This window comes from Schistocerca gregaria, chromosome 1 (genome assembly GCF_023897955.1).
Source record: "Schistocerca gregaria isolate iqSchGreg1 chromosome 1, iqSchGreg1.2, whole genome shotgun sequence".
NCBI classification, from domain to species: domain Eukaryota; kingdom Metazoa; phylum Arthropoda; class Insecta; order Orthoptera; family Acrididae; genus Schistocerca; species Schistocerca gregaria.
In genome coordinates this window covers 857,352,171-857,496,349 of record NC_064920.1, presented here as the reverse complement: position 1 = coordinate 857,496,349, position 144,179 = coordinate 857,352,171, and the positions used below count along the sequence as shown (strand labels likewise).

Here is a 144,179-nt window from a genome sequence, read left to right as displayed (position 1 = left end):
TAGTATCCTATGACTACAGTACCAATGAGTCACATTTGTAATTGGTCAACTCAATCAAATAGCTGTGTGTATCAATTTGTAGGGATATGGAATGTGATTATCTCATAGGTTCATTCACAGGTAAAGCATGTGGCAGACTTTGGTTCATTGTAGAATGCTAGGGAGCTCAGACTCCAAACAAGATTGTTTCCGAAACATTTATGTGACCCATTCCTAGAATATTGCTCAAGTGTGTGTAGGACTCATACCATATAGGGCTAGGAGGGATATTGAATATATACAAATAAGGGTAGCATGAATAACCACAGGTTTGTCTGACCCATGGGAGGTCATTATCGACATGCTGAAAATACTCAACTTGGGAAATGCTTGAATATAGATGAAAACTATCTCCTGAAAGTTTGCATACAAAGTAGCAAGTGACTAATCTAGGAATATGTTAATCTAGGAATGATAAAGAAAAGATTAAACTAATTAACTGCAAAACAGAGGCATTAAAGCAGTCATTCTTCCAATGCTCCATACCTGAATGGAATGATAAGAAGTTGTAATAACTAGTAAATGAGAAGCATCCTCTGCCATGCACTTCAGTAATTTGTGGAGAAGGGATGTAGATGAAAATGATGTATAAATGTTTTCATAACATGACAATGTTGAGCGTATGTTGGCCTGTAAACAATAACTGAAACACTGTAGCTCATCTTTTAACTTACATTCTTTTTTAAAATGTGCACTGACATACATGCACACACTTCTTGATAGATGCTGTAACCTGAATGAAGTGATGGACAGGAGAGGAACAGTAATTGTCTTGATTTGGGAGGGAGTATGGCACAGGGGCAAGTGAAGGGGATGGCAATGCTGTTTGCTTAAGTATCTTTATCAAATCATTTCATCCTTTATTTATAGGTGCATGGTATTGTAGTCGACAGTCTTTGGTGAATTATAAATAATGCAAGAAATACAGTAGGTACATTGAGTGATGAATATGAATATAAAGAAGACTGAAAATGTTGCTAATGTATTTTCTGCCTTTCTCATACACAAGTGCCTATTGACCACTCAAAGCCTTGACTATATGGTGAGTTGTTCTCTTTCCTCCTTCCATTACCTGTGTAATATTCTTTTTCTGATATGCTAAACTTGTTGCTTAACTTCAACTGGTATATCCTGTATTCTTCACTATATTATCATAATTTACATTTTTGAATTTGACTGATTCTATTACATTCTTGCAGTGTTTGTATTTTTACTGTGTGTTTTGCACATCGATTATCATATGAAATTCTGTAGTGGTCAGACCATCAAACCCTGTGCAATTTCTTTGTTGTTTAATAAAATATAGTCAGTCTCATTTGATACTTGCCAGCTCTGGAACAAAATGTTGGAAGAAATATCTTATTATCTAGGTAAAATCTACAGACATATTAACTTCGTGATTTATGGTATCATATCTGAATAAACTTTTAGTTTTATTACTGTTTTAAGTTAAATTCTTCCATTATCATTTTGTAGTTAGATTTGCTGTCATTTATCAACTCTTTACGCTTGTGTGTGGGTCTTTAATTTCCTCATTGGAACATGAGCACATTAGTGAATATACATGAATGATTTATATGGGATATCTTTGTTGATTTTTAAACCAAGGCTTTCTTTCTTTCTGGTGTTTATTTATTTATTTATTTGTCCATATAAATCTCTTTTTAAGGACATATATTGTACACAGGATATTGGACAGAAAACCTTTTCAGCTACTGGTTTTTCAAATGTCAAATTTACATTTTATAAATTTTTATGACAAATTGGACCTATACAGTTAATAATTACAAATTTTTGAAATACTGTATATTTATAACTTATTTCTACAATTAAAGATACAAATTACATTTTTTCTTGCATAAGATACTGTGAGATTGAATAGTAGCAGTTTTTCAGAATGTAGGATGTCACAGACTTTTCAGTAAGAGATTTTATATGTCTTGGTAACCTGTTGTAAAGTTTTGTTCCTGCATGATATACATCTTTTTGGTATAATGTGGTGTTACAATGATTGACATGTATGTCACTGTCTGACCTGGTACTGTAATCATGGACACTTTTGTTCTGAAGAAAAAGGATTTCTTTTCTCAGTATGCTTTTTTTTGACGTGTGTGATTATTTCCAGTATATAAATGCAGGGAAGGGGTAGGGTCTTTTGATCTTTAAAGAAAGGTTTGCGTGATTTTCTGCTGCTCACTAGTTTCATTATTCTTATAATTGCCTTTTGTTTCCTGAAAACTGTTATGGCCTGATGTACATTTCCCCAGAAAATGATACCGTACTTCAGTATTGAATGTACATGAGCAAAGTATACAGCCCTAACTGCTTCTGCACTAGTACTTACTGTAGCAGAGAATTCTTAGCAGATAGCTCATTTTTGCTAGTTTTGAATTTAGGGCTGTGATATGAGTGTTCCATTTAAGATTTTCCTGGATATGAATCCCAAGAAATTTAGTTTCATTGACAGCACTAATGTTTTGGTTATCTATATATATTATAGGTTGTGCCGGATTTTTATTTTAATCAGTGTGGAAATTCATGAGTACCATTTTTTTGGGATTAACTATTATCCTGTTTCTGGTAAACCATTCACACACTCCTTTTGTAATATCTTTTGCAGATGCAGTAAGATTTTCTTCATTATTCCCTTCAATCAATAGACTGGTGTCATCTGCAAACAGTACTGGTTCAGAATCCCTAACGTCTGATGGGAAATCATTAATGTAGACCAAAAAAAGAAAGGGACATAAAATGGAGCCCTGTGGAACACCATGACATAGTAAACATGGTTCTGAAAGGTGTACCTGGAGTTCATTTCCTTCCATGTACTTAATTCGTTACGTGAGAGTGATAATCCAAATATGATTTAATCCACTGATTTGACACGCCTCTTACACCATACCATTCGAGCTTCCTCAGGAGTATAGAATGATCAATCACATCAAAAGTTTTTGTTAGGTCCAAGAATAAACCTGAGATATTTCTGTGGTTGTCCACTGCATTTAAGACATGGTTCTCTGTCCTCTGAAGCCATGTTGACATCCAGAAATAATATTATTTTTGTTGAAGAATGTAATTAGTTTTGAAAGGAACACTTTTTCAATAATCTTCGAAAACGCTGACAATAGAGATACAGGCCTATAGTTACCCACACATTGATGATCACCCTTTTTATATAGGGGTATTACTTTTGCCATTTTCAGTTGCTGAGGGAAGACATCACATGATACGGATGAATTGCATATGTCCAATAAAGATGAAAGTATTTGTCTTGCTGTTATTTTTATAATATAATCTGGAATATCATCAATACCAGTTGAATACTTACTCTTCAGTGAATTAATGGTATTTAGGAGCTCTGTGGGGCTTATTGGACTGAGGAACATGGATATATTACTTACTTCAATAGATGAAAGTTCTTTCCATGTTGTATTAGGTGGATTTCCAAATTTTTCCTTCACTAATTTTCCAGCAACAGTTGTATAGTAAGAATTGAAACTGTTTGCAACTGCCCTAGGGTCAGTGACATTCTTGCCATCATGTCATATCACAATATTTTTGTGAGTTGTCTTTTTCCCAATAAGATCCTGCACAGCTTTCCACATGGACTTAGTTTTATTTGATGACTTCATAATATATTTGTCATTTTCCTTAATTTTTGCCTCCTTTATGACACATTTCAAAACTAGCTTGTATTTTTTGAAATAATTAATAAATTATAAGCTGCTGTGAGTTTTTGACTGCAGAAAAAGTTCCCACTTCTTTTTACAAGATACTCTGATGCCTGGTGTAATCTAGTTTTTGAATCTATATGTGCTTTTGGAAATCACTTTCCTTTGTGGACAAGCTATGTCAAAATTATGCTTGAAAATGTTCAAAACATGTTCCATCTTTTCGTTAATATTAGAGGTATCATATACTTCTCTCCAAGATTGTTCGCTGATTAGGTACTGGAAATATTCAATATTTTTCCCACTGTAAATCCTTTTATGGATAACATTTTCTACACTGGTCGAAACGTGATTTACAGGTATGGTTAGTAACTGCGAAAGGTGGTCACTATAGCCAGTATCAAAGGTTTCTGATGTACACTTGTCCATGGTTACACATACCTGATCAAGGAGAGTGACACTAGTTTTAGTTACATGTTTTAGAAAGCTAACAGTAAGACAAAGATTGTAGGCTTTTATAATATTTTAAAAAGTTTCCCGGTGAGTGCTATGGCTCAGAAAGTCAATATTAAAATCACCACATAGTACCACTGTTTTTCCAGTTGTCTTAAGTTTGCCTAAAGCAAGGTCCAATTTTTTGGAAAAAAAAAACAAAAAAAAAAAAACAAAAAAACAAAAAACACTTATGTTGCTAACAGGAGATATATACACACATAAAATATAGTGTTTTCAGACATTAACTCAACAACTGATATTTCAAAGTCTCTTTCACAACCAAATTTGCAAACAGATGCTATAATCGAATAATCTACATTTTCTTTTACATATATACAAGTTCCCCCATGTTTTGATTCCATTCTGCAAAAGCAGTTTGCAAGGTTAAAATGTCATATTTTTAAGTACTGAAAGTACTCATTTTGTAACCAAGGCTCACAAAAACATAACAATGAAACATCTTTCCATTCACTATTGAGGAGTATATTTGTTTCATCAACTTTGTTTGTTAATGACTGCACATTCTGGTGTACTATCTTCAGTCTATATTTGCAATTTAATTCTGCATCACATTTTTTTTGTGATACAGTCTACTTCCCTAAAAAAATGTCTTTCATCCTTTTTATAAGACATCGCATCTTTCATTATCACCCATTTGTCCAAAATACTTTGGACTGTTTCTATATTAGGCCTATTGTGACTCCAATTTGCTAGACGATAGATTTCTTCGACCAAAAATTGTTTCTCACTGTGATTTAAATGAAGGCCATGGCTGGTGTGTATGGACCTGTCTAACATGTTTACATTTATTAAGTTCACATACAGAAACTTTTTGCATACAGCATCTATCTCTTTGTTTACTCTTTCTATTAATTTATTTACACATGACCAAGGAGGAAGGTCATATCTGTGTGGTTGATTTACAACAGCTACATTTGTGTTGCCTAATTTTGGTAGCACACTTTCAAGAACAGTGATGAGTTCACTACCTTTATCTCTGGCAACATCATTCGCACCTGCACAAATTATGACACAGTCTTTTGGATTAAGGTTTTCACATGATTTTACCACTGTTTTTCTCACTTCTGCAATGCCTGCTCCTGGTTTGACAAAGGCTTGGACACTTGCGTTAGTTTGTGTATCTGCTACCTCTCTTGTTATCTGACGTCCATAATAATCGACTCAAATTAACACTTTTTGTCCCTGGAGGCCAGTCGACTGATTTTTTAATCACATTTCTTTGTTTAGGATGTGACATGCGCGAAAAATTTACAGTGCACGGCTGTCGTTGTTTGTAATTATTATCTGGACTCATATGTTCCTGATTGAGATTATTTGTGGAATCACATTTGTCATTATAACTATTGATGCACTTACTTTATTATTTCCAAGCTTTGTACTGGTTTTACACAGTAGTTCTTCATTTGACTACATCCCTCATAGCCGATATTTTTTCCAGGTTCAGATTATGCTCTGTTTGTTGAGTTTTGCAACCAAGATGTTGCAGCTGTTTCTCCAATAAGGCTTTTAAGTTCACTGATTTCAATGTTTTTTGCAGTTAAAATGAGACGAAAATCATCGCAATGTTTACATGTTGAGGTCACTGAATTTGCATTTGCCACAGTTTTTTCACTAGATTTTGATCTTGTAATGATTTCGTTTGCGTTTTTTGCTTTAACTTCATAACATTTTCCAGGTCGAACAATGATACTTCTTTTGCACTGAATATATAAAGACTCATTCTTTTTTACGTTTTTCATGGAACTCAATTTTCGTGAACCTTTTTTCACTGCCATATTCATTTAGCTCTTTTTAAATTTCTTATTTTACAATCAATCAATCAATCTCTTTATTCATCCGTTAACAATATACATTGTATGGATGTAGTCAATTACAATATAGTTTCTGATATTTTATGTGTTGCAAAAACTTGCATAATAAATCCAAATATTTTACATCACTTTATATAAATAATCTTACTTTCCCCTATTAGACAATTACAATATAATTTCTGTTATTTAATGTGTTACAAAAATTTGCATAATAAATACAAGTATTTTACTTCACTTTATATAAATAATGTTACTTTCCCATATTTAGATATTCTTCAATGTTGTAAAAACTGTTTCTTATTAAAAATTGTTTAAGATCTACTTTGAATTTATGACATTCTTTAATTTTCTTTATTGCAGCAGGCAATGCATTAAAAAGTATTTTGGGCTGGTAGTTGACACTTTTTTGGTATAGTGCTCCTTTGTGGGCCTCTCTGTGAAAATCGTCTCTATTTCTTGTTTCGTGTTTATGAATCTGATTATTTACTGTTGAAAATTCCTGGTGAATTTTCAGAAAGCAGACACATTCATATATGTATAAGCTAGGAAGAGTCATTATTTTAAATTCTTTAAATATTTCCCTGCATGACATTCTACGGGGAACCCCTTTCATTATTCTAATAGCCCTTTTTTGAAGTTTGAAAGCTTGTTTTGCCATACCTGTATTTCCCCAGAAGATCACACCATATCTAAGCAAACTGTTCATATAAGCATAATAGGCACACAGCAATGATTCAGTGTTGCAACAGTCCCGAAGCATTCTAAGCACATAGCAGCATTTACTTAGTTTTTTACTCAAAGCTTCTAGATGCTTTTCCCATCTCAAGTGCTCATCCACCCATATACCTAGGAATTTTGTATGTGGAGCTTGTGCAATAACATAGCTCCCTAGCTCAGCTTTTACTGTTCTTCTAGTTTTACTTTTAATATTACTGAAATTCATCAATGCTGTTTTATCCTTATTTATGATCAACGCATTATCACTAAACCATTTTCCTGTCTCATTTATTGTCCTTGAGACACTCTGTTGTAGATTATCCTCGGTGGATCCTTTTATGAAAATGCTAGTGTCATCAGCGAACATCACCGTTTCTGCCACTGTCAGATGCTTTGGCAAATCATTTATAAACACCAAGAACAACAGAGGGCCTAACACGGAACCTTGGGGCACTCCATAGCTAGTTTTTTTTGAAGTCAGAAAGATACTCTTTGCCTTCATGGTATATTTGTACTTTCTGTTGTCTATCCGAGAGATAAGACTTGAACCATTTGAAGGCAAGTCCCCGGACCCCATAAAATTCTAGTTTCATAAGCAATAAATCATGGCTGATTAGATCAAACGCTTTAGATAAATCTAAGAATATCCCGCAGCTTAATTCATTCTTGTCCAAGGCATATAGGACCATTTTCATGAATTGGAAGACTGCCGTTTCTGTGGACCTGTTCTTTCTAAACCCATTTTGAGCATTAGTCAGTATTTTATTTTTATTCAGAAAGTCAGCTAGCCTTTCATACATTACTCTTTCTATTACTTTAGAGAAACCTGACAATAATGACACTGGCCTATAATTATTTATGTCAGCTGTACTATCCTTTTTGTGTAGTGGCTTTACTATGGAGAGTTTTAGTTTTGATGGGAACACCCCTGTCCTGAAAGAAGTGTTAATAATGTCAGCTAGGTTAGTATCTATACTGGTAGAACTGTGTTTGATTACCTTGTCTGGAATTCCGTCAATACCACAAGACATTTTATTTTTTAGTTTATTAATAGCATTTCTAACTTCACATTCTGTTACTGGGTACAGAAACATCGTCTTTTCACAAGTTGGTACTTTTATGTTTTTGTTGTTTGAATTGCATAGACCTTTAATTAGGTTCGGTGCTATGTTCACATAATGTTCATTGAATATATTGGCTATCTGTTGAGCATCTTCTATCACTTTCCCCTCACTTTTAATTTTGAAGTTATGGGTCTTGGTTTTACGTTTTCCTATGCTATTGTTTATAACCTTCCAAATAGATTTTGATTTATTGCTTCCCTTGTTAATGTATGAATCATTGCTTAGCCTTTTTGCTGCCTGTAAAACTTTCCTATAGACCCTTCTATATTTCCTATAGTATGGTTTAATTGTTGTATTTATTCTAGCATGTTTGCTTAGGTTTCTAAGGGTGATTGCTGACTTTTTAATCCCTTGTGTTACCCATGTTTTTGTCTTCTCACTAACTTTAATTCTTTTTAACTGGAATGCCACATCGTAGCAATATTTATAATCAGTAAAAAAACTGTCATACTTTTTGTCTACATCATTAGTTTGTTCTACGCCCCACTGCACCCTTTTTAGCATACTATTAAAAACCCTTATGTTGTTTGCATTAATAAGTCTTCTTTGTACATATTTTTCAGTGAGATTAGATTAGATTAGATTAGATTAGATTAGATTAATACTTGTTCCATAGATCATGAATACGACACTTCGTAATAATGTGGAACGTGTCAGGTTAATAAAAGATGTCTGTACAAGAAATTACATTACACAAAATATTGCATGACACTAATGATTAAGTTTTTTTTTTTTTTTTTTACTTACTTTATATCTAAAAATTCAGCCAATGAGTAGAAGGAGTTGTCATCTAGAAATTCTTTTAATTTATTTTTAAATGTTAGTTGGCTATCTGTCAGGCTTTTGATGCTGTTTGGTAGGTGCCCAAAGACTTTTGTGGCAGCATAATTTACCCCTTTCTGTGCCAAAGTCAGATTTAACCCTGCATAGTGAAGATCATCCTTTCTCCTGGTGTTATAGGTATGCACACTGCTATTACTTTTGAATTGGGTTGGATTATTATCAACAAATTTCATAAGGGAATATATATACTGTGAGGTTACTGTGAGGATCCCTAGATCCTTAAATAGATGTCTGCAGGATGACCGTGGGTGGGCTCCAGCAATTATTCTGATTACACGTTTTTGTGCAATGAATACTTTTCTACTCAACGATGAATTACCCCAGAATATGATGCCATACGAAAGCAGTGAATGAAAGTAGGCATAGTAAGCTAACTTACTGAGATTCTTATCACCAAAATTTGCAATAACCCTAATAGCATACGTAGCTGAACTCAGACGTTTCAGCAGACCATCAATGTGTTGCTTCCAGTTTAACCTCTCATCAATGGACACACCTAAAAATTTTGAAAATTCTACCTTAGCTACAGACTTCTGTTCAAATTCTATATTTATTACTGGAGTTTTGCCATTTACTGTACGGAACTGTATATACTGTGTTTTATCAAAATTTAAAGAGAGTCCGTTTGCTGAGAACCACTTAATAATTTTGTGAAAAACATCATTTACAATTACATCACTTAGTTCTTGGTTTTTGGATGTTATTACTATACTTGTATCATCAGCAAAAAGAACTAACTTTGCATCTTCATCAATGTGGAATGGTAAGTCATTAATGTATATCAAGAACAGTAAAGGACCTAAGACCGAACCCTGTGGGACCCCGTGCTTGATAGCACCCCAGTTTGAGGAATCAGCTGTTTTAACATTACACGAACCACTTATTTCAACTTTCTGCATTCTTCCAGTTAAGTATGAATTAAACCATTTGTGCACTGCCCCACTCAAACCATAATGATTTAGCTTATCTAAAAGAATTCCATGATTTACACAATCAAAGGCCTTTGAGAGATCACAAAAAATACCAATGGGTGATGTCCGGTTATTCAGAGCATTTAATATTTGATCAGTGAAAGCATATATAGCATTTTCTGTTGAAAAGCCTTTCTGAAAACCAAACTGACATTTTGTTAGTACTTTATTTTTACAAATATGGGAGGCTACTCTTGAATACATTACTTTCTCAAAAATTTTTGATAGAGCTGTCAGAAGAGAGATTGGGCGGTAGTTGTTGACATCCGACATATCCCCCTTTTTATGCAATGGTTTTACAATGGCATATTTCAGTCTATCAGGGAAAACACCCTGCTCCAAAGAGCTATTACATACGTGGCTGAGAATTCTACTTATCTGTGGGGAACAAGCTTTAAGTACTTTGCTGGAAATGCCATCAATTCCGTAAGAGCTTTTACTTTTCAGTGAGTTTATTATTTTACTGATTTCAGAGGGAGAGGTTGGTGGAATTACAGCTGTTTCAAACTGTGCAGGTATGGCCTCTTCTATTAATAGCCTTGCCTCTTCTAGTGAAGATCTAGATCCTATTTTCTCCACAACATTTAAAAAATGATTATTCAAAATATTTTCAATTTCTGATTGTTTGTTAGTGCACTTGTCATTCAATTTTATTGCACTAAAGTCTTCCTGTGCTCTTGGTTGCCCTGTTTCCCTTTCAATAATATTCCAAATTGCTTTAATTTTATTATCAGAGTTACTGATCTCAGACATGATACACATGCTTCTGGACTTTTTAATAACTTTTCTTAGTACCGCACAATAGTTTTTATAATATTGAACAATTTCGGGGTCAGTACTCCATCTTGCTGTTAGATACAGTTCTCTTTTGCGGTTGCAAGATATTCTTATTCCTTTAGTTAGCCAAGGTTTTTTATATGTTTTCTTGGAATTATGTTTAACTATTTTCTTGGGAAAACAATTTTCAAATACCCTTAAAAATGTATTGTGAAATAAGTTATATTTCAAGTTTGCATCGGGTTCCTTATACACTTCATCCCAGTCTAGCTGCTGTAGGCTTTCCCTAAAGTTTGCAATATTTATATTGTTAATTGAACGCACTGCTTTGAAAGTCTGATTTATTATACTGCATGGAGCTATGTCATGTACTGTAACAAGCTGTGCACTATGATCTGAAAGACCATTCTCAACAGGATAAGCATTTATGTCCTTAAACTTATCTTGGTCTATAAAAAAGTTATCTATCAATGTACTGCTGTTCTTTGTTATCCGAGTAGGAAAATCAATGACGGAGCTCAAATTGAAAGAACTGAGTAATACTAAAAGGTCATTCTTCCTATTACACTCTTTCAGGGAATCAACATTGAAATCCCCACAAATGATAATTTGCTTCCCCCTGTCTGACAGATAGCACAACAAAGCATCCAAGTTTTCCAGAAATAGCTGGAAATTCCCTGAGGGGGACCTATACACTGTTACAATTATGAAAGTGCCATCCTTTAGTTTAAGTTCAGTGGCACATGCTTCCATATGTTGCTCTACACAAAATTTTTTAGTTTCTAAATTTTTTGCACTGTGGAAGCTTTTGACATATATGGCAACTCCTCCTCTCATCATATTATCTCTACTTACATGTGCACCTAATTTGTACCCATTGATGCTAACCTTTTGCATATCAGTGACAATGTGATGCTCAGACAGGCATAGTACATCTATTACATTCTCAGTTTCTATATCTTCTAAACAAAGCAGAAGCTCATCAATTTTATTGTTCAATCCCCCAATATTTTGATGAAATATACTAACATTTTTCATTTTACTTTTGCAACTATCTTGAACTTTTTTGACATCTTTAGTACTTGCATGGCTGAGTTTCCCACTGGACACTGATCTTACACTAAAAAAGAGTTTCCACCATGAGATGTAGTTCCTCCCCCCTTTAAATTTCCTGCTATCAGCCCAGCCAGTTTACCCTTCCCTTTCCTGTTGAGGTGTAGGCCATGTCTAGTATAGTCCCACCTACAGAGTGAATCAACACGAACCACACCAATGTGTGACCCCGCACCAGATCCAAGTAGCCGTTCCAACTCCAAATTAACTCTCCTGACAGAAGAGGTCAAATGAGGTCGGTCGTGGCGCTCCAGAACCGACACAAACCCAACACTGGTATGATTCGATGCCGATGCAATCTTTGCCAGGTCACACTCTATGCTGTACCCCGGATCTCTGTCAATACTGTTGCCCGGCCCACCCACAATAACCACGGTGTCTTCCTTAGTAAAACCTTTACATAGTGAACCTAAATCCTCTGTAACCTGCCCAAGTTCAGCACTAGGTTTGAAAAAACTTGTGACCTGGTAATCCAACCCTAATTCATCCTGCAGAAGTTGGCCCACACCCCTAGCATGCGAACTACCTAGCAACAAGACTTTCTTTCTCTTTGCAGACTTCCCTACATTCTTAATCAATTTGCTGCTGAAAGCTTGTTGAGCCCTGTGTACATCTACTTCTGTGAGAGGCTCATCAGTTTCTGACTGAGGCAACAGGTCAAACCTATTTTGTACATTTGATCGTGCATTTCTTAGTGTTCTCATTCCTTATCATCATTTTTAAAGCCATATGGTCAGAAAAGCCTGTATCTATTACTTCAATATTGTACTCACAGCTTTGTTTGTTGGTAAATATCTGATCAAGTGTTGTTCCAGACCCCTCCCCATATCTGGTAATTTCCCACACAGTAGGTTGCATGTTGTATGAGTTAAACAGAAGTAGTAATTGTGCCTTGTTCTTATTACTTTTGTTAAAATTAATGTTAAAGTCACCAAGAACTATTGTGCATTTTGACCTGCCTCTCAATTCATTTAAAAGATCATCTATATAATATAAGAATTGGTTAAAGTCACCTGATGGAGACCTAGATTAGATTAGATTAGATTAGATTAGATTAGATTAATACTTGTTCCATAGATCATGAATACGACACTTCGTAATAATGTGGAACGTGTCAGGTTAATAAAAGATGTCTGTACAAGAAATTACATTACACAAAATATTGCATGACACTAATGATTAAGTTTTTTTTTTTTTTTTTTTTACTTACTTTATATCTAAAAATTCAGCCAATGAGTAGAAGGAGTTGTCATCTAGAAATTCTTTTAATTTATTTTTAAATGTTAGTTGGCTATCTGTCAGGCTTTTGATGCTGTTTGGTAGGTGCCCAAAGACTTTTGTGGCAGCATAATTTACCCCTTTCTGTGCCAAAGTCAGATTTAACCCTGCATAGTGAAGATCATCCTTTCTCCTGGTGTTATAGGTATGCACACTGCTATTACTTTTGAATTGGGTTGGATTATTATCAACAAATTTCATAAGGGAATATATATACTGTGAGGTTACTGTGAGGATCCCTAGATCCTTAAATAGATGTCTGCAGGATGACCGTGGGTGGGCTCCAGCAATTATTCTGATTACACGTTTTTGTGCAATGAATACTTTTCTACTCAACGATGAATTACCCCAGAATATGATGCCATACGAAAGCAGTGAATGAAAGTAGGCATAGTAAGCTAATTTACTGAGATTCTTATCACCAAAATTTGCAATAACCCTAATAGCATACGTAGCTGAACTCAGACGTTTCAGCAGACCATCAATGTGTTGCTTCCAGTTTAACCTCTCATCAATGGACACACCTAAAAATTTTGAAAATTCTACCTTAGCTACAGACTTCTGTTCAAATTCTATATTTATTACTGGAGTTTTGCCATTTACTGTACGGAACTGTATATACTGTGTTTTATCAAAATTTAAAGAGAGTCCGTTTGCTGAGAACCACTTAATAATTTTGTGAAAAACATCATTTACAATTACATCACTTAGTTCTTGGTTTTTGGATGTTATTACTATACTTGTATCATCAGCAAAAAGAACTAACTTTGCATCTTCATCAATGTGGAATGGTAAGTCATTAATGTATATCAAGAACAGTAAAGGACCTAAGACCGAACCCTGTGGGACCCCGTGCTTGATAGCACCCCAGTTTGAGGAATCAGCTGTTTTAACATTACACGAACCAGCAAGATGCAAGCAATGATAGTTTGACAGTCTGTAAGTTCACAAATACAACATTCAAAATCTTTTTCTGCACACTTCACCTTGCTAGGTTTTATCTCTTTAGATTTAACATTGCTTCTAACATAGATGCATACACCTCCACATTTATAATTTTCCCTGCAAAAGCGACTTATTAAGTTAAAGTCTGGTATACTTGCTGCACAAATCTGTGTGTCCCGAAGCCAGTGCTCATTGATACACATCACAGAAACCTCCTTAACATTACAATTTAAAATTACTTCCAGCTCACTCATTTTGTTGCATAGTCCTTGTACATTCTGATACAGCAGGGTCCAGCTACCTAGATTTGGTGCACAGCTCACCGTAGTGTCCCCTTCAGGCTGCCTGGTAGAAAAAAATCCTTCAAGTGTGAGGGTCTTGTCACTCTTCTTCTGATTGGCAGTCTACTAATTGTGTCTATTGGACTGGATGCTGTTGTTGACGGTGCTGGTGTGTCTGCTGCAGCTGCTAAAGCTGACAGATTCTCTGCTGCTACTGGTTGTTGTTGATCTGCAGCTGATGATGATGATGCTTCTGTTGATCGTTGTTGTGCTGCTGCTGTTTCTGGTAATGTCGGAGACCCAACTGTTACCGCTGATAATCCTGGTTCTACTGTTACACACGAATCTTGTTTTGGTGGAATTGGGATTGGAGTCCCTTGCTCTATCGACGACTCATTAATGAATTTAATTATTTCGGCACTCATATTTTTTTCCCCTCTTGTGTTCATGTGGAGACCGTGACTTGTAAAGTGCTCTCTATTCACACTTTCTATCTTTATAAACGTCGCATTCACGTAACCTCTACAGATTTTCTCATATATTGTGTTTGCTCTCATAATTTCAATGTTTACGCACGAGTTTTCCATCAGATCGTGCCTTCGTGGAACACTGACAATGTAGAAATGTACTTTAGGCATTCTCTTGATTTTTTCCTTCAGGATTCTCGTTGCACGCGAAGTTTCATTGCAATAAACATCATTCGCGCCCCCGATTACGATGCAATTGTTACCGGGCGTCAGAATGTTGTCACAGCTCTTCAAAACTTCGCGTAGTGGCGCGCCTGGCTTGATAATTCCTGTTACGTTAAGGTCAGGGTGATTATTTCTCATAATTTCTGTAAGTCCTCTACCATGACTGTCAGCAAATATATACGTCTGTTGCTTGGATTCTTGTTTACACATCGCATTGCTCTTTAGGTTTCGTCTACGAATATTCACTTTCCCTTATTCAGCATGGCTATTTAGGTCTAAGTTTCTTTGTCTTATAATACTCACATTGTCTTTTTCTACAATTAATTCACTTTTATGTTTTTGTGTGAGTAGGTTGTTCATATATCTGATCATGGTCACACTGTTTACACTTTTCAAGGTCTGATCTTTACGATGTTTACAACTAGCACTTACTAAACCGTCTTGCCTTACCGGTATATGAGACACTTCAGACGATTCCCGTAAGCATCTTGCCGCATTTTCTAGTGTTTCCGTATAGTCCCTGATGGCGTCAAGTTCTTTCTGAAGTTCGTCGAGTATATTTAATTCTAAACCTGCGTAGCACATTTCAGTTGCGTTTTCGCGGCCGTTACACTCCATGTTACAGTCACATTGAATTCGTACATCTTCTTGAATAAAGCAATACGAATGGCTCCATTTATGATTGAACTCGCATATCCTAATACCATTTAGCACAGTTTCCCCACATATAACGCACTTGGTTGATACTACATCGTTAAAAACTGCAGAGCGATTTAAAATTACGCGTATACTTGCCGCCATCTTAACTTCCAGTTAACCTGATGCCTGAGTTGTGTCACTGGTTCGCTTCTCTGTAGTAAAATATATGTCCTGATTGTAATTTTATCTGGTCTTCATTTTTGACACTTTTCTGAAACCTCACAATATCCCATCTGATACTATTTTCTTTTCTTCCAACTAGACCATCCTATCTTCTTATATTAAAGTTCAGCAGTAAATTGTCCATAAGTAAAAGGTAATAGAAGCTAAGTTGTTAACAACTATGTTCAGGGTTGATTTAAGACCCAAGTGACACAAGCCACCGCTTGGGACATCATGCTGAGCGAGCACCAGATTCACCACGACTATAAGATTTCTATACAGGACATATCACAATTAGTAGTGGCTGCTTGGGATGCCAAGGTGATAAGGGTGACAGACATGCCCTAGTGCAAGATTTTTATACAGTGCATTTGACAATTAGTAGTGAAAATGACACAGATGAATGTGTATGAGGAAAATGGAGAAAAGGGATGGCACTAAATGATAAGTCACTTGTGCAGAAAAATGTTCTTGAACCAGACCCGCCTACGTAATTATTGATTTAGCTAAACTTCTTTTAGCAAGATGTGGGTACAGAAGTAACTGGGTGTGCCCCATAATCTGAGGCTATTGCCCGAATTCTCTCATTTCACTGCTCCGTATCTTTTTTTCACTTGGGTCATAACACTGATGTCCCAATGGAGAAATGAAACATGTAATTAGGACTGCTATCAATCTACCCATGGGACAATAGCCCACCAGAGATGAAGAAACATGCTAACAGTGCCAAATGCCATCAGAAGTTTTTTTTCATAGAAGTCGCAGCCCAGAACTGAACACTTTTGAATCTCTGCCCAACAGCTCAGCTGAGCAGTTTGCGTGCTGATTATGTGCAAGAAAAGCCATAAAGTCTTGAGTCAGTAACATCTTTTGGTGGTCAGTCAGCTTTTGAAGCACCCATAAACATTTATTACAGAGGGTAGCAGACTTTGACTCACTGTACTACCTGCAAGTTGGTGAGCAACCTGTCCATATTTTGAAGTCACCACAACAACTTCTGATCACAAATAGTTCTTTATTCAGTTTCCAGTTTCAGTCATTATGATAATTTTCAACTGATCTGTCATTATGGAGCTAACAGAGTAACCAAATAAAATGTACAGCGTTGAATAGCATTGTCACAGAGAGCAAAATCATGACAAAATGGTAAACATTCATGACCCATAATGTAAGGTCATGAGTGTTTACCATTTTGTCATGATTTTACTCTGTATAACAATTACATTCATGCCTATATATTTTATTTCCTTACTCTGCCAACTCCATGAAGACAGATCAGTCTGAACATATCAACATAATGTAGACTGGTAAGTGAGTAAACAAATGTTTGTAACCCATGCTGTTGTGGTATTTACAAAATATTTGAATAATGGATCCTTATCATCTTCATAGTGACTTCATCACCCCTCACCATTCACACTTCTTTCCCACAAGGTGATTTCTCATGGTTGTTTCCCAAAGGGTACTAACAGCTTCATGGTGTGAACATTTGAATACTATGTTGTGGTCTACTTGAGTTGACATCCTTAATCCTATGATGTTATTAAGGGCTCTTTCCCCAGTTCTTAACAACCACCACCTATAGCCCTTTTGTGATGATATTAGTGTAATTGGTTGGACATGAATTTTTGATATTTTCCTTATGTTGCTTGAGACAAACCTATACATTATTTGAACTGTTCAGTCATCGTGGCTTGTGAAACATTATCACCAAATTTCAGTGACAGAATAAAATTGAGGTCAGCTGGATGTCAAACATGGATCATCTTCTTCTTTTTCTTCTTCTTCTTCTTCTTCCTCTTCTTCTTCTCTCTCTGTCTTTCATTAAAAATATTGTTCTGGCTTAAGCCTTACCTTTCAATTGTGTAAAGCTATTTCATTTTTAAGTTGGTCGTTGGTCATCAAGCAGAGTTTCTATTCAGGTTTTGCCAAAAGTGGCTACAGCTACAGATGATTGTAGACACTTAAAAGACAGTCCACCTTGGTCACTAAACTTCCTAATTGCACATACACAATTTTGGCTCCACTAGCATCTCAGTTCTTTCCAAACAACAGATAATACCAGCAAAACACCACATTTAGGTCACCACTACTGGATAACCAGTCACATGCGGTATAAATATTACACTGAAAATGTCTAGTAAATTTAGTGGTCTTTTGAACCAAGATCAGTAGCTCCGGTGTTGGCCACCCATTTTTAACCATCCCCTCCTTTTCTGAGAAGGAATGTACATCAAATGGCTTTGACAAAAGCACTTTTATGATATATGTAGATATAGTTCTATATAATATTACTAGATACTACCTGGCACCATGACACACTTCCACAAAAATCAAATAAACTTGCAGACTGAGCATTACAATAGTGTACTATTATTGATACACTTCGATTCTCTGTGTTATACACCCATCTGAAATTGACATAGCTTGCCAGAAAACATGCACATGGCCCATGGCTCAACAGAGGTACACCCACAAGTCTCTTACTGCCTGATGTATGATGAGAGAATAGCTCTGACAACTGGTAGTACGGCTGCAGTGGACCAGAAACTGGAAGATCCTAAATGCTGTGACAGACCTTCCCCTCCCACCTTTTGACTCCAGGGTAGCCAGGGCTGCAGAACCAATCAGTGCTACATGGTTCATTGCAACATTCTCGTTGGCAGCATTCTACTTAGTGAAGTGTTCTTTGATCACATGTTTTTTTCATGCGCTAGTGTGTTCGTCTCTGTACACAGACACACACAAACAGATTTTTCACATTAACAAGGTACAGCAAAATGCACAAATGTTATGTGTAAAATATTGAATGAAGACTTTACCTTTATTTTTCATATGGGAGACGGAAAACTTCAAGGTGATTGTTACCTGATTGATCACCTCTTGTCTCAACCACACAATCTTTGGTAACTTCACTGCTGCTGTCCTCATCATCTGATAAAGAAATTATAATATTTTATGTGGATTATTCTGTACACCTTATTCTATGTTTCACATTCTTTCCACACAAGGTTCACAATGTACTTCCTATTTTCTGGTGTTATCCATGTGGTGGTCTAATTTACCAGCCTCTCTGTGTCTCACAACATAGAAGTTTTATTTTGCCACATGACATCTGCTTTTATTTATTTATTTTTAACCCAGACAAGTTTGATGATGTTAATGACAGTTGTACAGTGGGAGACATATAAGTTTGTGGGCATGGTTCTCAGCTAATGTATCAATTACATACTGCATCTTCTGTGGCTTGTATTGCTTCACTAATTCCACAACATCAAAGCCTGTTTTAGTATCTTTCAACCAGCTGACTGTTTTCTCTCTCCTTGCAGCGGCCATTGGAAACTTATTTAATTTTACAGAATGGTACAGCACACTGTCCATTATAAAAACACTACAAGTACTGACATTTGTTGGTGGCAAATGAGTAAAGGTCTTTGAATGTATCTGCACTCATTTCCTCATCCTTACTGTCAGTTTTTTTTACTTAAACATCATCATAGCGCTGGGCACAAGACCATTCATAGTGCCACTATGAACAATAATTAGTTGCCCTCTCTTGGCAGTTGGCACACTCATAGTTCTGTGGAGCATATTGTCTGTCCATGTGACAACTTGTTCATGACACTTGTTGACCCATGTTTTGACAGTGCACATTACATTCTCTCGATTTAACACTAGAAGGTCATGCAGGAAATGACATCTCCATGCCACAATGTCTTTGTATTCTATTAGTACTTTCTTCCTGAAAATTTTTTCCACTAGAAGTTAATTTTTTTAAAGCAATGGATAACTTGTCATGCTGCCTGTAAACAAACCACAGTCCAAAAGTGATGCCATCAACTTATTAAGCATCGGGTACTCCTTCCTGCTGTTGTTGTTGTGGTCTTCAGACCTGAGACTGGTTTGATGCAGCTCTCCATGTTACTCTATCCTGTGCAAGCTTCTTCATCTCCCAGTACTTACTGCAACCTACATTCTTCTGAATTTGTTTAGTGTATTCATCTCTTGGTCTCCCTCTACGATTTTTACCTTCCCTGCTGCCCTCCAATGCTAAATTGGTGATCCCTTGATGCCTCAGAACATGTCCTACCAACCGGTCCCTTCTTCTTGTCAAGTTGTGCCACAAACTCCTCTTCTCCCCAATTCTATTCAATACCTGCTGTAATATGCATATATGTGTTGCCTGATAGCATTTTCATCAAAGTTGTCTCTTTTAATCACATGACATGACTTTTCCTTGACTTTCCAGGGCTTCCAGCTGAATTGGCATCATCTTTATCATTTAAGACTCTTTTCACTGTCGGTTAAAAAATGTTCAATGCTTCTTCCATCCTATCAATCACTTAACTCAGGGATATGAAATGGCCACCATTGTCCCTTTCTCAAAGTAAACATGCAATCTGTATATAAATTCACCTGCTTGAGATTTAAGAATAGCTCCTTTTTGCAAAGTCCTCTCCTCAGCACTACGGGACGTAATTTTGCACATACATGACAAGAAACTCACAGAATTAGTGGAACATACACTTACACACACAAACCTGAATGAAGCATGTGGCACCACTGACTGAAAGCAGGGGTTGCTTGGGACTATGGCAACAATGCGGCATTGCGATGATAATGTAAACAAAATCTCATGGTCTGATTGGCTGTTGTGGAAGTGGAAAGCATATGCACTAAGCCTACTGTAACTACCTGAGCTCTTCTCTTGCCATATGGAGTATAGCTTTAGTTGTGGCTTGAAAATCTGCACATGGCACATGATCAACAATGCTGTGTGTGCAACTCTAACACTGCATAGCTAAGCTATACAGACATTCCTCGGCTTGGTACACAATTTATCAATAATGTGACATAATGATTGTATTAGTTCTATGTGGTTTGAAGAAATGTAATTGTTTTGTCTGTATATTGTTGACTAAATGTATCATTATGATTATAAAATGTATCATTACAGCTATTGTTCTGAAGCAGTGCTTCAATTGTTTCCCCTCAATGCATGCCACTGCATGTGGCCCAGTGATTTGGAATTTTCTCTTTGAGGTACATTTTTGCTTGATGTTAGCAGAGACTTATTATGTTTTCTTATAAGTTTCTGCTGATCATAAACCGTATTTTAGCAGGCTGTGTTCCTATGAGTTTGATGGTGTATAAGTTGCATTTATAATAGACCTGCAAGCCTTGCCTCTATTGTGAGCACTACATATCGATGGTAGGCAATGAAAACTTTGTAACACTATTTGGCTAAATAGGAAAAGCAAAGGGGCATTCAAAAAGAAACGAGCCGGAGGCATAATTACAGAAACTAATACCTGTATGTTAAAAGTATTGACCCTGGCTGTTGAGACACTTGTCCCACTGTGACACAAGGCAGTGAATGGCTGTCTCATAAAATTCCCAGGACTGCAATGTTAACCAGTTCTGCACATACAGCTGGATGTCATCGTCCGAGGTGAGTTGTTTGCCCCTCATAGCCTTTATGCTGACGTTCTTCTTTGACCAAGATGGCTCCCTTCTGATTCATTTCTGCAGCATGGGACAACAGTGAATGCCCAGTGTTTGTCACAAACCTTGACTACCCTTCGCCAAGTGATCAAATCAAAATGACAAGGCAATTCCACCCATGGTGTCATTCTGCTCCACGACAATGCAAAGCGTCATACGGCCAACACAGTTGTGGCACTCCTGCAGAAATTCAAATTGGAGGTTCTCAGCCACCCTCCAAAGTTCGGACCTCTCTCTCTGTGATTACGCCATTTTTGGTTCCCTTAAAAAGGCTCTGAGGGCAAACAATTCACCTTGGACAACAGTGGCCAGCTGTACATGTGGAACTGGTTAACATGGCAGCCCTTGGAATTTTATGAGACAGCCATTCACTATCTTGTGTCACAGTGGGACAAGTGTCTCAACAGCCAGGATCAATACTTCTAACATACAGGTACTGGTTTCTGTAATTATGCCTCCGGCTTGTTTCTTTTTGAATGCCCCTTATACAACAATTAACCTACAACAGCAAACGCTATGCAGTAGCAGATTGAAACTTAGCATTGGTATCTGCAATGCTCCATGTTTTCATTTAGGGGTTATTCATTAAATGTGTTTTATAGGTGCTATTATAAAGAAAATATTGCTACTAATTAAGAACTATTTGGTATGTTCACATTATTGTCCTTTACTTGATGGGATTGTTTTAGAACATTACAAGAATCCAGACAATGTGACAGAGTTTATATAGACTCAAGCTTTGTACTGTCCATCCTTCTGTGGGAAGCAAACTGTTTATGAAAGGCAGTAATCATCATTGTACTGTCTGTACACAGTTTTGGTTCATCACTATAATTTGTGACAGTGAATACACATTAAGAAGTGAAAGATCCCCCCTATATATATCATGGTTACAACTTCCCTTTGTCAGAGTTATTACCTAAAAACAGTGTTGAAATCCATATATACTGTTAGGTAGAAAAAAAAATAATGCAGAGAACATGTGTGGTCATTTCAGTGTTTACGTTATGAAAACATTGTAAGTGTACATGTAAATGTTAATGATCATTTTGGAGTTTGAAGGTATAGTGTCTAATAAAAGTAATTAAAGTAACATTTGAACTATTAAAATCATCCTAAAATGATTGAGAACGGAAGTTGTAACTATAAAATGTGCTGAATATTACAAGAAAGATAAACATCATAATAACTGTCGGTGGTGTGTTAACATTAACTGCTTTAATTTAAAATGTTTGAAAATTACTAGTATTTATTTTCGACTATGTTGGAGTCATGCATCTACATCTACATGGATACTCTGCAAATCACATTTAAGTGCCTGACAGAGGTTTCATTGAACCACATTCACCATAATTCTCTATTATTCCACTCTTTAACAGCACATGAAAAAAAAAACACCCATATTCTGTGCAAGCTCTGATTTACCTTATTTTATCATGATGATCATTTCTCCCTGTGTAGAATGACGTTCACAAAATATTTTCACATTCAGAGGAGAAAGTTGGTGATTAAAATTTCACAAGAAGATCCTGACTCAATGAGAAGTACCTTTGTTTTAATGATGTCCACCTCAAATCTTGTATCATGTCTGTGACACTCTTTCCCTTATTTCTTGGTAATACAAAATATTCTGCCCTTTGAACTTTCTTGATGCATTCCATTAACCCTGTCTGGTAATGATTCCACAATGCGCAGCAGTACTCCAAAAGATGATGGACAATTGTAGTGTATGCAGTCTTTTGAGCAGATCCGTTGCATCTTCTAAGTGTTCTGCCAATAAAACACAGTTTTTGGTTTGCCTTCCCCACAAATAGACAATAAATGACAGCATTTTGTGCAAACAATCTAAGTCATCTGCTCAGCTTGTCTCCTAAATCACTTATATAGATAAGGAACAGCGAATGGGGTAACAATACTTTGGAGAAAGCCAGATATCACTTCTGTTTTGCTCCATGACTTTCTGGCAGCTACTGCAAACTGTGACTTCTCTGAGAGGAAGTCGTGAATCCAGTCACGTACTGAGATGATACTACATAAGCACGCAATTTGATTACAAGCCATTTCTGAAGTATGATGTCAAAAGCCTTCTGGAAATCAACTTGAAATCCCTTGTCTATAGCACTCAACACTTCATGTGAGTAATGAGCTAGTTGTGTTTCACAATAATGATGTTTTCTAAATCCTTGTTGACTGTGTGTCAATAGACCATTCTCTTCAAAGAAATTCATAATGTTCAAGCAAAATACATGTTCCAAAATCATGCTGCATGTTGTTGTTGTGGTCTTCAGTCCAAAGACTGGTCTGAAGCAGCTCTCCATGCTACTGTGCAAGTGTCTTCATCTTCGAGTAACTGCTGCAACCTACATCCTTCTGAATCTCCTTAGAGTATTCATCTCTTGGTCTCCCTCTGCAATTTTCATTCTCCACTCTTCCCTCCAATACTAAATTGGTGATCCCCTGATGCCTCAGAAAGTGTCCTACCAACCGATCCCTTCATTTAGTCAGGTTGTGCCACAAACTCCTCTTCTCCCCAATTCTGTTCAGTACCTCCTCATTAGTTACCTGATCTACCCATCTAATCTTCAGTATTCTTCTGTAGCACCACATTTCAAAAGCTTCTATTCTCTTCTTGTCTAAACTATTTATTGTCCATGTTTCACTTCCATACATGGCTACACTCTATACAAGTACTTTCAGAAGAGACTTCCTAACACTTCAATCTATACTTGATGTTAACAAATTTTCCTTATTCACAAACACTTTCCTTGCCAGAGCCAGTCTTCATTTTATATCCTCTCTACTTCAACCATCATCAGTTTTACAGAATTACCATGTCTTAAGCAAACCTCAAAGTTTTTGTTTCTTCTCCATGGATTTTAATTCCTACTACAAATTTTTCTTTTGTTTCCTTTGCTGCTTGCTCAATATACAGACTGAATAACATCAGGGAGAGGCTATAACCCTGTCTCACTCCCTTTTCAATCACTGCTTCCCTTTCATGCCCCTCGACTGCCATCTGGTTTCTGTACAAATTGTAAATAGTGTTTTGCTCCCTGTGTTTGACCCCTGCCACCTTCAAAATTTGAAATAGAGTATTCCATACAACATTGTCAAAGGATTCTTTAAGTATACAAATGCTAGAAACATAGGTTTGCCTTTCCATAAACTATCTTCTAAGATAAGTCATAGTGTCAGTATTGCCTTGCGTGTTCCAACATTTCTACAGAATCCAAACTGTTCTTCCCCAAGGTTGGCTTCTACCAGTCTTTCCATTCGTCTGTAAAGAATTTGTGTTCGTATTTTTCAGCCATGACTTATTAAAGTGATAGTTCGGTAATTTTCACACCTGTTGACACTTGCTTTCTTTGGGATTGGAATTGTTATATTCTTGTTGAAGCCTGAGGGTATTTCACCTGTCTCATACATCTTGCTCACCAGATGGTAGAGTTTTGTCATGGCTGGTCCTCCAAGGCTATAAGTAATTCTAATGGAATGTTGTCTAGTAGTGGGGACTTTTTTTGACTTACGTCTTTCAGTGCCCTGTAAAATTCTTCACACAGTATCATATCTTCCATTTCATCTTCATCTACATCCTTTCCCATTTCTATAATATTGTCCTCATGTACATCACCCTTGTATAGACTCTCTATATACTTCTTCTACCTTTCTGCTTTCCCTTCTTTGATTAGGACTGGTTTTTCATTTTCGTACAGATGGTTCTCTTTTCTCTGAAGGTCTCTAATTTTTCTGTAGGCAGTATCTATCTTTTCCCTAGTGAGACAAGCCTCTACATCCTTACATTTGTCCACTAGCTGCTTAGCCATTTTGCACTTCCTGTCAATCTCATTTTTGAGATGTTTGTATTCCTGTTTGCCTGCTTCTTTTACTGCATTTTTATGTTTTCTTCTTTCATCAATTAAATTCAATATCTCTTCTGTTACCCAAGGATTTCTACAAGCCCTTGTCTTTTTACCTACTTGATCCTCTGCTGCCTTTACTATTTCGTCTCTCCAAGCTACTCATTCTTCTTTTACTGCATTTATTTCCTTTGTTCTTGTCAATTGTTCCTTAATGCGCACTCTGAAACCGTCTACAACCCCTGGTTCTTTCAGTTAATCCAGGTCCCATCTGCTTAAATTCCTACCTTTTTGGAGTTACTTCAGTTTTATTCTACAGTTCATAACCAATAAATTGTGGTCAGAGTCTACATCTGTCCCTGGAAATGTCTTATAATTTAAAACCTGGTTCCTAAATCTCTGGCTTATCATTATATAATCTGTCTGAGATCCTCCATTGTCTCCAGGCCACTTGCACATATACAACATGCTTTCATGATTCTTAAATAAAGTATTATCTATGATTTAGTTATGCTCTATGCAAAATTTTACCAGGCGGCTTGCTCTTTCTTTCCTTACCCTCAGTCTAAATTCACCAACTACTTTCACTTCTCTTCCTTTCCCTACTATTGAATTCCAGACCCCCATGACTATTGAACTTTCAGCTCTCTTAACTATTTGAATAATTTCTTTTATCACATCATACATTTCTTTGATATTTTCATCATCTGAAGGAGTTAGTTGGCATATAAACTTATACTATGGTGGTAGGTGTGGACTTTGTGTCAATCTTGGTTACAATAATGCATTCACTATGCTGTCTGTAGTAGCTTATCTGTGCTCCAATTTTTTTATTCATTATTAAACCTACTTCTGCATTGCCCCTATTTGATTTTGTATTTATAACCCTGTATTCACCTGACCAGAAGTCTTGTTCTCCCCGCCACTGAACTTCACTAATTCTAACTCTGTCTAACTTTAACCTATCTGTTTCCCTCTTTAAATTTTCTATCCTACCTCCTCAATTAAGGGATCTGACATTTGACATTCCACACTCTGATCCGTAGAATGCCAATTTTCTTTGACCTGATAATGACACATCCTCCTGAGAAGTCCCCACTTGGAACTTCAAATGGGGTACTATTTTACCTCCAGAATATTTTACCCAAGAGCACACCATAACCATTTAATCATACATTAAAGCTTCATGCCCTCAGGTTAAATTGTGGCTGTAGTTTCCCCTTGCTTTCAGCCATTTACAGTAGCAGTACAGTAAGGCCATATTGGTTAATGTTACAAGGTCAGATCAGTCAATCATCCAGACTGTTCCCCCTTGCAACTACTGAAAAGGCTGCTGCCCCTCTTCAGGAATCACACATTTGTCTGGCCTCTGAACAGATACCCCTCTGTTGTGGTTGTACTTACAGTAGAGATATCTGTATCACTGAGGCATGCAAGCCTCCCCACCAATGGCAAGGTCCATGGTTCATGGGGGAGGTCTGCTGCATATTGACGCTAATGATATGGGCCTGTAATTTAGTGGATTACTCCTGCTGCCTTTCTTGAATATTGGTGTGATCTGTGCAACTTTCCAGTCTTTTGGTATGGACCTTTCATCAAGTGAGTGGTTTTATAAGATTGTTAAGTAGGGAGCTATTGCATCAGCATGCTCTGAAAGGAACCAAATTGATATACAGCCTGGAATGGCAAACTTGCTTTTATTACATGATGACTACTCCGAGGATATCTACTTCCATGTTACTTCAGTTGGCAGCTATTCCTGATTCAAATTCTGGAATATTTTCTTCATCTTTTTTGATGGAGGAATTTCCAAAGGCTGTGTTTAGTAACTCTGCTTTTTGCAGCACTGTCATTGATAGTATTTCCATTGCTATTGCACTGAGAAAGGATTTACTGTGTCTTGTTGCTAGCATGCTTTATATACAAACAGAATTACTTTTGTTTTTTTTTTCAGGTTTTGAGACAAAGTGTGGTTGTGGGAAGTATTGTAAGCATGCCACACTTAAACCCATTCTAAATTTCAAACTTCTGTAAAAGATCACCCGTCTTCGACATTTTGCACAAGTTTGAAAAATTTTTCTTGATAGTGCATTTGTTCCTCAGCTTGATCCTCAGTGTCATTACAAACACTTATTTGTTGCTCTTACAAAATTTTTCATTGCGGAGTTCAATTTCACATATAGTTATTAATGATTTAATTTTTATGATGATTATGAGTTATTGCATTTCTGTATCAAGGAATCTAAAAGCTGCTCTTTGTAACCTACATATAATAATCATAGGCTTGCAATTGGTCCTATTTCCTTTTATTAATCCTAAGAACTGCACAGCACGAAACGAAAAACAATGCAGTTCTAAGAACAATCCATTTATTTCCAGGTGCCCAGATGAAATGATAACTCCATTTTGTCTATCCACTTACATGGTTCAGTCACAACCACCTGCCAAAAGCCTGAAAGACCAGTTTTTGCAGTGTGGACCAATGCAAAACAAGCAGGAAGACAGTAAGTGAGGTTCCAGAAGGCTCCAACTGGGTTGTGGAGCTATGCTGAATCCAGTGCCATGGCCAGCAGCGCTAGGTTTCTTGGTCGAGGGTGTATGGTAGAAGTATCTCCATTGAGGTGGTTCCACAGATATTCAATTGGGTTTAAATCTGGAGAGTTTGGGGATCAGGAGACTATGGCTAATTCTTTCTTGTGCTCTTTGAACCATGCATGTACACTGTGAGCTGTGTGACATGTTGAATTTTCCTGCTGGTAGATACCATCGTGCTGTGGAAAAACAAACTGAAGGTAGGTTTGGACATTGTCCCCAGGAACAGATGCATGTTGATTAATTGTGCGTTCCAGAATGATGAGATCACCCAGGGAATCTACATCTACATCCATACTCCGCAAGCCACCTGACAGTGTGTGGCGGAGGGTACCTTGAGTACCACTATCGGTTCTCCCTTCTATTCCAGTCTCGTATTGTTCGTGGAAAGAAGGATTGTCGGTATGCCTCAGTATGGGCTCTAATCTCACTGATTTTATCCTCATGGTCTCTTCGCAAGATATACGTAGGAGGGAGCAATATACTGCTTGACTCTCGATTAAGGTATGTTCATGAAACTTTTAACAAAAGCCTGTACCGAGCTACTGAGTGTCTCTCCTGCAGAGTCTTCCACTGGAGTTTATCTACCATCTCCATAACGCTTTTGTGATTACTAAATGATCCTGTAATGAAGCTCGCTGCTCTCTGTTGGATCTTCTCTATCTCTTCTATCAACCCTATCTGGTACGGATCCCACATTGCTAAGCAGTATTCAAGCAGGGGGTGAACAAGCGTACTGTAACCTACTTCCTTTGTTTTCAGATTGCACTTTCTTAGGATTCTTCCAATGAATCACAGTCTGGCATCTACTTTACCGACGATCAACTTTATATGATCATTCCATTTCAAATCACTCCTAATGCGTACCCCCAGATAATTTATGACATTAACTGCTTCCAGTTGCTGACCTGCTATATTGTAGCTAAATGGTAAGGGATCTTTCTTTCTATGTATTTGCAGCACATTACACTTGTCTACATTGTGACTCAATTGCCATTCCCTGCACCATGTATCAATTAGCTGCAGATCCTCCTGCATTTCTGTACAGTTTTCTATTGTTACAACCTCTCGATATACCACAGCATCAGTGAACTTCCAATGTCATCCACAAGGTCATTTATGTATATTTTGAATAGGAACAGTCCTACAGCACTCCCCTGCGGCACACCTGAAATCACTCTTACTTCGGAAGACTTCTCTCCATTGAGAATGACATGCTGTGTTCTGTTATCTAGGAACTCTTCAATACAATCACACAATTGGTCTGATAGTCCATATGCTCTTACTTTGTTCATTAAACGACTGTGGGGAACTGTATCGAACGCCTTGTGGAAGTCAAGAAACACAGCATCTACCTGTGAGCCCGTGTCTATGGCCCTCTGAGTCTCATGGATGAATAGCGTGAGCTGGGTTTCACATGACCGTCTTTTTTGAAACTCATGCTGCTTCCTACAGAGTAGATTTCTACTCTCCAGAAAAGTCATTATACTCGAACATAATACGTGTTCCAAAATTCTACAGCTGATCGACGTTAGAGATATAGGTCTATAGTTCTGTACATCTGTTTGACGTCCCTTCTTGAAAACAGGGATGACCTGAGATCTTTTCCAATCCTTTGGAACCCTACGATCTTCTAGAGACCTACGGTACACCGCTGCAAGAAGGGGGGCAAGTTCCTTTGCGTACTCTGTATAAAATTGAACTGGTATCCCATCAGGTCCAGTGGCCTTTCCTCTTTTGAGCAATTTTAATTGTTTCTCTATCCCTCTGTCATCTGTTTCGATATCTACCATTTTGTCATCTGTGCGACAATCTAGAGAAGGAACTACAGTATAGTCTTCCTCTGTGAAACAGCTTTGGAAAAAGACATTTAGTATTTTGGCCGTTAGTCTGTCACCCTCTGTTTCAGTACCGTTTTGGTCACAGAGTGTCTGGACACTTTGTCTTGATCCACCTACCACTTTGACATAAGACCAAAATTTCTTAGGATTTTCTGCCAAGTCATTACATAGAACTTTACTTTCGAATTCATTGAACGCCTCTCGCATAGCCCTCCTCACACTACATTTCGCTTCGCATGTCACAAAAATATTCACTAGACCATTTTGCTCCCTTGTCCGATCTGGACCCTTCCTATGATTGTTACAGGGCTGAACACACCATCTACCATCTGTCCTGTGGAGACTCACATTCAGTAGGATGATGGATCAAACCCATGTTTGGCCATTCAGATTTAGGTTTACCAAGGTTTCCTAATTTGCTACTCACAAATGCTAGGATGGTTCCTTTGGGAGGGCGTGGCTGATTTCCTTTCCCATCCTTGACACAATCTGAGCTTGTGCTCGGTCTCTAATGACCTCGATGTCAATGGGATGTTAAACTTAATCTTCCTTCCTTGTCCTGTGGAGCATAAAACATGATTCATCTGGAAAGGCCACCTGTTACCACTCATCTGACATCCAGTTCCAGTACTGGTATGCAAATTCCAACCTTCACTGCTGATGAACAACAGTAGCGTGGGTGCATGAATGAGGTGCCTGCTGCGTAGGCTTATATGCGGCAACATTTGTTGAATGGTTTTGAGGAGACACTGTTGGTAGCCCTTGGTTCATCTGGGTGGTCAGTCATTCAACAGTTGCATGTCTCTTGTCCCATACACATCTCTATCATCTTCGTTTGACCCAGACTTCTATAGCCTGTGGTGCACCATAGTTGCCTTCGCATGGATTTGGATAGTGCCATTTTGCTATGCACAGTATACTTTAACCATGGCAGCTTGAAAACTGTTTAATAACATAACCATTTTGGAAATGCTTCCACAATGGCCTTTTGGGTGTCATATAAATCTCTCCACTTCTGCACTACGATGATGACTGCACTGTTTACCATGCTCCCCTTACATGCTTTATATATCCTCCACTGCTATTGCTGCCACTTGCAGTCTGTGAGAGGTTACTGCAAGATGATATCATAGGTGTGGTCACATTAATGTGATTGGACTGTGTAGGTACGACACATCTTACCTTCATTAACTTTTAACTACCATGAGTTACCATCTTAGATGTTAGTCCCCATCAGAACTACACCTGTTTCTTAAAAATGAAGGAGAAGAAGAAGAAGAAGAAGAAGAAGATAGATAGATAGATAGATATATAGATAGAGAGAGAGAGAGAGAGAGAGAGAGAGAGAGAGAGAGAGAGAGAGAGAGAGAGAGAGAGAGAGAGAGAGAGAGAGAAGGCAAAATAGCTTTCATAATTAACAATTCCAAAAATTTGTCTCTATTGTAGTGAGTTTGGGGATGGCATGTGATACAAAATTTCTATGAGCTCGGCAAACCCCCCCCTGCCCCTGACTAATATCCTGGTTTTTAACATGGGTTCTGTATCTAGACTCCTGTCAGATTTTGTGGTACTGTTGGCAACACATTGCTATTGTAATCTAATTTTGATTCTTATAGCTGTTAATTTTTTCTTTATCCATTATACAATTGCACAGTTTTACAGTTATACAATGCCTATTAAATAGGACATCATACAGTTAAAAATCAGAATTTAAAGTGTGTTAATGAAAATATCAAATAAAATTCCTGCAAAGCACACATCCAATGCAACCCCACCCCTTGGAGAAAAATTTCATTCTGGAACAAGAAGCAGTTGTATGCAGTGATCAACTGTAAGTGTTCTACTATTTCATAAACTTCAATCTGACTGATTTTTTTATACCTGAGAAAGTTATTTTTAATGATCTCAATAGTCTCTGTTACCAGAATGTTATCAAGCGAGGTGGCGCAAGGTTAGCACACTGGACTCTCGTTCGGGTGGACAACTGTTCAGTCCTCTGTCTGGCCATCCTGATTTAGGTTTTCCATGATTTTCCTAAGTCGCTTCAGGCAAATCCCAGGATGGTTCCTTTGAAACGGCATGGCCGACATCCTTCCTCATCCTTCCCTAATCCCTCGAGCACTGTTGACCTCGCTGTTTGGTCTCTTCCACCAAACCAACCCAACACAACCAGAATGTTTGTGTAAATATTTGATATATTGAGTGATATAAATTTCCTGTTACTGGGAATATGTATATTTTTAATTTTATTGGCAATATCATAGTAATTTTTTATGGTGTATTCATTCTCATATGTGCAATGTTTGTTAATGAATATCTTAAGTATTTTGCTAACAGCATGCACTGGGCTGTTAATCATAGCTACAATAGGTCAAAGAAATGTTTGTGGTTTATATATTTTGGGTTGAGTGAACAATGCTGGTGTTTTCAGATTCATTATAACTCATTCCATGGAAACTCCAGGTCGGAAAATTAACAGAGAAAAAGGTAGACTGCTGCTCACCATGAAGATGACATGCTGAGGTGCAGACGGTGCAACAAAAAAGACACTTGCACATTATCTTTTGGCCAACATCTTCATCAGAAAAGGAAACACATACACCTGCCACCACCAGCAGCTTGGACCAGTATTCCAGTCCAAGCTGCCAGAGATGGGTGTTATGTATGCATGAGGTGTGCTTGCTTGTGTGAATGAATGTGTGTGTGTTTCCTTTTCTGATGAAGGCTTTGGCTGAAAGGTAATGTGTAAGTATGCCATTTTAACAGTGAGTAGCAATCTATCTTTTCTTAATTTTTTTTAAATTTATTCTTTTATGTCTTTCTCCATGAATATAAAGTTATACCTCTTTAGTGTCATCTTCACTGCATAATAAATGTGTTATTTGCGTCTTTGTCTGTACTTTTAACATTATTTAATTCCAAAAATTCTGATACTTTTCTTTTGTAATTACCTCCAACACGATCACCAGTGTATTGTATGCCTCCACAGAGTAGCGGTGGTGTTTCTGCTTGTCACCCAGGGGGTCCGGGTCCGGGTTCAATTCCCGGCAGGGACTGGGTATTATGTGTCCATCATCATTTTCATCTTCATTGACCCGTGAGTCGCTGAAGTGGCATCAACTAAAGAGGACTTGCAATACGACGACCAAACTCCCTCGCATGGGGCCTCCCGGCCAACAATGCCATATGCTCATTTTTTTCATTCACCTGTGTATTTCCTTATCTGTTTTCACAACAATTTCTTTATGTTCCTGAAGTTTGTGTAAAATCATATGTCAAATCAATAATAAATTTGCAGCGCCAAATAATATTAATTCGAGAGTGCTTATACTTTCTTGGTATTTCAGTATATTACTTCAGCCCATTATTTAGATACATAGAGTGTAATCCTGGATGAAGTGTTCATTTTCATCGTTTACTCTTTGTAGCGTGCAATGTAAATAATACTTTCCAGAATTTCTGTCCTTGGTTTCATGGAATTTGGGCATCAGATTGAGTAAAACAATCAACAGATTTCAACAATTCTGTAACTATATTCGTATATTAAAACATGTACTGTTATAAAGTTTATTTATTCTTTTTGTATGCATGTTCCAGGTGTGATATTGCAGTTATCCTACTGTTTTTAATCACTTTGCTTTTGTTGCTTTGTGGCCCCCTGATGTTGCTCCTAACTATTTATGTATTTCACTAAATTTCCTTTCTTTTGTACATGTTAATAAATTTGTTCCTTCATATACCATCCTGCTCACTTCTAGTTTCTCGTTTTACGTGAATAAAACTGAATTATTTTCAGAATAGCAGTTGCAGCCTTTGTCCTTAGTTATTTGCTGGATTTATTCCAATATCTATCTTTCCTTACTGTTTGTGCTACCATACAATGCTGTTCTCGAAACATACATTCTCAGAAACTACTTCCTCAAATTAAGGCCTGTATTTGACACTAGTTTGATACTAGTCACCTTCTCATGGCCAGGAATGGTCTCTTTACCTGTGCTAGTACTCTTTTTCACCTTGAAACGTTCTTTTAATTCCCTCGTTACTTCTTTGATGCATAGATTGAATAGTAGGGGTGAAAGAATGTATCCCTGACTTACATCCTTTTTAATTCAAGCTCTTCATTCTTGGTCTTCCAGTCTTATTATTCCCTCTTCGTTCTTGTATATACAATATATCACTCACCTTTCCCTGTGGTTCACTCTTGTTTTTTTTCAGACTTTTTTTTAACATCTTGGACCACTTCACCTTGTCGAATGCTTTTTGTAGATTGATGAACCATAAGCTTTTCCCTTAATGGATAACACATGATGTATGTGAATCTAAACCTGAAGTCATTACTGCAGTTAACGCAAGGATGTGCACGACACAAATTAAACTTCAGCTCTCAACTTCTAATGTGTAGGAAACATATCAAGGAAATATTGCACCCCTTATATATCTATACATAGACTAGTGACCCGCCCCGACTTCACACGGGTAGCCGTAAGTATCTGCAGCTGTATAACTTGTCTATTGTAGCGGTAGTAAATTATATACAGAAACCTTCCTCATGAATCAGTGTATTTACAAGTGAAAAATGTATCAAAAGCCTTGCAGTAGTTCTTTCACGTACAGACAGAGAAAAGCAATGGAGGACTTTAATTTATAATATGTATAGAACGTCAGTGTACCTGCATTTTCTGTATATGCTCTGACCTCTTTACCAGATTACATTATGAATATTGTAAGGGAATGAATAGAGTTCAAATGTTCCAGCAACTCTTTTAGTTTTCTGGTTTCATGTGCCCACACCACTAACATGTCATCCATGTTTCAATAGAAATATGTTGTCTTGAACTTGAAAGATTTTAGCATGCTGGTCATTGTACAGATGATAACAGACTACACATAGCCATTTTCTGCAACCAGAAGGTAAGATGATATGAGGATGTGCCCAAAGAGTCCAGTGAAAGAATCATCAAATTTTTCTGCAATTATTTCCAAGGACTTGGTAAGTAGGACTCTTGTAAAGAGGGAGGATACATTTATACTGAATGGAATATCCATAGGCTGCAGCGGCAGTGTACAAAGTGAGCAGAGTTGTGAAGTGGTGTTTGAACTTCTCTTAAAATGCAGAGATCAAAGGGGGAAGGGGAGGGTTCATAACATCCCCCACACCAAAAAAACATATTACTGAAAGCATGTAAATTTTTACATTATCAATTTCCAATTTTTACATTATCAGTTTCCAAGTTTATCAACTAAATTTTGGAAAAATAGCACAAAAACAGTCTAAAATTGGCAAGGAATTTTAGAAAATTACAAACTATACTGCCTGAGAAAGAAAGTGAAGCACCTGAAAGACATTGACAGATGTCAACATAATTTTGTAAACGAAATGATTTGAGTTGCACAGGTTGAAGGGCCACCAGAAATCATTGGCTTTGTTTGTGTTTAGTGCTGACCCAGGCCTGGTAAGGTATATAAGGAACAAGAACAGCGTCAGATTTCAAGCGATCACTGTGAAGAACATGGAGGTGCCACGTACTCATGTGGGACAGCATTATCAGCACCTGACGGAGTTTGAAAGGGGCCTCATTGTGTGCCACCTTTGGTCAGCTGGTTGAATCGTGGGACATTTGGATGTGACAGTGATCCAATGTTGGGGGGCGGGCATACATGTCATTATGGTTCAGGTCGGCAATGTCTGACCACCAAAATCGAGGATCACTGTATTGTACACCAAGCATATCATAACCCCGTCACAACGGTGCTTCTCACCCAAGAACAAGTAACGGACTTCCTGCTACATTGTGTCATCCTGCGCCATTGGTTCGAAACTAGTAGCAGGCAGAGTGTGGAACTGCATGTGTAGGCTGGTGTGAACACAACAAGACAAATGGCTCCGTTTGGAATGGTGTTGTGACTGAGAAGCATGTACTGATGATGAATGGCGTCACATTGTCTTCAGCAATGAATCACGGTTCTACACTATCCTGAACGACCATTGTCGGCGTGTATGATGTTGACCTGAGGAGAGATCCCATTCTTCCTATACTTTGGAGAGGCACAGTGGTATAACTCCTGGCGTCATGGTGTGGGGAGCCATCGGGCCTGACTCCACATCACGAATGGTAGTGATTTGGGGAACTATGAATATGGTACATCATGTACATCCTGACTCCTCATGAGTTACCTCTTATGCGACATCGTTGTGTCATTTTTCAATGAGTCAATGCTCATTAACACATGACACATGTGTCTGTGATCTGTCTGTGGTGATGTTGAGGTGCTCCAGTGACCAGGAAGATCTCCAGATCTGTCTCCAACAGAAAAATTGTGGGACGAGCTCGGTCCTCAGCTCCTTCTCTGCTGCAGCATCCAGGATGTCAAATATCAGTTACAACAGTTGTAATTAAGCTTGTCTCAGGATAGAACAGGAAAAATTCATGACACCCACTTCATGAATCCAGATCACAGAGGGATGCAACGTCATACTGATAAGTAGACTCATATGTCAAGTTTTGTGAATTTGATTCAACTTTGTAATCACGGAAATAACGTCACACATCCTGTCAACCGATGAAGTCTGACCGCATGGAGAGAACACTCCGTTCAGTAAAAGGCGCCTATTCATTATCTGGCCACATCTGCTGCAAGAAAAAATCCGACACGGTTTGTGAGTCCACACATAGAACAGGATATCACAGGAAATGGAGTAAATCAATGCAGGAAGGAAAAGACACTGCCTTCAGAAATAGCACAGACTGTGTTTCCTGGAGAGAAGCGAAAAGACTGAAACAAAGAGCGTACCCCCTATTTACGTGCTTACGTGGCCGTAATCTGCAGACATGTGTCCTAAATAGCGCTAAATTAAAATGCTGATGATGGCTAAAGCAAAATTCCGGTTTGATGTTGTGTATATTATGATGTTACTTACTAAAGTTACGCTAAAGCGATGTGCTAACCTGTCATGTACGAGGGGTGTTAAATACGTAATGAAACAAACCTTTTTCTCGACTAATTTCGGTAGGAAAAATGGGGAATTTTCTTGTCTGACATCGTGGAATATTCTCACTTCAGCCTCTATAGTTCCATGTAGTTCAGATTGGTGGCAGCGCTATACGTAGGCTTCAGAATGGGATCTGTAATGGTGGTGCGTTTCAAACAGAGAGTTGTCAGAGAGTTTCTTTTGGGCGGAAAACCAGAGCATTTGCGATGTTCATAGGTGCTTGAGCAATGTCTACGGAAATCCAAAGCGAAAAAAAGCACGGTGAGTCGTTGCACGAGGCATCTGTCATAATCGACACAAGGTTGTCTAAACCTCCTACATGCCAGCCTGCCGCACACAGCTGTGACTCCTGCAATGTTGGGACATGAGGACACTTTCATTCGAGGTGATGGACGTACTACAATCACACATCACGCTGCATAACTAGACGTCTCTGTTGGTAGTGCTGACAGACTTGTCTACCAGTTGAAATACTCAAAGGAGTGTACCTGCTGGGTTCCCCCCCCCCCCCTCCCACCACCTAACAGAAGGCCACAACGAGCAATGAAAGGCCATCTGTGCGGAATTGTTTGCGTGTTACGAGGCTGATAGCGACAGTTTTTCGTCGAACATCGTCACAGGCGATGAAACATTGGTTCATCACTTTGAACAGGAAACGAAATGACAATCCATGGAGTGGTGGCACACCACCTTTGAAGAAAAAATTAAATCCGCGCCCTCCGCCGGTAAAGTCATGGCAACAGTCTTCTCGGACTCTGCAGGGGTTATTCTGTTTGGTGTCCTCCTTCGTGGTGCAATCAACTTTTAGGTATATAGTGCTACCCTCAAGAAATTCAGGAAATTACAGACAAGTCTGCACACCCGACAGAAGGTCCAACTGTTCTTGTTCACCCATCCTACAGCTGGGATCTCACATCTTCCGACTTCCATCTGTTTGGCCCAAAGAAGGAAGCAGTATGTGGATGATGGGGATGTTATTGATACAGCGAAGTGTTGGCTCCAAAGTTGACCAGTAGAGTGGTATCATGCAGACATACAGGCCACCCCAGTAAGGTGGCGTAAGACCATTGCAGTGAACAGAGATGTCTTTTCACGTAGCTGGGTGGTAACGTGCTCGTCTCCCATGCAGTGGGCCTGGGTTACATTCCCGGCCGGGTTGGAGAGATTTTCTCCGCTCGTGGACTGGGCATTGTGTTATCCTCATCATCATTTCATCCTCATCACCGGCACGCAAGTCGCCCAATGTGGCGTCGACTGACATAAGACTCGCACTTGGCGTCCGAACTTCCCCAGACGGGGCCTCCGGGCCAACAATGCCATACTCTCATTTCATTTCATTTTTTCATTGAACGGAGTCTACGTTCAAAAACAGGGTTTTGTGCCTAAAAGAGTGGCGAATAATACGATGTATTGGAAAGCTGAATAAAACCAACGTGCTTTCAGAAGAAAAAAAAGTGTTGCATTACCTGTTAAACGTCCCTCATAAAGAAGTTATTATCATCATCTTAAATTTTTTATATATATAATTGTTATTAATATTATTAAAATCTTAGGCAGTCATGGTATGTTAAAGGTACAAATGACAGCAAATTAGATTACCTGATCGAAAGTATCTGGATACATATTAGCGGATATTAATATGGGTGTGAGCACCCTTCGCTTGATGACGGCATGGACCCTGCGGGGGAACTTTCAGTTGGATGTTTGAGGAATATCAGTCCCAAGAGCCGAAACCATCGAGTGATTTGGACCCCGGGGCCTGGAGCGAAGTCGACTTTCTAACTCATCCCAAAGGAGCTACGGGGTTTAATTCGGGACTCTGGGCAGGCTAGTCCATTTTAAGAATTTTACTGTCAGCAAACCATTGCCTCACAGATGTTGCTTTGTGAAAGGGTGCATTATCATACACCGTCGTCGGCGAATTGTTCCTCTTTTTATGCAGTACACAATGTTCTAAAATGCGTTCATCTTCTTACCCATCTAACGATTTTTTTAAACGCAATAAGGGGATTACACCATAACCACGAAATACCCCATATTGTAACACAACATTCTTATCAATTCACTGTTGTCGCTACACACAATGATGGGAAACGTTCTCTAGGTATCAGCCAAATCCAACTTCTTCCATCGGACATCGGATTGCCACTGGGTACAGACTGATTCCTCACTCCAAATGACTCGTTTACTGTCTTCCACCGTACAGTGGCGTCGCTGTTTGCCGCACCTCACATGTCACGTAGCACTCACTATAGAAATATGTGGCTTGTGAGGAGCTGCTAGAACATTGTACCCCATTGTTTGTAACTCCCCGTACACACTGCGCTAGCTGGACAGCTGCTCGCACTTCGGAAGACACAAGTGATTCCTTTTGCTGATTTCGTGGGATCTTTAGGGTTCCGTACCTCAATCGAAAAAAAAGGAACTCTTAGAGGATCACATGTTATCCATCTGTCCGTCCGACTTTTCAAAAGGCTTTTGCTCAGGACTGGGTAGACGTATGAAACTGAAATTGGTGTCACCACCTAAGGTCTATGGTACTTTGGCGGTATAGTAAACGGTAGCTTCTAAGTAACTACAGTCGAAAGATACGGCGTTTATGTCACATGTTGTGATAATTGCTGACTCACTCATCAAAATCTACAGGCTGCTTCCAGTTGACCTAGAATCATGAAACTTGTCAAGAAGCGAGGTTTCACACTGCACACATAGGAAAAAATCCGAAAATTGTTCATTTGAAATTATATCACACTAAAAAAATTTTTATTGTCATCTCCAATCAGACTGTCTGTCTGTTCGTCTGTTAATAACTCTTTTTCTCAGGAACCGGTAGACATATCAAGTTGAAATTTGTCCTACATTATGGTCAACTGTACCTTGGCGATATTATAAAAGTTAGCTTCTAAGTCAGTGCAATAAAAGATACTTCAATTTACACTAGTGGCCATTAAAATTGCTACACCACGAAGATGACGTGCTACAGACGCGAAATTTAACCGACAGGAAGACGATGATGTGATATGCAAGTGATTAGCTTTTCAGAGCATTCACGCAAGGTTGGCGCCGGTGGCGACACCTACAACGTGCTGACATGAGGAAAGTTTCCAACCGATTTCTCATACACAAACAGCAGTTGACCGGCGTTGCCTGGTGAAACGTTGTTGTGATGTCTCGTGTAAAGAGGAGAAATGCGTACCATCACGTTTCCGACTTTGATAAAGGTCGGATTGTAGCCTATCGCGATTGCGGTTTATCGTATCGCGACATTGCTACTCGCGTTGGTCGAGATACAATGACTGTTAGCAGAATATGGAATCTGTGGATTCAGGAGGGAACGCCGTGCTGGATTCCAATGGCCTCGTATCACTAGCTGTCGAGATGGCTGTAAATGATCGTGCAGCCACGTCTCGATCCCTGAGTCAACAGATGGGGACGTTTGCAAGACAACAACCATCTGCACGGACAGTTAGACTACGTTTGTAGCAGCATGGACTATCAGCTCGGAGACCATGGCTGCGGTTACCCTTGACGCTGCATCACAGAAAGGAGAGCCTGAGATGGTGTACTCAACGACGAACCTGGGTGCACGAATGGCAAAACGTCAATTTTTCGGATGAATCCAGATTCTGTTTACAGCATCATGATGGTCGCATTGCTACACCACGAAGAAGATGCGCTACAGACGTGAAATTTAACCGACAGGAAGAAGATGATATGATATGCAAATGATTGGCTTTTCAGAGCATTCACACAAGGTTGGAGCCGGTGGCGACACCTACAACGTGCTGACACGAGGAAAGTTTCCAACCGATTTCTCATACACAAACAGCAGTTGACCGGCGTTGCCTGGTGAAACGTTGTTGTGACGCCACGTGTAAAGAGGAGAAATGCGTACCATCACGTTTCAGACTTGGATAAAGGCCAGATTGTAGCCTATCGCGATTGCGGTTTATCGTATCGCGACATTGCTGCTCGCGTTGGTCGAGATCCAATGTCTGTTAGGAGAATATGGAATCGATGTGTCCAGGAGGGTAATAGGAAACGCCGTGCTGGATCCCAACGGCCTCGTATCACTAGCAGTCGAGATGACAGGCATCTTATCCGCATGGCTGTAACGGATCGTGCAGCCACGTCTCGATCCCTGAGTCAGCAGATGAGGACGTTTGAAAGATAACAACCATCTCCACGAACAGTTCGTCGACGTTTGCAGCAGCATGGACTATCAGCTCGGAGACCATGGCTGCGGTTACCCTTGACACTACATCACAGACAGGAGCGCCTGCGATGGTGTACTCAACGACGAACCTGGGTGCACGAATGGCAAAACGTCATTTTTTCGGATGAATCCAGATTCTGTTTACAGCATCATGATGGTCGTATCCGTGTTTGGAGACATCGCGGAGAACACACATTGGAAGCATGTACTCGTCATCGCCCGGCCTGATGGTATGGGGTGCCATTGGTTACATGTCTCCGTCACCTCTTGTTCGCATTGATGGCACTTTGAACAGTGGACGTTACATTCCAGATGTGTTACGACCTGTGGCTCTACCCTTCCATTCGATCCCTGCGAAACCCTACGTTTCAGCAGGATAAGGCACGACCGCATGTTGCAGGTCCTGTACGGGCCTTTCTGGATACAGAAAATGTTCGGCTGCTGCACATTCGACTGGCCAGCACATTCTCCATGATCTCTCACCAATTGAAAGCGTCTGGTCAATGGTGGCCGAGCAACTGGCTCATCACAATACGCCAGTCACTACTCTTGATGAACTGTGGTATCGTGTTGAACCTACATGGGCAGCTGTACCTGTAACGCCATCCAAGCTCTGTTTGACTAAATGTCCAGGAGTATCAAGGCCGTTATTACGGTCAGAAGTGGTTGTTCTGGGTACTGATTTCTCAGGATCTATGCACCCAAATTGCGTGAAAATGTAATCACGTGTCAGTTCTAGTATAATATGTTTGTCCAATGAATACTCGTGTATCATGTGCATTTCTCCTTGGTGTAGCAATTTTAATGGCCAGTAGTATAGTACTGGTAGGAATTGTCCATAAATCCGTAAGAGTACGAGGGAGTGGAGATCTCTTCTGAACAGCACGTTGCAAGGCGTCCCAGATGTGCTGAATAATGTTCATGTCTGGTGAGTTTGGTGGCCGGCGGAAGTGTTTAAACTCAGACGAGTGTTCATGGAGCCACTCAGTAGCAATTCTGGGCGTGTGGGGTATTGTATTGTCCTGCAGGAGTTGCCCAAGTCCGTTGGAATGCACAATGGACATGAATGGAAGCAGGTAATCATACAGGATGCTTACATATGTGTTAGCTGTCAGATTCATATCTAGACGTATCAGGGGTCTCATACCACTCCAGCTGCACGCGCTCCACACCATTACTGAACGTCCACCAGCTTGAACAGTCCCCTGCTGACATGCAGGGTCCATGGGTTCAAGATGTTGTCTGCATACCCGTAGGCGTCCATCCGCTCGATACAATTTGAAACGAGACTCGTCCGACTAGGCAACGTGTTTCCAGTTATCAACAGTCCAAAACGGTGTTGGCGGGCCCAGTCTAGACATAATGCTTTGTGTCGTGCATCATCAAGGCTCAAATGGGTCAAATGGCTTTGAGCACTATGGGACTTAACTGCTGAGATCAACGCTTCCCTAGAACGTAGAACTACTTAAATCTAACTAACCCAAGGACACATACACATCCATGCCCGAGGCAGGATTCGAACCTGCGACCGTAGCGGTCGCGTGATTCCAGACTGTACCGCTAAAACCGCTCGGCCACTCCGGCCGGCCGTCATCAAGGGTACACGAGTGAGCCTTCGGCTCCGAAAGCCCATATCGACTACGTTTAGTTGAATGGTTCGTACGCTGACACTTGTTGATTGTCCAGCATTGACATTTGCAGCAATTCTCTCACGTTGAACGAATCTTTTCAGTCTTCGTTGGTCCAGTTCTTGCAGGATCTTTTTCGGCCGCAGCGATGTCGGATATTTGATGTTTTATCGGATTCCTGATACTCACGGTACACTTGTGAAATGATCCTACGGGAAAATCCCCAATTTCTCGCTACCTCGGAGATGCTGTGCTCCATCGCTCGTGCGCCGACTATCATACCACGTTCAAACTAACTTAAATCTTGATAACCTGCCATTGTAGCAGCAGTAACCGATCTAACAACTGCCGCAGACACTTGCTGTCTTATACAGGGTGTTACAAAAAGGTACGGCCAAACTTTCAGGAAACATTCCTCACACACACAGGGGAAGAAAATATGTTATGTGGACATGTGTCCGGAAACGATTACTTTCCATGTTAGAGCTCATTTTATTACTTCTCTTCAGATCACATTAATCATGGAACGGTAACACACAGCAATAGAACGTACCAGCGTGCCTTCAAACACTTTGTTACAAGAAATGTTCAAAATGTCCTCCATTAGCGAGGATACATGCATCCACCCTCCCTCGCATGGAATCCCTGATGCGCTGATGCACCCTTGGAGAATGGCGTATTGTATCACAGCCGTCCACAATACGAGCACGAAGAGTTTTTACATTTGGTACCGGGGTTGCGTAGACAAGAGCTTTCAAATTCCCCCATAAATGAAAGTCAAGAGGGTTGAGGTCAGGAGAGCGTGGAGGCCATGGAATTGGTCCGCCTCTATCAATCCATCGGTCACCGAATCTGTTGTTGAGAAGCGTACGAACACTTCGACCGAAATGTGCAGGAGCTCCATCGTGCATGAACCACATCTTGTGTCGTACTTGTAAAGGCACATGTTCTAGGAGCACAGGTAGAGTATCCTGTATGAAATCATGATAACGTGCTCCATTGAGCATAGGTGGAAGAACATGGGGCCCAATCAAGACATCACCAACAATGCCTGACCAAACGTTCACAGAAAATCTGTGTTGATGACGTGATCGCACAGTTGCGTGCGGGTTCTCGTCAGCCCACACATGTTGATTGTGAAAATTTACGATTTGATCACGTTGGAATGAAGCCTCATCCGTAAAGAGAACAGGAGGAGATAGAGAAGATCCAAAGAAGAGCGTCGCGTTTCGTCACAGGGTAATTTGGTAAGCGTGATAGCGTTACGGAGATGTTTAGCAAATCCAAGTGGCAGACTCTGGAAGAGAGGCGCTCTGCATCGCGGTGTAGCTTGCTCGCCAGGTTTCGAGAGGGTGCGTTTCTGGATGAGTATCGAATATATTGATTGCTTCCCCCTACTTATACCTCCCGAGGAGATGACGAATGTAAAATTAGAGAGATTCGAGGGCGCACGGAGGCTTTCAGACAGTCGTTCTTCCCGCGAACCATACGCGACTGGAACAGAAAAGGGAGGTAATGACAGTGGCACGTAAAGTGCCCTCCGCCACACACCGTTGGGTGGCTTGCGGAGTATAAATGTAGATGTAGATGTAGATTTGCACTGAAATGAGGATTGACACATTGTTGGATGAACCATTCGCAGAAGTGTACCCGTCGAGGCCAATCAGCTGCTGATAGTGCCTGCACACGCTGTACATGGTACGGAAACAACTGGTTCTCCCGTAGCACTCTCCATACAGTGACGTGGTTAACGTTACCTTGTACAGCAACAACTTCTCTGACGCTGACATTAGTGTTATCGTCAACTGCACGAAGAATTGCCTCGTCCATTGCAGGTGTCCTCGTCGTTCTAGGTCTTCCCCAGTCGCGAGTGATAGGCTGCAATGTTCCGTGTTCCCTAAGACGCCGATCAATTGCTTCGAACGCCTTCCTGTCGGGACACCTTCGTTCTGGAAATCTGTCTCGATACAAACGTTCCGCACCACGGCTATTGCTCCCTGCTAATCTATACATCAAATGGGCATCTGCCAACTCCGCGTTTGTAAACATTACACTGACTGCAAAACCACGTTCGTGATGAACACTAACCTGTTGATGGTACGCACTGATGTGCTTGATGCTAGTTCTATAGAGCAATGAATCGCATGTCAACACAAGCACCGAAGTCAACATTTCCTTCCTTCAATTGGGCCAACTGGCGGTGAATCGAGGAAGTACAGTACATACCGACGAAACTAAAATGAGCTCTAACATGGAAATTAAGCGTTTCCGGACACATGTCCACTTAACATCTTTTCTTTATTTGTGTGTGAGGAATGTTTCCTGAAAGTTTGGCCGTACCTTTTTGTAACACCCTGTATAGGCGATGACGACCGCAGCGCCGTATACCACCAGTTTACATATCTCTGTATTTGATTACTCATGCCTATACCAGTTTGTTTGGCGTTTCAGTGTACGTTGAACAGGATGGGAGCTAGAACACATCCTCGAGCAAAGCCGTTTTCCTGTTTCCCCCAGCGACGACGGTTCACCTAATTTGCAGTCTGTGACGTAGGTGCGCCGTTGTTACTAACAGTGGGTCCTTGTGCGCCTTAGGAAACTCATACGGTCGCTCAGCCGACTAGCAGATTGGCTGCGACGACCGGTCGTCCCGAGGCTAGCGAGGCGCTGTTTATCTGCGGCACGACGTACTTGAACGTTGAGCCGGGCGGGGTTGCGTAACCGGCGGTGGGCCGGCGCGTCGAGCCGTCAGTCGCAGCGCAGCCGGCCCGCGGAGCAGACGCGCCGACATGGAGACCGCGCGCAAGATCGTGCTGGCGCGACACTTCCGCGGGGAGCCGCGGGAGGACGACTTCCGCGTGGAGGAGGAGGAGCTGCCCGCGGTGCGCGAGGGAGAGGTGCTCTGCCAGGCCGCCTACCTCAGCGTCGACCCCTACCAGCGGGCGCGCGCCGCCAGCCTGCAGCCCGGGGACACCATCATGGGCTACCAGGTGAGGCGCACTGCCTGCCACACGCGGCTCCTGGTGCCATCCCCTGTAATTCCTAGCATGATTTTCCACCTCTGGAATGTTTTTTAATGTGAAAAAGGCCGAGCTGCACCGTGATTTGGAATTCACACCGTAACTTATTGATTGTAAAAAGATCGGCGGAAGGCAACGGCATACCACCCCCAGTAGGGCCACGCCTACCAAAGGACTTCAGGTTGGTGATAGCTTTAATTTATTATTTGACGCTGACGTTACGAATATCGTTAAAATTCACCGAAAGTAGAAACAGCAGAAATTGTTTTACTTGACGCACTTCATCAAGCAAACGCTGTTGGCATATGTTTCGCGCCCTTATTTCATGTGATAGTTTGACGAATTCTCGCTAGGTGCTGACATGTTACTACACTCCAGAACACTCTAGTGTTAATTATGTTCTTGACATGGTCAGTCTGGGGACGATCTCCGATATACGGTAACTGAAGAACACTTCACAAGCGCCGGCCGATGTGGCCGAGCGGTTTTAGGCGCTTCAGTCTGGAACCGTGCGACCGCTACGGTCGCAGGTTCGAATCCTGCCTCGGGCATGGATGTGTGTGATGTCCTTAGGTTAGTTAGGTTTAAGTAGTTCTAAGTTCTAGGGGACTGATGACCTCAGATGTTCAGTCCCATAGTGCTCAGAGCCATATATAACTTCACAAGCCAAAATCGCCAATATGTACATAAATGTGGCATATGTTAGGGAATAAAAATTAGCATAGTACACCTTGTAACGTCCCACCGGTTAGTGGGTGCTTAAACATAGTTTAAATACCTGTGAATGTCTTGCCTTCTGTGTCCCTGGACGACTGCATACATGAGCTAAAATATGCTTGTTCAATAAATACAGGATACCATAATGGATTTCACTACAGTGATGTAGGCCACAACTGAAGTAAAGTACGTACGTAGATTTATTCACTTCAAGACCTGTATCTTATGAGCTCATGATCAATGTTCGGCGTAATAAACCTCGTTGTTATTACTACAGCTGACCGATGGTAGTACGTACTACACTGGCGATGTTAAATAGTCAAGGTGCAGTAATTTGATAGAAATGCGTGTGTGAGGTCCATTGCATTGTTCAACACTAATACTCAACAAAGTACGGATATAAAGTCACATATCAGTCTGCCTTTTACGATATTAAATCAAACTGTTTAACACTCCGATATAATCCGTCACTGCACTGTTCTAATATGCTGTTTTAGACAATGTCCAACACACGAGTTCCTGTATTGTAAATCCAAACCTGAATCATGCACCAAGAACTTATCTCAACTCTACGCACAGTGGGTCCAACAGTCATCTGCCCTAACAATACTCGAGGCCGAGTATTTATACTCTTCCTACAATGTACTACTGATCACAATGATGCAAAACGTAATTTATAATATGAAATAGTTTAACATTATCAAACACTCTATTATATTCTTTACTTTGCTAGAACAAGTTTAAGACATTTTCTAAACACATAAAAATCACATTAGTATTGAAATTGCAGAAATAAGCATTCTAACAATGCTAAACGATCAGTTATCTATATTTTGTTCATTAGGCTCGAGATCTAATTTCTACCATTTACAGATGATGAGAACGAAATATATTATTCTTTTATTTAAACATTTTCCATATATTAATTTCCTGAATCTGATTTTGATTGTTTATGGTACAAAGGGCATCGTAACTTCGTAACTATCATTTTTTGGTATTGCTATTATTCTTCTAAAAGCCTTTTTCCTACTATCGAAAAGTAATTGAATTTAATTATAGCTGGAGGTATAAGAGTTTTTTGTAGCAATACATAATGCAGGAGTGGTAACCATAAGCCTGGAATGTTATAACCTGAATACTGACATCCTGCCTGAAGAATTTCTTTTTAAATTTTGTCTACAGTTAGCCTATTGCGAGGCTGATTCTTGTTCCCTAACGGCTGTCATACATTCTTAATCCTACAAAATTATCAAAGATATATACATTAATTGTACGTAAAAAATTCTTTATTTCTCTGATTTGTATAGTACTGCAAATAAGAATGGTCCTTAATAATGTATTGCCAAATATACGGAACTGTGTATCTTCGTTTTATGCTGTATGCGAGACGATAATCGGTTCAACCGCCACACTGCCAACTGATGGACGTACATGGTGGTCGTTGTGTTTACACAACTTCTGTCAGTTTCCAGCTGGTACTCAACATGAACACTTGTAATCGGCGCAATATATACTTTTACACTTGACATATCGTTTTGTAGTGATCTTCATGACAGTGAGAAGTGAATACGCAGTGTGAAGCGACATGCAACACTCATGGACAATTTGTTGTAAAAATTTTAAAGTAAAAGGTACGTTATGATTCCAGATGTTATGTAACAAGACAGTTTATCAAGTTGTAATATCATGATTGCAAAATATTTTCCTCTTGGAGATCCGTCGAAACCGGCCATCCAATGAATTTCTTTTTTTAATGATCTTGGCTTGTGAAGTTTCCTTCAGTTATCAAACTCTCTAGTGAGACATTTGCAAAGTTACCATGCCTTTGCTGCCGTGGGTAGCATTCGCAATATAAGGGAACAAACAAAAAAAGTAATATTAACGCTATCAAAATATTAATATCAAACGTCAATTAATGACTCTTCAAAGCATAATAGAGTAGCACGGAGAGATTGGAGAGTAGAATTTCAGTCACTCTGTTCCTTATAAGCGCACGGGAATCATGTGGAAGTTGGTACTATTCCTTTAGCCTCTGTTAGCTGAACACTCCAGAAGTCTACAAGAGCCATACTCTGTAGTAGCCACTCCCCAAATTTGCATCTACATGGAGGTAAATGGCATTTCCGGGCGCAGTCTCAACGCTATTTACTACCTATCTGTAAAACATCACGTGATAGCATTTCTAAAAACATTGAGTGTCATTATTTAAATTCTTATGGAAAATATTCGAAATGCTTTCTGACAATTTTAAATGTGTATGATCGTTACTACTACATAATTACTTTTATATCTATGCAAAACATGATGTTTCGACGGCAGTGTCTGAAACGAGTTATATTGGCAGCTTGTACCTAGTCAGTGACATTTCCCTCATCGATGTATTCAGCTCTTTGCAGTGTGCACCTATCTTTCGACATGTTCGTATACCTCCTTCGTGACTTCGTGTCACAGCTACGTTAATTTTAAATTCTGTAATACATTATTGAAAAATATACACCTTGTGGGACGTCTCTACCCCCAAAACTTTTAACTAAGAGCCGCTCCCGGATTTTTAAGTAGCAGAACCCAGTACGTGGTCCTTGACGGCGAATGTTCGTCACAGACAAAGGTATCTGCTGTCTTCTACTGCCACACCATACTGGTGGACGAGTGACTGGATAGAAGCTTTCGATCCGCTTAGTGATTTTACGAATGACCAGAATTTTCTCCGGTTCTCGGTAAGATCCTTCGCTAAGGTATGACGGTGAAAGTTGTCGTATGCTTCACGCATTACTTTTCGTATGGACGTACGAATTGCTAGGAACTTTTGTCTGTCAACATCTGCGTGCTCTTTTTCGTACCGAGAGGGCAACAATCTCTTGTGTCCTCAGTATTTTCCGAGTTTCATTATTAAACCACGGAGGGTTCTTTCCATCCTTAATCCACTTACTTGACACATGCTTCTCCAGAGCGCGATTTAGAATCGGTTTAAACTTTGTCCATAATCCATCTACGTCCGTCGCACTGGAGCTAAATGATGTCCACTCACTGTCTAAGTGGGATGTAAACGACAGCTTGTCTGCTTATTCTGTTATCAACACTCTCCTGGTCTCCTTGGCGGATTTGTTAGCTCTTATAACCATCATCACTACGATGATGTCATGATCGGTAATCCCTGTTTCTATACAGACACTATCGATAACGTCAGGCAGGTATGTAGCTATAAGGTCTAAAATATTTCCATTGCGTCTGAGTTGTGAAACTAGTTGTTCAAAACAGTTTTCGGAACATCTGTCCAGATATACTACATAAGATTGTCTGTCCGTAAGACCTGCAGCGAATCCATAGACGTTCCTGTCTATACTCGGCAAGTTAAAGTCACCTCCAATTAATACTGCATGATCTGGATAATTCCACAGTACTGCCCGTTGACTTTTCTTGAATGAGTCTAAAAATGTCACAGCGGAATCGGGTGACTGGTAAAAAGAGTTAATTTGATTTCACCTAGACCTGTTGTACACATCCAAATAACTTCACTGTCACACTCAAATTCGACCTCAATAGAGACAATGTTTTTGTCAGATGCAACTAACATTGTAGAGGGTTGACTGAAGAAGGCAAAGATTGTATTATCAGCCAGTGATATATAGTGTTATTTTTAGGACCATTAGTTTGTTTTAGAATCTTTTCGTCATTTTCTTGATTTACTCCGAAACAATTTCTTCTAATTCCTTAACTTGGAAATATGGTGTTATGGCAATGACGATGAACTCACGTCCGTAAGGAACAGTTTGCTTTTTCTTCCTTCACGTACATTTTCATCCTTTCTTCGTGTTATATGACAGTTGCGTCTCACACTTATTTCTTCAGTGTAGTCAACTTTGATGCGTGCACGTGAAAGAGGAAGACTGCCACGCAATTGCTTAGCGTCGATCACTTTGATGAATGCGTGCAATGTTTTTATTTTTTATTTACACGTCAAGTTCCGTAGTAGCAAATTGAGGAGCAAATCTCCAAGGTCATGGAACGTATCAGTACATGAAATTACTACATAAAAGTAATAACACATAAAAATAAATGTTCATGAACCTGAAAAATGTCAGTCCATAACTTTAAGTGAACGCTATCAGCAATACAATAAGAATCAGCTTAATTTTTCAAGGAACTCCTCGACAGTATAGAATGTGTGGTGCAGTGTTGGTGGTGGCGGAAACAGGGGGCGATTTTCGTACCTAGTGTTAGCCCATAGACTATTAATATACTGCACGCCTGGGACAGCCTAACGTAACTTTCTCATCTCAAGGACGGATCCCAAACAATAGTGTGTAGCTGTATCATTCCGTGAGACGCTACGGCAGGGTATGGAATACATCATAGGACGCATGCACACAACCTGGTGCTCAGGTATGGGGCAGCAACACCTCTCCTCCATTTGCCGTCCAAATCTGAGTGTGAAAACACGTTCCACCGTCAAGAATCGTTCCTGCCACCTCCGAGTCGAGTGCCGACACAATGAGATGCTTCAGTTGCTGTATAGACCTCTGATATACCTTGCTCTACAATAACAAAAATCATCAAATAAAACAATGTTGAATCTTATGAGTATGTACATAGATATCTATAGTTCGCATCATTGCATGTTGTGACTAGTCAACAATCATGGTTAGATTTATCAAGCGCTGACACCTTTTGGTGAGATTTTTTGTAGCAACCTACAGGGGTTGGACAAAAGTATGGTAACACCACGAGAGGTGCATGCTTGAACATAAATGAATACACTAGCCAAGCCTGCAAGTTGCGCTGTTGCGTTTTACAACAAACGGCACCTGTTCAAAGTCCTCATTTTGCAAGTGTCATTCGTGGTCATAACGGTGTCTGTGTAGTTGTAGGCGTGTTATGTCGGAGATAAGTGAATTTGAACGCGGGCAAATTGTTGGTACTCATTGGTAAGTGCTTCCGTGATAAAGTTAGTGGAGGTGCTTGCTGTTTCAAGAGACACTATTTTGAAGACTTATACCGCATACAGGGAAAGCGGAAAAACATCACCCGCTAAGTCACAGCGCGGCCGAAAGTGTGTGCTTAGTGATCGTGACACATGATCATTGAAGATGATTGTGACGAAAAAATAGAGGACTACACTTGCAAAAATCACTGCAGAACTGAATGTGGTATTCGCAAACCGTGTCAGCACCAAAACAACACGAAGGGAGCTCTATAAACTGGGAATTGCAAGGTGATAACCACACCTCATTATGCAAATACCCTTAATAGGAAATCGCCGAAGCCATAAAACCTGGACTGTGGAACATTAGAAGAAAGTCATTTGGCCTGATGAGTGTTGTTCCACACTGGTTCTAACTTCTGGCCGAGTTTACGTCCCCAGAGTGAAACATCGCGCGGTTTGGTGATGATTTGGGTAGCTGTATCGTGGTATTCTATCGCACCATAGTTACTCTGCAAGGTCGAGTTACTGCTAAGGAATTTAGTCTGATCAGGTCTATCCCATGGTACAATGTTTGTTCCCCAAAGGTGATGCTGTGATCCAAGATGACGGCACCTGTTCACGCAGTTCACGTCGTCCAGTTCAAGTTTCGTAAGCACGACGATGAATTGTTGCATCTTCCCTGGCACCACACTCACCAGACATCAATATTGGGCTACTTTGGAGACAACGTGCGCGATTGCTGTCCTCCTACATCACCGTTATCTGATCTTGTCAATATTTTGCAGGAAGAAAGGTGTAAGATTCCCTTGAAAACCATACAGGATCTGTATTTATCCATTCCGTGACGACTGTATGCTGCTTTGAAAGCCAACGGTTTTCCTAATCCGTATTTTATGTGTTTCCATATTATTGTCCACTCCCTGTAGTATCTCTTAGAAAAGTTTTACTGGACAAATGTTGTAGCAGGTGTTTTATTTTTGATGAAATTTGGTAACACGGTGTATTTATTCTCCCATAAATTGTGCCATTAACAACTTGTCTTACTTACGTAACCACTAACGTATTGAGTAAGGAAGAATTTGAGCTCTGATCAGTATCATTTACAAACCAATTTATTCATTCGCGGTCGCTATAGATAATATACAGTATGGTTTACGGCTAGTTAAAGGCATTTTCCGATGCAATTGTATTACACTGTAATTTCTTTGACATAAGAAAGATAAGGAGAAAAGAAAATGAGCTGAACTATTCCGAGCTGACTCGTCTGGACATAGAGAAAAAGTAAATTTTGTAACGAAAAGGATTTGAAATATCTTACAGGATTCCAGCTGACAATGATGATCTATTTCGCCGAAATATTACGTCAAGGAGACATTATCATCCCACTGGACACCACAGAAATTATCTGTTAAGGCGATTTTGTTTTCGTGGCAGCTTCTGTGTGATATGTAAATTGTTGACTAAAACAAATTGCAAAGAACTGCAAACGAATCTTGATACTGTATTTGTGAATTGGCTGTTTGGTGGCTTCCGCAACAAATTGCTGTACGGTTGCCTCAAGGACTTTTCCTCTAACTCAGTGCTTTAATCTTACTCAAACGAAGATAGTTCTTAGCAATTAGCAACATCGTCACTAATGCGGTGAAGAGCATAAAAAACATAAATAAATAAGTACAAAAAAGTAACGAGTGATGTCTTTCGAGCCAATGCGTATCTGTACATCTAACCTTATTTAGTGGCCCGTTAAAAAACTAAACTCCACCCGAAAAATGGTTCAAATGGCTCTGAGCACTATGGGACTTAACATCTATGGTCTCAGTCCCCTAGAACTACTTAAACCTAACTAACCTAAGGACATCACACAACACCCAGTCATCACGAGGCAGAGAAAATCCCTGATCGCTGACCCCGCCGGGAATCGAACCCGGGCGCGGGAAGCGAGAACGCTACCGCACGACCGCTGCGCACGAACTCCATCCGAACAGGTCACGAAGGCTCAATGGTACCGATTGGCCGCCGTGTCATTCTCAGCTCAAATGTGTCACTGGATCCGGATATGGAGGGGTATGTGGTCAACACACTGCTCTCCCAGCCGTTTGTCAGTTTACGAGACCGGAGCCGCTACTTCTCAATGAAGGAGCTCCTCAGTTTGCCTCACAGGGGCGGAGCGCACCCCGCTTGCCAACAGCGCTCGGCAGACCGGATGACCACGATCCATGAGCTAACCCAGCCCGACAGCGTTTAACCTCCATGATTTGACGGGAACCGGTGTTACCACTGTGGCAAGGATTTAGTGGTCTATTAGTTTCTCTTAATGAATTATACGTCTCGTCCAGATTGATGTGAGCAGCATTTAGCGTAGCTCAAAACCTCAATACTATTTAAATGCAAATTTCTTGTGACGCAACACGTACTTTCGGCGGCAGGAGGTGAGATAAAGAACTGTCACATAAATTCTCCTTTCATAAATTTTTGGATTTTTTTTATTATTTTTAAAACTATTTAATAGCTGTTATTCTCTTTTTGGGTTATATTCAGCACTTTCAGTAATACGTAAACTGTACCTAGCCAATCATATGCAGATAAGGTATCAGTTTACCGAGCTCTGGAGTGCGAGAAGGCGACCTGTGACTTGCATATTCTGTAGCTTATCAGCTATACGAAAGCTAAACACACCACAGGAGAGAAGGTCTCCATATTTCGATTGATAGAGGATCAAAGTGCAGATAGTGATAGAATTTCCACGAATGGACTTGAATCAGTTAGATTATAAAGGTTTTGAACATGAGCATTATCCATGCAATCTTATTAAACACATTAGTACGACGAATTGAGCCTGTTTGAGTGTGAATCGAATATTATCTTTGTAAGTAAAAATTCGGAGTGTAACCACTGGGCAATATTTTCAACTGAAAATAACACGTAACGCATTTCATCCAGGCAACAGTGTGCGCTAATGTCTTTCTAGAATTAAGACGCAATAAATTGCAATGTAATATAGAGTCAGAATTGGAGCTTTTTTCTGTATTGCCCAATATATGAATTGCTCGGCGGAAGAAAGTGTAATCCCGAATTTTGCAAGGAGTAATCTGATCATATTAGTATTTTCCAATATCTCACATGCTCGTTACATACCTACAGTTCCATTTGTAATGCTAAAAGAACTGTTTACTATGTAAGTCGCATTGTCTTATTGCGTTTATGTTCTTGTCTTTGAATTTGGCCAACACATTACATGCAACAACTTTCTGTCGCCGAGCCCTTTATAAGTGCAATTTATCAGCAGTGGTGTTCTCATTCGCTTGTGGATGACAGCGCTACCTGTCTAACTACTGATCTACAGATTCAATTTTCAGTCTCACTTTGCTCGTTTTTATTTCAGACGTTTAACGTGGTTTTCGTTTCTATCAGTTCTTTCAGTGCGTGAACAACGTCAGTCTGTACCATAATAGACTGAAGACACCCATGAAAGCAGTTGGGGTAGTTCTTTCACAAGTCGGAGAAGAGCAGCGCATATCACTGTTAGTGAGAAGTTCTGTGGTGTAAAAGGCCTTCTTGACAACTGGTTGAATTTTGAAGGTCATTCTGTTAGACTCCATTTCAATCCCAGTTTGTGTTCTTTAATTTAATCACGATAATCGTTTTGACGAAAGTCTTTTGCCTCATCATACCGAACAAATAAAATTGTGATTCTGGACGTACTAATGGAAGTGATAATGAACGAATAATTCACTCTTATGGAGGAAGCTTACGGTTACCTGACCAGGCAAAGTGCACACTCTATGAATAGGGTGACACAAAAGTGAAATTTGTCTTAGAAACTGTTCTAAATGGCAGCGTGAAAGTGAACTATTAAATGGAAAATATAGCGGGAAATCATAACGAGCATGTAAAACTCAGCACACATACTGAGACGTGGTGAGGTTTGATGTATTGTGATGGAGTTTCGAATAGAATCCTTTAAATCTGACGTAACACACGCCAGTGCGATTCCATAAATGTTTGAGAACGGTACACAAACAATAACGGGTCGTCAAGCAATTAACTTTGTAGAGAGTTTTCTACAATTCGAAAACTACATCAGCCCGTCTTTATCACCACAGGCTGAACTGTTAGATATGTTAGATACGTTAGCAGCTCCAAAGGCCTTCCACTGACGCTTACTTACATTATACGTAGAAGTACACTGGTTACATGCACTAAGGTGACATCGTACAACGAAGAGAGAATTGTGTCTGCTGACAGACAGTAATCGACAGACGTTGTGCCCACGGTTGCTGCCTGGCTAGCAGACAGTTAGGTTCGCTCTGGAGTTTATGATCGTAATATTGATGTAAAACTACATAATAAAAGTCCATGTAGGGTATTAATTAATCCTAGTACGGCAAACAATATTGTCTTTTATCTTTTTTTGTCAGATGATGGCCGGCCGCTGTGGCAGAGCGGTTCTTGGCACTTCAGACCGGAACCGTGCTGCTGCTACGGTCGCAGGTTCGAATCCTGCCTCGGGCATGGATTGTGTGATGTCCTTAGGTTAGTTAGGTTTAAGAAGTTCTAAGTCTAGGGGCCTGATGGCGTCAGATGTTAAGTCCCTTAGTGCTTACACCCATTTGAACCATTTTTTTTTTTATCAGATGATGTTTTTATTGAAGTTGGCCGTCTATGCAATCGACATGACCATGATAAATTTATGTTCGCCAGTCAAGCAGCATTCTTTAATAAACATCCAGATTCTTAATCTCCAATTAATGTTGATTAAAATGGACATAGATATTTTATGATAATAATGGCACCATGCGTGGTTATTAGGATACAAGAAAAATTATCAGAAACCGTGCAGGAGTATACAACCAGCTTAGCATCTGCACTGGACATTTGACGCGTCAGATTCGGAATGGACCTTTCAGGTGATTCGCAAAGTCAGTCAGCGATCTGTGTTCAATCTGCATCCACCATAGCGGAGGAAATCGATCGGCAAATGCCCCACAGATCCAAAATCCCGTTCACTCCGATTTACCGACTGTACGATCTGGTGGAACATTTTGTTGCGAGGAGAGCCACTGTGATGCCAATGTATCGACTCCTGTCCGACTCATTGGTTAAAGTGGGAAGCTCACGTTTCATCGCCTTTGAGCATCCCGTCGATAGGCTGGCCACTGTCATCATAAACAAAGGAATATTATAGGATGTCAAATTAAACACCTTTCGGCCATCAAATTTCCAACTTTATTTTAATTGGCAACCAGTTTCAGCGTTTTACTGCTCCATCTTCAGGCCCCTGACCGTCGTGTAGGAAGAATCTACAACGATTGTGATCAAAACAAGGGCGAGCAATACTGGTATTAGTAGATATTTGCCACACCTGCAGGTGATGGTTGACGTGATAAATGTGGCAAATATTTACTAATAACAGTATTGCTGACCTCTATTTTGATCACAACCGTGGTAGATTCTTCCTACACGTCGGTCAGGGGCCTGTAGACGGTGTAGTAAAACGATGGAACTGGTTGCCAAATGAAATGAGGTTGCAAATTTGACAACCGAGAGGTGTGCAATTTGACACCCTCTATTGAGTAACCGAGTCCCGCAGCCATCTCTAAAAAGATGGACATACAGAGAAAGGAACATTATAGTTTAAAGTCTTGTCGATGACGAAGTTACTTGAGAGGGAGCGCAAGCAGGAATTAAAGAAGGAAACTAGCCACACCTCTTTGAAGGAATCCCATCCTCTCCTGCCTCTTGGCATTCACCTTGAGCGATTTCGGGAAGTAACGGAAACCTAAATTTCTATGGCCGGATGGGATTTTGACATGGCGTCCTCTCAAATACGAGTCTAGCGTCTTACTACTGTGCCACCTCGATCGATGCTGTCACTGTGGTAGCTGAACAAGTGCCAGCACTGATTCGTGCTTGGTTTTGCGGTCGAGTGTCAGGTTCCACTATTTCGACTGTGGCAGCGGTGGGCAGTGAGGACCTGTAAGTGAGCACTGTCGCACTTCCACAAAATTAACACTGATGCTCATAGAGCCGTCCTGCATGAGCAGTTTGTGATCTGAACCAGCAACTCACCATCTACTTGCTGACGTCGTATAGTTAATACTCTAGCCGGAGCTGATAAATTTCGATCGGTATTGCGGTCATAAACGTTACTGCAAACCTAACTTGGCAATTAGCGAGAGAAGAAATCGAAACCATATTTTTCAGCTACAGCGGTTGTATTGCGAGTGACCATGAAATAAGAACTGTCGTATACGACAGCCATGACCCTAATCTCTGAAGTATGGGCACTCAACTTTCGTAATGCGTGACTGGCGAACAGCACGAGAAACTTAGTTTTGTGGATTAGTGCACACATTACCAGACTGTGGAAGTGAAAATAACCAAAATTAAGCCACAATGACTTCATCGCAACAATGAGTGCACTGGGAGGCCTCTGTCCATCCTCCGTCCTCAGAAGACAAGGGACGTGCAATTCTACGTTTTCAAATGGTAAGCCATGGCATTACGTTTCGAAAAATGTCAGTTTTGACGGGTTGCATTCACGTCATGTTCAAAGCCGTGTGACCGTCTTGGCGCATCGTATGATAACGAGGTATTTAATTTCTGTACCGGACTTGAATAAATTTACAGTATCTGTAATGAATATCGAAACTGGCGTATATAATGACCGAGCAGCTGGAAAATGAACATGCTTGGAATACTGTGGTATCTTACGGAATTATTCGGTGACCAGAAAAGCATTATCGTTATTAAATACCACGACTAATATTGTGGTTCATATAAAAACAGTCATACAACTATACCTACAAATCATTCACTTTGGTAGACTTACCCTGCTGAACTACACGAGTCCGAAAGTGAAGGGCTTCGGTGTTACGTCATAGACTCGTTGTTCTCATGGAATTCATGATGACGCAGCTCCATTTACAAACAATCGTTCAAGTCACCGTCCTGGGCACTGAGACCTGCAAGAGGTATTGTGCGCAGTTTTCAGTTTAGTTGTGAACACATATGGAAAGATGGAGCTACATGAATCACTTAAACTTTTTGGGCCTCAAAGGGATAGTAAGTACTTTATGACACTTGCTAAGTTGTAGTGGTGAGCAGATCATAGTTATGAGTTTTGTATGATAAAGGTACATGCTTCAAGATCCATTCTTCTTCATTGTAAATAGCGAAAGATAAAATGTAGAAATAAAGGAAAAATTAAAAACTGGTGGCGCTATTTGAATCGTAAATGGGACTACGCGAATCATTGTAAACGATCATACAATTATGCACAAAACGGAAGATTACACGTTTTAACTCTTCCAGTAGTTGTTACAAGCATTTCCGACATCGAAACTGATTACGACCAGCAGCCGCCATCCAAATTTCGTGAAACCACGCCGTGCACTTATCACGCCTGACTCATTCCCCTTTTCTTCACAGATCTATTTTTGTAATATTTGATGTTGCAGAAACCACAAGGTATGTTTTATTCCTTTCACCTTCGAGTGATGATGAAGATGAATCTTTTTCTCGATTTGAAGGTTTCTTTCGAACAATCAGAGCATTTCTGCAACCCTTGACCTTGTTTTTTTGGGAGTTTTCAAAATGTAATTTTCTCTTCCGTCTTGTAAGACTGAGATGAATTGGTGAAGTCAGATGACAAGCCAAATTTTTATTTCTCCTCGCACCTGTGGTTCTCGTTGGGAGTGGCAAAACAGAAGACAACGGTTATGATGTTGCTCGGTTTTGGGTTACCGAATTTCTTGGAGGATTAGACGGCGTTGCAAGGACTGGATTTACTTCTGATTCTATGGTAACAGAGAGGGAATCATCATTTAGGAATGTGGACAAAGGGAGCATTTTGCATGAAGATATTTCGTTGAGACTGAAGGGGAAAATTCCTGTGAACTTATATCCCTTCACAGCATTTCCTACATTAGCTCCACTTCTCCAGGCGACACCGAAAATTTTACCAAAAACAGATTTTGCGATAGAGGCTGAATGGCTATTGTGTATAATTTGGCTACGCAGATACTTTAATGAAGAAGAAAACGTGGTTGTTATCTTTCTTAGCACATATCGTGGAAACAGTAGGAGATATAACAAAAATGTTGAACCATAATTTTCATGGTTGCTACTATACTTTATAACTGACCAGTCACATCTTTGAACATTTTGACATAGTTTGAAAACCTCCCCTCACCTCAGAATTTTCGAAACGTTAAAAATTTATGTATAATAAATCTAGTAGGTCATCTAACAACAAATTTAACCATATCTTATAAAGTTATCCCGAAGTTGCAATAGTCAGATAAAAGTTGGAAGGATCCCAATATACCGCTATATGTGCGCTCTGTTCACTGTATGACGCTTGTCATTCATGGCGATAGTGTTATTTGCAATTTCACTGTGCGATTATAAAAGCTGCGCTCCTGAAGGGTTTAATTGAAACTATAAGACCTCCCTCTCTGGCGAGTCCGGAAATAATCAGCGTGGAGGTGGGGAGAGCCTATTCCCGTTTTGTCTTTTCGTGGTCTTCGTTTTATTTGTTTGTTGTTTGTTTGGTTTCGTTTCTTTGGTTTTGGACATTACGTCTGACAACTATTTTGTTATTTTACGGTATTTTGGATGTGTTGCATTACCTTTGATAGTCAGTGCAATAATGATCGGACGTTCTATTATCCATTGCAAAGAAATGTGCATACACATACTTATTGTGCACCACGTACATCCGATTACTGCAATATTATTACAAAATTTACATCGTGTATCATAATTTTTAAAGCAATAATTAACAGAAGGTTCACATTTACCAGGTTTTTCTGTAACGTATCCGCTCTTGAACCACGCGTACCTAAACATGTTCACAATCCGTGGAGACGAAAACTGATTATGAATCAAAGATTGAATTTTGAGGATATTATTCCACAGTTTCAAATTTACATCATAGTTGTATTTGCAGGATATTATTCCACAGTTGCAAGTTTACATATTAGATGTATTGTAAGATTACATCAGAGAACTGTTTTAAAAATTCTTCCACGGTCTGAATGTGTAAACATCAAGTGGCTGGGTTATGTTGGTTGTTCCAGAAGGGATCGTCATAATTTTTACGTCCTGATTACCTTTCGTACGATGTTAAATTTCTTTTCCGTTTGTCCTGTCCATATTAATGCTTCCTACATGCTCATAGTTACAGCAGCCTTTGTAATAATCTATAGCGTAGATTCTTTTTCCCGTAATACCCTCTTCTGGCTATCTATCGCCAATTTATGGAATAAGGAAATAAAGAAGTACAACGTAAATATTGTAAACTTGCGCCTGAGGAATAATGTCCTAAAATTCGATCTTTGACGCATAATCAGTTTCCACTCCCTCGATTTATGAACATGTTTAGGTACGCGTGGTTTAAGAGCTGATACATAACAGAAAAACCTGAAAAATTTGAATCTCATGTTAATTATTGCTTTAAAAATTATAATACACGAGTAAATTGTGCAATAATATCGCAGTAATCAGATGTACGTGGTGCACAATAAGTATGTGTATGCAACATTTCTTTGCAATGGATAATAGAACGTCCGATCATTATTGCACTGACCATCAAAGGTAATGCAACACATCCAAAATACCGTAAAATAACAAAATAGTTGTGAGACGTAATATCCAAAACCAAAGAAACGAAACCAAACAAACAACAAACAAATAAAACGAAGACCACGAAAAGACAAAATGGGAACAGGCTCTCGCCACCTCCACGCTGATTATTGCCGGACTCGCCAGAGACGGAGGTAAAAACACGCTGAGGCACAGCAAACTTGCGACATCGGGTAAGGAGAAAACATCCACCACGTTCCATGGATGAGAAGATAAATTTGATTGACATACCTATAGTTTCATGGAGGCTCCATAAACTTGGGATATTCACTGAAGCCGGCCGCGGTGGCCGAGCGGTTCTAGGCGCTGCAATCCCGAAAAGCGCGACTGCTACGGTCGCAAGTTCGAATCCTGCCTCGGGCATGGATGTGTGTGATTTCCTTAGGTTAGTTAGGTTTAAGTAGTTCTAAGTTGTAGTGGACTGATGACCTCTGATGTTAAGTCCCATAGTGCTCAGAGCCATTTGAAACATTATCACTGAACCCTAAATTTTTTGGCTGCTTCAGGTGAAAAACGTATACCATCCAAAAGTAATCAAGGCTGTGACGTGACGGATGGCATCCAATAGCAGAAAAAGGGCCAACTCCAAGATAAGGGAAACCTCATCAGGGGTGGAGCCTGCAGCGCAACGACATAAAACACAAAACTGATAGGATCGTTTCTGCCAGCTTTTCATCTACTGTGCCCACTGACCACAAAGAAATCAATGTGACCGCAAAAACTGGCGTCAACTGTTCTCAAGTTCGAATGAATGAGGCTCACAGTAAATTACATTAGTCCGTCAACCTTTCACACTCAGACAATAATGATGCGACGAGGCGGCGGTAGACCGAGCGTTAAGATCAGAGCAAACACAGGAAGCTTCCTTCAATTCATTATCACGCGAGTGTACTAACTGATGCGACTAAGAAGTGGTAAGGTCACCTTCCTGCTTTAGCGACTGCATACGTGCAGAATTAACAAGTACAGCGGCCAAGTTCTACGGTGATACCTCTGCACTCGCTTGAACTTCAGCATTTCAATGAGCAGAACGTTATGCAGAAAACCTATGATGTCTCCGCTATTTTATAACATATAAACAGTGGCAGCGTCAGCGCATTGTCAATGCATGTGCGAACATTACGGAAGGCGAACTACTCGTTGTTGAGAGGAATGTCGTTACAGGTATTGCCAAATGCATTGAGGTTGACGGCAGGGCCGGCGCAAGCCCAAGTGCCGCCCCGTGCGAGCTGATAAATTGCCGCCCCCCCCCCCCCCTCCGTATTTTTTTTACAAAACGTTTGTGGAATTTTATTTAAACAAATCTGTAGGAAATGTCAGCAATCAATCGCAATTTTCGTTTTTACTTTTCAGACCTACCTAGGTTTCGGACACTAAGAGGCCAGTCTGAAAGCTTTTAATATGTGCTTACATCTATACCGTCATGTTGACAGGTACGTTCAGCATGACGGTATAGATGTAAACATAACTCAGAGCATTGAGAATAGCCACACTGTGCCCGAAATCTATGTAGATCTGGAAAATAAAAACAAAAATTGCGACTGGTGACATTCTCTACAGATTTGTACAAAAAAGTCGCTGGACACCAGCTCAAAAATGGAGTCAAACCTGACTGAAGCAATCTAGCTATTTTTAACAAGCCTTGTGAATTTACAAAGTGTTCAAATGTGTGTGAAATCTCATGCGACTTAACTGCTAAGGTCATCAGTCCCTAAGCTTACACACTACTTAACCTAAATTATCCTAAGGACAAACACACACACGCATGCCCGAGGGAGGACTCGAACCTCCGCCGGGACCAGCCGCACAGTCCATGACTGCATCACCCAGACCATTCGGCTAATCCCGCGTGGCATGAACTTACAGTTAACGTAAATAAACATTTTTCAATGGTTTTGAACAGATAATGTAATCAATGGAAAACAAAATATATTTACAATTTAACGATAAATTGGTATGAATAATAATATTTACAGTAACTATTTAATGTTGAACAAAATAAGAAACAACACAGTAAAAAAAAACTAGACAAATAGAACCTTCTTGGCTTTTGCTTGTGCAAACTCTTTCACACGATCTGTGTAATTTAAGTCCTCTGAAAGCTCGTGCTCAATCGATATTGTTGCAAGATCATTCAAACGAGTTTGGCTCATCGTTGATCGGAGGTATATCTTTATCAATTTCAGTTTTGAGAAACTCCTCTCAACACTCACAACTGTCACTGGGAGTGTTAAGAGAATTCTCAGAGCAATGTTAACATTAGGGCAAAAATTATGTCTTCCTATAAACTTCAGAGTCCCTTTTGAACCTATTCCAGGTTTCAACAATGTTGAAAGCACTTTTAGTTCCTCCCTCAACTCCACGGCATCAATGTCGCTTGACTCATGATCTTGCAAAATCGCTGCGAGGTTTCTGCACTTTGTGTACAGGCTGTCAGGAGGTGCATTCTTCAGCTTGCCGATGTCGTAGAGAAAATCAGAATAATCACAATGAGATTTCAGTTGACTGAATCTCTCATGCAAAGATGTGGTTACTATATCTAAAAGATAATAGAATTCAATCTTGTAACGTTTTGTTGGGTCATCTATTGTCTTCCTTCATAGGTAAAGTGTATTGGCTTCTTACTTCCGTGGTAACGTTAGATCTTCTAGTTCTAATTCTGTAGCCAGTTGTTTAGAATCCATCAAGAAAGGCACAAACTTTTCTTCTGTTCTGCAGGTCTCAAAATATTGTTGTTGTCTTCAGTCCTGAGACTGGTTTGATGCAGCTCTCCATGCTACTCAATCCTGTGCAAGCTTCTTCATCTCCCAGTACCTACTGCAACCTACATCCTTCTGAATCTGCTTAGTGTATTCATCTCTTGGTCTCCCTCTATGATTTTTACCCTCCACGCTGCCCTCCAATGCTAAATTTGCGATTCCTTGATGCCTCAAAACATGTCCTACCAACCGATCCCTTCTTCTAGTCAAGTTGTGCCACAAACTTCTCTTCTCCCCAATCCTCTTCAACACCTCCTCATTAGTTACGTGATCTATCCACCTTATCTTCAGCATTCTTCTGTAACACCACATTTCGAAAGCTTCTATTCTCTTCTTGTCCAAACTATTTATCGTCCATGTTTCACTTCCATACATGGCTACAAATACTTTCAGAAACGACTTCCTGATACATAAATCTATACTCGATGTTAACAAATTTCTCTTCTTCAGAAACGCTTTCGTTGCCATTGCAAGCCTACATTTTATATCCTCTCTACTTCGACCATCATCAGTTATTTTTCTCCCCAAATAGCAAAACTCCTTTACTACTTTCAGTGTATCATTTCCTAATCTAATTCCCTCAGCATCACCCGATTTAATTTGACTACATTCCATTGTCCTCGTTTTGCTATTGTTGATGTTCATCCTATATCCTGCTTTCAAGACACTGTCCATTCCGTTCAACTGCTCTTCCAGGTCCTTTGCTGTTTCTGACAGAATTACAATGTCATCTGCAAACTTCAAAGTTTTTACTTCTTCTCCATGAATTTTAATACCTACTCAGAATTTTTCTTTTGTTTCCTTTACTGCTTGCTCAATATACAGATTGAATAACATCGGGGAGAGGCTACAACCCTGTCTCACTCCTTTCCCAACCACTGCTTCCCTTTCATGCCCCTCGACTCTTATGACTGCCATCTGGTTTCTGTACAAATTGTAAATAGCCTTTCGCTCCCTGTACTTTACCCCGGCCACCTTCAGAATTTGAAAGAGAGTATTCCAGTCAACATTATCAAAAGCTTTCTCCAAGTCTACAAATGCTAGAAACGTAGGTTTCCTTTTTCTTAATCTTTCTTCTAAGATAAGTCATAAGGTCAGTATTGCCTCACGTGTTCCAACATTTCTACGGAATCCAAACTGATCCTCTCCGAGGTCGGCTTCTACCAGTTTTTCCATTCGTGTGTAAAGAATTGGCGTTAGTATTTTGCAGCTGTGACTTATTAAACTGATAGTTCGGTAATTTTCACATACGTCAGCACCTGCTTTCTTTGGGATTGGAATTATTATATTCTTCTTGAAGTCTGAGGGTAGTTCGCCTGTCTTGCTCACCATCTGGTAGAGTTTTGTCATGACTGGTTCTCCCAAGGCCGTCAGTAGTTCCAATGGAATGTTGTCTACTCCGGGGGCCTTGTTTCGACTCAGGTCTTTCAGTGCTCTGTCAAACTCTTCACGCAGTATCGTATCTCCCATTTCATCTTCATCTACATCCTCTTCCCTTTCAATAATATTGTCCTCAAGTACATCGCCCTTGTATAAACTCTCTATATACTCCTTCCACCTTTCTGCTTTCCCTTCTTTGCTTAGAACTGGGTTGCCATCTGAGCTCTTGATATTCATACAAGTGGTTTCCTTCTCTCCAAAGGTCTCTTTAATTTTCCTGTAGGTAGTATCTATCTTACCCCTAGTGAGATAAGCTTCTATATCCTTACGTTTGTCCTCTAGCCATTCCTGCTTAGCTATTTTGCACTTCCTGTCGATCTCATTTTTGAGACGTTTGTATCCCTTTTTGCCTGCTTCATTTACTGCATTTTTATATTTTCTCATTTCATCAATTAAATTCAATATTTCTTTTGTTACCCACGGATTTCTAGCAGCCCTCGTCTTTTTACCTACTTGATCCTCTGCTGCCTTCACTACTTCATGCCTCAAAGCTACCCATTCTTCTTCTATTGTATTTCTTTCCCCCATTCCTGTCAATTGCTCCCTTATGCTCTCCTTGAAACTCCGTACAACCTCTGGTTCTTTTAGTTTATCCAGGTCCCATCTCTTTAAATTCCCACCTTTTTGCAGTTTCTTCAGTTTTAATTTACAGTTCATAACCAATAGATTGTGGTCAGAGTCGACATCTGCCCCTGGAAATGTCCTACAACTTAAAACCTGATTCCTAAATCTCTGTCTTACCATTGTATAATCTATCTGATACCTTTTTAGTACCTCCAGGATTCTTCCATGTATACAACCTTCTTTTATGAATCTTGATCGAAGTGTTAGCTATGATTAAGTTATGCTCTGTGCAAAATTCTACCAGACGGATTCCTCTTTCATTTCTTAGACCCAATCCATATTCACCCACTATGTTTCCTTCTCTCCCTTTTCCTACTGACGAATTCCAGTCACCCATGACTATTAAATTTTCGTCTCCCTTCACTACCTGAATAATTTCTTTTATCTCATCGTACATTTCATCAATTTCTTCATCATCTGCAGAGCTAGTTGGCATATGCTTTCATTTTTTCAATCATTTCCACGGCCTCAGAAACATTTATGTCAATGGTCTGGAGGGTTTTACTGACGACACTAATGCGAAGCAGAACGTCATACCAGATTACCAGAGAAATGAGAAAGGTGTAATTTTTTATTTGATTCTCAAGTGACGTTGCTTCGTTAGCGGTCATGCCATCGAATTCTTCTGATATCTGAACCAGTGCATCATAAACGCCTCCAATTTGAAACCTAAGGGAGTTAGCGGATCGATGCGACTTTCCTACCTAGTATCGCTCAGTGACTTCAGCGACAGGTTAGGCAGGTACTTCTTCAAGACATCCCAACGTCGAACGGAGGGCGAGCACAAGTCATACAAGCTTTTCATTGTCGAAAACATGGAAACAGCATATTTATAAGACATAGCGGCATCGTTTGGAACAAGATTCTATGAGTGACTGCTACATGTTACATAAAAAGCTCTCTTGCTCATATCTGAAATTCTTTTCTGGAGACCAGACTTCTTTCCTTTCATGTTTGCTCCATTGTCGTATCCTTGCCATCTCATATTACACAATAGGATTTTATTTTTATCTTCCAAGAACTTGAGTACGAACTGCGTCAAAGTGGAGCTTTAAGAATCGGGCACTGGAAGAAATCCCAAGAAATGCTCCTGAATTCGGACATCGTATACTCCGTCGAGTCTTGTCTCCTGGACGAAACGTACCACAACTGTCATCTGCTCAACTTTTGAAATATCTGGTGTGCAGCCCAGAATTATACTGTAATACTTTGCAGATTTCATCATTAATAGAATGTTGTTATAGATGATCCAATAAGATGAATTATTTCGTTCTGTGTTTCTTTTCCAAGATAATGATGACCCTTGTTCTCACCTTGCTTTGCTTTGTTCTTGCAGGTGCTCCATCATCACAGTGTCGAACTTTCCGAGTAATTCAACAAGTTTGAAGAAGTTTCCGTTGTCAGTCTGAAAGAGTGTATTTGTACTTCCTCTCAAAGGCAGACTTTGCCTACCCAGGAAATGAATTATTGCTATTAAGCGCTCAAGAACATTTTTCCAATGTTCGCTTTCAGTATTCAGAAGCCTTTGATGATGGGCGTCGACTATTCGTGACTTTTTCAGTCCCTCGGAAAACACGAACCACTTTTTATGTGGATTCAAATGCTTGGTAGACTTTCCGTGACTTTAGAGATACGAAGCAAGATGCCTCCAATCGCTTATACCGTTCTTAGTAATTTTTACTGTAGATGACGAAAAAAGTTTGCAACAATAGCCGAACACAGCATCCTTGCTCTTCGATTACAATAACCAATGTCTGTCCGCTTCTTCTAAATTCAAAGAATAGCTGTAGTGCACAGGGTCGGAACGCTGGATGTCCGCATTTTTAGGACATTCTTCAGCTTCCTGAATGTGCTTGGGAGGACCTCGCAGGACCAAAGTCGTTCGAATGCAGTCGGTAATAATTTCCGGCCATCTTCCGGGATCTGAGTCAGTTGTGTCTTCCAGTTTAGGCTCGCCTTCAATCCCTTCTCCGGTGGTGAGTACCTCGGCTGATGTTCCTTCGGTATTTTCCCAATCGGGTCGCCTGTTTTCAGTTCTGCCTGATGTTTCAAACTCGGAGCTTTCGTTACAAAGCAGGTCTTGAGTCCAGGCGCGGTCTGTTGAACATGTTGTGGATGGCTCACCGTCAGCATTGCTACTGAATGCGGTGGTCGCAGTACTGTGTTCGTCAACTTTCTGGTCATGTCCTGAAGATAAAAATGTAGCTACAGTAGCTCTACTAGTTTCTGTACTTTCAGGATCTATTTTTCCACCCTCGCCACTGCTAGATCGTTCTCTCTTCGGCTTGGCATAGCGTTATAGTGCATCCTTTTGCTTCTTATCGTCATCTTCCTTCAGCGTCCGTCTTTTCCTATATTCACTGCCAGACAGTCTTTTTCTACCGTCGGACGTGTTTCGATCGAGCATGTAAAGAACAATTACGTGAAATTAACTGTTGATGTCAGTGTGATAACTTTATTTGCAACACACTTTGCAGACAGTTTCCTGATATTCCACTGCACTTAAAAGGAAAATTATATTACTGTAGGATACACTGTTCAGGAGATGAAGTCATAAGAATTGAGCCGCGTAAAATTGAATTTCAGGCCGAATTTCACTACAGACGCAGGTGAAACGGTCAAAGAGTGAGACGGAAGAGAATGGAGGGAGGAAGAATAAGGAGATGGAGTAACATAATAGTTCAATAAATACACACGCGGGCATCGATGGGTACTAATGCTGGTCGAAATATATTAACTCACTGCACTGCGGATATTCATTTCAAAGAACTGACACTCGACATCTGTCGTAATTTCCATGTTTTACTTCTTTCGTGTCTGATTATAGAATAAGGGGTAACAAATTAGTCATCGCCATATCACTTCACCTTTCTCCGCTTTATTTTCATTCTAGCTATTGAGACGAAGCGTGCTTATTTGCAGACTTGTCGATTTTTGAAGTAACATATCATAAGAAAAATAAATTTTACTATTCTGTAACCTTGAAGGAGAAAAATTCTAACTTATGAGTAACGTGCATGCGCAATACTAATTGTACGTTATATGAAAAGTACTTACCTATTACATGCCAAGTTGCAGGAAATTGTGACGCACCAATTCTTCTGTTCTTACGAAACCCAATGAAAGTGCTTCTGACCAATTTTTATTCCCTCGGCCAACTACCGAAACGAATTCTGTAGTTTTTGTTGTAGAGAACGCAACAATACCTATTGCCTGGAAAGGCGATGCGGTGAGGCGGCAGTGCCAGGAACTAGATCACGTGACGAGGTACAGCGAGGCTTGTTAAACTAACGCCCAAGAAGATGATGCACGAAGCTCACAATAAGTATGTGACCGATGATCTGGATAAATGAATTATCAGGCAGCAACTTATATGGCATTACGAACAATAGAAAGAAGTACGAACTTTGTGAAAACTGCAAAACTTTTGTCAAACAGAAATGTGCTTCAAAGCTAGCAAGGAAACCCTTAGAAGCAATGTTTTGTATATGGATTTTCGTTTTAGAAGGTGTCAAAATTAACGTTTTGTTTTGTGCGGACGAGAGGGCATTGTTGCTAAAAGAACATACTTTCTCAGGTTTTCATCAGAATCAAATCGACCAGAAGTTTACTAAGATGAAACATGGATTCACACGCATTATACAGTAAATAAATGTTGGCAAAGTGATAATGTGCGAGTAGTATTGTCAAGCAAAAGTGCCGGTCAGAGTTTAACTGTTGTTCATGCAGGCGGAAACAGGTGTCTCATGATTCAAAAACCAAAATGTCCGACTGTCACTCAGAAACGGAGAGCAAAAATATTCAAAAATACGTCTAAGTCCAACTTATGCGAGGCTTATTAGCAATGTATTTATCCCTTGTAATTACTCGCAGCATATTTACTCATTTGGACGTCAAGCCATTGTGGGCGTTGGACATGTTTGACTGTAGTGATGTTCAACCATTTTTTCCATAATGCGGGAAGAATAAAACACTCGGAAACTGCCGATGAAGGGCTTAGCAAAACTGCTTCAGGCTAAACATGTAACCTCAGTATCGAACAAGGCATTCGAATTTTCAAATTAGATTTCGTCTTCTGTAAAATTAGTTGTGAGTAAACCCACGGCGCGTAACAGGCTGGCAGCGCTCAAAAAAATGGCTCTGAGCAGTATGGGACATAACATCTGAGGTCATCTGTCCCGTAGAACTCAGCACTACTTAAACCTAACTAACCTAAGAACATCACACACACCCATGCCCGAGGTAGGATTCGAGCCTGCGACCGTAGCGGTCGCGCGGTTCCAGGCTGAAGCGCCTAGAACCGCTCGGTCACACCGGCCGGTGCTGCCAGCGCTCCACTCATAAGAGTACTGGCTTGTACGCCAAAATGCTTCGCCCTCTCTGTTCCTCCGGCGTAAACATGATGGTTTTGGCGAGGAAGAAATTAGTCCTCCTCCCTCCCCTTGTTCGACAGGGGCGGCCGGAGGTAGTCGAGGCGACGTGCCACAGTTCCTCCTTAGCTACGCAACCGCAGCCTACACCTTCCACTGCCTTTCAACAACTGCCTCTGCTTGCGACTCTCTGTGCCACTGGGCATTGTCGCCCTCCAAAGAGCAACCACTTACAGATACTACACACCAGTAGCTTTACACGACATAGAAATCTCTTTCATCGACACAAAGCAATGTCCTCGGAAAGCCACAATTCCCGAAGCCGCTCCCTTGCCTCTTGGGCATCAATGTTGTGATCGTAAAAAAAGGGGGGGCAGCAGATTTGCCGCACCTCGTAGCTAAGGATTTATCTCTATGTTTAATAGCAGTGGCACACAGTTTCAATGATAGTGTGTTTATGTTTGTGCAGTGGGATAAAGGAAATAAATTAAATTTTACCAGTTCTTAATGCGTCCCCATCAGTTAGTACCACACCATTGCATTTAGCAATGAACGAAGTCTCGATATACACTGTCAACTAAAACAAGAGGAATGTAACATGATAATCATTAATTAACCAATATAAGCTCCCATCTCCCACGTTTCGCACTTGCCTTACGCCGGCCCTGGTTGACGGACATCATTTTGAGCATTTATGGCATTAATGTGGTATTTACAGGTAATCACACTGTAACAGCATGCGTTCTCAGAAATGATAAGTTCACAAAGGTACATGCATCATATTGGAACAACCGAAATAAAATGTTCAAACGCACCTACGTTCAGTATTTTAATTTAAAAAACCTACCTATTACCAACTGTTCGTCTAAAATTGTGAGCCACAAGTCTGTGACTATCACAGAGCCATCCAACAAAACGCGAGAAAAGTGGGCCAACTAAAACATTCATATTTCTTTACGTACTACACGAATATGTACTAAAAATGGTGGTTCCTATTTAAAGAAACGCAGTTGATATTCGTTTGACCTATGGCAGCGCCATCTAGCGGTTCAACCATAGCGCCATCTGGTTTCCCCCTTCAAGCTAGACAAGTTTCGTTCTTTGTAGTTTTTTCGTTTGGCGCTTATTTCGTGGGATATTTGGCCCGGTCACGATCAATGGACCACCCTGTATACACGTACTGTCCAGTAGGCCACACCACACGACAACAGTTGCATTAATGTCTCTGCTACACCGTACCGCTTCTTTGCCATGTATTTCTAGTTTCTAACTATGGACGCTCTTATTAAGGTACTGGTGATCGCTTTTCCCGAATCAGATCAAAAAAGGTTTGCATCAGCTCTGTTCCGAGAGTTCTGGAACCTGTACAGAAAATTGGAATAAAGATTAACATAAACATCATTTCCGCCCTTTTTATTGTTCATGAAAACCACATATTGCATGTTGTACCACCATACAGCGAGACCTTCAGGGTGGTCAAGATTGCTGCACACACCGGTACCTCTAATACCCAGCAGTACGTCCTCTTGCATTGATACATGACTGTTTTCGTCGTGGCATACTATCCACAAGTTCATAAAGGCACTGTTGGTCCGGATTGTTCCACTCCTCAACGGCGACTCGGCGTAGATCCTTCAGAGTGGTTGGTGGATCATGTCGTCCATAAACAGCCCCATTCAATCTATCTATGTCTCGATAACATGCTGGCCAATCTAGTCGAGCGATGTAATTATCCTGAAGGAAGTCATTCACAAGACGTGCTCGATGTGGGCGCGAATTGTCATCCATGAAGTCGAGTGCCTCGCCAATATGTTGCCGATACGGTTGCAGTATCGGTTGGAGTACGGCATTCACGTATCGTCAGCCGTTACGTCGCCTTCCATGACCACTGCCGGCCGCTGTGGCTGAGCGATTCTAGGCGCTTCAGTCCGGAACACGCTGCTGCTACGGTCGCAGGTTCGAATCGTGCTTCGGGCATGTATGTGTGTGATGTCCTTAGGTTAGTTAGGTCTAAGTAGTTCTAGGTCTAGGGGACTGATGAACTCAGATTTTAGCCCAATAGTGCTTAGAGGCATTTGAACCGTTTGAACCATGACCACCAGCGGCGTACGTCGGTCCCACATAACGCCACCCAAAAACAGCGGGAAACCTCCACCTTGCTGCACTCGCTGGATAGTGTGTCTAAGGCGTTCCGCCTGACCGGGTTGCCTCCAAACACGTCTCCGTCGATTGTCTGGTTGAAGGCATATGCGACACTCATCGGTGAAGAGAACTTGATGCCAATCCTGAGCGGTCCATTCGACATCTGTACCGCGCTGCATGATGTTGTGGTTGCAAAGATGGACCTCGCCATGGACGTCGGGAGTAAAGTCGCGCATCATACAGCCTATTGCGCACAGTTTGAGTCGTAACACGACGTCCTTTGGCTACACAAATAGCATTATTCAACATGGTGGCGTTGCTGCCAGGGTTCCTCCGAACCATAATCTGTAGGTATCTGTCATCCACTGCAGTAGTAGCCCTTGGGTGGCCTGAGCGAGGCATGTCATCGACAGTTCCTGTCTCTCTGTATCTCCTCCATGTCCGAATAACATCGCTTTGGTTCACTCCGAGACGCCTGGACGCTTCCCTTGTTGAGAGCTCTTTCTGGCACAAAGTAACAATGCGGACGCGATCGAACGGCGGTATTGACCGTCTAGGCATGGTTGAACTACAGACAACACGAGGCGTGTACCTCCTTTCTGGTGGAATGACTGGAATTGATCGGCTGAGATGAGTAGGATGGGAGGACGTGTCGGTCTACATCTACATCTACATGGATACTCTGCAAATCATGTTCAAGTGCCTGGCAGAGGGTTCATCGAAAAACGTTTACACTTCTCTATTATTGCAATATCGTATAGCGCGCGGAAAGAACGGACACCTGTATCTTTCCGTACGAGCTCTAATTTCCCTCATTTTATTATGGTGATCGTTTCTCCCTATATAGGTCACCGTTAACAAAAATTTTCGCATTCGGAGGAAAGTTGATGATTGGAATTTCGTTTTAATGATGTCCACCCCAAATGCTGTATCATTTAAGTGACACTCTCTCCCCTATTTCGTGATAATACAAAACGCGCTGCCTTTCTTTGAACTTTTTCGATGTACTCCGTCAATACTATCTGGTAAAGATCCCACACCGTTCAGCAGTATTCTAAAAATAGGACGGACAAGCGTAGTGTAGACGGTCTCCTTAGTAGATCTGTAACATTTTGTAAGTGTCCTGCCAATAAAACGCTTTTCCCACAACATTTTCTATCTGTTCCTTCCAAATTAAGTTGTTCGTAATTGTAATTCCTAGGTATTTAGTTGAATTTACGACCTTTAGATTTGACTAATTTATCGTGCAACCGAAGTTTAATGGATTCCTTTTAGCACTCATGCGGATGATGTCACACTTTTCGTTATTTAGGGTCAACTGTCAATTTTCGCACCATACAGATATCTTTTCTAAATCGTTTTGTAATTTATTAGTCAATAAACGATAGCGTCTACTGCAAACAACCAAAGACGGTTGCTCAGATTGTCTCCCAAATCGTTTACATAGATAAGGAACAGCAAAGGGCCTATAACACTCCTTGGGGAACGCCAGAAATCACTTCTGTTGTACTCGATGAATTTCCATGAATTACAGCGAAGCGTAACCTCTCTGACAGGAACACGAATCCCGTCACATAACGGAGACGATATTCCATAAGAACGCAGTCTCACTACAAGTCGGTTGTGTGGTACAGTGTCAAAAGCCTTTTGGAAATCCAGTAATACGGAATCAACCTGAAATCCCTTGTCAATAGCACTCAACACTTCATGCGTAAAGAGCTAGTTGTGTTTCACAAGAACGATGTTTTCTAAATTCACGTTGACTGAGAGTCAATAAATCGTTTCTTCGACGTAATTCATAATATCCGAACACAATATACGTTCTAAAATCCTGCTGCATATCGAAGTTAATGATACTGGCCTGTAATTTAGTGATTTACTTCTACTACCTTTGGTGTGACCTGTGCAACTTTCCAGTCTTTGTGTACATTCGTCGAGCGAACGGTTGTATATGATTGTTAAGTACGGAGTTATTGCATCAACATACTCTCCAAGGAATCTAATTGGTATACAGTCTGGACCAGAAGACTTGCTTTTATTGATTTAAGTTTCTTTACTACTCCGAGGATATTTAGTTCTTCATTACTCATGTTGGCAGCTGTTCTTGATTAGAATTCTGAAACATTTACCTCGTCTTCTTTTGTGAAGGACTTTCGGAAGGCTATGTTTAGTAAGTCTGCTTTGGCAGCACTGTCTTCGATAGTGTCTTCTTTACTATCGCACAGAGAAGGCATTGATTGTGCATTGCCGATAGCATACTTCATATACGACCAGAATCTCTTTGGATTCTCTGCCAGGTTTCGAGACGAAGTTTCGTTGTGGAAACTATTATAGGTATCTTGCTCTGAAGTCCGCGCTAAATTTCGAGCTTCTGTAAATAGATTGCCAATCTTGGAAATTTTGTGTCTGTGTTTCGTTGTTTTTGCAAGAGTGTTCTTGACACTTTTCGTGTCCCAAGGAGGATCAGCTCCGTCGTTTGTTATTTGATTTGGTATAAATCTCTTGCTGCCGATACTATTTCTTTGAATTCAAGTCATATCTGGTCTACACTTACATTGTTAATTTGGAAAGAGTGCAGATTGTCTCTCAGGAAGGCGTCAAGTGAATTTTTATCTGCTTTTTTGAATAGATATATTTTTCGTTTATTTTTGGAGGATTTGGGTGTTACAATAGTCAATCTCGCTACGACAGCCCTGTGTTCTCTAATCCCTGTATCCGTTTTGATGATCGTTATTAACTCAGGCTTTATTCGTTACTAAGAGGTCAAGTGTGTTTTCACAACCGTTTACTATTCGCATGGGCTCACGAGCTAACTGCTCGAAATAATTTTCAGAGAATGCGTTTAGAACAATTTCGGATGATGTTTAATGCGTACCTCCGGAATTATATATGTATTTTCGCCAACATATCGAGAGTAAATTGATCACCAACTATAGTCGTATGTGCCGGGTACGTGTTTGGAATCAGACTCAAGTTTTCTTTGAAAAATGGTTCAAATGGCTCTGAGCACTATGGGACATAACTTCTAAGGTCATCAGTCCCCTAGAACTTAGAACTACTTAAACGTAACTACCATAAGAACATCACACACATCCATGCCCGAGGCAGGATTCGATCCCGCGACGGTAGCCACTCTGGACAGCAACTTTTCTTTGAATCTTTCAGCAGTTGTATCATCTGAATTGGGAGGTCGGTTAAAAGATCCAACTATTATTTTATTCCGGTTGCCAACAATGACCTCTGCTCATACTAACTCCTGCTTCAATTTCGTGACAAGATAAACTATTTCCAACAAAACAAAAACGCCACCGCCAACCGTGTTTAGCGGATCCTTTCAGAACACCGTTAGGTTCTTCGTAAAAATTTCGGCTGAGCTTATCTCCGGCTTTAGCCAGCTTTCAGTGCATATAACGATTTGAGCTTGTGCTTTCTATCAGCCTGTGTGGCCGAGCGGTTCTAGGCGCTACAGTCTGGAACCGCGCGACCGCTACTGTCGCAGGTTCGAAACCTGCCTCGGACATGGATGTGTGTGGTGTCCTTAGGTTAGTTAGTTTTAAGAAGTTCTAAGTTCCAGGGGACTGATGACCTCAGATGTTAAGTCGCATAGTACTCAGAGCCATCTGAACCATTCTTTTTTCTATCAGCGCTTGGAGCTTTCCCAACGCAGCTACGACAATTTAAAGCCGTTATACCGATGGTTCCTGTATCTACGTTCTTTCTGTGTTCGGCCTACACCCTTTGTAACTGAAGACCTTTTTGTGTTTTACCGAGACTCGTTAACCTAAGAAATCGCCCTGTCCGTGCCACGGAGCCCCTGCTACCTGTGTAGCCGCCTCCTGCATGTAGTGGATTCCTGACCTATTCAACGGAACCTTCACAAACACTACCCTGAGTGTCCGGAACATTAGAACATTGGTTCTTAATCCTGCTGTTCCTGTTTCGCAAACTAGCCTTCTACAAGGTGCATTCAAGTTATAAGGCCTCCGATTTTTTTTCTCCGGACTGGAATGAGATAGAAACATGCGCATTGTTTTAAAATGAGGCCGCGTTCATTGTCAATACGTCCCAGAGATGGCAGCACCGTACGGCAGATGGAATTTTACCGCCAGCGGCGAGAATGAGAACTGTTTTGAATACTTAAAATGGCCACGTTTTCCTTACATGAACAGCGTGCAATCATTCGTTTTCTGAATTTTCGTGGTGTGAAACCAACTGAAATTCATCGACAGTTGAAGGAGACATGTGGTGATGGAGTCATGGATGTGTCGAAAGTGCGTTCGTGGGTGCGACAGTTCAATGAAGGCAGAACATCGTGTGACAACAAACCGAAACAACCTCGGGCTCGCACAAGCCGGTCTGACGACGTGATCGAGAAAGTGGAGAGAATTGTTTTGAGGGATCGCCGAATGACTGTTGAACAGATCACCTCCAGAGTTGGCATTTCTGTCAGTTCTGTGGACACAATCCTGCATGACGACCTGAAAATGCGAAAAGTGTCATCCAGGTGGGTGCCACGAATGCTGTCGGACGACCACATGGCTGCCCGTGTGGCATGTTGCCAAGCAATGTTGACGCGCAACGACAGCATGAATGGGACTTTCTTTTCGTCGGTTGTGACAATGGATGAGATGCGGATGCCATTTATCAATCCAGAAACAAAGCGCCAGTCAGCTCAATGGAAGCACACAGATTCACCGCCACCAAAAAAATTTCGGGTAACCGCCAGTGCTGAAAAAATGATGGTGTCCATGTTCTGGGACAGCGAGGGCGTAATCCTTACTCATTGCGTTCCAAAGGGCACTACACTAACAGGTTCATCCTACGAAAATGTTTTGAAGAACAAATTCCTTCCTGCACTGCAACAAAAACGTCCGGGAAGGGCTGCACGTGTGCTGTTTCACCAAGACAACGCACCCGCATATCGAGCTAACGTTACGCAATAGTTTCTTCGTGATAACAACTTTGAAGTGATTCCTCATGCTCCCTAGTCACCTGACCTGGCTCCTAATGACTTTTGGCTTTTTCCAACAATGAAAGACACTCTCCGTGGCCGCACATTCATCAGCCGTGCTGCCATTGCCTCAGCGATTTTCCAGTGTTCAAAACAGACTCCTAAAGAAGCCTTCGCCGCTGCCATAGAATCATGGCGTCAGCGTTGTGAAAAATGTGTACATCTGCAGGGCGATTACGTCGAGAAGTAACGCCAGTTTGATTGACTTCGGGTGAGTAGTTAATTAGAAAAAAAATCGGAGGCCTTAGAACTTGAATGCACCTCGTACATGTTAATTACATGGGTAAGTTTGTCATATGACAAACGAATATAATCGTTCGTCTCCTGTGACTACTTCAGTTTCTGGGATAAAGAATTTGACTGGGATCTACGGATTTAGCAAATTTTTGAATCAATTATCTTTAATGTAGACCTTTTCTATAAGTACGGTACGTCGAAATTATACGTTCATCATACAAGTACCACGAATTTTTCAAACACAGCTCTGATCGCGCAGTATGTGTTGCAGCGTTTCTATCTCGGCATGTTGTCATGAGAGTATTTGTTATGGCATCGTTGAGAAAGAGTTCGAAGACGAGAATTCGGAGTAATTTAACATTGGATGTAACGATTCTGTATGTTCTGTTCACATTTTTGTTAGTAGGCGAAGAATATTCAGATGTGTGTAGCAACTGGCTGCCAGCGTTTGTTCAGTCGCCGTGTTTAAAACATAAAAAGACGCAAACAGGAAACCCCATTAAAATCACACTCTCTCGCCACTTTCATTTACCCACAAATCCGCAGTGGAAAAATTTGTTTAATATGGTTATCTCTTCGGAACCACATTATGCCATTATCTGCTCTGTAAAAAAAAGACAATACATATCATTATTTCTCATTACTACACAAACTAATATACATTAAAATTAACATGCCTTTAGGCACAGTCAAAAATAATAAACAAGGTGTAAACAAGCGTTGTCAAACATATGAGACTTTTGAACTCTGGAGATCCTAATGCGTTAGATTTGTCAGTCGAAAGCTCAGGATTGACGAATCTAACGCTACAGGAACTTCGGGAAGAACTTACTGAAGAAGATCGTCGTGAGAAACTTAATTTATTACTTCAGGGCTTCAGAAATATGGAATTACATAGGAAATCGGGAATACGAGGAGCGTGCTAAGGGCTTCCTAGCGAAACTTCTTTAGTGTAGTCAAAACAACCTTGGCAACATGTAGGTGGGCATTATACTGCAACCAGTCAAAAATCATGACTAACGGTAGATTCACATTCCAAAACGTGCTCACTATGTACATTGTAAGTTACAAACTGGAAACATTGAAACTTAATGACCACACTGTATCTATGGATGCTCAATCTCACTTTGTTTACAACAATGGCATCTCATGAGCGTGTTAGTACCCTACCCACGACACTAAAAGTCATACCCCCTGTCTATGACATCATCATGATGTCACAAACTGCGTCCCTCGTTCGATGATGTCACGTTATGGGGGGAACTTAAAAATCCAAGACGCCAATGCGGGAAATTTAAGAAATTCAAGATGGCGCTAGAGTGAACAGACATTCTTAGCATAGTGTATTTTACCCCAAACGAAATATGAATGTGAAGATGGTGTGTGTGTGTGTGTGTGTGTGTGTGTGTGTGTGTGTGTGTGTGTGTGTGTGTGTATGTGTATGTGTGTGTGAGAGAGAGAGAGAGCGTGCTCGCGTTTGAAGGACTAATTATTAGCACTCTTGCTAAAATAGAAATAAGTCTGATTATAACCCTAAAACTTGAAAAGACGCAAACAGAAAACCCCATTAAAGACCACATGTCCGAAAGAACAGATGGCATCTTCATATCGTTAAGGCTAACCGGCTGATTACCTTCTTCAGTGCGGATGCACACGAATTGCCTGAACCCTTACGGGGAGTGTGCCGGCGATAAGTCCCTGCAGTCGCGCTATCCTCTGTGCCCTCGGTGGCTCAGATGGAGCCGGCACGGTAGCTCAGCGTCTTCGGTCAGAGAGCTGGTTGCTCTCCGTAGTAAAAAAAAAACTGTGTCAAAGGATCAACAACAAATTTCAGCGGATTTCATGTGATGTCTGCTACGACTAAATACAACGAAAAAAAATACCAAAAAAAGATGGATAGAGCGTCTGCCATGTAAACAGAAGATTACAGTTGGAGCACACATTTTCAACTGTCCCCGTTGATGTATATCAACGCCCATCAGCAGCTAATGGTATTGATTTGATTGTAATTTCAAACGAAAAAAGCGAATATGTATGTATATTCCACAATGTACAAAGAATTTGAATTTGTTGCACCACGTTCAGAAGTCTGCAGATGAACTACAGTATTTATACATAAGAAGCATTGTGTAAATCTTAAACTTCTTCACATGAACTGCGTAAATTGGTGCCATTCAAATGTCTCTGTCTCTCTCTCTCTCTCTCTCACACACACACACACACACACACAAACACAAACACACACACACACACACGCGGTGAGAGAGAGAGAGGGAGAGAGAGAGAGAGAGAGAGAGAGAGAGAGAGAGAGAGAGAGAGAAAGAGAGGTCAGTATTTTATGTTCTCTGGTTTCATACTCCGTTAATGTTTATGCCAAGCATTGTACCACCTCATCAGTAAATTTCGTCTCTATGTCAAATACCTTACTACGCCCACCAGTAAATTTCAGCCCTGCCTTTTTAGTATACTTAAGGGGGAATGAGAAGAAAAAAACTCGAAAATAATACAATTTATTATCAAAAAGATTTCATTTAAAACTTTGTTTTCGTCCAGCCTCGTCACAAATCTTTTAGTGTCTAACAATCCTGAGTATTCGGTTCGCTGGACAAACAAACAACTCGTATTAATGAGTTTTATTATAAGTAATCAAATACAATACTTAACTTCGATAGCTACACAGATGTGTCGCAAGCAGAGGGCGACATACGAAATAATCAGTCTTTGTAGTGACTGCTGATTTCTAACTGACAAAAGTCTTTCCTGAACTGCTATCGAAGTAGCTGTCGACATAAGCTGCAGCTGGTGGCACATGTCGGCACTAATGAAGTGTGTCGCTTTGGATCTGAGGAAATTCTCTCTGGATTCCAGCGGCTATCTGATTTGGTGAAGGTTGCCAGTCTTGCTTACGAGATGAAGGCAGAGCTCACCATCTGTAGCATCGTCGACAGAACCGACTGCGGACCTTTGGTGCAGACCCGGATGGAGGGTCTGAATCAGAGGCTCAGACGGTTTTGCGACCGTGTTGGCTGCAGATTCCTTGACTTGCGCCATAGGGTGGTGGGGTTTCGGGTTTCGCTGAATAGGTCAGGAGTTCACTACACTCAGCTGGCGGCTACACGGGTAGCGGAGGCTGTGTGGCGTGGACTGGGCGGTTTTTTAGTTTAGAAGGCCTCGGGAAAGTACGGGGTGGGCTGCAATGTCAAAGGGTGCATGGCAAATACAGGACGTGCTTGGATCAAGGAAAAGTCGGAATTATAGTTGTAAATTGTTGTATTTGTACTGGAAAAGTCCCTGAGCTTCAAGAGCTAATAGAAAGCACAGAAGCTGATATCGTTATAGGTACAGGAAGCGGGCTAAAGCCTGAAATAAGTTCTGCAGAAATTTTTACGAAGTCTCAGACGGTGTTCAGGAAAGATAGATTAGGCAGAATTGGTGGTGGAGTGTTTGTGTCTGTCAGTAGTGGTTTATCTTGTAGTGAAGTCGAAGTAGATACTCCGTGCGAATTGGTATGGGTGGAGGTTATACTTAACAGCCGAACTAAGTTAATAATTGGCTCCTTCTACCGACCCCCAGACTCCGATGATACAGTTGCGGAACAGTTCAGAGAAAGTTTGAGCCTCGTAGCAAATAAATACCCCACTCATACGGTTATAGTTGGCGGGGACTTCAACCTTCCCTCGATATGTTGGCAAAAATACTTGTTCAAAACCGATGGTAGGCAGAAAACATCTTCCGAGATTGTCCTAAATGCTTTCTCCGAAAATTATTTCGAGCAGTTAGTCCACGAACCCACGCGAATTGTAAATGGTTGCGAAAACACACTTGACCTCTTAGCCACAAACAATCCAGAGCTGATAGAGAGCATCATGACCGATACAGGGATTAGTGATCACAAGGTCGTTGTAGCTAGGTTCAATACCGTTTCTTCCAAATCCATCAGAAACAAACGCAAAATAATTTTATTTAAAAACGCGGATAAAGAGTCACTAGAAGCCTTCCTAAAAGACGATCTCCATTCCTTCCCAACTGACTATGCAAATGTAGACGAGATGTGGCTCAAATTCAAAGATATAGTAGCAACAGCAATTGAGAGATTCATGCCTCATAAATTGGTAAGAGATGGAACGGATCCCCCGTGGTACACGAAACAGGTCCGATCGCTGTTGCAGAGGCAACGGAAAAAGCATGCGAAGTTCAGAAGAACGCGAAATCCCGAAAATTGGCTAAAATTTAGAGACGCGCGAAATTTGGCACGGACTTCGATGGAGATGCCTTTAATAGGTTCCACAACGAAACATTGTCTCGAAATTTGGTAGGAAATCTGAAGAAATTCTGGTCGTATGTAAAGTACACAAGCGGCAAGATGCAGTCAATACCTTCGCTGCGCAGTGCCGATGGTACTGTTACCGACGACTGTGCCGCTAAAGCGGAGTTATTGAACGCAGTTTTCCGAAATTCCTTCACCAGGGAAGACGAATGGAATATTCCAGAATTTGAAACACGAACATCTGCTAGAATGAATTTCTTAGAAGTAGATACCTTAGGGGTTGCGAAGCAACTCAAATCGCTTGATACGGGCAAGTGTTCAGGTTCAGATTGTATACCGATTAGGTTCCCTTCAGATTACGCTGATACAATAGCTCCCTACTTAGCACTCATATACAACCGCTCGCTCACCGATAGATCTGTACCTACAGATTGGAGAATTGCGCAGGTCGCACCAGTGTTTAAGAAGGGTAGTAGGAGTAATCCATCGAACTACAGACCTATATCATTGACGTCGGCTTGCAGTAGGGTTTTGGAGCATATACTGTATTCAAACATTATGAATCACCTTGAAGGGAACGATCTATTGATACGTAATCAGCATGGCTTCAGAAAACATCGCTCTTGTGCAACGCAGCTAGCTCTTTATTCGCACGAAGTAATGGCCACTATCGACAGGGGATCTCAAGTCGATTCCGTATTTCTAGATTTCCGGAAAGCTTTTGACACCGTTCCTCACAAGCGACTTCTAATCAAGCTGCGGGCCTATGGGGTATCCTCTCAGTTGTGCGACTGGATTCGTGATTTCCTGTCAGGAAGGTCGCAGTTCGTAGTAATAGACGGCAAATCATCGAGTAAAACTGAAGTGATATCACGTGTTCCTCAGGGAGCGTCCTGGGACCTCTGCTGTTCCCGATCTATATAAATGACCTGGGTGACAATCTGACCAGTTCTCTTAGGTTTTTCGCAGATGATGCTGTAATTTACCGTCTAGTAAGGTCATCCGAAGACCAGGATCAGTTGCAATGCGATTTAGAAAAGATTGCTCTATGGTGTGGCAGGTGGCAGTTGACGCTAAATAACGAAAAGTGTGAGGTGATCCACATGAGTTCCAAAAGAAACACGATGGAATTCGATTACTCGATAAATAGTACAATTCTCAAGGCTGTCAATTCAACTAAGCATCTGGGTGTTAAAATTACGAACAACTTCCGTTGGAAAGACCACATAGATAATATTGTGGGGAATGCGAGCCAAAGGTTGCTTTTCATTGGCAGGACACTTAGAAGATGCAACAAGTTCACTAAAGAGACAGCTTACACTACACTCGTTCGTCCTCTGTTAGAATACTGCTGCGCGGTGTGGGATCCTTACCAGGTGGGACTGACGGAGGAGATCGAAAGGGTGCAAAAAAGGGCAGCTCGTTTTGTATTATCACGTAATAGGGGAGAGAGTGTGGCAGATATGATACGCGAATTGGGATGGAAGTCATTACAGCAAAGACGTTTTTCGTCGCGGTGAGATCTTTTTACGAAATTTCAGTCACCAACTTTCTCTTCCAAATGCGAAAATATTTTGTTGAGCCCAACCTACATAGGTATGAATGATCATCAAAATAAAATAAGAGAAATCAGAGCTCGAACAGAAAGGTTTAGGCGTTCGTTTTTCTCGCGCGCTGTTAGGGAGTGGAATAGTATGAGATAGTATAATTGTGGTTCGATGAACCCTCTGCCAAGCACTTAAATGTGAATTGCAGAGTAGTCATGTAGCTGTAGATGTAGACATATATCAACGGGGACAGTTGAAAATGTGTGCTCCGACCGGGACTCGAATCCGGGATCTTCTGCTTACTGGCAGACGCTCTATCCAGCTGAGCCACCGATGGTGTAGAGGGTAGTGCGACTGCAGGAATTTATCCCTTGGACGCTCCCCGTGAGAGCCACATTCCCAGCTTAATGTCCACACACTACATTCGTAGTGCCCCTGCCCATTACACTCTTTACTCTTGGCAGACAATCTTACCGAGTCTCGGAAGAGTTCGGGCAAAGCGTGTGCATCCTGCACAGAAGAAGAAGGTCAACGGCCGGTTAGCTTTAACTATATGAAGATGGTATCTATTCTTTCGGATATGTCCGAAAGAACAGATACCATCTTCATATTCTAGAAGGGAGGTCGGTCAGCGTGCGATTGGCTGATTTCTTCTCACAGTCTTCTCTTCCCTGCCGTTCCTGACTAACGTGCCGGTGCTTGACTTTACGCCTTAACTGTGTGAGAGCGTACATTTACATTCATAGTTCAGTGCAGCCTGTTACACACATTTATAATTGAAAATTAATGTTCCGCTGCTTGCTGATGTATTCGAAAGCTTTCTGTGCCTTAAAACATATGAACTGGATTCTGCCTGGTTTGGCATGGTATGGGATGCTCTGCTGAAAAGTATTAAAATGGAATTGCTGTTTATCTATACTGAACAACCACAGTTGTCTCAGTGCAGTCCACCACATAATGATTTCAGCAATTTTTTTAACTTTTAATAATGAATTTAACAATCAGATACGTTTTTCTAGCATTTTTATCGGTTGCTGTAATAGATAAATCATGGTACTTGAACAAAAGTTTTAGTAATTACGATTTCATGAACACTGCTAAATCAGATCGTTTCATTCGTTACAGTAGGCGAATGTCGGCAAATAGACATCCTGAGGTTATGTCATATGGGTCTTGGTTCAAATGGCTCTCATCATTATGGGAATTAACATCTGACGTCATCAGTCTCCTAGAACGTAGAACTACTTAAACGTAACCAGACTAAGGACATCACACACATCCATACATCCACGCCCGAGGCAGGATTCGAACCTGCGACCGTAGCGGTCGCGCGGTTCCAGACCATATGGGTCTGACATCCGTAAGTTATTGTGGTTCTGTCGCTGTCTCTTTGTTTTAATTGCACTCCATTAGTCTTTTAGATACGGCAGGTTATTCGATATGATTTTCAGATTATCTTCCTTTCCTTTAAAGCAATAGTTATGTGATAACTTATTTGACAGATAGAGCAACGATGTTGTATGCCTACAATCAATTTTGTTTATGATGATAAATAAAGCGATCTGACTTAAAAGCATTTTTGGAATCATAATTACATAATGTCCTTAAAAGACATATATAACGCAGCGGGCCCAAAAGATTACAGAATGAAATGAGTGGCCACGTCTACAGTTCTCTTCTAATCCCTGTCGTGAAAAAGGTACGGAGGCGGCGCATTAACAGAAACACTGCAGTGAAGAAGTTTACTGTTTGCTCGGTATGTGAACCCATCAGGCTGGACACTCCCCTCAGACCAGTGAGCAGTTCTAGGCGCCCATCACAGCATGTGTCTCCGTCAAGTTACGGAACAAAAACGACAATTCTTGACTACTACTGCTGACATTATACATTCATAAAGTTCTCTCCAGTTCAGATTATTAACATTTATAAGAGCAATATTAATAGTTTACACTCTACAGTTAATTATTTAATTACAAACCGAAATATCATACGTTAAAGAGAAGCTGAAAACATGAGAAATATTATACACAGGTCGTGTATGAGAAATTTAAGACACAATGCCAATTACAAGATCATTGAGAAAAAATAATTTTGATGTTTCTCACAAACATTCTGGGCCTGTATTCTAGTTGATAGTATTCTGCATACCACGAACTACGAAAGACTGCTCCATTTTGCTGACCACCCACAACAGCTTTTTGAAATTCTTCTAAACAGGATGCAGTCCATTGAGACGAATGAGAGTAATTTCTCATCGTATTTTCTGATTTTTAAACCGTCCCGTTTTCAAAATGATCACTGTATTTATTGCACTGTACACAGAACACAGGCTATTCACCTTTTGGACGCGGATAGGTATCCTTACTGTTCCAAAGTGTTTGCTTTAGAAGAGCTTTTTCTGTGCTTTGCGAACGTTACCTTTCGTGGAAACGATGAACTTTTACTTGAGGGAACCAGGTTTCGGCATTTGCACTGGAGTGTTTGGCAAACAGTGGGGCAACAGGCGCATCCCTCACGCAGTGGACTCACTCCGCCTGTACGCCACGGCCGCTCCGGAAAAGTCCCAGAAAAGCCCTCTTCACGATGGGAAGCAGCAGTCTGCTTTAACGTCCGGTTCTCTTATACAGTAACAAATGCACGTCCAAATATCGGTTAGAGATTTGGTAGGAAGAGTATTTAACATTTTTCGTACTAAATTAATGGCCACACATATCGACAATTATCTCATGGCGTAATAGAAAAGAATATTTGCGAAGTCAGCGTTTTCCATTTTTGACTAGTTTCTTCTGCATGGACCAAGCAACAGTAGAATATTTTATTGATTTATTTTTTATGTGCCCGTAATGGTTACAAGTATGTAATTCATATCCTTTAGCCTTTACCCTCAGCACTATGTTACAAATTTGTGGAATGTAGGAGACTTAGGTAACTTTTTCTCTTATACTATTTTATTGTGATTTTTTCTCCTATGTTATTTTATTGTGATTTGATACATAACACAATACCAATCAATTTCCGTCATTTTCCTTTTCTACTTCTGAGGCTATTCACTTCGCAACAATGAACTTAGAAGACTCCAAGTACGACAGGGAAATCAGCACACACTGTCTTTTATTTCTGTACAAGCAGTTAATGCAGCAGTATATTTCTCACCATATTTCTTTCTGTGACCCATTGCTCTATGCGGAGATTTTATAACAGCCTCAATATTTTTTTGTGTTGTAAGTGATGTTTCACAATAATTTCACCATACATAGTATTCAAATAAAACGTTTGTTACGGCTTTTTATAAATAAAGGAAGGAAAATTTCCGATATATATCGGAATTTTTGTCTTTAAAGTGACTAATTACTTCGGATGTAAGTAGAATTTCTGACTCTCCGGCAATTATCAACGTACCTAATTTCTTCAACCTTCTGTGCTAACGTTTTCAAGTCCATGAAACTCTTGAGGTGTTGGGCAAACATGATCCGCGAACTCTTCGGAGATCAATTCCCTCTACGATGTTAGGTGCTCCTTCCTGCTCTGTATACGACAGACACAAGGTCCTTGCTGCATTTTTCAATCTGTTCATACACTCCCCAATCTGTTCATACACTCCCCAAAGCATTCCTTGTCACCTTATTCCTGCGCGTCAGTTAAATGCCACATCTCCCTAGCTGGGATTCATTGGAAGCAGACCTGCCTGTGTGAACGATCAATTGTTTCCCGTGATGCTATAGCCCTACCCACTCGCTGTAGGAAACTACCTTTCACACAAGGATATTTGCTGAATGCCGACGTTGACCATCCTGCTCTATGTTTATGACTCCTCTATCACTCAGCACCGACAGTGCTGACGTCACAGTTAATGTGAGTTCCACTTGCGCAGCGTTTACCTGAAGACACACCACCACATCACTATCCTCCCATTCCTTAAACAGAATTTTCGAATCACTCAAACGAATAACAAAATGTGCCACCCTGGCTTGCAACCTCTTAGATTGAGACTGGGAAGGAACTTTAGTTCCAGGAATTTAATAAAGGACTCAGTTACTTCCAAAAGTAGCTGAATTGTTGTGCTGCCTGAACTTCATCCTGCTATCCGTCAGAAGCAATCTGAACTGACCCTCCTCATGTCTGAGGAAGCAGTTCGGTCAGCTGAGGCACCGTAGTTGCAGGGGCCTGTCAATGAACGGCAGTGTTGTAGGAGAATACATCCTTCCACAGTGAATCCATCTTCAGAACATTTTTGACAGACATACTGCAACAGCAAACAAGCAAATCGAATACTACATTAGCTACATACGTTCACAACATACAGCCACACTCAGCCTGGTGCAAAGTAATTGGCATCAGTAGCAACATAGGCTGTGGAGTGGAAGCGGCTGGAGGATGTGAAGGTAATGGTAATTTAGCAGTGCTATCACTTATTAATAACACTACTTTCAACGAATCACTGAACTGTGAAGTCAAATTCTCTTTCGATAATTATTTTAGAAGAACACAATAATGTAAGCAAAATCTTACTGTTTCAGAATCAATAATAATAATAATTACCAAAACATGTTACAAGTCTCACAATTAGTAAGGAGGTATAAATCAATAATACTCGAAAGCGTCTAATCAGCGAATTAACACGTCATCCGACAAGATGAATAACATCACATCGTAAGATCATGGCAAGCCGTTAACATAGGTAAGTCTCAGTCGCGAAAGGTATCTTGATACCAGACACAAAATGTGAGAATTTAAGAACAATGTTTTATCAGTACAAACACCAATATGCCAACAAATATTAACCTTGTTACTCAACAATGTGAGTAAAGTCGCTGTGCAGGATGTGCGTGAGTTTTCCTGTCGTTTTCAGCAGACAGCACATTCTAGTTACTGCAAGTATAGTGAACGGGTGGACCAATGACTACATCGAGAAACTTATACAGTTTAATCGTGACATATCTTGTAAGTGAAAACTGACACATGAACATTACACGAACAAGAATATAAGAAAACAGGTCGTGCAAAGAGACGGTTGAGATATTTATAGTCGGTATTCCAATGCTGGACCAATGTGTTATAAAATACAAGCTACAAAATTAGAAATAAAGTTTTAGAGAAAAATTAGCAAACGTTTGACCATATTGCCCTTAGTTGCTTTATAATAAAGGTATTTTAAAAACGTCTTCAGAACTACGGTAGAAGAAACAACAGTCCCATACGAGGGAATACCTGAAAAACGTGCAAGCAGACGGTGTTTCGTTATGTGAGCAAGAATCGGACATAAAATACCGTCAGTAAAATCAATAACTTCTGTATAAACTCTTTCTACCCCTTGATAGCATTCCAAATTGTAAATATGTTTAATTACAGTCCATTGGTGACGTTTTATTTCACTTAAACAGAACGCGTTCGATGACAAAACAAGCATTTTATTGTACTTGCAAAGATGAATTTCAGATACCTTCAACAATTTCAGAAAATGGCTCAGAAAGGTTTTCGCCTCTTGAAAGAAGTGTAAAAGGATGAGATGCACTGTATAAACTAGGTGACAGTAAAAAGTTGCTTGTACTGTGTTCAGTATTGTATTACCTGTAACTGTCTTATGTCCAATATTTTATGGATATTACGAATTACTATACTTCACAAAGGATCAAGAACACCCTGTTCCTAGCATATTAAACGGCCATGATTCTCAGACGAATGCTCACGATTCTGAATCAGAACCATACGTCTGATATGTTCCATTTCGGCAATTAATTTTTGACCCTTTTTTGGGATTTTTCTTTCGAGATATATATTAGTACTCGTCGCACAAACCACCGTCGATTGGTACAGTTTTCTTCCTATTATCATCCATAATAACTTCTTCTCTACAAGGTGATCAAATTTCAAAACTTGCAAATATACTATAATCAAATAATGTCTTGAAAACGACGTACTGTGCAACGTACGAGGGCTATTCGTTTAAGGTTCGATCTAGCGCGAAATGGAAACCATAGTGAAAATGTGAAGCTTTGCATGTATGAGTTGGGCAGTGTCCCTTGTATGTCCTCGAACACTCATGTCACTGTTTCAGGTTCTGATCGCGCAGTGAACACGTAAAGATGCCGAGATAAATAATGCCTCCCGCCAAGTATGAGAGCCTGGTGAGAGTTTTCGCCCGATTTCATGCAGTCCACACATGACTGTCATGCGTTTCCTTCTTCATGACATTTCTCGGCCGCACTCTGCAGGGACAATGAAGACGCTCCTACAGCATTTTCGGTGGGAAATGTTTGATCACCCACCATACTGTTCCCCCTCAGTTTCAGCTATGCCCACATAAACCGCTGGCTATGAACCCAACATTTTGTCACAGACCACAAGCTGCACACCAGTGTAGAGAATTGTCGGAAAGCATAGATGGCATGTTCAAAAATTGTTTAAGAATTTTATATATATATTTTTTACAAAATGAGGTGAAAACAACAGTCTTGATTGCAGATTTGATTTTTGCTTTATTTATTCATGATGCGCATTTCGCTTTAACTAGGCATCTTGAGACTGACCAAGTGTTAGAAAGTGGGTCTTGGGTGTCACGATTAGGGCAACTACAAAAACAGACTTCCCGCGCCTTACACAGAAAAATAAATCCAAGTAACTACGTGCTCACGTCATAAGTAAAAGCTTAACAACCTATAACCTTCTAGGTCCATGTACTAAGACCATTGGATACAAAGCAGGATCAGGCCTGTATATAGTCCATCAGCTGTTAAATACGCTGGAGGCACCGTTCTTCGTTCTCCGGTCTGACACACGCTACTATAGTACAGATACCGTACATTGCATGTGATGAGTCGTGGCCTAAGCTTCTTTATGCTCTCCTTAAAGAACTCCCTCGCCAGCTCCTTCCCTCATTTCAGAACCTCCTCCTTCCCCTGCTCGTCGTTTGAAAATTTAATTCCACTCATGTGTGCCTTCAGGGAGATGAAAAGACGATAACCTGGAGGCACCAAGTCAGGGGAATGCCGAGTGTGATTAAAAAGTCCCAACCAAATGAGCCCAAGAGCGCCTAGGTGGCTAAGACTGTGTGAAGATGGGCGGTGTAGGACAACAAGCACTTTCCTCTCGTCAGCATTCCCCTCATTATGTTTTGGCTTCTTTTGAGAGTACTTTAGGTCCTCACAATATCGTTATGCGTTGGTGATCTCCCCCTCCTCCCAAGTACAAATTGGTCTCAAATAATACGTTTTCAGTCCCAAAACACAGAGGCCATGTTTTTTTGCCCGAAATTGTGGGTTTGATTTTTTTTGACAGATGGGGGAATTGGTGTGACGACACTGTGACGACCGTCCTTTTGTCTAAGGCTTGCAATGAGTACAGCTCAGAAAATTCTGATTTTCCATTTCAAGTCGCTCAAGACACTCGTGGGCGCTATTGAGAAAAATGTTTTCCTTCCAATTCGCTTGCGGGAGCTAGTGACACGATTTTTCTTGTGGTGCTGTTCAGCAGTTTTGGGACCCATCTTGCACAGTTTCCGGTATCCCAGCGTTTCTGTGAGTTACTTGTGTAAGGCAGTTCTTGAGGGCTGTGGGAAACATCGCAGAAATTTCATCCAATCGATCGGCAACTTCACGAACAGTTTCCTCTACTCTTTACACCAATTCATTAGCCAAAATGGAAGATCTTCCACTCTTCTGTTCGTCATGAACAATTGTTCCGTCTCCACTAAACTCCTTACATCAATTAAACAGACTCGTTCTCGTCAGAACACCTTCACAGTAAACCGTTTTGGTTGGCGAAAAAAATTCGGTAAGTATCATTACTCTCGCGACTAGGAAACACAACAACACACGGCTCGCACTTGACGGGATTTCTCACTGAAATCTTCCATACAACTTGGCTCCACAACGTGAGTTTACGTACAACCATGTTCCTGTATCGCTCTCTTTCGCCCCCCCCTCCACCCCTCTATCACTCAATGTTGCCAACCCTCAGAAAACCAAAAATCTCAGTGCACTTACTTTCTGAACATGTCTTGTATGACGAGGGTATTGAGAAGTCGGTACAATGCTACAACAAATGTCTTAAGTCGGAGTTGCGACTATGTAGAGAAGTAGCTGGAAATTATAGCTAACTGATGCAAATAAAATATTTTTTTCTCTATGGTTTCCATTTCGCGACCGATTAGACCTTTGCAGAATAAAAGACCTCGTGCTTTACGCAAAACGTAGTCGGAACTCCTGAAATCCCTCGCTCGTGGCCTCTGTTCTGTCGATCGTGCATCACAGCCCTGGATTCGCTTGTAAATCACGAAAATCCACCGATTCATGACACACAGGAAGATGCCCGGCCTCTGGGCAGATCTGAGAAAGTGAATCCGTGACGGCCAGGGCCTGCACGTCAGTGGGAAACTACGGGCCTGATATCGCGGGCCGAATCCGTGTAAGATGTCCGCTGATCTCGCCCGCGATTTTGGCCCGTCGCCGAAATCCGCTCGTGTAGGACCAGCTATTCGCCTGACTGAAATATTATCGATAGATTGTGCTATTGGAAAAATTACACTGAGATGACAAAAGACATGGGATTGTGATATGCATATACGCAGATTGTGGCAGTATCGCGTACACGAGGTATAAAACGGTAGTGCACTGGCGGAGGCTATCATTTGTACTCAGACTCAAATGGCTCTAAGCACTATGGGACTTAACATGTGAGGTCATCTTTCTCCAAGACATAGAACTACTTAAACCTGACTAACTTAGCACATCACACACATCCATGCCCGGGGCAGAATTCGAACCTGCGACCGTATCAGCAGCGCGGTTCCTGACTAAAGCGCCTAGAACCGCAGGGGCCACAACTGCTGGCTCTACTCAGGCGATTCACGTGAAAAGATTTACGACGTGATTATAACAGCACGACGGCAATTAACGCGGAATGGTAGTTGGAACTAGACGCATGGGGCATTCCATTTCGGAAATCGTTACGGAATTCAATATTCCACGATCCACGGTGTCAAAGTGTGCCGAGAATACCGAACTTACACGCAGACACTCACCACAGACTATGCAGTGGCTGACGGCCTTCGCCGCGCGGGTTTAGCCGAGCAGTCTGGGGCGCTGCAGTCATGGACTGTGCGGCTGGTCCCGGCGGAGGTTCGAGTCCTCCCTCGGGCATGGGTGTGTGTGTTTGTCCTTAGGATAATTTAGGTTAAGTAGAGTGTAAGCTTAGGGACTGACCACCTTAGCAGTTAAGTCCCATAAGATTTCACACACATTTGAACATTTTTTTGCTGACAGCTTTCATTTAACGACTGGCATGGCGGCGTTCTATGCAGTGGCTGACGGTCTTCATTTAACGACAGGGAACAGCGGTGTTTTCGTAGAGCTGTCAGTGGTAATAGACAAGCAACACTACGTGAAATAATCCCAGAAATCAATACGGGACGTACGACGAACGCTTCTGTGAGGACAGTGCGGTAGAATTTGGCTGTAATGGGCTACGGCAGCAGACGACCGAAGCGAGTGCCTTTGCTAACAGCACGAGGCCTGCAGCACCTCTTCTGAGCTCATGACAAGTTGGACGTGACAAGTTGGACGTTTGACGATTGGGAAACCTTGACCTGGGCGTATGTTTCGCGGTTTCAGTTGGTAGGAACTGATGGTAGGATTCGAGAGTGGCGCAGATCCCACGAAGCCATGGACCCAATTGTCAACAAGGCACTGTGCAAGCTGGTGGTGGCTCCATAACGCTGTGGGCTGTGTTTACATGGAATCGGCTGGGTCCTCTGGTCCAATTGAACCGATTACTGACTGGAAATAGTGATGTTCAGCTACTTGGAGATTATTTGCAGCCATTCATCGACTTCATGTTCCTAAACAACGATGAAATTTTTGTAGGTGACAATGCAGCGTGCCACCAAGACACAATTGTTCGTGAGTGGTTTGAAGAACGTTCTGCACAAATCGTGCAAATCATTTGGGCTCCCAGATCGTCCGCCATAATCCCATTGAACATTTATAATACACAAGCGAGAAGTCAGTTCGAACACAAAATCCTGCGGCGGCACTGAACTGTGATTTATTTTCAAAGAATGTTCTTAAGAATTTATTTTATTTACTAGCGGTTCATCAAGAACATTAACACATTTAATCACACTATGTTTGCCAGGGAGTAACTGATGAAATCATAACGAAATTCCTTTTAACAAATGGGAATTTTATTCACTTTAATTGTGCGTAAAAGCATTTTTTGAAAGAAACAGATTTAAAATTATAATCAGAAAGCACCCTCTAAATATCGCATTACAATTTATTCAGAGGCAGAAAGAAACAAGTTTTGACTGTATGAGCTTTCAGGCAGAGAACCTTGCCGCTCCCTTTTGACATGGCCGTAGTTATGACCGCTCGCAACAGCCTCTGAAAGACTGCACTGGTGCAAATCTGCAACACACAATTTACACAAGCAGAGAAACTATGCACCCCGGTAGGAGGGATGGAAATGGTACAAAACACTAAAAATTAAAATATTAACTTTGCCACCGAAGGTGCAACCTGATTTTAACTTCTAAGAAAAATCTTACGGTGAAATGGTGGCAACTTTATATACTAAAATGATCATTTAAATAAACGTCCATAAAATACAATCTTATATAAAATTCTACAAGGTTGGCCAAACAAATTAAGATGTTCTACAGTACACTGATACCGCCTCTCAAGGTGACAGGCAAGATCAAAATATATTTGAGGAATTAGGCCGTTACAATTCAAGTAATGAATTCGTTAACACACCAAATCCGACAAACATGACTGAGGCAGCTCCGAACGACAGACAGACACGACAGACACTAACTGCCTAACAAATACGGTCGAGAGACAGACGAGCAAACTGGAGGCGAGAGACTGACCAAGAAAACAAGTAGAATTCAACAAGAGTAAATGAAACAAGATATCACCAATCACTTAACTTCTAATAAACTGCGATTTCTCGAGAAGACCAGGCGCAGCACCCCCAAATCGCTCTCCCGAACTGTCCGCTGCCAGCAGCTTCAACGGACGCAGGAAGGCTCGCCGATCTCCCGTCTCACGGCATCGCAGCTCGTACCGGCCAGACCGATATCGCGGTTTGACTCCGGTTGCTCTCGTGTCGACCGCCGAAGCCACTACCCCTCGCTATACGCCGCGGCCCACTGGACTCACGTGGCGACCTCACATGCGCCGACGTTCAAGACGGACAAGTCATCTTGTGTGTCAGCGCGCGACCGACCAACCGATGGATCCAACCGCCAATGACCGTTGCCTCAGCCAGCTCGAACAGACTGGCGGCCTAACGCGCAGACTCAGATTCAGGAACTAAGCGCCGACCGGGTGACCACTCGCTGAGTTCTTTTACTGGCGGAGTGGAAAGACTCTCATTTTGCTGGCTTTACAGGGTGATCCGAAAGACAGACATACTAGCACTCCGAACGACAGACAGACATTAACTGCCTAACAAATGCGGACGAGAGACTGACCCACTGGCGAGCTCATAGCGCCCCTTAAATGCACGTGAACAGGCTACCTTTCCCCTTTCCCACCAAGGGAGACACCAAAGCTGCGATTGCCACAGCTGCGCCACCGCCAGAAACGGAGGGCGACTGCTTCACACAAAGCGCTGCGGCGCGCTCTTCAAAACAGCAATTTTTTACCACGGCTCAGGCACTTTCTCTATTATGGAAGACGCTAGAGGCAGGATGTCTCAATATTTCTGCAGGGGACTTCCCGCGATTTGTTGAGTCCGTGCCACGTCGAGTTGCGACACTACGCCGGGCAAAAGGAGGACGGACACGATATTTGGAGGTATCCCATGACTTTTGTCTGTCCTGGCATGCTGTAGCCTGCGGTGCGGCGTGTGCCGGCAGGTGGCGCTGATCGTGCAGAGCCGGTGCGCCGAGTTCCCGGTGGGGCGCTACCTGGTGGGCGACCTGGGCTGGCGCTCGGCCACGGTGCTGGACCCCCGGCGGCCGCCCCCGCGGCCCGGCGCCACGCCCACGCGCCTGCTGCCCGCCGACTGGGCGGCGCCCTACTCGCTGGCGCTGGGCGCGCTCGGCCGCCCCGGCGTCTCCGCCTACTTCGGCTTGCTCGAGCTGGGCCGCCCCAAGCACGGCGACGTCGTCGTCGTCAGCGGCGCCGCCGGAGCCGTCGGCTCGCTCGTCGGCCAGATCGCTCGCATCCACGGCTGCAAGGTAATCTCTCCACCACCGCGCCTCGAAACAAATTTGCACGCCTAAGAATGTACTGTCCGTTTCTTTCCTAAAGCACTCAAATATACCGTTCCTCGAGTTGTAAAACTACCGTAGGCTACCGTAGACTGCCGTAAGGAAACGTAGACAACGGTAGTTTTCCTAGCATCTTTGTTTGGTTTATGCCGTACCCACTTTACCTGTATGGTAGATGTGTTGTATACTTACCAGGCGTTACTTTCTTTGCGTATACGATCAATGTCTTACGAGATTCCCCTGAAGCAGTGGACCGTCTAGGAACTGAGTCAGGATATATAAAGAGTCGGGTAATCTATGGACATTTTTATTCTACATAGTTACACGCCGGTCTGTTAATTAAAAGTAAACAGTATTTACAGCATAGGCTTAGATGGAAAGGGGCAACGGCCTTGCCGGAGTGGATACACCGGCTCCCGTGGGATCACCGAAGTTACGCGCTGCTGGGGGTGGCCGGCACATGGATGGGTGACCTTCCAGGCCTCCATGCGCTGTTGCCATTTTTCGGGGTGCACTGAGCCTCGTGATGCCAATTGAGGAGCTACTCGACCGAATAGTAGCGGCTCCGGTCAAAGAAAACCATCATAACGACCGGGAGAGTGGTGTTCTGTTCACACGCCCCTCGTATCCTCATCCTCAACTGAGGATGACACGGCGGTCGGATGGTCCCTACGAGCCACTTGTGGCCTGACGACGGAGTGCTTAGATGGAAAAGGAATAGTGCGTATTGGTGGAAAAAGGATAGAATGAGTACGATTTGTTGATGATACGGTATTAGTGGCGGAAAGTAAATAAAATGCTAAAAGATCTAACCGATGCTTGTGTATAATATGAGATGAGAATCAGTACAGCAGAAACAAAGAGTATGGTGCTTGGCAAAGGAACGAGATTGGCACATGTTAAGACAGGACGAGATGTTATTAGCCAAGTGAGAGCATTTAAATATCTTGGAAGTACGATTACTGAAGACTTGAGATGCCATCAGAAGGTGAAAACTCGCATTGCTATAGCGGAGGAGGCATTCAATAGAAAGAGGAAATTATTATGTGACAGAATGGATAAAGGTCTGAACAAAAAACTTGACAAGTTTTTGACTGGAGAGTGAGACGCCATGTGGTAGAAACGTTGACACTGTGACGAGGGGAGTGCCTGATAACAGACAGTATGGAAGGTCTAGTTCGTGGGAGGAGATTGAGAGGAAGGAGGAGATACAAGATGATAGTCGACATAAAGGGAAGTGGAAATTGCACGGACCTTAAGAGGATGGCAGAAACAGGAAAGCTTGAAGAGTTAACACGTGAAAACTTGCCTTTGGCCAGAACACAGATGATGATGATTATAGCACCTATGAGTGGCATTCAACAAGTAATGCAACACATTTTTTCTCGCCTAATTTCGGATGAAAAAAATGCGGAATTTGATGTCGGACATTGTGCAATATTCCCATCTCAGCCCCTCTAGTTTCACGAAATTTTGATAGATGACAGCACCATACGTAGCCTTCAAAATGGCGTCTGTAATGGAGGTGCGTTCCAAGTAGGGAGCTGTCACTAAGTTTCTTTTGGCGGAAAACCAGAGCAATGCAGATATTCACAGGCGCTTGCAGAATGTCTTCGGAGACCTGGTAGTGAACAAAAGCACAGTGATTCGTTGGGAGACACGCCTGTCATCGTCGCAACAAGGTCGCGCAAACCTGTCCGATCTGCCACGTTTGCCGGTCTCAGACAATTGTGTCATGTGCAATGTTGGAACGTGAACATACTCTCATTCGAGGTGATCAACAGGTCACAAACACTTCGCTGCACAACTGGGCGTCTCTGTTGTTAGTGTTGACACGTTTGTCCACCAGTTGGGGTACTCAAAGGTGTGTGCCTGCTGTGTCCCTCGTCTAAGACAAGGCTATAAAAGACCAGTGAAGGACCATCTGTGCGAAATTGCTTGAGCGATACGAGGCTGATCATGACAATTTTTTGTAGTATATCGTGAAGGCGATGAAATATGGCTTGATCACTTCGAACCGGAAACAAAACGGCGATCCATGTAGTGGCTCCACGCCACCACCATTAGCCGGTAAAGTGATGGCGACGGTCTTCTGGGACTATGAAGGGGTTATTCTGTTTGATGTCCTCCCTCATGGTGCAATGATTAACTCTGAAGCGTTCTGTGCTACCTTCAAGAAATTGAAGAAACGACTGCACCGTGTTCGTCGCCACAAAACTGCCAACGAACTTCTCCACGGCAACCTAGAACCTCACACAAGTCTGCTCACCCGAGAGGCGCTCACAAAACTTCATTGGGCTGTTCTTCTTTATCCACCCTGCAGCCCGGCTCTCTCATCATCTTACTTCCATCCGTTTGGCCCAATGTAGTGTGCACTCCGGGGGTAGCAGTACATAATGATGGGGAGGTTACTGATGCAGCAGGGCTCTGGCTCCGACGTCGACCAGAAGAGTGGTACCATGCGGACACAAGGGCGTTCCCAGTAAAGTGGCGTAAGGTCATCGCATTGATCAGAATTTACGTTGAAAAATAGGTTTGCAGCCAAAAAAGTGGGGAATAATATGGCGTATTGGAATCCTGAATGAAACCAACCTGCTTACTTACTGACAACCCTCGTACTTCAACACGTCACTTGATACAAAGTAATGTACACATCCGCCTGTTAAAAGATATGTACGCGTGTCGGCATCACGTTTGGAGGTTATACTGCAGTCGCCTCTGCAGAGGGATACGAAATCTTTGAAGCACTTCTGGATCATCTCGTAAATCTTGACACCACTGTACAATTTGCTGCTCCAGTTCTACAGCCGTATCAGTGGGAGTCCTATACAGTTGACTTCTAAGATGACTCCACACGGAAAACTCCAAAGGATTGAGATCAGGTGATCTTGGAGGCCAAGGTACAGTTTTCGTTTGACACCCCCGTCGTGGGCGGTATGGCGCGTTGGACGTGTTATATCAATAACAGAAAGTGCCTGTGTCCCATCTAGCATATCAAGTTGCGCTAGGTAATGTAGGCCGTGAGTGAAATTTGAGCCCAATTACGCAAACACTTCATCGGAAAGTTAACAGTTCAAAAGCATTTCTACTGGCTAAGACAATATTTTATACTGAAGACAGAGGAGGCTCGTAACCATACATTTGCCGTTACCTCGCAAACGGCTTGTATGTGGATCGATGTTTACCGAAATGCTTTTCTTCTGCTATCGCTTAGTTTCACAGCGCCAGTGATTAATATTAATTGTGATCCACCATGCACATAAAAGGGACAATCAAATAAAAACGAGGCAGTTTGCAAAAAATGTCAGTAAACCGTTTATTATTTGAAAATGACTGATGTCACAAAAAGTCATACGACAGCGATATGCGCCGGCCGGTGTGGCCGAGCGGTTCTAGACGCTTCAGTGTGGAACCGCACGGCTGCTACGGTCGCAGGTTCGAATCCTGTCTCGGGCAAGGACGTGCGTGATGTCCTTAGGTTAGTTAGGTTTAAGTAGTTCTAAGTTCTAGGGGACTGGTGACCTCAGATGTTCAGTCTCATAGTGCCCAGAGCCATTTGAACCATTTTGAACCAGCGATATGCACATGTACAGATGGTGACAGTTTCATGTGCACTGTCAAAGCTGTCATTTGTACTTAGGTGATGAAATGAAAAGGTTTCCGACGTGACTATGGCCGCACGACGGGAGTTAACAGACTCTGGTTGCAGAATGGTAAATAGAGCTAGATGCATGGAACATTCCATTTCGGAAATCGTTAGAGAATTCAGTATTCCGAGATAAAGTGCCAAGAGTGTGCCGAGAATATCAAATTTCAAGCGTTACGTCACCACAGACAACGCAGTGGCCGATGGTCTTCACTTAACGACCGAGAGCAGCGGCGATTGCGTAGATTTGCCACTGCTAACAGACAAGCAACACTGCTTGAAATAACTGCAGAAATCAAAGCGGGACGTACTACGAACGTACCCGTTAAGACATGCGGCGACACTTGGCTTTAATGGGCTATGGCAGCAGTCGACGGACGAGAGAGCCTTTTGTAACAGCGCGACGGCTGCAGTACCTCTTCTGGGCGCGTGACCACATTGGTTGGACCCTAGACGCTGATGGTAGGGTTCGAGCGTGGCGCAGACCCCACGAAGCCAAGGACCCAATTAGCCAACAAAGCATTGTGCAAGCTGGTAGTGGCTCCATAACGGCGTGGGCTCTGTTTACGTGGAACTGACTGTGTCCTGGTTATGTTCGGCTATTTGGAGGTCATTTGCAGCCACTCATGGACTTCATGTTCCCAAACACCGATGAAATTTTTAGGGAGACGATAGGCATTTCACGGGGGCGCAGCTGTTCACGATTAGTGTGAACATTCTGGACAATTCGAGCAAAAGATTTGTCCAACCTGATCGTCCGATATGAATCCCATCGAACATTTATGAGACGTAACCGAAAGGTCGGTTGATGCACAAAATCCTGCACCGGCAACCCTTCCGGAATTGTTGACAGTTACAGAGGCAGCGTGCCTCAATATTTCTGTAAGGAACTTTCAACTACATGTTGAGTCCATGCCACATCGAATTTCTGTTTTACGCCAGGCAAAAGGAGGTCCAACACGATATTAGGAGGTATCCTTGACTTTTGTCACCTCAATGTAATCGCCATTAACTGGTAACCCATTTATCCCACTGTGAGGCAAAATGGTCAACGCCTTCATCGAAAAATGTTTGCGGTTGCCTATGAAACTGTTATTGTACTCAGATGTGCACCTCTTCGTCCGAACCTAATCGCCGACCACGAATGTCTTTCTTAGGGCCATCAAAAATATGAAATCGCATGGGGAAAGATCGGGATTGTATGGAGGATATGTAAGGCTTACAAGCTAAGCTCCTGCAGCGCAGTCGAAACAGTTTTGCCAACATGTGGGCGAGCATTATCCTTGCAACAGAATGATGCCGACCGTCAACAATCCTCGGTGTTCGGAAGCCCTGCGTTGCCAACAGCCAGGCTCAGGTCCCGTCGTTACTATGGTTTACCACCGCAGGTTCAAAAGAAATTAAACGAAAAGTCGCCCCATTAAAATCCGGCCTGGATAGTTACTTCCCCGAACATTCGCCTTTACAGGTTCGGAAGTAGTGGCTCGTAATTGTGACACTTTCAGACCACGTGTCATTTCTGCTTTGGTCACTGTAGCTCAATATTTCCATGCCAGCTTCGCTGTAATTCAAAAATTTTAACTTTCAATCACTCGTCAACGTTGATTACAAATTTCTGTTTCCATTAAGGCCAGAGAGAACGTGTCATGTCGCTAATTAACATTACTGGATGACCGAATGAAAGTGCTCTGTAATTCAAATGTGCGTACGGAAAACGATTACGCCACTGCTGATTCATGTGCTGTCGTTGCGATTTCCCTGATTACGATTTATTTTATTTTAATTTTTAGTTTTGGCTGTTAGAATAGCACGGGTGTGATATTTGTGACACGCACGCTGGTGCGTCATGTTTGCTAAATTCCCGTTTTCAAATGGTTGTTTAGTCTGATTAAAAGCCGAAGCAGTAACTAATTATGTATTTCACTCTAATTTGTAATTTAACTGTTAAAATTAACGAGATTTTAATAAGCGCATTTAAAGGCACCTCCATCTCCAGTTAGTATCTTTTTTCTCTACGAATATCAAACGTGGTGGAAGTTTAAGAAGGGGCAGTTAATAAAACAAGGAAGATACTATGCTTACGAGTGTTTGCTACAGAAACAAATTTAGCTGACAACGGAAGTTTTTATGAAATTCTTTCTTCGCCTAAATCGTGCTTTATAAAAATAAAACAAATTGTTACAAAAAAGTAATGACTAATAAATTTATTTACTCCACTCTTCTTCCACAGTACTCCCAAACTGAGGTTTTGGGTTTCTAGACTTAAAACTGTTTCGTACCTAGTGTTCGTAAATGTAAATACTATCTCGTTCTAGATAGTGCTCAAAGTGACATTTGAAGCTGTTTTTGTAGAAATGGTCCATCGCACTGAAAATGTAGTTTCGTCTCTGTGGCACTTAGTTCCAAATATAATAAAGAAATATATGATTACTGAATATAGCTTGTTTCGACGATCTCCTCTGTGATAATCGCACTAACAAAGACCAAATGTCTACGAATAGTCTTTTATCAGAAATACATTTTTATAATTAAGATGATCATGAACAATACGATCTGTTGTGAAATTTTTACTGTTGATTAGTAAGTTTCTGAAAATGCAAAGATTGTCCAGGAAAAGGATTAATTGTTAAGAAATTAGCAAAACGGGTTGTACAAGAATTTTGACTCTCAAAAGAAATGGTTTATCCCAGAATGCTATACAGTATCAGACCTTACAAAATGCTGAGAAAGTTGTTTTTACTTTTAATCCTCTTACATACTGGACCAGCAAGCCATAGCTTCGTTCACCTATCCATAATTTCAAACAGATATGCAACCGTTTGCGAAAAGTTGATTACCATTCTTCATGGTGCCCGGGCTGTATAGCGAATCAACGACGCAGAGGATGACTTAAGTTTTGGGTCTTAGGCGGTGGCTGCAGGCATAAATGTTCTCAAAAGATACCATAGCTAATATCGAAAGCGGAATACGTGTTTTGTTAAATCCAGCTGCAGATGCCTAGAAAATATGCCAGGATATTACTTCGGAGCAAGTCACCTTGACATAAAATCCTTAGGAAGAATCAGTGAAATGACATGCTTCTTCTTTCAACATAGAAGTGCAATCCTTTAACGAGTTTCATTCCTTTAATTACAAAACAAAAAGACGTCATATTAGAGCCAAAAAAGATAAGTAAAGTTTATCCTGATACCCCTCAGCTTTCGGCTTCAAAGTAAGTAACAATCAAGGAAAGGCTTCTTCTGAAGAAAAGACTTGAAAACTTGCTACTACGAATGAATTATTAGCCAAATGACACGAAACAGGCGATTGTCCAGTGAGATTGCCTTATATTTATCCAAATACCTGCCGCGTAACTGAAGAACTTACAATTACATAAAATACTCTGTTTACTTTTTTAAAAGTTTCACATTAAGTCCTAGTGACATGATTAGTTATCGTGCAGTTACACTCTTCAATACAGTTTCTAAAGAAGAAGTGATGTGACCAGCTGATGGTATCTCCGCAGATGGGTAAATCAGATTTGTTTGGACTCTGTCCCGCTCTTAGTCTGAATGCGACATTTCATTTCATGGATGTAAACAGTTACCCAATTTCCCAAGAAAGGAACCAGATCTCTTGCAGTACAAATAAGGAAGTAAAAACATCGCATCTGCCATTTTTGCGAGCAATATTTTTTTAATTTCATATTTTTATACAAACGAAAATTGTATGTCATCTGTTTGATAAATTCATAACTGAATCACAAATTAACGTTCGTCATTGAGCATATGGTACAGTGATATTCAAGTTATATCATTTGGAGCGTGAGCGGGAACGTTGGAGTTGTACACCAACATTTTATGGTCAGATGAAGATTACCACTAACAGTAATTTCTTTTTTTCGTTAATCTCGTGTGAGAAACTACTCTTGTAAAATTAAGAATTGTGTTCTTCACTTACTGATGATCTGAGAGCGGTTGTAGCTTCTCTCTCTCTCTCTCTCTCTTTCTCTCTCTCTCTCTTTTCTTTTTATATCGTGAATTAGCTACTTGAAAACAGAATCGCAGCTCCGATGCATGTTGGAATGTAAAATATTGTGACTGAGGGCATGTATTGCAAGTTAAACAATTTTTAACGTAGAAGATTTACGCGATAAAAAGTGTGGTAACATCTGGTAACTTTTTGACAAACTATCAGAATGGTACAAATGCTAGCACACATCTCGTGAGACGGGAACGTGTAGTAGCCTTTGACTACACGAGTGATGAATAACAGCCAGTCATTCACACCATGAAAATACGTGGGAGTAACAATGAATACAAACATGATGTGGAACGATGACGTAAAATTAATAGTTGTAGACATTGCAAATACAAAATTTCGGTTCATCACTAGGAGACTGAAACAATGCTGTTTTTCTAGGAAATAGATCGCTTGTAAAACACCTGTACAGCCAGTACGAGCAAATTGTCCAAGTGTGTGGGATTCATACAAGGACGGAATGGCAAGAAACATCGAATTTGTACGCAGAAGAGGGGCACAGATTTGTTTGACCACCGGTGAAGCATAACAGAAATACTGGAAAAACATAATTCGTAGAACAGGTTTTCAGAGTAAAGACTCTCGATAAATACTGTATAGATAGTAAAGGTAAATCTAGGCTAATAAAATTATATTAACTAAACGAAACTCTTCTTTTGCTTTGTTTCACAAAATTTTATTATTTTGTAGCGACATGGGTTTGACAGATTCCAAAACAAAACGAAAATTCTCTTAAAGTGCCTGTGTTCCCTTGGTCTCCCTTACCTCGGAAAATGCCATAGTTCACTGTGGCACACAATTCTGCACATCTTTAATGGACCATACGGCAAGGTGGTAAGTTCGTATGGTACCAAACTGCTGAGGTCATCGGTCCGCAGGCTTACACACTACTTAATCTAACTTAAACTAACTTGTGCTACGGACAACACCCACGCCCATGCCCAAGGGAGGACTCGAACCTCCTATGGAGAGAGCCGTGCGAACCGTGGCAAGGCGCCTGAGACCGAGCGGCTACCCCGTGCGGCGAGTCTGGACAGTAGGTGACTGCGGCGTATAGTGTGGTTAGCCGAGTCGCGATTTTACCTCTTTTCAGATGATGCAAGGTGTCGATTACAACGACGACCCAATAAGCCGTTCAACAATCAGTGTTCCTTTTTTTTTGAGGGGGGGGGGGGCGATGAGTGGGTAGTTCACGCTGGAGGTGGTTCTGTTGTTATTTGGGGATGTTTTATGTACTGTGACTCTTGCGGACTCATTCAGGATACTGAGAACATGAATCACCATTTATTTCAAATTCCCGGTGACCAAGAGTTGCCTTGCTTTCTTCATCTTCGTGATAAACATGCTGCAAACTCTGCTGCCTTCCAACATGATAACAGCCCTGGTCATACGACTGCATGCACACGGCCCCAGATTGATAATCACTTAGGCGCTGCATTGCAACGTTACTGACCCGCTGAAAGCCAGGCGCACACCGGGACGCATCCAGCGAAGGGCAGGGCAGGGCAGGGCAAGGCTTCTGTAGCTTACAGGTGTAAATGTAACAGCGAAAACTGAGGCGTAAGACAGGGCCGCAGAGTGCCTGCTTCCGCCTTTGCCGTGGTGTCCGGGACACAGTTTACTGCGCATGGGCCATAACGCTGAACGGGAGGCATACAGACCACATGCTCTCGCAGGGTGGGCGCAACGATAGAAACTGCCTCCCTATACCGCACACACTATGTGGTGAAGTATTTCCTTCGTTGCACGGTCCTGTCCCGCCCTTAGTCGGCTGTGTCCTAATGTGTACCTGACACGATGCTACAGAAACTGTCTGGCAATGTTAGAACAGCAGATGAAATCTAGCAATAAAAATCCTTTCAATTTCGTCACTCAGTGGCATGTCAATGTTAATGCATGTTTTCAACTGGATTTGGGACACTGGAAGTAATTTGTGGACAATCTTTCACGCGCGAATTGAAGTCACTATCAAGGACAGAGCCTGTCTTACACGATATTAGCGCAGAATAGAGAATATACAGAACGGAAACTTGGCTGAAATCCGTGCTCCAAAATTTATCGTGCAAGTGTGAAACCTGCCATATTGAAACAGAGTATCCGGCCGGAGTGGCCGTGCGGTTCTAGGCGCTACAGTCTGGAACCAAGCGACCGCTACGGTCGCAGGTTCGAATCCTGTCTCGGGCATGGATGTGAGTGATGTCCTTAGCTTAGTTAGGTTTAATTAGTTCTACGTTCTAGCCGACTGATGACCTCAGAAGTTAAGTCACATAGTGCCCAGAGCCATTGGAAACAGAGTAAACACCTGTGGCTGAAACTAAACGCGAACGGGTACGCTTTGTTTGTTTTATTAATTGTGCATTTTAGTTGCTGGGCTTTCCCACAAGTAAACAGTTGTTTGATGTATTGTTTAAGTTAGAAATATATAATCAGCAGCAGTATGAGAAACGACGGCACAATAAAGTAATAAGGGGTTTCGACAAAGTGGCCGATATTAGTATATGCTATAAACAATAAACACTTATTAAACTTCAAAAAATTGTAAGCGAAGCAAAGCTACATTAACTCCTGGAATTAGTTTTTTCATAGAGTTTCTCGTTTTCTTTTAACAAATTAAAAACGACTTGTTTCGTGTTTGCACACTTCTTTGACTACTACGTACTATATCTCTCATTCGATTCTGAGGAGACTCACTGGCATACAAAACTGATTTCTCTGTAATCTTTTAGTTTCAAGTCATTGGTGAAGTGTCTATTTTATCGGTGTTGGTTATAGTTTCTGTGATACTAAATTTCTAGATACTCTGCATCGTAAAATTTGATGGTTTTGCGTTGGAGAATATAGTCGCTGGCTACTTTACGTTTGGTTCATTTTAGGTGATACGTTGCTGTGTACTAAATGTAGCTGACATATCGAAATTGTTTTTCAAGTTGGGAGGAAATCTACATCTCAGAACGGTATGGAGAAAATAGACGTTTAAAAATCTTATTTGAGTGCCTATAGCACCAGGTACAAGTAACTTGCAGCTCAGTTGTGAGCAGTTCACGCAAGTAGATTCACGTTTCACAACTTAGTGATCAATAGTTGTTGTTGTACTTATTGCTGGAAGAAAATGATAAAAAAGAGAACATTTCATACGAATAGCTACATAATGAAAAAGCTGAAATACATCTCATGTTTAGGACAAAGCTTGACAAAATTTTCTTTGCAACACTTATTATCATTTATTAAACAAATGTGGTTCACATTACATGATTGTTAGAGTGAACGTATAGGTCTGGGCCTAATTCATAACATTTGCATGAATTAAATTGTAATACAGCCCGTTGTCGTCAGCCAAAGTAATACCCATGTCTTACGTTCGGGTTGAAAGCATGAATGAAAATTCCAACACTGACACAGCTCCTGAAGTGTGTCCCATAACAGCTGTTCCTGTTGGAAGTAAAGTTGATTTATCAACTCAGAATCCTAGAAAAGAAAAATTAAGAACTAAAATAAGAGTGCTGCAAGAAAAAGCGTCATTGACATCTGAAGCTAAAAGCAGGGGCTGTTCACAGCTTTCACATTTTGACGGTAATGAATTTAAAAGCTTCTTTGATAAGTTTTTCACTAAGGATTTATCTCTGCTTGTTTCATAAGCATTGCCCCCCGTATAACTTTTCATTAAGTCGGTTAGATTACTTCCCTTTCATAAGTTTCGCGTTTACTCAGTTTCAGTACGGCGTTGAGCCCAACGCTTGACAAAGGAGCCGCCCTCTGCTTCCCTTTCTGGTATCGTCTCTGTTCTGTGGCATTAGTGTAATGTGTTCTATGGGTGGCTAATTTTTCGTTCAGTGTGTTTACTTACAGCAAGCTAATAAAAGTAACATATATGAAATAGTACATATTGATTACTGTGTATATTACTATTACTTACGGTTTATGATTATGTATTTACAGTAATTACTTTTTATGACTGTTATATATTGCTCATTCAGGGTGGCGGTGAGCCGGCAAACACATTTCAAATTTTCATGGATTGTGAAATGAGAACAGGGAAGATAAAGCGAAATAGTCTATAAATATTCAGCAATATGCATTTTTATTATCAAAAGGTTACAAAATTGTCAGAAAGACGGTCTCCATTTAAATGACTGCACTGTTGTAAGAGCGCCTGGAAATTGTCGAACACACTCCTTTGTAAGCAGGGTTGACAACTATACCGTTTTTCCCGGGAAATCCCTTATGTTGGCTACATTTTTCTGTCAGATCCAGTATTATTTAGACTTTATCCCACTTTTTTCCAACTTTTGCAATGGTACTTGTTTTTTAAATAAAACTGCCTTTTCTAGCTGCTAGTTACTTTATTTATCCCATAAGCGTTTCGCCTTCTCCTGTTCTAAGGCATCATCAGTGGGATCTATAACGATACAGTTTTGTTAGTTATAGACTATCAAACAGTCCACTTCGCAATTTTTTTTGTAAAAAAAGTAATTACTTACCATTTGCTGATCTGTGTTTCCTCACATCTGGTCTGGAGGTCGCACTACCACTTTTATCACTGCCATATAATCACATCTTTGTGTTCTCGCCTTCCACACACTGTTAATCATGTTTCTCAGTCTTTTTTGTGCTGGGCTATTGTTCTTTTGTCACTTGATACTGTTCTTTGTAGAAAACACCATTTGAAGTATTTATTTTGTAGGCTGCCTTCTCGATACCTTATTCTCTCTTTAAAATGTTGGCAACCATACGGATCGTCGTCAATAGTCGTAATCTGATCAGCAGTGGCTTGTTTAACTTCTCGAATGTTCACTGTGTATCTCCAGAACATCCGGGTTTTCGAGAATTCCTGTAGGAATAATATCCTGGACAATAATATCTGGTAACCGAGTGGCTCAAATGATGTCTCGATAACGAGAGATAACAATCACGAACATTCCACGAACAACGGCCAAGCAGTTTCGCGAGGTGTGGCATGCAGCATCATCTTGCTGAAAGGAAAGAGCCTTCGGGTTAAGCAAAGCTGTCATAAACAAGGATGAACAAAGTCTTCGAACAACATAGTGACATAACAGCCTAAAGTAAAATTCAGTGTTCCTCCATCTTAATTCTCAAAAAAGTATCGGCCTACAATACATAAAACAGCGAATCCACACTATCTGTCACTTTGGGGAAGTACAACAGCTTTCCATGCAGCTGTTTAGGATTCACTCGAGACCTGTATCGCATGTTCTGTTTGTTGACGAAAGATGGAAATGGGCTTCGTTGAACAGGAACAAATTATTCAAACATTCAAGGTACCGGACTGTGTTGACCAACATTAGAGTGTTGGCTTAAAAAAATGCTGCACTTATCACAACTTAGTTTCGAAATAACTACGAGCTGAGCTAACACGGTGTTGCATGGGCCAGCATTTCATTGCTACTGGCGTATAAAATTACTTGATTCAGGATTTCTTCCAAAGCAGAGGAAGGCGATCATTCAAACTTGACACAAATTTCAATTCTGCGTAAGACCGATCACACCATTCCTTATTAAATGTTACGCGTTTCAAAAAACCATTGTTACACATAAGATGCAGATCTAGTTTTAGGCTCAACAAACGGGGCACATTGACTGTATATAGAAATACAATGCTTACTTCGTAAATACTGTGTATGGTAACATAGTTGTGAATTCACTGAAACCAAGTGCCAAACTCAGAACTAGATCTACATCTTATGTCTGACGATATTTTTCGAAATTAACATTTAATAAAGGACCGTGCGATCAAGACTTTTATTACATTGCAATTTATGGCATACAAAATGACTTTCTTTCCTTTAGCTTTAGCCTCTCTGGCGCTCAGTATAGCCTACCACGCATGCGCAATATTCAAGTTCGAAATGTATCAGTCGACTACACGCCAACCTGTATTATGGATAGTGTAATGTTCAATCCCTACTACAGTTATGTTCTACCGGAACTACGATTTGGTAGTTTTGGCACACTACATAAGCGACTTAGTAATTGTCAGGATTGCCGGTAGCATTGTTAGGGAAAGTAATGAACATGAATGTGTGAGGTGTGAGGGAGAATCTGATCTGGGAGACGACGACTTCTTTCCTTTTTGTTAGTCCATTGTGTATTTTATATCCTTATAAAACACAAATTGTAGAAGTAACAAAAATTAATCGATAGCGCAACTTCTGGTTTTGTATATATGCAAAGCAATAAGTTTTGTTATTTTGTAGTTACGTTCTTCATCATGGCCAAAGCCAAGAGTTCCCTGTGATTATTGATAAATGCGCCTGTTGTTTGCGAATAACAGAAACATGCTTTACATAAGCTTGAAGAAGTATTGAGGTGATGTTTGATATGTGTTCGTTTTGCGTTATTTTTTAATTTTACCATTTTTTGAGGAAATCAATTTTTCTAGTGCTACATGATAAATCTGTATTGCTTTTTTTGTTTTGCTTCAAATCCCTCTGCTTCACGTTACAGATCAACATTTTCGCATAAAACCTGAATTAAACTTACACTTCCAATTTTGCTATAAATACTATTTTTTTGAAGTAACAGGCTGGAGGATGACTATCTAGAACAAAAATGTTCCATAGTCTCGAAGCCCTTTATGTATCCTCACTCAGTTTCTAGACGGGTGACCGCTTCCCGTTTCTAACGGAACCTAGCAAGATGCATACGCAAAGAACACTATCAGAATGAGGTAAAGCCCGATAGGTATGCAACACACCTAATGTAATGTGGTTAAAATCTTAATCGACTAAGGCTTCTAGGTAAACTACTGTAGTCTACATTTACTTTTGATATTCTACAATAGCGTACAGTAGTTTTACGACTCTACTCCCTAAGCATGTAAGATGTAAGAATGGTAGTGAAGGCGTTAATGCTACCACGTGAAATAAATTCGTAAATATGGGGGAGTGTTGAAGATTGATGCCTCCGAATTTTATTATATGAAAACTCTTAACGCTCTTTCAATAAAGCAAACGTTATTAACATTCTACATCTTTATTCTTCGATGTCTACGTACTTATTTCGCATCATAGTCACCCTGTGACGAATACATTTCTCCCAACGCGAGACGAATCTGTTGTTACCGTCACTGCAGAATGTTTGCAAGGAGGCACAGCCTCTGCTTGCACAGCTTCATCGCTATCAAAGTGAAGTCATCAAACGTGTTCTTCAAGTTTTGGAAACAGTTTAAAAGTGGGATGGAACAATTTCGAGACTGTGTGGAGAATGATCGATGACGGTGAACCCAAGACGTCGGATTGTTGCAGATGTCGCAGCGTTCTTGTACGTGGTCTGGAGTTGTCATCCTGAAGGGGAAGGTGCTCCATGTGTGGACAAAAGCTTTCATTGGTTGTTGTTGTTGTTGTCGTTGTGGTCTTCAGTCCACACACTGGTTTGATGCAGCTCGCCATGCTACTCATTCCTGTGCAAGCTGCTTCATCTCCCAGTACCTACTGCAGCCTACATCCTCCTGAATCTGCTTAGTGTATTCATCTCCTAGTCTCCCTCTACGATTTTTACCCTCCACGCTGCCCTCCAATACGAAATTGGTGATCCCTTGATGCCTCAAAACGTGTCCTACCAACCGATCCCTTCTTTTAGTCAAGTTGTGCCACTAACTCCTCTTCTTCCCAATTCTATTCAACACCTCCTCATTAGTTATGTGATCTACCCATCTAATCTTCAGCATTCTTCTGTAGCACCACAATTCGAAAGCTTCTATTCTCTTCTTGTCTAAACTATTTATCGTTCATGTTTCACTTCCGTACATGGCTACACTCCATACAAATACTTTCAGAAACGACTTCCTGACACTTAAATCTATACTCGATGTTAACAAGTTTCTCTTCTTCAGAAATGCTTTCCTTGCCATTGCCAGTCTACATTTTTTATCCGCTCTACTTCGACAATCATCAGTTATTTTGCTTCCCAAATAGCAAAACTCCTTTACTACTTTAAGTGTCTCATTCTCCAATCTAATTCCCTCAGCATCACCCGCGTTAACTCGACTACATTCCATTATCCTCGTTTTGATTTTGTTGATGTTCATCTTATATCCCCCTTTCAAGACACTGTCCATTGCGTTCAACTGCTCTTCCAAGCCCTTTGCTGTCTCTGACAGAATTACAATGTCATCGGCGAACCTTAAAGTTTTTATTTCTTCTCCGTGGATTTTAATACCTCCAAATTTTTCTTTTGTTTTCTTCACTGCTTGCTCAATATACAGATTGAATAACATCGGGGAAAGGCTACAACCCTGTCTCACTCCGTTCCTAACCACTGCTTCCCTTTCGTGTCCCTCGACTTTTATAACTGCCATCTGGTTTCTGTACAAATTGTAAATAGCCTTTCGCTCCCTGTATTTCACCCCTGCCACATTCAGAATTTTTAAGAGAGTATTGCAGTCAACATTGTCAAAAGCTTTCTCTAAGTCTACAAATGCTGTAAACGTAGGTTCGCCTTTTCTTAATCTAGCTTCTAAGATAAGTCATAGAGTCAGTATTGTCTCACGTGTTCCAATATTTCTACGGAATCCACACTGATCTTCCCCGTGGTCGGCTTCTACCAGTTTTTCCATTCGTCTGTTCTTTGGATAGAAACTCGATTATAGCACTCTGTTTCTCAAGCACTGACATTGTTATGTTGGACTACACCATTTTAAACGCTACAGTTATGGGCTGTGTTAAGGCAGAGGGCTGCAAAAGTGTAGACATGAAGAATAAAGATGTAGAATGTTTCTAAGATGTTACTCCAGGCGGGTGTAAAATGAATGTGCGCAACGGAAAATACTGAAGGCGAAAATGAAGATTTGGCCCTGCCTGACTACACCCTAAAGCAGATCATAGGATCTCTTAATGGTCATATTATCTCCTTCTTACTCTTTAACATATAAATCACAACATAAACATGAATGTATAATTAAAGGAACAAGTAACTACAAATGATAACTGCTCTTTCTGCTTATACATTTATTATGGATTAAAACCCCTCTCTATATTAGAAATGTTTATATATATCAATTCCGATGGACATAAAGATATACAAATAGATTTCCTAACTAATATGATTGGTCAATTGCCCTAATCTATCCCTTTTTATGGCTACGCGATGTAATATAAGTAACACGAAATGACTGACTTCACCTACGTACCATTCAATAGAAGACACTACTTTCAAAAATGATCTACAGTGGTGTGCAACCTCAGTGGAAATAAAATTTACGTGATCACAGCTGTTTAGTTTTATAGCCCTAACAAGCCAAAGCAATTAGCAATATCACGATATGTAATGTGTCCGGTGCGTCGGAGTGATGGTTCTCGTATACGTCTTCGACGATGGAAGAACTCCAGCCACAAAATAAAAACTCTTTCAAACACTTGGACGGCAGAAGGCGGTCCTCTGACTAGTATGATCTAGTACTGTCTTCTCCTCTCTGTGTTCCACAGACAAGAAACGCGAGCTCCCAGCCACAAGGACGAAATTCAGATAACGTCTCTACGTGAGTATAGACAGAGGAAGTGCTCTCAATGACTGAACGCTGCGTACTCAACGACGACTCCCTACCTGGAGACGAAGTCCAGAATCATGTAAGTTCGCAACAGTACAGTTCTTAACCGTTCTAACTATAAAATCTCCTGAGAGCAAAGACAGCAAGTCCGACTGTACCAACAAAAGCTACTTCTAAGCGACCGTCAAACACGGGCTCTCAAAAATGGAAGACCTCTTTCCATCCACCGCTGGTTTCCCAGCAAAACTCGCACCCCTCCCCCGTAACTGCAGAAGGCGAATCATATTCTCGAACCCACGGAATATTCTCCCCCTCTGCAGATTCTTCTGAACGCCGAACATCCATATTTCAGTCTTTTGAATTCCAGCGCGGAAAGCTTGCGAGGAAATACCTGTCCTCGTTAATTAGGAATTCATACAATGGTACGCTTCTCAGAGTAAAAATCTTCGGAAATAACCCAGCCTACGTGATTGGCGAGGTAACGCTTTCTCTTTCCTCTCTGCTCCGTCCAAGATTTTCCGAGTTTCCAAAGTATTATCTGGTTATCCTTCCGGCCCCTCTACAACACCGACCGGCCGTCGCCGTATTGAGGTTCTGCACTCAGGTGCCCCGACCGTCCGTCTCGGCTACTTCCTGTGTCAAGCTGGACCAACACATCTGTACGGGCTTTTCACCCAGGGCTTGCGTTACGCCTGCCGTTTCATTTCTAATGGCGTTCCAACCTCTACTAGCATAGGCAGTCATTCATTACGCCGTTTTGATAATAAAGACACTCCGTCACCTTTCATGTAATAAGCGTTAACAACTATTTACAAGGTGTACGTGACAATGTCCTTTAAAAATTCATATATACGATGTACAACCTATCAAATGATACCTAATTCCGGTTGTAAATCATGGCAAAGTCCGCAGATGATTGCTTTTAAGGTGCGAAATTATAGCCACCTTACATGTTAAAAGCGTTGTTTTTATTTAGGACATCACCAAGTGGGCTGAGGTGTGAAGGGGAATTTGGGTTGAAGAGAGAAGCCTGTAGGGTAATAGTCCGTGCAGTTGTGCAAAGCCACTATGCCACAGTGGCTTAGTGGTCCGATCACCTTTCTACTCGTACTAAGAAAGAGGCCTGGATTTGAATCCTGGCCTCCGTAAAAATTTTCATTCGTCGTTCAGTCCATACATACACTGAGCAGAGAGAACATTATAACGATCTAATAGCCGGTATGTCCACATATGGCGCAGATAACAGCGCCTCAAATGTCTCTATGCATTATGGGACTTAACATCTGAGGTCATCAGTCCCCTGGACTTAGAACAACTTAAACCTGAGCAACATAAGGACAGCACACACATCCAAGCCCAAGGCAGGATTCGAACCTGCGACCGTAGCATCAGCGCGGTTCCAGACTGAAGCGCCTAGAATCGCTCGGGCACAACGGCCGGCGATAACAGCGGCAATGTGTCGTGGTATGGAAGTAATGAGGCCTTGGTAGGTCGCTGGATGGAGGTGCGATCACATCTGCACACATAAATCACTTAATTCACATCAATTCGGCCACGTTCAGTCACATCCTGGATGTGTTTGATCGGTTTCAGATCTGGCGAGTTGTGAGGCCAGCACATCAGTTGGAACTCGGCACTGTGGCCTCGAACCAAGGATTCACACGTTTGACCTTATGACACGGCGTATTATCTCGTTGAAAAATGCCATTGCAGTCGGGAAACATGGTCGTCATGAAGGGGTGTACGTGGTCTGCAACCTGTGTACGATACTTCTTGGCCATCTTGGTGCGTTGCGCGAGCTCCATTGGATCCATGGACTCCCACTCGAATGTCACTCAGAGCATAATGGAGCCGCTTATCCGCCCCCGGTAGCTGAGTGGTCAGTTTGGCAGATTGTCAATTCTGCGGGCCCGGGTTCGATTCCCGGCTGGGTCGGAGATTTTCTCCTCTCAGGGATTGGGATTTGTGTTGTTCTAATCATCATCATTTCATTCCCATCGACGCGCAGGTCGCCGAAGTGGCGTAACTCGAAAGACCTGCACTAGGCGAACGGTCTACCCGGTGGGAGGCCCTAGACACACGACATTTAGATGGAGCCGCTACCGTCTTGTCTCCATCCAGCAGTACAGGTGCCAAGGAGCTGTTCCTCTGGAAGAAGACGGATTCGCTCTCTTCCATAGGCAAGATAAATACGATATCGGGATTCATCAGATGAAGCAACGGTCTGCCACTGCAGCAACGTCCAGTGCTGATGGTCACGTTCCCCGTTTGAGTCGTAGTTGGCGATATCGTGCTGTTAACACTGGCACGTGCATGGTTCATCGGCTGCGGAGGCCCATCTTTAGGAGTGTTTGGTGTACCCTGTGTTCAGATGCACTTGTACTTTGCCAGCTTGATGCTATTTCCACCACAGTTCGCCGCCTGTCGTATTTTCATCAGTCTGCTCAGCCTACGACGTGCGACATCTGTAACTGGGTGTGGCTGGCAAGCTGCAGGACGCCTGGACGTGGTTTCACCTAACTAACCTAAGGATATCACACACATCCATGCCCGAGGCAGTCGTAGCGGCCGCGCAGTTCCAGACTGTAACGTCTAGAACCGCTCGGCCACCCCGGCCGGCGATAGTAGGTCGGTGGTCATATTGTTCTGGCTGATCTGTATAAACATCATAGAAGTTTGAGACTTGAAAAGGTCTCTGCAACCGTGCAGTTTCATTTAATTTATTTAAAAAGCTTTAAGAGTTTTCATATGCGGGCTTTCAAATAACTACGCACCCACCGACTCAGAGGTGTAATATTGAAAGTTTTGGCTGGTTTCGTTGTCTAGGGACTGGGATACGTAGTTGCCGCAATACAGGCCAAATACTGCTGAGTCTACAGTATACGATAAGAATACACACATGAATCGAATGGTCGAAGGTTTCTATCAGTCGGCAATTGCGAATTATGAAAGTAACATACATTTATAAATGAAAGGTTCCAATTAAATAAAATCAGCAGGTACTATCTTAACGACTTTAAATGATGAGTACGATAGCAGAAGTACTTTTGAGAATACGGTATAATTCTGCAAAACACTTATTGGTGTCGATGGCCCAGCAATTAAATAAAATATAAGCTGAATAACAGGGAAATAATAGATTCTTACAGCACGTAAGTAGTTATGAACGACAACATAGCTCGCGAGATATTCACTTCTAAACGCACACTACGTCTTCACTGTAGAAGCCACGGAAATATCACAAGTGGACAAGTCGGCACTCCGAAGTATTTCTCTCTCTCGCGATCATGCGCAAACCGCTCGACACTCTCCAAGTCTTTCCGCGGCTCTCCGTCCGTCGCGCCATCGCGTCCAGCACTTCTCGTAACCTGTGACACCCTCCTCGTGTCCTGTGTGACTCTCTCACGCCGCACGGTCGCAAACTCCCTCCATTCACTTCGGTAGTCGCATCCCTTACTAAAGAGCGTTGTGACTGTCTAGAGTGCTCCCTCCAAGTCTCCAAGCAAACGTATACTCACAAACGTATTGAAACACATTTCGAAATACCGGATTTACATTTAAATAACTTGAAATTAAATAAATATTCCTACGGCTGGACCATAAATACACTCTAACACACATAATTAAACACAAAAAAATAAACATGTATCAAAAGAATAACAACAAAAGGTAGGCCAGTAGCCTAACGTCTCTGTGCTTTCTATAACACAGTAAATACTTTTGAGTATATAAACAAAGACATAGACGAATAAATATATTTATAAGTATGCTGCTACCGTTCTTTCGTGTCACTGTGGAGTACCTATGGCCTGACGCGATCGATAGTAATCGGCCACTTTGACCTCCAATAACTCATGTACTATTCAAGTTACATGCTTTTAATTCATACCAATTTATGTTTACACTAATAGCTTTCTAAAGACACGTCGATCGAAAAAATCTGAAGAACCGTTTAGATTTTGGAAATTCGTTGCTGGGTGTAACTTGTATAATTTACCGCCCGGTACTTAAATGTAAACTAATAAAGATATTGAAAATCTTATTACACCATCAGAATCGTCTTGCAAATAATAGTAATGTACCATACATCTTTCTTTTTGAGCTATCACGACTCATCTGGCTACTATTAATTTCTGTACGAACTGTGAAATGTCTGCCATTAACGTTTCACAAAGTCCACCGTCTTTGGCACTCCCGGCTGTGAGGGTACTGGTGTGTAGTATCTGTGAGTGGCTGTTCTTTGGAGGGCGACAGTTCCCAGTGGCGCAGTGAGTCGCAAGCAGAGGCAGTTGTTGAGAGGCTGTGGAAGGTGTAAACTGCGCGAGCCAAAGGCAGTTGCGTAGCGAAGGATTTATCTCTATGTTTAATAGTACTGGCACACAGTTTGTATAATAGTGTGTTTACTTTTGTGCAGTGTGATAAAGGAAATAAATTAAATTTTACCAGTTCTCAATGCGTCTCCATCAGTTAGGACCACACCATTGCATTTAACAATGAACGAAGTCTCGATATACACGGTCAACTACAACAAGAGGATTGTAACAAGCTCCCGTCTCCTTGGAGATTATATGGGTTAATTAATGATTATTATGTTACATTCCTCTTGTTTTAGTTGACCGTGTATATCGATACTTCGTTCATTGTTAAATGCAATGGTGTGGTCCTAACTGATGGAGACGCATTAAGAACTGGTAAAATTTAATTTATTTCCTTTATCACACTGCACAAACACAAACGCACTATTATTCAAACTGTGTGCCACTACTATTAAACACAGAGATAAATCCTTCGCTACGCAACCGCCTTTGGCTCACGCAGCCTACACCCTCCACAGCCTCTCAACAACAGCCTCTGCTTGCGACTCTCTGCGCCACTGGACATTGTCGCCCTCCAAAGAACAGCCACTTACAGATACTACACACCAGTACCTTCACACGGCATAGGAATCTCTTTTATCGACACAAAGCAACGTCCTCGTCACCAAGGAATGCCCAGCCACGCCACGCCTGGACCCCGGCTAACGTTCGGCACCACGTGGTCCAGCTACTGTGCGGCATCACGCGCGGTTGCTAACGAGCCGCGCCCTTGAAGAGCGTCCTCTGCTGCCGCCCCAATTCCGAAGACAGAATATTTCCAGGGTACCACGACTCGCCCGTTACCTCACACACATAAAAAATTCGGAGATATCACTTTTCAGCACGGCCTTGCAAATGGACAAATATCTAAAACTTCCTGGCAGATTAAAACTGTGTGCCCGACCGAGACTCGAACTCGGGACCTTTGCCTTTCGCGGGCAAGTGCTCTACCAACATTTTTTTTTGCATTTTGTTCGTTTTTGATCGAGGTGTTTGGTCGTTGCGGATGTCGCAAGACATCCTGCTCAAGTTCGATGGTTGATCATTCCACTCAGTTTTTTATTACAGAGGCCAACCGACTATCTGACCGAACACGCTGAGCCACCGTGCCGGCTGCCAACTGAGCTACCCAAGCACGACTCACGCCCCGTTCCACAGCTTTACTTCCGCCAGTACCTCGTCTCCTTCCTTCCAAACTTAACAGAAGCTCTCCTGCGAACCATGCAGGACTACCACTCCTGAAAGAAAGGATACTGCGGAGACATGGCTTAGCCACAGCCTGGGGGATGTTCCCAGAATGAGATTTTCAGTCTGGAGCGGAGTGTTCGCTGATATGAAACTTCCTGGCAGATTAAAACTGAGGTCCCGACCGAGACTCGAACTCGAGACCTTTGCCTTTTGCGGGCAAATGCTCTACCATCTGAGCTACCGAAGCACGACTCACGCCCGGTCCTCACAGCTTTACTTCTGCCAGTATCTCGTCTCCTACCTTCCAAACTTAACAGAAGCTCTCCTGCAAAACATGCAGGACTACCACTCATGAAAGAAAGGATATTGCAGAGACATGGCTTAGTCACAGCCTGGGGGATGTTCCCAGAATGAGATTTTCAGTCTGTAGCGGAGTGTTCGCTATATGAAACTTCCTGGCAGATTAAAACTGTGGTCCCGACCGAGACTCGAACTAGAGACCTTTGCCTTTCGCGGGCAAATGCTCTACCATCTGAGCTACCGAAGCACGACTCACGCCCGGTCCTCACAGCTTTTAAATCCGCCAGTACCTCGTCTCCTTCCTTCCAAACCTAACAGAAGCTCTCCTCGAAACATGCAGGACTACCACTCATGAAAGAAAGGATACTGTGGAGACATGGCTTAGTCACAGCCTGGGGGATGTTCCCAGAATGAGATTTTCAGTCTGGAGCGGAGTGTTCGCTGATATGAAACTTCCTGGCAGATTAAAACTGTGGTCCTGACCGAGACTCGAACTCGAGACCTTTGCCTTTTGCGGGCAAATGCTCTACCATCTGAGCTACCGAAGCACGACTCACGCCCGGTCCTCACAGCTTTACTTCCGCCAGTACCTCGTCTCCTTCCTTCCAAACTTAACAGAAGCTCTCCTGCGAACCATGCAGGACTACCACTCGTGAAAGAAAGGATACTGCAGAGATATGGCTTAGCCACAGCCTGGGGGATGTTCCCAGAATGAGATTTTCAGTCTGGAGCTGAGTGTTCGCTGATATGAAACTTCCTGGCAGATTAAAACTGTGGTCCCGACCGAGACTCGAACTCGAGACCTTTGCCTTTTGCGGGCAAATGCTCTACCATCTGAGCTACTGAAGTACGACTCACGCCCAGTCCTCACAGCTTTACTTCCGCCAGTACCTCGTCTCCTTCCTTCCAAACTTAACAGAAGCACTCCTGCGAACCATGCAGGACTACCACTCCTGAAAGAAAGGATATTGCGGAGACATGGCTTAGCCACAGCCTGGGGGATGTTTCCAGAATGAGATTTTTAGTCTGGAGCGGAGTGTTCGCTATATGAAACTTCCTGGCAGATTAAAACTGTGTGCCCGACCGAGACTCGAGCTCGAGACCTTTGCCTTTCGCGGGCAAATGCTCTACCATCTGAGCTACCGAAGCACGACTCACGCCCGGTCCTCACAGCTTTTACTTCTGCCAGTACCTCGTCTCCTTCCTTCCAAACTTAACAGAAGCTCTCCTGCGGACTATGCAGGACTACCACTCCTGAAAGAAACGATACTGCAGAGACATGGCTTAGCCACAGCCTGGGGGATGTTTCCAGAATGAGATTTTCAGTCTGGAGCGGAGTGTTCGCTATATGAAACTTCCTGGCAGATTAAAACTGTGGTCCCGACTGAGACTCGAACTCGAGACCTTTGCCTTTTGCGGGCAAATGCTCTACCATCTGAGCTACCGAAGCACGACTCACGCCCGGTCCTCACAGCTTTACTTCCGCCAGTACCTCGTCTCCTTCCTTCCAAACTTAACAGAAGCTCTCCTGCGAACCATGCAGGACTACCACTCGTGAAAGAAAGGATACTGCAGAGATATGGCTTAGCCACAGCCTGGGGGATGTTCCCAGAATGAGATTTTCAGTCTGGAGCTGAGTGTTCGCTGATATGAAACTTCCTGGCAGATTAAAACTGTGGTCCCGACCGAGACTCGAACTCGAGACCTTTGCCTTTTGCGGGCAAATGCTCTACCATCTGAGCTACTGAAGTACGACTCACGCCCAGTCCTCACAGCTTTACTTCCGCCAGTACCTCGTCTCCTTCCTTCCAAACTTAACAGAAGCACTCCTGCGAACCATGCAGGACTACCACTCCTGAAAGAAAGGATATTGCGGAGACATGGCTTAGTCACAGCCTGGGGGATGTTCCCAGAATTAGATTTTCAGTCTGGAGCGGAGTGTTCGCTATATGAAACTTCCTGGCAGATTAAAACTGTGTGCCCGACCGAGACTCGAGCTCGAGACCTTTGCCTTTCGCGGGCAAATGCTCTACCATCTGAGCTACCGAAGCACGACTCACGCCCGGTCCTCACAGCTTTTACTTCTGCCAGTACCTCGTCTCCTTCCTTCCAAACTTAACAGAAGCTCTCCTGCGGACCATGCAGGACTACCACTCCTGAAAGAAACGATACTGCAGAGACATGGCTTAGCCACAGCCTGGGGGATGTTTCCAGAATGAGATTTTCAGTCTGGAGCGGAGTGTTCGCTATATGAAACTTCCTGGCAGATTAAAACTGTGGTCCCGACTGAGACTCGAACTCGAGACCTTTGCCTTTTGCGGGCAAATGCTCTACCATCTGAGCTACCGAAGCACGACTCACGCCCGGTCCTCACAGCTTTACTTCTGCCAGTATCTCGTCTCCTACCTTCCAAACTTAACAGAAGCTCTCCTGCGAAACATGCAGGACTACCACTCCTGAAAGAAAGGATACTGCGGAGACATGGCTTAGCCACAGCCTGGGGGATGTTCCCAGAATGAGATTTTCAGTCTGGAGCGGAGTGTTCGCTGATATGAAACTTCCTGGCAGATTGAAACTGAGGTCCCGACCGAGACTCGAACTCGAGACCTTTGCCTTTTGCGGGCAAATGCTCTACCACCTGAGCTACCGAAGCACGACTCACGCCCGGTCCTCACAGCTTTACTTCCGCCAGTACCTCGTCTCCTTCCTTCCAAACTTAACAGAAGCTCTCCTGCGAACCATGCAGGACTACCACTCCTGAAAGAAAGGATACTGCGGAGACATGGCTTTGCCACAGCCTGGGGGATGTTTCCAGAATGAGATTTTCAGTCTGGAGCGGAGTGTTCGCTATATGAAACTTCCTGGCAGATTAAAACTGTGTGTCCGACCGAGACTCGAACTCGAGACCTTTGCCTTTTGCGGGCAAATGCTCTACCATCTGAGCTACCGAAGCACGACTCACGCCCAGTCCTCACAGCTTTTAAATCCGCCAGTACCTCGTCTCCTTCCTTCCAAACTTAACAGAAGCTCTCCTGCGAAACATGCAGGACTACTACTCCTGAATGAAAGGATACTGCGGAGACATGGCTTAGTCACAGCCTGGGGGATGTTCCCAGAATGAGATTTTCAGTCTGGAGTGGAGTGTTCGCTGATATGAAACTTCCTGGCAGATTAAAACTGTGGTCCTGACCGAGACTCGAACTCGAGACCTTTGCCTTTTGCGGGCAAATGCTCTACCATCTGAGCTACCGAAGCACGACTCACGGCCGGTCCTCACAGCTTTACTTCTGCCAGTATCTCGTCTCCTACCTTCCAAACTTAACAGAAGCTCTCCTGCAAAACATGCAGGACTACCACTCGTGAAAGAAAGGATATTGCGGAGACATGGCTTAGTCACAGCCTGGGGGATGTTCCCAGAATGAGATTTTCAGTCTGGAGCGGAGTGTTCGCTATATGAAACTTCCTGGCAGATTAAACTGTGGTCCCGACCGAGACTCGAACTCGAGACCTTTGCCTTTTGCGGGCAAATGCTCTACCATCTGAGCTACCGAAGCACGACTCACGCCCGGTCCTCACAGCTTTACTTCTGCCAGTATCTCGTCTCCTACCTTCCAAACTTAACAGAAGCTCTCCTGCGAAACATGCAGGACTACCACTCGTGAAAGAAAGGATATTGCGGAGACATGGCTTAGTCACAGCCTGGGGGATGTTCCCAGAATTAGATTTTCAGTCTGGAGCGGAGTGTTCGCTGATATGAAACTTCCTGGCAGATTAAAACTGTGTGCCTGACCGAGACTCGAACTCGAGACCTTTGCCTTTCGCGGGCAAATGCTCTACCATCTGAGGTACCGAAGCACGACTCACGCCTGGTCCTCACAGCTTTACTTCTGCCAGTATCTCGTCTCCTATCTTCCAAACTTTACAGAAGCTCTCCTGGAAACGTGCCCCATGCTGTGGCTAAGCCATGTCTCCGCAGTATCCTTTCCTTCAGGAGTGTTAGTTCTGCAACAGCCGGCACGGTAACTCAGCGTGTTCAGTCAGAGGGTTAGCTGCCCTCTGCAATAAAAAAACGGAGGTAATGGATCAACAACGAACTGAAGCGACTGAAGTGGGTGTCTTGCGACGTTCGCACTGGGCAGATGAAACGAACGAAAACGAACAAATAGAGATTAAAAAAAAAAGTAGCTCAGGTGGTAGAGCACTTGCACTTGCTCGCGAAAGACAAAGGTCCTGAGTTCGAGTCTCGGTCGGGCACACAGTTTTAATCTGCCAGGAAGTTTCATATCAGCGCACACTCCGCTGTAGAGTAAAAATCTCATTCTGGGGACAAATACCTGTTATTTTATGTAGCCTACGGTCTGTGAGACAGAAAGGCGCCGCCTTCAGTTGTGTTTGCTACGTGTCAGGTTATAGGCTTCGCCGGCAGCGACGAGAAGGTGCGCTGGCTGAAGGAGGAGCTGCAGTTCGACGAGGCGTTCAACTACCGCACGACGGACGCCCGGCGCGCACTGAAGGAAGTGGCGCCGGCGGGAGTGGACGTGTACTTCGACAACGTGGGCGGCGAGCTGAGCAGCGCCGTGCTGCCGTGCATGCGGCACGGCGGGCGCGTGCCCATCTGCGGCGCCGTGTGCGCCTACAACAGCGAGGAGCCGGTGCGGGCGACGACGGTGCAGCCGGCGGTGGTGGGCCGAGAGCTGGTGCTGCAGGGCTTCCTGGTGTCGCGCTGGCTGCCGCGCTGGGACGAGGCGGTGGAGCGCATGCGCCGCTGGGTATTGGACGGCCGGCTCGTCTGCCGAGAGACCGTCAGCCACGGCTTCGACAGCCTGCCGCGAGCCTTCATCGGCATGCTGCGCGGCGACAACCTGGGCAAGGCCGTCGTCAAGGTCTGACGGCTGGCGGCTGGCGGCTCACCCAGTACTGCTGTCCCTCATTCAGCTGCCTCCCTGTACCAAGGCAAAAATAAAAAGAAGTGTGTGTCAACTGCTGGTCTCCTTTATTTTTGACGAAGTAGCTCAGTTTTCATACAGGGTCTCCAGAAAAGAACTCCCTGATTCCAAAAATTAAATATCTCGACAACAAAGATCGATAGAGGAATGCAGTAAACGGGATGTTTATTGTGAAAGCTGTAACAAGTTTATACAGCAGCACGAAATAATAGAAAAGCTGCTAACAGATGGAGCTGTAATCGCCACACGTAATGCCTAGTAAGGGGCCGGCCAAACGCTGCACAGTGTGCAGACGTGCGGAAGTGCTGCACATGTTCGCACCTGTGCAACAGCAACATATGTTATTAGACATGTGTCCTAAATGAACGGCGGCGGCTCCACTTCCCTGTTTATGTGGCACAAGCAAGAGCGCAACATACCCAGTCTCGTTTACCCCTGGTAACCGCAACCTTAACAGAGAAGTACTGAGAAATGGCAGGTACTGTGAAAAAGCAAAGGACGGAAGATCTATGTTATCAGTCGTTTAAAAAAGACTGGGAACTGCAATTCTTTTTTGTAGCCTTTGGTGAAAACTCACAGTGTTTGATATGCCGCCGAATAATAGACGGCCAGCGTAAGTTTTCAATTGAAAGACACTACAACACATTTCACAAAGACGAGTGTAGTGTACTCAACAGTGAAGAACGGCGAGCAAAATTAAATGTCCCTAAGACAATGGATGAGACACGTAAACTCGATTATCATTTCTCATGAGCAGTGATAATGGTGTTTGGATTTATTCCTTTCATAATTAAAAATTATTGTTTACTAACTGTGCATTATTGCCTCATTCTGCTCCATGTTACATTGTTATCAGTAAAGTTGGTCATTAAACCTATTGTTCCAATGTATACTTACATTTAGTTTTTTTTTAATGTGTGAAGGGCTACGCTCAACTGAAGTGGATAAAACGTAACATTCATCTAATTGTCGGTTATTATGTAGATTTCAGACGGAACTGATGAAAGATGTAGCAATAATGGTATTGAAATAACAGGTGATCATTGAGAGGTCTGCGGTTATCATTCTGTTCAGAGGTCAATGAGACAGAAATTATCTGGGTGTAACTAAGGGCATCGAGAATTAGTTATAGGAAACCTTGCATTAGTTTAATGTTATTTGAAATCATGAATAAAGTTCGTTGGAAGTCGCTAAGTGCTCTCTTTCTTAAATACTAGATCAAAAACATTACGCGTATTTACGTGCCGTCAGTCAAGCTGCACTAATAAAAACCCACGGTTGTTAACTGTAATACTTGTCTTACTGGGTTAAACTATTAACATAAAAATAGACGTCTCAACGAGTAGACTGTTACAGTATTTTAAATGTTTAATACGCGAAATACCTTCCCATGATTGGCTTGCAAGCTGTGGAAAGAGCACTAGAATGCTCCGGTTCAGAGTATCCCAGCAAGTGGATAAAGCGACATCTGTTGGAGAAAACATGCACTACATGAACGGTGACGGCTGCGGCGTGCACGCTGTGACCCGGAAGTTGCAGACGTGCAGGAGCACTGCAGGCGTGCAGAATTTCTGGCCGGCCTTGGCCTAGTATAAATAGTGATCCGAAGCCCAGAGCGATCAGTTCCACTATTGAAACGTGATAGGAAGTTAGCGTACCGAAGGAAGAGATTAAAACCATGTACTCCTTTGAACAACGCGTTTTTCTGGTGCTAGAGTACCACAGGTTAGAAGAGAGTCCTTCGGCAACAAGGCGAAGTTTTCAAGCACGATTTAATGTTCCAAAAGGACCCGATGCGAAAACCATTCGTACGCTCTTCGCAGGCAGCATAACTGATGATCTAGTGGGGCATGTTGGCCGCAAGCAAACCGCAGTTACGCCTGTAAATATCGCCACAGTTTCTGGAATTATTCAGCGAAATCCAATGCCATCCGTCCGTTGAATTGCATCTGAGACTGGTTTGAAGCGTTCCAGCACGCAGAAAATACTGAGAAAGAGCCTACACATATTTCCATTCAAAATTCAAACGCACCAGGCCATACCCGTACGAGCTGTGCAACAAAGGGTTGTCTTTGCTAATCAGATGCTCACAATGATTGATAGTGAAGGATTTGATGTTGGCTGCATCTGGTTTACAGATGAAGCACACTTCCACCTGAATGGATACGTGAATAAGCAGAACTGGCGATTTTGGGGTTCCGAAAAGCCATTTTGGTGTGAAGCGAAACCCCTGTATTTTCCTAAAGTTACTGTGTGGGCTGCAGTACGCAGCAGAGGCATTATTGGCCCTTTTTTTCATTCGAGAAACGGTCACTGGTGCACGTTACATTGCAATTTTGGAACAATTTGTCGCCACACATCAAGCGATAGAGGATCAACCAGGTACTGAATGGTTTATGCAAGATGGAGCCCGACTACATCGAACCGAACAAGTGTTTCGATTTCTTGAGGAATACTTCGGGAATCGAGTCATTGCTTTGGAATATCCCAAATTTACTGGTGCAGGCATGGATTGGCCTCCATATTCGCCGGATTTGACTCCCTGCGACTTTATTTGTGGGGCACAGCGTAAGACATGATCTACCCGATGCATCTCGCCACACTGGACGAGCTTGAATCGGCTATCTCTGTGGCATGTGAATCCATTTCAGTTGAGACACTACGAAATGTGATGGCGAACTTCATTCTTCGTTTGCACCACCTCTGTAGTGCCACTGGTGAACATTTTAAAAACATTGTGATGTGATTGTTTGCAAAGATTATTCACTTATGTATGCTGATATGAACTGTATAGCGTACAGCGCCATCTGTTAGCAGCTTTTGTAACTATTATATCAAACTGCTGTATAAACTTCTTACAGCTTTCACAATTAACATACCGTTTACTTCTTTCCTCTATCGATCTTTGTTTTCGAGATATTTAATTTTGAAATCAGGGAGTCCTTTGCTGGACACCCTGTAACTTCTGCTATACTCTTCAGCCTACCGACCTACCCACTTTCCTCTCACGTGCGTTTTTATTTCTGACAACCATGTCTTCCTACAGCGTACAACACTACCACTCTTACTGCTACACCATCGGAGGTGAGGGTATCATCTGGAGTGCCCCAGGGAAGTGTGGTAGGTCCGCTGTTGTTTTCTATCTACATAAATGATCTTTTGGATAGGGTGGATAGCAATGTGCGGCTGTTTGCTGATGATGCTGTCGTGTACGGGAAGGTGTCGTCGTTGAGTGACTGTAGGAGGATACAAGATGACTTGGACAGGATTTGTGATTGGTGTAAAGATTCACATCTAACTCTATATATAGATAAATGTAAAATAATGCAGATGAATAGGAAAAATGAATCCAGTAATGTTTGAATACTCCATTGGTAGTGTAGCGCTTGACGCAGTCACGTCGATTAAATATTTGGGCGTAACATAGCAGAGCGATATGAAGTGGGACAAGCATGTAATGACAGTTGTGGGGAAGGCGGATAGTCATCTTCGGTTCATTGGTAGAATTTTGGGAAGATGTGGTTCATCTGTAAAGGAGACCGCTTATCAAACACTAATACGACCTATTCTCGAGTTCTGCTCGAGCGTTTTTGATCCCTATCAGGTCGGATTGAGGGAGAACATAGAAGCAGTTCAGAGGCGGACTGCTAGATTTGTTACTGGTAGGTTTGGTCATCAAGCGATTATTACGGAAATGCTTCAGGAACTCGGGTGGGAGTCTCTGGAGGAAAGGAGGAGTTCTTTTCGTGAATCGCTACTGAGGAAATTTAGAGAACCAGCATTTGAGGCTGACTGCAATACAATTTTACTGCCGCCAACCTCTATTTCGCGGAAGGACCACAAAGATAGAGATTATGGCTCGTACAGAGACATATAGGCAGTCATTTTTCCCTCGTTCTGTTTGGGAGTGGAACAGGGAGAGAAGATGCTAGTTGTGGTACGAGGTACCCTCCGCCACGTACCGTATGGTGGATTGCGGAGTATGTATGTAGATGTAGAACTTAAAGTTGGAGTTAGATCGTATAATGAAACTATCTTGTTAAAGCAATTATGGTATAAAGCAACAGTGCAGAGTTACCCTCTGAAATGAATTTTTTTTGTGTTGATCCTGATCTATCTAAAGAAGGTGGCTTATCGGAAGTCTAAGTCAGAATTACGGAAATGTTTTGCAAGTAACAAACAATATTTTACGTATTCAAACTGTCCAAATACTGAAATAAAAACGGTCGCCAGCCTAATTAGGCATAGAAGTGTGTAACATCTCTTTTCAAAGATTAAGATATATGCAACTTTAATGGAGATACACAGCCTATACTTTATCACACGAGAGTGCAATGAACTCTGTCACTAGCAGATGTTAACGTTAAAGAAAGTGCTAACAGTTATAGAAAAACAAAGCTATTTGCATGAGTACAACAGATAATGAATGACATACGCTTTTGCCGTCATGGCTTGTTCAAACTGAATGGTTTCAATAATATTACTATTAAAGTGCACTTTAGAATAATTAATTGGACATAGTTTTAGTATAACTTTTCAAACACTTTTCTGTCTGGCATGAGATGTGAATAACGTTCACTGCAAAATTATGAATTGAGTATAGGTTTAGTCTTTCTTTACCAATTACTTTTCTAAAGAAAGAGTTCACTAGCAAACAATTTCCCACAGTTCTCTGAAGAAAAGAAGTAACTGTTCTCATGGATAATGACATTCCTAGCCACTTTATCTTCAGTGAGGATAAAACAGTAAGTGGGTACTAATAAACTGATATTTCACTTATTAGAACACAATGAGCACACAACTCAACATAAATATCAATGGTAGTTAGAACTTTTTATAATCAAGTAACATCGTGCATTTCGGCAAGTTTCAATGGGGGGGGGGGGGGGGGGGGAGGTGGGGGGCTTAGTAAAGCAAACTAAACACACTTTCATAAGCAATTTAAAGAATGCCAACTTATGAAAACTGTTTCATAATTCTTTACCTTTTTAAACCAGAAGTGATAAATTTTGGTAGAACACAAAAAAAAAATTATGAAAAAGTTCAGGTACCGGGAGGCTCTCACAAAAGCTACACTTACTTCCTCCTTCGACTTCACCAAAATCCACAATAATACTAGATAATTTACTTCACTCAATTTTGAACAAATTTAATTAGGTATTAGTCTTTCCTTTAGAATATCATTTGTTCAGACGGTTTGGATCCTGAAAGGTGTTGTGATCAACAAGGTACGTACGTAAATTCAGTTATAAGTTACGTTATATTTGAGCACACTAAAACATCCAATGAGCTGATCCTTCACTTTATATAGCTACAGTTCCACCATTCCGTCACAGTGATTGCGCAATGTGGTGGCTTGTACGTTCTGGCAGGTGGATCAGTAGTTGATAATGATAAAGCTCGCTCATTTCTTGGTGGCGATGATAGATACTATTTCCAAAACAGAGCTAGCTTACAAATACATCCATCCGAGTCTTTGGCACATTGGAAAACGGCACAAAAAGCCTCTCTCGGCACCTGCACAATCCACTGTCGTTACATGAGCTGTTGGCGGTTCAGTAGCTCGTCTCCGACTAACTCTCGGTTCCACCTTTCTATCCATGCCAACCACATTTTTCGCGCACTGCATGATTCCGTTCCCGACGGGAACCACAACACCTTTTCATCTTACAATTTACTAAAAACCCTAAGTGAGGATCAGCAATTACATAAGAGCAAACAGTCACCTTAAATAAAATAGATCATTTACTCATATTGATATTTCTACAAAAAATTATTCATACAGAAATTACAATTATATACAGTAAGCTTTGTCCCTATCCAAATGAGGCAAAGAATTTAAATAACAGAGGCACTACATCGTATAGGAATAAACGATGACGTCAAAGTTTTTACAAAGGAAAAAGCTAACACTCTTGTCGTGTCAATACGATCAAACAATACTTAGAATATCTTAATGACAGAAGGTAGAACAGACAAAAAAATGTATGTCAGTAGAGCTATGAAGCTCTGGTGCTGTTTTGAATGGAAAACATGTTTAGTGGATTTAATTAATTATTCTGAGAAGGCGACGTTTTGCACCTTCTAGAAGTTTTTAGAAAGTCTTGGTTTGCATTCAGCTATATTGTCACTTTATCAAATAATACTTTTCGGTCAGAAATATGCTGCAGTTTAAGGTCGCTCAACGGCAAGGTTATCAACGCTCAGTCAGCAACGGACCACCAGCAAAAGAAATTGTCCACTTACGAGTTGGACCCACGCTCTAAGGGTTCCGTAAAAAAATAATTATGATCAACATTATATTAGTATATTATAATTAGTTTTTTAATTGTATTTAGTCTTCACGCGTTTGTCCCCGGATGACGTTGTGCAAATTCCACAATATTTCCTCGGAGCAACTGACCTGTCATAACATTGTTCTAGTATAGTCTTTTAGTGAGTGACGTCAGGCAGCACTGTTAGTAAACATAGCGTACAGCGCACGCGAAGGAGGCTTGCTCTGCGATTTTCGGCAGAGGGCTTTTTGGTATGGCACCATCTATATGCAAATCATTAAGCATGTGTGAGTTCCGCGCCTGCGCTGTCTTCACTTAGCCACCAGCAAGGTTGAACTACCTGAAGATGTCGGTCAGTTGCTCCGAGAAAATATTGTGGAATTTGCACGTCATCCGGTGGTAAACTCGTGAAGACTACTTACAACATATCCGTCGGGAATACTTGAAGAGTCACACTTTTGTAATTACGAACTATTGCTAATGTTTGTGGTTTTCCACGGTACACAGGACTGTCTGTTTCTAACTGAAACTGGTTATTCAATAAAGTAACAGTACGGCTATGTGCTAACCATTACGGCAGTTAACTGTCACCAGGCCTTCACCCTATGGCTTATGAAGAGCTGCTCGACTACTGTAGCGCATTCTTTTCAGCTGCTTACACACCGTCATTGTGCTAGCTCCAGTGCTGGCAGAACTTTGGAACTCACTAATAATTCTTCCACTTTTGCCAGCACTCTCAAAAATTTTAGACTAAGTAATGTACAGGCACCTTCTCAACCATCTGACGACAAATAACATATTATTAAGAACACAGTTTGAATTTCTGACGGCTTCAGATATCGAGAAGGCTATTTACACCTACCGTGAAAATATACTTAATTCATTAAATAACAAGTTACAAGCAGCAGGTATTTTCTGTGATTTCTCAAAGGCATTCGATTGTGTGAACCACAAAATCCTTTTAAATAAATTAGAATTCTGTTGTGTCACAGGCAGTGCTGCAAAATGGTTCAAGTCATACCTCACTAACAGGAAACAAAGGGTGTCAGTGCAAGGGACTAGTGAATTAAGCCATCAGTCATCATCAGAATAGGAAGAAATTACATGTGGTGTCCCACAAGGATCCATCTTAGGGCCATTCCTTTTTCTTGTGTACATTAGTGATCTCTCATCAGTTACACTGCCAGAAGCAGAGTTCGTTTTGTTTGCATATGACACAAGTATTGCAATAAATAGTATGTCTAGTGTAGTTCTAGAAAGATCTGCTAATGATATTTTCATGGATATTAATAAATGATTTAAAGCCAACTCACTGACATTAAACCTCGAAAAGACTCACTATATGCAATTCAGAACCTGTAAGAGGTTTCCACCCAGTATATGCATAAAGTATGAAGAAGAGCAGATAGAAGAGTTTGAAAGTCTTAAATTTCTGGGATTACTACTTGATAATAAACTCAGTTGGGAGTAGCACACCACAGAACTGCAGAAACGCCTTAACCAATCTGTATTTGCAGTTCGAGTGTTAGCAGACATAGGCGACATAAAAATGAAAAAGCTTGCATACTTTGCCTACTTTCATTCCATAATGTCATATGGTATAATATTGTGGGGTAACTCTTCAAGTCAAACAAAAGTTTTCAGAGTCTAAAAGCGTGTAATGCGTATTATTTGTGAAGTAGATTCACGGACATCCTGTAGAAACCTCTTCAAAGAACTGGGTATACTAACTACTGCCTCTCAGTATATTTACTCCTTAATGAAATTTGCTCTAAATAATATATCTCTTTTTCTAACAAACAGCTCAGTTCATACATACAATACCAGGAATAAAAAAGATCTGCACAAGGACTTAAAAGCACTTACTTTAGTTCAAAAAGGGGTCCACTACTCAGGAACACTCATCTTCAATAATTGGCAGCAAACATAAAAAATTTAGTTAAAAATAAAGATCAGTTTAAAAGGAGCCTGAAAGACTTACTAGTGGCCTACTCCTTCTCCTCCACTGACGAATTTTTTAATAGAAACAAATTATGTATTGTAAATATTCATACTATTAGTATTGTTATTTCAGCTTAAAAAAATTGACATGTTCCACATCCACAGGGGCCTCCTCAGCACGGATCTATGGAACGAAAAACTAATCTAATCTAATCTAATTTAATCCTAATCCCTGATTTCATGCGAGTTTTTGCATTCATCCTCTGTAATTTTCAACGGTTGTTGTCAGTCAGTACATTGAGGTCTGACTGGTCTTTGTTTAGCTGTGCTTCTTTCTCCCCGTCACCAATTAAGTCACATCACCAATAATCGACTTCGGTAACTTTAGAAGGACAAAAATGTCCCTGATGGATTTGTTACTCATGTGACAGTTAACCCCTAGTCGACATTGGGAGTCACTGAGATTTCCTGACTGACTCCTGGCGTTCCTCCTCCTCTACTGATGTTGTTTTACTCTGGCGGGTCCACCTCTCGTGACACCTAGGGGTCAAATTCTCACTACCCAGCGGTATCGGGATACTTTTGATGAGGGTAGTGTTCATAATTCGAGTTAAAGTTTCAAAAATCTGTAGAAAGGTAACCTCTGCTGTGCATGAAGTCAAATTTGAACAGTGTATTATTAAGGCAGAAGGAAACGTCATATAACAAGAAAAACATTTAACGAAAATTTTACCAACAGATGGCACTGTGAGCTTCTTAACGTAAATCGGATCGGCTACAAATGACGATGAACCGCAATACGCCGACTATGGTTTGAGTTGCACGTTACACCATCCGTGCTGTTCAGTGTGCATGAGTGCACAAGTTTGGCGGTCAACAGTTGTGGATCATTTAGTTAGGTATGCCCGTCCACGGTGGCAAGGTCGTACAACATCGGACGGGAAAACCCGGGTTTTAATTGTCCAGAGGCCTAAAACCACATAAAAAGCAAAATTTTATGGGTCCAAACAACACACAAAAATCAAATTGAGATTAGTTTCTAATTGTCATGAGACTGGCGTCAAGACATGTTCAATATGCTGCCCACCATTTTCTGCGGCAAGTTGAAACCGAGAGCCCCGTTCAAAATGTATGAACATGGTATCTGTTCGTTCGGACGTGTCCGAAAGAACAAATACCAGTGGTGGTCTTCCAGCTCTCGGTGAATGAAATTACAATGAAAGCCAGACCAATAGTTGAAAATGTGTGTCCCAACCGGGACTCGAACTCGGGATCTCTTGCTCACATGGCAGACGCTCTATCTGCTTTAAGACGAGGGCCGAAATGTGGTAAAAAAAAGAGATACGGTTGGACGCGAACACTCAACTCTAAGTTCAGAATGCACGACGGTTACCACTTCTTTTATGACCACGGCTATTTTTTCATATAAATGTCGGTCTTCTTCAAAAAATTAAAAAAATTCTTGATAACGTAAATAAATATAGTTTTTGAACATAAGTTTTTTTCAGATCATGTATCGTTCCAATTTGTTTTTATTTATTTATTTTTTTACATCTGTTTAGATCCCATAGGACGCCCTCCAGGCGAAAAAAAATGATGTGTAATTACCATCAATAAAAAAAACAAAGGAAATTAAAGAAAACGTCCTCCTGGCAGAACAAACAAAATGGCAACCACGCCCAGGCAACGTGTGGGTAGACGCACTCTGATCCCAAGGCAGTCAGACATGTTCCAGGCACGTCTTCACGAGGAATATTGCATTTTGCCGGTACATTGGACCCAGTGCTGGTAATACACAAACTCACTGAAATCACCTTCTCATACTTGGGACACCTCAGATGCAGGGGAGATCGAGGAAGGCACTATCCAAACGTTGGCATAGTACTGACGGTATCATGGATGGTGCACGAGAAAAATATACCGATCTTGCAGGAACATCCAAAATCAAGAACACTCTTATCACCTTCATGGAACAAATAAGAAATCGAGATGCCCTTTATTCAGATTGCAGCGTTGATCTTCGTATGTGGGCAATATGTCTCATCTGGGAATAGAAATGATTTCTGTGCAATAGCACGTAGAAGAAAGGCAAGCATCTTCTGAATCAGCTGCCACACCTCTACAGAAGACCTACACATCAGTCGATGTTCATCCGTATCAAGTGTGTGACAACTAGGACACAGCGGCGAATCTGTCATTTTTATGGCATGTAGACGAAGTTGTGTCATGTATTTTCCATTAACAGCCAGATACCAGGTCGCACGAGCGCTCCTATCGAGGAGGACATGGTGCACAGAACGCCAACGATGGGCCATGCGATCGTAAGATGTCGGCTTACCACAACATTCGGAGTATGATTTCTTATTATTAGGCGGTAAACATTACGTACTAGGCAAGTCGGCATGAACATAACTGTATTAGATGAAAACGCTCTGACATGTGAGAGAGAGGAAGAAATATGGGCTACTGCAACGGGTACCACTCGATAGGGAGGAGGGGTCAGTTCGTCAATCAAGCTTACCGATAATCCGGTTCGGCACCGAGTCCACGATTTAACCATCGTACTTACACAAAGGGCAGCTGCTTTCGATTGGACGTTGACAAGGTCGAGGCCGCCTTCACGAGGAGGAATTGTCAGCGTGTCGTAGCGGACTTTGAAGATAAGATCCGCGCTTACAAAGTAGCCTAATGCCGATTGAAGTCTGTGTTCCATTGCCTTTGGCATCGGTAAAATCTGTGCTAAATGGGGCAGTCGCGAGAGTAGCTGAGTGTTACCAAAATCCACCCGTTGTAACATGTCCATTGCTCTCAGGAGGTTGCCACGAACGTTCGTGCGGATAGCTTGAAGCAGATGTTTATAATTAAATGAGATCGTGAGCTATATATCACGCGTGAAGGTGATCCCCAAACATTTAAGCTTGTCCACTAATGGCAGTGGAGCCACCCTCTCTGCTGGAAGACCTCTATCGACGGACATTGCACTAGATTTCGTCAAGTCCACACGGCTGCTCGCAGCAATCCCTTACTGGTTGATCCATGCCAGTGCCTCTCGCACTTCATCCTCCTGTAGAACCAAGAACACATCTGCTTAGGCGCGGCAGATACAAGCATGCCCACTCATTGTTATTCCCGTCACCTGGCTCCTCAAACCGCGTAACAGTGGCTCGAGGGCGATGGCGAAAAGGAGCATCGTCAGCGGCCATTCTTGACGAACCGCCTGCATGACATCAATAGGGCCCGCCACACGGCCGCTGACTAGCACTCGCAACGTGGCACCTCAGAGTAGCCGCAAAACGATGTGTACAAACCTAGAGGGGAAGGCCATCCGTCGGAGTACGTTTTCTAGAAAGTCATGACTCACTCTATCACAGGCGTGGTCGTAGTCCACTGTCACTAAGGCACCGCGACTGCGGCAGGTCGTCGCCAGGGCTATGACGTCACGTTAATCACTGAGTGCCGTTTGACTTTTACTGTCACCACCAAAGCACGTTAGATCCAGAGAAATGACTTGAGGGATGACGCGCTGAAGGCGATCGGCAAGAATCCGGGTAAAAATCTTGAAGTCACAATTTAAGGTGGTCAACGGCCAATAATGTCCAACTCCCCGACCTCCAGATGGCTTGGGGACCGGGATAAGCAAGCCTTCTATGAATTCGGGTGGGATGGGAAGATCAGGTTCATAAGTTCCTCATACATCGCAGTCCAGCATGAGCCCATGTTGTTGTGGAAAGTGCGGTAAAACTCCAGCGGAAACCCGTCGGGTCCTGGGGCTTTGTTCGTCACACCCTTATGAAGAGCTTCAGCGACCTTATCAGCCGTAGTCGCGCTGTGAGAATCTCTGCAGCAGCTCCGTCAAGGTTACCTGTCAAGGAACGGAGGACATCAGTCGTTACCACCATGTTCTGGTCCTCAGCTGCATAGAACTGTTTGTAATGATCCAAAAAGGCTTTTACGATGTAATTCTCGGACGTCAATAGACGACCATCTGGCATGTCGAGGGTGTTGACCAGCTTTCACCGACACCGCTGCTTTCAGATGGCTCTGAGCACTATGGGACTTAACATGTGAGGTCATCAGTCCTCTAGAACTTAGAACTACTTAAACCTGACGAACTTAACGACACAACACACATCGAAACTGCGACCGTAGCGGTCTCGCGGTTCCAGACTGATGCGCCTAGAACCGCTTGGCCACACCGGCCGGCACACCGCTGCTTCTCTCGGATAATATGATGTTTGGACGGGGCTTCTCCTAGTATACAATCGTGACATCTTGCGCATGCTATTGTGCCTTCAAGGCGGTGACACATAAGAGAAGTTATCTTCGCCTTAATCCGTTGAATTTCAACCTGTCATTGAACAGAAGGGGCATGGTTTGAGAGTTCCCGGAGAGTTGTGAAATAGTATTCCATGGTATGTCGTTGCCACAGCATTTTGTCGTGACCATAATTCACCGCCGAACGACGTAAGGCAGGCTTGGTGCAGTCGAGCCACCACCGGAGTGTTGAAGGATACGCTGGAAGGCGCCTCACACAGTTGTTCCACGTCGTCTCTACGACCTGCCTGCATTCAGGATCCTTGAGATGGGTGACATTCAGCTTCCACAGGCCTCGACCACGCCACTCCTTCTGCCTCTGGAGTGAAACAGTGCAAATGTAGGCGACATGGTCGAAAAGGCGGTAGGCCTTAACTCAGCGTCAAGTGCGGCATTAACGATTCCTTGGGAAACGTAGACAGGATCTAGACGACTTGGTGAACGGCTAGTGACGTACGTATATCCAGGTCCCAAGTATTGGTGAGGTTCGGTTCATGCACCAGCGGCTTGAGTTTCTGGCATGTGGTGAAATGGGGACGTTGTTCCTTCTGGGATAGCACACAAATGAAGTCACCGCCAAGAATAATATGGTCGTAGCTGCCTACAAGGAAAGGAGCGATCTTGATGATTCGGACACCATGGATAGTCACAGCAAGACCCGTAGCCGATGGTAGGTAAATCACGCCGTCTACCTCAATGCCTTCCTTTGAAAGAATAGCTGTTCCACTGCCACCGTCCGCACACAGCATGAGGTAAGAAACATCGCCATAGATATTAGGAAACGTCGCTAGGCGAATTTCCTGCAGAAGGCAACATCGAGGTCCGATGCCCTCAACATGTCAATGATCAATTGTAGTTTGTCAGGGGTGCCAATGGTGTTGACACTGATGGAGCCAATCCTGTAAGCTTGTCGCCGAATTGCAGCTACTGGGAAGCTCATGGAGACACGAAGAGCAGCAGCGAACAGAAACGTTATCCCAGCAGGCTGCACATCCCCATCCAGTCGTGGGTTGGAGTAACAGTATTCGCTGTTGTCATAACGATGGGTGTTTCGTCGTCTACATCGTCAGACGACGCAAAGGTGCGTGGATGGTGTGCGTCCAGTGGAGTACCAATTGAGCCCGAAGGCGGCGTCACGTCGGCGGTGGAAGAGTGCTGCTGGCTCAGCTGCTGTTCAACGTCCGTAGGTGCATGCGAAGGTGGTTGTACATCCGACGGAGGGCAGACTGGTGCTTCCACCACGCAATCGTCCATCGGGAGAACATCTTGATAGTTGTGATCCTCATCGTCTTGAGACTGCGTCCTGCAGGTGTCAGACGTGGTGATCCGTCGTTTCCGACGTCTCTTCGGCGAGCGTTGCTTGCGCACGTGATCTTTAGCGTCCGAATACGCCTGGGGATCCGGATGGTCAGGCACAAAAGCATCGGTAGGCACAATCATGGAGTCAAGGGCCATCCCCTGCACTAGAGATTGTTCCCCACTACACACGACGGGAGGAGGAGGCAAGGGTGTCGGTCCGTCCGCAACAGTGTGAGGCCTTGCCTGAGACGCCGATGTGTTAGTAGTAGGAGCCAGTGGGGATCGCGGTCAGGAGTCGTTATGGGGAACTTCGACGAAGGTCAGCGGTAGCGTCGTCGGAGTGGTCATGACCTGTAGGTCCCCAGGTGGTAACTGTGTGATTCTGCGTTGCAGACTGCTGTAGCAGAAGTGTCCTTCTTTGCCACATCCCGAGCATGTCTTCGGCTGGCCATCATAAAATATAAGTGCATGTAAGTAGGATGGCACATGTTTGGTCAGCTCTGTGCGGATCTGTCGTACTGTATTGAGAACCGGGTATACAGTGTACTGAACCCCTTTCCATATGGGGGTGATCTCTGAAGGCACCTCGAAAGGGAGTTCAAATACATGGATCGTCCGCAGTCCAAGTCCCACATGTTCCACAGTTACGTCACCGATGTGTCCGTCAGAGTGACGGAACTTAAGACCGCTCCGAATTACACTTAATTTTGTTGCCGGCCGCTGTGGCCGAGCGGTTCAGGAACCGCGCTGCTACTACTGTCGCAGGTTCGAATCCTGCCTCGGGCATGGATGCGTGATGTCCTTAGGTTAGTTAGGCTCAAGTACTTCTAAGTCTAGGGGACTGATGACCTCAGACGTTAAGTCCCATAGTGCTTAGAGACATTTTTTGAATTTTGTCACATGAGTCTTCGTTATCCAATTTCACGCATACCACACTGCTCACTGTAGACAGGTGGATGCCAACAAGATCGTTGCAATCAATCTTCATCTCTGATAAGCTGTTCATGTGCTTTCGGTCGAGCTTATTCAGGTGGAAAGCTAATCTTCAGTGTCGATTTTCTATGGGCATAAGCCATCCTCTTTCGAAGGAAATATAGCGCACTAAGACGGCAGAATCACGAAAAAAACTCCGCGAGCGAGCTGCGCGGCGAGGACGTAAACAAGACGTCCGTACCGCTAACGTGCCGAAAGGTGACTATCCGACTGAGCCATCGAGGACACACAGGATAGTACGACTGCAGGGACTTATCTCTGACACACTCCCTCTGAGGCCCAAATTTCCAACTTACTGTCCACGCACTACATTTCTAGTACCCCTGCCCACTACACTCATTACTCGCGGCTGTCAATCTACCGTTTCCCATAAGAGTTTGAGCAATGTGAGCGCATCCGTACTGAAGAAGATCATTGGCCGGTAAGCCTTATCTGTATGAAGATGGTATCTGTTCTTTCGGAAAGATACCATTGGTGATCTTGCAGCTCTCGAAGAATAAAATTACAATGAAATCCAGACCATTAGTTGCTCACAGGAGTTGATAAATATCAATGGGGACAGTTGAGAACGTGTGCCCCGACAGTTGAAAATGTGTGCCGTGGCCAATGACCTCCTTCAGTGCGGATGCTCTCACATTGCTCAGACTCTTACGGGAATCGGTTGACTGACTGCCGCGAGTAATGAGTGTAGTGGGCAGGGGCACAACAAATGTAGTGTGTGGACAGTAAGTTGGAAATGTGGATCTCAGGGCGAGTGAGTCAGAGATAAGTCCCTGCAGTCACACTGTCATCCGTGTCCTCGATGGGTCAGTCGGATAGAGCATCTGCCATGTAAGTAGGACATCCAAGGTTCGAGTCCCGGTCGGGGCACACATTTTCAACTGTCCCCCTTCATATTTATCAACGCCTGTAAGCAGCTAATGATCTGGATTTCATTGTATTTTCATGTTCAGAATGCGTTGCGGTATACATGCCTTTAGTTCAGCTGCGTTCGTTGTTGGAGCACTGAATACAACATCTTTCAGATTGCCCCACAGCAAGAAGTGACACGGATTAAGGTCAGGTGATCTGGACGGCCAGGCTGTAAGCAAATGACGGCTTGTAATACTAACATTTCCGAAATGCCTCTGCAGCAGCCGCTTCACTGGTTATGCAATGTGTGGAGGAGCGCCATATTGCCTGAAAATGATCCTACGCAGAGATCCACGCTGTTGAAGAGCTGGAATGACGTTGGCACTCAAAAGACTCTCCTAGCGTTTACCAGTGAAAGTACAGATAACAGTACCCGCAAGACTCATCTCCTCGGAAAAACTAAGGTCCTATGGTAAACTATGCCATCAACAGGTACCGCACAGTCACTTTTGCATAATGATGTCGCATCGTTTGATGTGTATGCGGATTTCCTGCTGCTCAAATTCTCCAGTTCTGCATATTGACATGTTCTCGGATATGAAAATGGCTTTCAGCTGTTCACAGAATGTTCCATGTCCCATGTCCCATGATAGCAATACATTCCAGAGCGAACGTCTGTCATGTTGGCAGGTCAGCAGGAAGCAACTCCTTAACACTGGTGATTTTGTATGGATGGCAATGCAGGATGTTTCATAGGATTTTATTCACCTTTCTCACGGGCATATGCAATGTTTGGGCAATTCCAGGTGCACTGCATATTTTTACACCATGTTCGATCCCTCCTGCAATGCTGTGGCCAAATCTTCCACAGACACCGGATCAACTGGTTTCCTCACTCTGCCACGTTACACTTCAAAACTTCCTCCAGGCCCTTAGCAGACATTGCTTTTCCTTGAGTATCCGGATCTTATTCAGGGCTACTGGCGCACAGTCACCGTTCTTACAAAAGAGCTTTACCAGCAGCACACCATTCTTCATGGATAGAGTCGCACCCATAAGTCTCGGACGCAAAATGAAAAGTAGCCAAGTGCCGCACGTCTGTTGGTGTGCATATTCCGACACTTACAGCCCCATATATTGACCGAATTTTCGTTTTTTTGTTTTTATTCACGATATTTCCGCCTGTCAGTTATATGCTGTTCAAATTTGCCATAATTCTAAAGAGCGGTTCTCTTTCTACAGCGTTTAGAAACTGGAACTTAAAAATTATGGATACCTTGTGCACACGATGCTTATAATACACTAAAATACTGATATAATAACAGAACAGTCGAGTTCATTGTGTCAAGTAAACAGACAGCTAGCATATGAAATGGTTCAAATGGCTCTAAGCACTTTGGGACTTAACATCTGTTGATCGGTCCCCTAGAGTTAGAACTACTTAAACCTAACTAACCTAAGGACATCACACACATCCATGCCCGAGGCAGGATTCGAGCCTGCGACAGCAGCAGCAGCGCGGTTCCAGACTGAAGCGCCTAGAACCGCTCGACCACAAACGCCGGCCCAGCGTATTAACATTGTTGCGCAGGAAATCGTGCTAGTGAAAAGTCGCAAGAGGTTGTATAGGCACAAGTTCTTAACAATGTTTAAATATTTTTAATAAATAGTTTCGACAAGTCCTCCTGAGGATATCGAGGCATATTCTGTGCAGGTGGCGCGTTAGGTCGTCTAAATTTCAAACCTGGTTGGAAGACGCTACTCATAACACTCCAAACGTTTTCAATTGGGGACGTTGCAGGCCAAGGTAAGATGTGGCAAGCACGAAGACAAACTCTCGCCGTGTGCGGAAGGGCATTATGTTGCTGGAATTTAAACTCAAGGTGACTTGACATGAAGGGCAACAGAACGGGGTGTAGAACATCATCGACGTACCGCTGTGCTGTAAAGGTGCAGCGGATGACAACCAAATAGGTTCTGCTACGAAATGAAATGTCGCCCCAGATCATCACTCCAGGCTGTCGGGCAGTATGGCGGGTAACAATCAGTTTGGTATTCCAACGCTGTCTGGAGCGTCTCCAGATACGTCTTCGTTGGTCACTGGCACTTATTTCGAAGCTTGACTCATCACCGGAGGCAACTCTACTCCAGTAAATGAGATTCCAGGTCTCGATGGCCAACGAAACCGTGTCTGGAGACTCCCCAGACAGCGGTGAGCTACTGAACTCACTGTCACCCATCATACAGCTCGCCAACCTTGAGTGATGGTTTTGGATGACATTTGATTGCACAGAAGGACACCTTTGGTTGTCATCCGAAGCACGCTTACGGCACAGTGGTACGTCGATGATATTCTACGCAACAAGATAATTCCCTCCCGCACGCAGTGAGCTTTCCTACGAGGTGCATTCAAGTTCTAAGGCCTCCGATTTTTTTTTCTAATTAACTACTCACCCGAAATCAATGAAACTGGCGTTACTTCTCGACGTAATCGCACTGCAGACGTACACATTTTTCACAACGCTGACGCCATGATTCCATGGGAGCGGCGAAGGCTTCTTTAGGAGTCTGTTTTGACCACTGGAAAATCGCTGAGGCAATAGCAGCACGGCTGGTGAATGTGCGGCCACGGAGAGTGTCTTTCATTGTTGGAAAAAACCAAAAGTCACTAGGAGCCAGGTCAGGTGAGTAGGGAGCATGAGGAATCACTTCAGAGTTGTTATCACGAAGAAACTGTTGCGTAACGTTAGCTCGATGTGCGGGTGCGTTGTCTTGGTGAAACAGCACACGCGCAGCCCTTCCCGGACGTTTCTGTTGCAGTGCAGGAAGGAATTTGTTCTTCAAAACATTTTCGTAGGATGCACCTGTTACCGTAGTGCCCTTTGGAACTCAATGGGTAAGGATTACGCCATCGGTGTCCCAGAACATGGACCCCATCATTTTTTCAGCACTGGCGGTTACCCGAAATTTTTTTGGTGGCGGTGAATCTGTGTGCTTCCATTGAGCTGACTGGCGCTTTGTTTCTGGATTGAAAAATGGCATCCACATCTCATCCATTGTCACAACCGACGAAAAGAAAGTCCCATTCACAGTGTGTTTGCGTGTCAACATTGCTTGGCAACATGCCACACGGGCAGCCATGTGGTCGTCCGACAGCATTCGTGGCACTCACCTGGATTTCCAATTTCCAGGTCGTCACGCAGGATTGTGTGCACAGAACCCACAGAAATGCCAGCTCTGGAGGCGATCTGTTCAACAGTTATTCGGTGATCCCCCAAAACAATCCTCTCCACTTTCTCGATAATGTCGTCAGACCGGCTTGTGCGAGCCCGAGGTTGTTTCGGTTTGTTGTCACACGATGTTCTGCCTTCATTAAACTGTCGCACCCACGAACGCACTTTCGACACATCCATAACTCCATCACCACATGTCTCCTTCAACTGTCGATGAATTTCAATTGGTTTCACACCACGCAAATTCAAAAAACGAATGATTGCACGCTGTTCTAGTAAGGAAAACGTCGCCATTTTAAGTATTTAAAACAGTTCTCATTCTCGCCGCTGGCGGTAAAATTCCATCTGTCGTACGGTGCTGCCATCTCTGGGACGGATTGACAATGAAAGCGGCCTCATTTTAAAACAATGCGCATGTTTCTATCTCTTTCCAGTCCGGAGAAAAAGAATCGGAGGCCTTAGAACTTGAATGCACCTCTTACTACCTGTCTTCGTGCTTGCCAAACCCCACGTTGGCCAGCACGAACGCCAGATCTCTCCCCAGTTGAGATCGTTTGGAGCACTAAGGGCAGGGGCCTCCAACTAGCTCGGGATTTTGACGCTCTAACGTGCCAATTAGACAGAATTTGGCACGATATCTCTCAGGAGGACATCCAACATATTTATGAATCAAAGCCAAGCCGATTAGCTGCATGCATAACGGCCAGAATACTACCACTGCGTTATTGACTTTCTCAATTTATGGAGCTGTTTCTCTTGAACAAATGAGCCATTTTTTTAAAATAGCAACCATTTGTTTGTCTGTACATGTACGTCGCATATACCGATTTCCATCGCTTTCGGATAGTTCCATCGTGTTGCGTCTTTTTCTTGTCTTGGAGTGTATGAAACAGACATTTATGTAGTACTTTCAGCAGATTACAAATTCAGATTCAGATGAAGCAGGATTTCTTTTTGCTCATATTGTCCTCTCCTCACCCAGCGCACTCTCTGTCTCTCTCTTTCTCTCTCTCCCTCTCACACACACATACACGCACACACACATGCACACACACACACACACACACACACACACACACACACACACACACACACACACGCGCACGCGCACACACACACACACACACACACACACACACACACACACACGCGCGCGCGCGCACGCACACACACACACACACACTTTTTTTAACGTTTATTCCTAATGTTTTTCTGATGTATTTTCTTCCTATGTATTTACTATTTTGCTTAAATATTTTGAATTATGTTTAAAGAAGACATTTACTCTGTTTCTGCATCTCTCTCTTTCAAAGCAGTTAATTAGTACTGTATCCTCTTTGAAGACAGTATACAGTTATTGTCTGATCATCTCCTTGGAAGTATAAAAAGCGGTTAACTAAATACATTCATGCTCGTAAATTAAGGATAACTGCAGAATGTGGTGCCACACATAGGAACATAGGGAACACACACGACAAAGATCTGTAAGTCCACGATATTGGTGTTAAGTTGAGAAAACCATCCCGGAACACATGTGCTACAAAACGCCACTGTTTCCTGCGTATGTACCCCGACATTAGTGTTGAATATGATAACCATCCACACGTACACAGGCCGCACAACAGGTTGGCATACTCTGGATCAAGTGGTCGAGCAGCTGCTGGGGTATAGCCTCCCATTCTTGCACCAGTGACTGTTGGTGAAGTGTCGTAGGGGTTTGAAGACGTGCAGCGATACGTCGACCGAGAGCATCCCAAACGTGCTTGATGGGGTTTAGGTCTGGAGAACAGACAGGCCACTCCATTCTGTTTCATGGTACTCCTCCACGATGGCAGCTCTGTGGGGCCATGCGTTATCATCCATCAGAAGGAAGGTGAACCCCATGCACCCATGAAAAGAGGAAAATTCAAGAACCGGGGTTTAAATTGTAAGACATTTCCAGGGGCAGATGTGGACTCTGACCACAATATATTGGTTATGAACTATAGATTAAAACGAAGAAACTGCAAAAAAGGTGGGAATTTAAGGAGATGGGACCTGAATAAACTGACTAAACCAGAGGTTGTACAGAGTTTCAGGGAGAGCATGTGGGAACGATTGACAAGAATTGGGGAAAGAAATAC

At 42.1% G+C, this 144,179-nt stretch overlaps 1 protein-coding gene across 1 annotated transcript; it reads left to right on the top strand.

Annotated features, from left to right (window-relative positions):
• The first annotated feature begins 44,887 nt into the window (after positions 1 to 44,887).
• Positions 44,888 to 123,183, top strand: LOC126306808 (prostaglandin reductase 1-like). The gene is made up of 3 exons (XM_049992068.1): positions 44,888 to 45,259; positions 94,836 to 95,159; positions 122,610 to 123,183. Exons 1-3 carry the CDS (start codon positions 45,059 to 45,061, stop codon positions 123,090 to 123,092), a joined length of 1,008 nt encoding a protein of 335 aa, XP_049848025.1. The 5' UTR covers positions 44,888 to 45,058; the 3' UTR covers positions 123,093 to 123,183.
• The last annotated feature ends 20,996 nt before the right edge of the window (positions 123,184 to 144,179 follow it).

What these genes read in the sequence shown, in the direction of transcription:
- LOC126306808 (XM_049992068.1), top strand. Translation starts at nt 45,059, where the DNA reads ATGGAGACCGCGCGCAAGATCGTGCTGGCGCGACACTTCCGCGGGGAG. An exon ending in ACACCATCATGGGCTACCAG is followed by an intron (nt 45,260 to 94,835) that starts GTGAGGCGCACT and finishes GTGTGCCGGCAG; the next exon opens with GTGGCGCTGATCGTGCAGAG. An exon ending in CTCGCATCCACGGCTGCAAG is followed by an intron (nt 95,160 to 122,609) that starts GTAATCTCTCCA and finishes GCTACGTGTCAG; the next exon opens with GTTATAGGCTTCGCCGGCAG.